Here is a 116,181-nt window from a genome sequence, read left to right on the forward strand (position 1 = left end):
CAAAGTGTTCTTTAATTTCCTGCTGAACACGACATCGTTTCCACATTATCTTTTAACATCACTGGGTGTGTGTGTGTGAGTGTGTGTGTGTGTGTATGTGTGTGTAAAAGATGCCGGTGCAATCTTGTTTTCAACACACGGAGCAATGAAAGCAAACACATCAAGAACAAACCCGTGACTCATGTTTGCAAGACTGACCCCTCTCTCCCATGCTCCCCTTCTCCCGGTGAAACATTTATTGGATCACTCTGTGTGATTCAGGACACGACCTTGGGGAGAGCGTTGCTTTTTGGGCCTTGTTTGTTTTTCGTTATCGAAAATCTCCCGGATAAATTGTTAGCGTCATCCTAATTTTCGTTCGTCCTTCGCTTGCTTATTTGCTCCTGTCCTCACCCAAATACAAAAAAAACACACACACGTTACTCCTCTGCCCTTATTTCTTAACCTTGTTTATCCTCCATTTTTGCCAACGGTCACAAGAAAATTGTTATTGCCACTGATTATTGTGAGTTCCTTGAAGTGACGTTGGTCAACAAATTTGAGCCCCAACAGCAGATTCGGAGAAATAGTCTTTTTGTTTTTTTTTAGATTGTGCAACCAACAAAATCTGCTGCCTACATTACCCATAATGCAGCTCATCAACTGGCTGGTCTGTCGCAGATTCAGGCGTACTATGATAGCAGCAGCTGATACCAACAGCCTTGGGCTGCCGTGAATATAGGCGTATAGCCACCACGTTGGCGGTTGTTCACCAGAGCGATTTGGCAACGAAGCCATCAGCCATCTTGGTGAGGACTGCACTGTATATCCACGGAGTATATGTATGTTTGTAACTAAAGTCTGTCATTTTCTATTATTTGAACATGTCAGGACACCTCTGCGAGATGGCGCTGCAGCTCACAAGTCAGAATGTGACATCTGCTGAGTATATCTATGTCGAGCTGCCGGCCTCAAGTCGAGATGAGAGGGGCAGGCTACAGAGGTGTGGCAAGCTCGCTTCTTTCTGACACCACACACTCTAGAGATGGGATTTATGGCTCTTTGAGGGGAGCCGGATCTTGGTGAGCCGTTCCTTTCAAAGAGCCGTTCAAAAAACTGGCTCATTTGACTGATTTTTAAATTTATTACATTTTAAGAGGCCAGCCTGGTGGTAACTCATTTTATCTTGGAAATAATTACTGGGAGGTATGATGGGGTGAGATTTGGAACAAAACTGTCCTCCTCCTAATTAAGACCGCTGCAGCTGCTCTGCTCTCCGGCAGGGGCAGTCACGTGTTTGTTTTTTTTGTTTTTTTATGCAAAGGCAGCGCACAACTCAGGCGGCGTCGTGCTACATTTGCATATCTAATAAGCACTGTCCAGCTGGACTGCGCTCCTCCCTATGTAACTTCTCTGTCCCACTCAGGGGAGGAGCAAAGGAGGAGCACACAGTGATATTAAAAAAGAAAAAGAAAAAAAAAAAAAGAACGGTTCCCAGCTGCGACTCGGATCCCATTGTTCATGTTAACGAGCCGTTCAATAGAATCGGTTCGTTCGTGAACGTCACAACACTAACACACTCAGATTTTCTTCATTTTCAAACTTGCAGTCATCAACTGGAACTGACTCAGTGAAAAATTAGGTAATTCTTTTGAGACTTCACGCAGCTCCCGCGCGAGCCACGAAAGACTTTTCAAAACTTTTGTCACATGTTTGCTTTTCAAAATCAGTTGGCCTTCGGGGACAAATAAAGTTGAGCTCAGACTTAATAATGTGTAAAACTGGTGGAGTTCCCCTTCACTGAGCGATAACAAGACGTTTTTCCTCAGAGTCAACATCAATAATAACAGAGGAAGCTCCTCAGGCTATTTCAAGACCCTCTGTTGTTGTTATATTTTTTTCCGACTGCGACTGGCTCCTGCAATCCTTTGCGCAACAACAATCCATGAACAGCACACTCAAAAACCAAGACTTATTTAATAAACTGCACATGATGACGTCTCTGATTCAACTACACTGAACGCTTTTCCAGTGGGAACACACTTCACTCTCAAACCCCATGCAGAAATAGTACGTAGCATGAAAATGTGACACAGTTTAAAAAGCGCAAGCCCTCCTGACCACTAGGAGCGCTGGAGGCTGCTGGAGGAGGCTGTCTGTTTTAGCTAAAAATAAACTTGTTGGGCACCTTTGAAACATGGCCGTTATGTTACGCTAAAACCAAACATTTTTCCGATCAAATTACCAATTGCTGCAGCACCTCTATTCACCCAAGTCTGAACACCAAGTCTGCTCTGATTGGTTAGCTCTCACAGGCCTGAGTAGGCACCACCCACAATGTTTCCTCATGGATTTTGCCAAGTGCTGGGGGTGTGGCTGAGGCGGTGACTTTATTGTTGTGGCATCACAACTTCACAAGCTTCACTGGCGGTTTAAAGGCACAGTTTCTGAATATGGATCGCTTACTTTTCTTTGAGAATTGAGCATTTTCCTACTTTCATCCTTCTCTGAGGATAAACTAAAAACCACAATTTTGATATTTACATTATTAATGGGGTAATAATACAAGTTCAGAAACCTTTACTTTTCAAACTATGAACAAAGTAAAACAGTATGAAGTTGTGTTGTCCTTTAAGATCAGTTTGTTTATTCAGTCATGAACATGTAGAGAGTGTGTTTATGTAGTTTGCTCAGGCATAAAAACAACACAAAAAAAATAGTCACTGAAGATCTAAGATTTCCTCCCCAAACTACACAGTGCACCTTTAAATACATTTACATTTTAGGGCATTTAGCAGACGCTTTTGTCCAAAGCAACTTACAGTAATTCATACATACATGTACATTCATACACTGATGGCAGTGGCTGCCATGCACGGTGCCGACCAGCACATCAGGAGCAGTTTGGGGTTCAGTATCTTGCCCAAGGACACTTCCACATGCAAACGAACCAGCGACCTTCTGATAACAAGACACCGGCTCTACCCCTGAGCCACAGTGTGACTGTCTGACCTGCATGTGATTCAGAGGTTGGATTTAATTGAAACTGTGCTGTCTGTGGCGGTTTTTCTGGTATAAAACAATGACATCCGAGCAAAACAAAGCCGTAACTTTGTATTTCCTGCACTGTACGCACGTAGCTGATTTGTGTTTATCGGGGCAGCCTTCGCACGAGTACAAGACAGACGAGCCGCGGCCCTTGTCGTTGCCAAAGATATTTCGATTGGCATATTTTCCGATAAAGAGACATTCCAAAGAGAGTCCCGGCATCGCTACCTCTCATTGTTGTGGAGCTTTGGTATTTGGTACGCTCTGTACTTATTTACACTGCCACACTGGCCTTCCCCTGCCGCTATGACGCTGGTACAAATGTTGATGCTTTTGCCATATGGGAGTTCGATGGTGATGAAGAAAAAACATCGTGATCGCTACACGAATGTTTCTGTGCTTTATTTGAGAGTCAGGCGTAGTAGCTGCGGTTTTCCCCCGCAAAAGTTTCTTAATCAGAAAAACACACCCTTCAGCTAAAAAAGACAGCGGTGCGCACTAACAAGCGCCATAATTATGTTGTTTTCTTTATTATGAATGCAAAAAGGTGGAGAGCACATGGTGTTACTGATTAGGAGGGCAGTGTTACAGTACACTGCTGTGTGTCCCTGACTCCTTACGCACTTTCTCTCCCACACACACGCAGGGTAAGGCAGGATGCTCTTTGTGTGTGTGTGTGTGTTAATTGCAGGATACAGTTTACGGCATTATTGCTGATAGTGAGGAGCCGGCACGTCACACAGAGAGAGAGAGAGAGGAAGAAGTACTGGACGCTGTGTTTTTCGTGTTCATCTCGGGGGGGGAAATGTCGAAACAGATGCAAATAATGTCAAATAAAAAAAAAAAAAAAACACACGGCGAGAACAAACTGTGTGCTCCGTCCGCAGCTGCAGGGTGGAATAATTCCGCTGCTGTTGTTTTTACAGCCTGTAATGAAAATGCATGAGTGAACTCAGGGATCGGGGGTTGATCATTTTCGCCGCTAAAGGGGTAGAATGTGCCAATTAATGCTACAAACATCCGCTGGGGTGATGTAACGGCTCATCACCTGCTTTTATTAAGAATAAAACATGCGAGTGCGCGCGAGTACCAATTTGCAGTTCATTTTTTTTTTTTTTTTCGTTTTTCAAGGGCACTCCTCCAGTCAGAGGGAAAATGAAAGGTGGAGGACGAAGGCACATCGCATCCATTAGGGTCTAGGTTTTTGGGGCAGTTTTACCTCGTGTGGAGTCAAACAGGTCTGACGTTGATCAACAGATCAGGACAGTGCTGCATGCTTAAAAAAGTTTCTGATGTGTCCTCCCTTTTCCCTCTTGGACATTCTGATGCGTGCGTTGCTATGTATAAGGCTGTCCCCAACGCTTTTCAACACAGAGTGCCATAATTTCTTTACTTTGAACCAGGTGCCACATACACATCTGCATTGTACTCGGGATATTTGAGACTTGTGCTGGCTGAAAGCTTCTCTGATGAGCTGCACAATTGATATATCTGAGACTTTTTTTTTTTTTTTTTGCTAATGGTGATGAGTGCTGACTGATGTAGGCAACACTCTGCAATCCATTAGCACCTGCAGTCGAAGCTGAGTGCGGCTGACCTACGACCTGATGTGTACTGTAGCTTTAAAATAGGACTAAGCAACCGCCTACGACATTTGTTACGGTTGATTGGATAATTGATGTGATCAGCATACTGCGAAAACTGCATATGTAATATTACTTGTCTGTAATGTAATTATCTACCCGCACCACATCCAATCTGCCTGTTATAGTGCCTCAAATTTCATATGTTGAAGACTGTTTCATTTCTTTGTCGTCTGAGCGTTTATGTTCCCACCAGTTTAAAACACAAACCGATGCCCCCCAATTAAGTAACTAATCACTTTGCATGTTCGTATTTCAAAAAGAAGTGTCTAAGCTCCAAATGTGGTCTTTCTCCTTTGTTTATCAGTGAACCAAGTTGCAAACAGCCACCTACTGTTTCAGGCTTTGCACATTTTGTGCTCGTTAAAGGTGCACTATGTAGATTTTGGGTGGACATATTAATCAGAATCTTTGACGGCTCTGTTATGCCCAAATAAACAAACTCTCTTTGCTTTCATGACTGAATAAACCGGATTAACAAACTGACCTTAAAGGACAACACAGTTTCATACTGTTTCTACTGGTTTGTTTATATGTGGCGGACCCTGCCACCTTTCTAGCTTGAAACAGTATGTCAGGGACCTTATTTTCCTCTTGGAAGAGTTTGTTTAGTCAGTTACAGAAAAGATAAATATCTCTGAGCTTATATTTTTACGTAATTATTATTGTAAATATGAGAACTTTGACTTTGAATTTCTTCACCCAAACTACACAGTGCCCCTTTAAGTCTATGGAAGCAACTTGACTTCTTATTATTGGCTCTGTTTATCAGCCAGAATTTCACCAATGCCAATAAATAGCCAGTAATGTGCATTTTCTCAACTGTGCCAATAATTTCTCGATACCTATCGTGCATCCCGACTGTTTGGGCCCGCTGATGCTGGTTCCGCAAAAATGCACAATGCAGGGTGCCGAAGGAGCTCATAACCTGGCCGGAGTCTTCAGTGTGTGCTCACTGCATGGGCCTTTTAGACACACATGACGTGGACAGCAGGTGTGGTGCAGGACAGAATTAATGAGAAACAACGTGGAATATATTTTAGTTTTTTTTATTACATTTTCATATTTTGTTTGACTTCTCTGCAAAAATTGACACTGACAATAAATATACATTCACAATTTTTAAAAAAACAAAAAGAGTTCAACAGAACATTCAAGTGTAGCGGCAGAGCCGTTATCGAATCTATGATACGATGTAAACAACATTGTTTTCCCTCCACCTTTGCGCCACCTGATTCCGAGAGTCTCTTTTCTCTCCCCTCCGACATCTCTTCAAGGCATGACGTCAACGACACACGAGTCTCACAAGTTATGAAGCCACGTCACACATCTGGCTCTGAATGACAGGACAAGCACACATTCTCACATGTCTCGTGGGCAATGTTTTAGTTTTGTGTTGTGTTGTGTTTGATTGTTTTTTTGTTGTTGTTGTTTGGCGCTTTGAGCGGACTCGTGTGTCCAGTCAGTGTCCTTTGGAGACGGCGCTGCGTCAGAGCGCAGCGGCGGCGGCGGCGGCGGCTGCCCGGCGTCTCCGCGCCTCCAGAGCGACAGCCGGCCGCACACGTCGCCTCTCAAAGCTGAAGCACTAGGGCTCAGTCTCCTTTTCAAAGAATTGAGTTGAGTTCGCGCCTCGCGGTCTGTTTAGCTGATCACGCATCTCTCTTTGTCTTTGCCCTGACCGCCTCCGATCGCCTTCTCCTTGATGTACATGAGGTCGCTGTGCACGCTGGGTCTCCGGGCGCACGGAGTGACCACGCCGTACGCTTCCCCAATGTCCTTCATCTTCTTGTTTTTCAGGGACTTTCTGTGCAGCATGTCGCAGTACTGCACGGACACTTTCCGGTGGAGGTCGGGGCTCATTTCGTGAGGTAGTTTGGCCAGGGTGAACAGAGTCTGAAACATCTTGTCCACGTTCTCGTTGCGCTTGGCGGAGATCTCGAAGTACGCGCACTTCTCGTCCCCGGCCACCAGCTGCTCGATCTCCTCCTGCTGCACCTCCCGGTAAAACTCTCGGTCGCCCTTGTTCCCGCAGATGACCAGCGGCACGTCGATGTTCTCCTTGATCTTGTTTTTCAGACACGACTTGGTCTCGAAGATCTGCCTCTTGAGCCGCTGCACCTCCTGGAAGGAGTCGCGGTTGTCCAGGCTGAAGACGAGGATGAACACGTCGCCTGGAGAGAGAGAGAGAGAGGGGAGAGAGAGAAGGATGCTTGGTTAGTTTGGACTGCTTTCGATGCATAAAAAGTCCCACATATGCGACCTGTGTGTTTCAACGCTATCATATACTGCTGCACCGTGCAGCCGTGCGCTCAGGGCGCACAGGGCGCACGGTGATCTCACATTTGCACCACTCAAAATGCACTTTCGCAGTTTTATAAATTGCTTTCTGATCAATTTAAACGTGTTTTAAAACATAAAGACACAGATGTGGATAAGTACCTGTCAGTATGGACAGTCTCCTCATGGCGGGGAACGGGTGGTTCCCTGATGTATCCAGTATGTCTAGCTGGTAAACGTCTCCCTTGATGCTGTACAGTTTCCTGTGAAAGTCCTCGATGGTCGGCGTGTACTGGTCTTCGAACCTCCCGTTCAGGAACCGGGACACGATCGCCGTTTTCCCGACTTTGGTGGATCCCAAAATCACCATCCTGTAGCAGTTCTTCGCTGGGATGTCATAATCGCTCTCGGAGGGCGACATTTTCTTGATCATGGTTGTAGTCTGGTTCGTGGACTAAGTGCGAGTGCGTAAAAAAAAGATAGATATCAGCGGAGAAGCCTTTTGTTGCGTTAAGGTGCCGTGGTTCGCTCTGCTGTGCGTTTCTGTCTGAAATCCGAACTGGAGGCGGCTATTTAAGCGCGCGGCGGACTCCTCCCACCGCGGACGTCACAGCTCAGCGAGCAGGAGCCGTGCGCTCCGCTGAGCCCGGGGAAGAGCGGACCAAACTCTCACTGGTGCGTCAGTCTGTCATTTCTAGCGAAGACCTAGATGAGAGGAACGCTGGGAAATTGTGACATACGGACCCTGCGAACAATTAGTGCCCATAACGTGAAGACGAGGGGACAGGGCGACCCGGCGCCGTGCGTAACAGCCAAATTACAAAATTCCACAGTGCAAGTTAATAATTCGCGCTTCTTCCGGCGTTTAACCCGGTTTGGTGCAGTGTGTCGCAAGCCGGGACGGACCTTTGACATTTTCCCCCAAAACATCAACCCTTTAGCGGCGGATGTGAATTGTTGTTCACCGAGCAAATGTGTTACAAAACGGTTCAGCTCCTCATCCTCACTGATGTGTGACGGGTGTTACGTTTGGACAATTGATCCTCGTGTTTACAAAAGCTGAACAGAAATAATACATCGAATAAATAAGCGATGTATCAGCACTGAACACATTTTTGGAGAGCAGAAGTGTGGATAGAAGACTGCAGCCTGGTGCTGAAGTGCACGGATGTATTCATTAACGTATTCATTCACAAACCTCGGCAACAGCTGCGGCCGCTCATTCATGTCACCTGGCAGAAGGAGCCTGCAGCACCTTCCTTACAGCGCGGCTGAGGGCCGAGATGCTGCAGTCACAGGAGCGACCAAAGGGGGGCACTCAGGGTACAGTTTGGTCCAGATGAATCGCATGACTTCCCTATGAAGCCTCACAGGGTGTGTGTGTGTGTGTGTGTGCTTGTTTAGTTGGTTTTCAGTAATGCTTCATCAAAATTAAGCGGACTTTCTGTTTACTTGACAGGAGAAGGCAGTTACCGGGTTAAACTGCAGGCACGAGGACACTGTTTAGTTAACAAAGCTGCTTTAGCGCGGCTCATTGAGCCATGTGTGTGTGTGTGTGTGTGTGATGAAGGGCGTTCTAACTTTGTGGTTCCAGATAATGAAAATGTGACTGATGGAGTTTAATCAAAGCTACAATGAAGGCTAAACCAAGAGAAATGGATATAATGAGTTTTTATTCTCTTTACTCAAACTTGTTTCATGTCACGTTTCGGTACCCATCCATCCCACGATGACTTCACTGAATGTTCCACACACACAGTCTCCGCTCGAGGAAACATCGCGATCAACAGCGCTGCTGATTTGTCGATCCACACTTGACTCTTGAAACGACATGACACATTTTTGTCAGTCATCAGCTTGCAAATCTATGTTTTGTGGTCGGGGGGAAGGGCAAATGCTACGACCCCAGCATGAATTGAACTCCATTCAATTGTGCAAATTGCTCCATCTTTTGAATTCCTGCAGGCCACATGCTCATCAGCGTATTGCCTCGGCCACCCCTCGCTGTTAGACCTGGATACTGCCGCACAATTGGTGGCATTCGCAAGGCGTCGCCGGCTTTTCGCGCACTTTACATTGACAATGCCCACAGGTGGGCAGGTCTGAAGTGGTGGCGGTGCAGACGCGAGATGACAAAAGCTCGTTTTCAGCGCTGTGGGATGCATCCCTGGTGAGAACGGGGGGAAGGGGTTGGGCGTTTGCTAAAAGTGGCAGGGAGTAAAATGGTCGAAACAAGCACAGAACTTTCATTCAGGAGACCGCTGTTTGGGCCAGATGCAAAAGTATTTGGTGAGTTCTAGGAAAGTACTTTAACTATGTAAAGTACATAAGATAATGTTTAATAACAAAAAAAAAATAGCTTGCTTATTTTACTCCAAACCAGATCTTTTTCCACACCTAACCAATTTGTTCTTTTTGCGCCCATTAACCATGTGATGACGAAGGTCCGGTTCGCGCGCCCTCTGGACTCTCCAGTGGTCATGCGTGCCGTTTTGTGAGCCATTAATCTTCCTGTTCAGTCACTGTTCAGGCACAGGGACACGTTGTGCGTCACGACCAGAAAATGATCTACAAATTTAGTCCTGCAAAAGAATCCCCAAACTGAGCTTCAAACGACGCGACACTGTCCTTGCAGCGGCTCGCTTTTGAGTCCAAACTGTGCCGACGGAGCGGACTGAACCACTCTCCGCTCTCCGCTCCTGCTCCCACCAAAGAAAACTCTCCTGTCAAGTGTGACTGGCCCCAGAGCCTTCAAAGCCCGGGATAATCAGTAAGCGTATTGTCCGTGTCGGTGTCGTATCGGGTTAACCAGCTACACAGCGTGCGTCACACGGTCGGTGGACAATAGCGCTCAGTCTTTCTTAACCTCAATATATATTATATATGAGTTTTCTGGGTCCAGATGATCGAGATCTCTGCAGAACCACAGCCACACTGACTCTTTGTGACCCATGACCCGGGCCACCTTCGTGAGTATGATGTTGTTATGAGTCCCGACTCTTTCAAGCAAGTGTGTGTCTTGGGGCGGCCGCAGAGAAAAATAATGTGATCTTGTGTGCCTGAATGGATACTTTCACCAGCGTGCCACCCAGTGTAACCCCCTCGATTAGACACGAGAGCGAGGGCACGCACAGTTCATAAAAACAAAACGAAACAAACAGCACGACGTGGCCGAGGTGTTTATTGCAGGTCAGAAACCAATAGAGGCGTCAACGTTAGGGCAGGCAAAAAAAAAAAAAAGACAAATCGCTGATGGTCTGGACTGGAAATGCATCCGAACAATCCGCTCGCCCTCAAGCTCGTTCGGCCTCTGCAAAAAAATGCGCTGGTGGTCGTGTTTGGCTGTCTGATGGATAATGACCCTGCATGTACTGTAGCACGGCACAAATTGCAGAGGAGAGTGGAAAAACAAATGGTGCCAACCGCGAGCAAATACGACTTCTGCCGGCCAGCTCATAAAAGACAGCAAGAGGTACATATCAGGCACGGAAATGTAGTCTGTGAGGTCAGGCCCTTAATACTGACAAAAGAAAATACAAAAAAAAATCTCCACAGTTTACTCCCGCTTTTAATCTGCTCTCTGTCGGAGAGAGCGAAAAATGCTTCAGTTTCGTCCGCAGTGTTCATTCAGATGCGTTAAAGCTGACAGCGTAGTAGCCACGTCTGAATGCATCACCACTAAGTGCTGGTTTAATGTGTCTCCGATTCTCTACAGAGAGTCTACCTTAACTGAAATAGACTTTGCTGTGCAGATCCAACCAGGAGGCAAATGTGTCACATGTACACACTCTTCAAACACGTGCATGTCAGTCTAGATTTCCGGTGCTGTGTCGACCTGACGTCCGTCTTAAAGCAGTTATTATATCTGTCTTAACATATTTGGGAAATAACCCTATCCACTGTCTTGTAGGAGAGCTAGATGAGACGATCAAGCCCCCCGCCACTGGAAGAAAGGCTACGAAATGTGTCACATCACCTTTGCATTACGTCTAAGTTGAGCTGCCTTGCACGTCAGCTGGGTGACGGTGCGACAGTCGCCAAGCCAGAGGCCGCTGCTCTGGACTGCATTTCGACTATCTGTGAGCGCGACAAACCATTCCACATTTTGACAATTTCCAATTTGCCACGTCGATGGGGACAGAACCGGGTATTTCAAGCCCAAAACGTGATGTTTTTCTAATCCTTACAGAGCACTTTTTGTGGCTAAACCTAACCAAGACCATAATTACAGCATTGTCTCAACATAAAGTGCATACAAAACAAAAAGCGACGTACAGTTTCAACATGTCCTTGGTTTGCAGACATTTTATTTGCCAAAATTTACTGTGGCGATTAGGTTGCTTATTTTGTCACAAACCGTAATAAATACAAACCCTTTAGCCTCAAGGGACCCATTTGTGTATCTGAGGTGGAGTTTTTTTCTCTTCAGGCATATGTAGTACAAGGACAAACGGAATGTGAAGGGACAGGGCACAACAAATCAGAAAATGGAAAGTCGTGAGGGAAACTGTGAGAAAAACACTGAAAGTTGTTCTGCTTGTTATACAAACCAGGCAAAGAAGAAAGTAGCTTGAATGAGGTGCGAGAGACGGATGATCCAGTTTAGAAGAGGCACGAGCCAATTACGTGAGGGATCTTTCAATGCAGACAAACCCTCTTAACAAACATACGTGGAGGCCATCTTCCTCTGACATCACCCAGGCACAGTTGCCAAGTTCGCTTATTATAAGCAACTTTGGGCTTGTTTTTCTGTAAAGTTGCTGATGAATATTGGTAGTCGCGGGTTGCGGGTTGCGGGTTTTTGGGCTTGTTGTTAAAGTGTTCCTCTTCCTATTGTATTGCATGTCATATTGTTTTGAAGTCCTGGAACTAAAACAAAAAAGGATCATAACATATCAAAACAATAATAAATACAATGATATTTCTGGATTCAGGGTGATATTTGTGTGTGTGCAAAGTGTAATAATCTCTTTCTTTTTTTTTTTTTCTTCTTTTTCGCTTGTGGCTTGTTTTGGGCTCGTTTTGATAGGCCCGCTTGCTTGTTTCTCTCGCGATATCTGGCAACACTGCCCCCCAGGCTGCGAAGCTCAAATGATACACTTCTGTGTTCAAGGTTGCAAGTACCGCAGACGTGAGGAATCTGGCAAATCCTCATCATTCCACCGCCTTCAGATTGTTAAGCAATGGACTGTGACAATCCAGAGCGGCGTCGTGCTGTATTTCAAGGTAAAGCAACATATTTGATACCCTTTTAGCCGATAGCTAAAGGGGTATACAGCTGATTACCTGATTTGAATTCTTAACCGCTGAAAACGAAGAACAACTTCATTATTCCACAAAGGCAAGTGCAAGGTGATTTCAGAAAGCACTTTGTATAATCTTGGATAACTAACTAGTCTGCTCCTGTACGCTGCAGCTGGTGTTTTTCTAACACTACCTCTATTGTCGAGGACTGAGACCTGAGTGCACCTGGCTCCAAAGTGAAGGCAGATGATCAAAAAATACTCAGCATAGACAGTTCCTTTTTTTTTTTAGGCTGATATAGGACAAGGACGAACGGAATGTGATGGACAGGGCACAACAATGCCGAAAAACGGAGATTCGTGAAGGAACTGTGAGCAAACATTGAAACTCGTTCTGCTCGTTATAAAAACCAGGAAAAGAAGAAACCAGCTTGAATGAGTTGTGAGAGACAGGTGACCCAGTTTGGAAGAGGCACGAGCCAATTATGTGGCTGTATCGATCAACTCAAAGGAGTCAAGGGTTTAATAAACTATAGATATAAAAATATAGTTCATCTGTGGTACTTAAAGTGGTTGAAATGGATTTGGTAATCTGAGACTAGATTGCAACAATGATACCACTCTCCTGTCCGTGCGTTAGCTGTGCTAGTTATTATAGCTTACCTTAGCATAAATACCAGAAGCAGGGAAAACAGCTCTGGCTCTGTCCGATACCTCCAATACCATTTTTATTTTTTTTTTAACATCAAAATTAGCGTGTACGTAAGGGTTTTTCTAAATGCAGACAAACCCTCTAAAAAATGGACCATAGTCATACGGCGGCCATTTCCCTCTGACGTCACCCTCAGCCCGGGAAGATCAAATGTCGCACTGCTGTGTTCCCGGTTGCAAGTCCCGAAAACGTGAGGAATCTGACAAGTCCTCATCATCCCACCGCCTTCAGATTTTTAAGCAACCGAAGAGACAATGGACTGCGACAATCCAGAGGGACGTCATGCCGTGTTTCAAGGTAAAACAACATATTTGATACCCCTTGAGCCTCCGTTAGGCGACAGCTAACGTTAGCATTCAACCACGGGACAAGATAGGAAAGGAGTAAATTCACTCTAAATTGTCAGCAGAAAATTGTGGGCACATTGATTTAAGGCAAGAAATATAACGCACTTGATATAATCAAAAGGTAGCGTTAGCTAGCAGTTGGTTGAACGCTAATGTTAGGTAAAGGGTTATCAAATATGTTGGCCTGATGTCCCTCCAGATTGTCAATATCCATGTTCTTTTCATCCGCAGATTAATTGGGAAGTGGTGGCATGATAACAATCTGTCCGACTCCCTCGCAAAAGCATTTGAGCTTTCCACATGGCCCTCATGTTAATGTGGTTCATTGCCAGAAGACGAGTTCACCTTCCTGTCTTTTTCCTGTTGTGTTGTCCAGGAAACGATAGAATCAGCATGGTGGTCAATGAGAATGAGATAGTGGTGACTTTTTATATATTCTACTTCAGTCTCTTCAGAATCAACTTAGACAGCGTCTTTGCTCATAAAAACCCCAGCAGCACAGCAGCTCTACTCTACTTCACTGGGTCCTATAATTCCCGTATCTCCTATAAAATCCTCCTCCTCCTCCTCCTCCTTACAAATGCCTCCTTGCCCTTCCACGCCAGTACCTATCAGACCCTCTGCACTCTTATACCAATCCTGAGACCCCCACTTTTTTGAAAATCTACCTTTTCACCAAGGCAAATGGTCTTGCATAATTCTGTTACTCCCAGTTTTGTTTTTGTCTGAGTGTCCTTGTGTCCCTCTCAAGGTGCTGCATAAATGCAATTTATTATTATTTTCAAGAATGTCCAGTACTACCAGTGAGTCAGCCCTTACAGTTATAACAGTTCCACTGTAACTGTTGCGTCTGTCTGGCCCAGACCTTAGGTTGTCCCGGTGATGTTCTTTTCTCTGTTGATTTCCCCTTCTCGTGTCTTCACGAAGAAAAGAAAAATACTTCTACTCCTCTTTTGTACGTCAATGAATGCTGCATTCAATTACTCATGACATGTGATTAATCGAGTATTCTGGATTCACTGAGCGATCTCTCCAAAATCAATCAGGAAGTCAAAGGCTGACTGAGTTTCTCTGGTTTCTATTTTCTGCTCGCCGCAGGAAAAAGATGAGAGGGTTGTCAGAGGCCGCTCGCTGGAATTACTAGTCTTCATGCTCGCTCTGGCATCATTTGACATGATCGGCCAAGTCTGATGCTTAATTTAGGAGGAAAAGTGGGACAAGACAAAAAAGTAGACAGGCGAAGTGCTATTTTGACATTAAAGGCTGGACATTCATTGTCTTCATTCATTTTTAAAATGCTTATGATATTGCTAAATAAGTGTGATATTTGGTTTAGCCACTGTTTCCCCTGCTCCTGTGTTTTCTCTCATCTCAGGTTTCCCGTTTGGCTGATTGATGGGTGGGCCAGCCCCCATTTAAGGGAGAATGGATGAGATGGCACGCTCTTTCTCCAGGCAAAGCATCTTCGCATTCTGTTGTCTTTTGTTTTCCCTTTTTCTAGGATGCAGGCCCGGTAGTCATTTAGTGAAGGGAGAGAAATTCTTGGTCCTACAGCCCAGAGACGTCCCCCATCCTTTTTGGTCTCCATTCTACCATAGTTTTGGTTAATTTTGGGTATACGGTATTTTGCAAACCTATTCTGGGGAATGGGGTCCTGTTTGAATATGTTGCTGTTGTTTTGGTTGTGGCCGTAACAGGTATATTATTTTTGTACTTAGTAGTGGTTACTACACCATATGTCACCCAAAAATTGTTTTTGCATCTTTTGCGTTTTCTTTGTTGGTATTCTGCCTCAGGTACAGTCAAATAAGCCCTCTGTTGAACAGACCTGTACTCAGACCAGACAAAGGAGGTCACAGGCCCAATATGGTTACTAAAGAATTACCGAGGTTTTGGACGAGACCTCAGGACATCTCCAGGTGTGGCTTCCAAAACAGGTACCTTAAAGGAGAACTTCGGTCGATTTAAACATGCAGCTTCATTGCTCAAGCTACCCTTGACTTGCCAGTACCAAAGACGCAAACACATTTGGTCCAGCCACTACAGAGCTCCGTGAACGGAGACTTAGCATTGACAGCTAACAGCATGGGGTCAGAACTTTACACTGTGTTTTAAGCGTCTTAACATGCTCCACATCTCACACCAAAAGTTATGCAACATCAACAGACACCTTAGCACACAGCACTGTAGCGTGTAGGACTCAAAATGAATAAAAAAGTAGTTAAAACAGTGTGTTTGTGCAAGGAGCTACTAACCTGTTTGTTGACATCCGTGTCTTCCGGTAGCTAGACCAAACTAGTCAATCCATCGAGCGTGCACTTACTCCCTCACTGGCGGAGACGGAAACGTAATCCAGCATTTTCGTGTTTATAATGTTCATAATGTACATGTCCATGTTACAGCCTGTCATGAGCCATGAGCCTTACAATAGCCTGTTAAGCCTGTTAAGTGCACACTCGATGGATATGCTAGTTTGGTCTAGCTACCGCAACACACGGATGTCAACAAACAGGTAAGTAGCTCCTTGCACAAACGCACTGTTTTAACTACTTTTTTATTCATTTTGAGTCATACACGCTACAGTGCTGTGTGCTAAGGTGTCTGCTGTTGTTGCATAACATTTGGTGTGAGATGTGGAGCATGTTAAGACGCTTAAAACACAGTGTAAAGTTCTGACCCCATGCTGTTAGCTGTCAATGCTAGGTCTCCGTTCACGGAGCTCTGTAATGGTTGGACCAAATGTGTTTGCATCTTCGGTACTGGCAAGTCAAGGGTAGCTTGAGCAATGAAGCTGCATGTTTAAATCGACCGAAGTTCTCCTTTAAGCTAAAACATGATCTTCTCTAACCATTACCACATGGTTTAGTGCTTAAACCTCATCAGACCATAAGCACAGTGTTGTCACAACATAATATAGGAAATTTGAAGGAACATAAAGAAACATAAAGCTGCAACATAAGTAATAAAGAAGCTTCAACATATCTGTGGTCTGCTCATACATTGCCAGCATAAACTCTGGTGATTGTGTTTGGTGTTGTAGTCGAAGACCGTCAAAGTCCGCCCAAGGAGGAGGATGGAGATGGTGGTTGGGGGAGACTACTTACGTATGTAGAAAGCTTCTCAAGTACAAACGAGCCAAATGTATCATTTCTCAAAGGAGCTGCATTAGCACAGCTTGCCGCAATCAAACACATAAGTAGCACTTTGATCGTTCCCGGCCCACACCTGCCTGTAAGAGGTAGACGTGCAAAAAGTACAGACTTAATTGCATCCATTAGCAGTCTTGATGTCTTGATTCAGGCGGAAAAAAACAGAGACAGCAGTGCTCCAAACCCTGAGTCACTCTTTTATTACATAAAATATTCCACTTACATGGACTACATCACCGGGCAGGTTGGAAATGTTTGCATAGGCACAGTTAAAAGCCGTTACTGGTGTAGTTCGTCTGACATTTGAAACATCAAAAACCTGTAGAACACTGAACTGTGTATTACATGAAATCTGTTCTCACGATAATGGCAGTGTCGAAAGCTAACTATTTAAGTTCCATCACATCTACCCCAGCATTTCATTAAATGTAGTCATCGTATTAGGTTTTTCAAGGAATTATAGCATGAATTAAATGAAATGATATGCTAGCTGTTGCCTTGTGTTTTAACTACTCGCTATTATCTTACCAATACCTCGAAATGGAGCGATTTTAACCATTTTACATCAAGAATAACACAGTGCCTGTAGGTCGAAATACTGCTTGTGTGGACAAAGTAATGCATTTGAAAAGGAACCGCTCTAACACAAGGAATAGTATGGAATGGTATCGACATCTCACAGGTCAATCACATCACTGGGTCATCAATATGACAGGACTTTATCACAGTGGACAGTGAGGCTTGTCAAACAGGTGCCATGTTGAACATCAATTATGACTTCATTCCATGCAGGAGTGTCAGTTGCAGATGGAGATACTGTGCATGGTGACAATGGTGCATCTAAATGGAACAAAGCCACTGATAATGTTATTAGATACCCCTGCATTCTTCCTGCTATGCCAAGACCTTTAACATTTCCTTTAAAACCTCTGCTGGAAATATATACATGTTACCTTTGAATGCTTTAAGTGAGGTGTAAAAAAAACATGTTACATTCATGAACTACGTACTTATTGGATTTCTACTTCTTCTCGTCTTAAGCCAGAGCTCAATCACCAGAACTGGAACAGGCTTTTTCTGGCAAAGTTTGCTGTTTGTATATTGCTCTCGATCTTTGACTCTACCCTGCGCTTAAATGTCCCTCCTGTGGCAGTACCTAACATCAATTTGAAAAGTAGATTGTCTTTAGAATTGAAGCATGAATCATGACATGGGTGGTCAACTATTATTATGAGTGTCGCTCAAGAGAAGTGTGCCATGGTCTTGGGTTTTAGTTTGGTCGATTTGTCTTTTATGTTGAAAGAGACTTTCCTCATGTGCCACTTTCTTTATGTGGCTATGGCCCAGCGTCTTGTTATAAGAAAGCCGCTGGTTTGATTCCCCTGGTCTGCATGGTGAAGTGTCCTTGGTGCTGCTCCTGATGTGCTGGTCAGCACCTTGGATGGCAGCCACCGCCATCAGTGTATGTATGAGTTACTGTATAGTCGCTTTGTATTTGGCGTTTGGGCTTTTGGCTGGATTCAGCTTTCCATTATCAAAGTTCACTTACTGTTTCTTTTTTTTTAAGTAACAGAATAGCATCATTCGGTGTGCAATGTGGCTTGGTAGTCACAGCGGCTGGGAGATAGTGTGTGGTTACCATGGCGAATGTTGCTTGGCTCTATAATTTAACCTAATACAGCCTTAAATGAATAATTAGGCATTATGGTTGGATATGCTCATTTGCTTTCTTGCAAGTAAGACGAGAGGACTGATACCACTCTCATGTCTTAGTGTTAAGTATGGATCTAGTTCCAGGAGGTGATTGACTTAGCTTAGCATAAAGACTGGAAACTGTAATCTTGATGAATGCCATTCTGCCCAGTAGTTCAGTGCAGCATTTGCGGCGGATGGCCGTCAACTTTATGGTGGTTGGATCACCAGCTCCATACCTAACTCACAGACATGACAGTGATATCAACTTTCTCATTTTATCCTCAACGAGAAAGCTATAAGGTGTGTTTCGCAGAACATCGAGCTTGAACTCGAGGAGCAGTAGATAGCATCCTGACTGGAAACAGCGCATACTGGAACGGTTCGTGGTTGATGTTTGAAGCATGTTGCCAAAATCACATTACATAATTGGCTCTCATGTAGCTTCAACATTTGCTGGAAGGGCATAAAACAATGTCAAAAATGGAACACTTGTTGCAGTTTGATTGTTGACGTTGAATCCACACTGGAGGTGAGTTAATGATTGGGGATGATGGTAAGTCTGTCTGTCGTTCAGGCACGTCGTCCACGTGACAGGATGGGAATCCTCAGCCAAACCAGGAGCAGGAAGTGTCTGGGAAGGAGGTGATTATTCATGCTTGCGGTGCTGACTCCTCTCCTGATAGATCAGTCCAGTGAATGGTCTGTAAATACAGCAGAACAAACATATAATGGGACAATAAATCAGAGGCATGAACGCCGTACCACTCTGCGCCTGGAACGCTGTGTGTGTGTGTTGAGCCACGAATAATAGGAAGATGTCTTGTGTCTGCACATATTACTCCACCCTGTTGCACATGAATGCACGCGCAGGTATTACACCACTGACACCCAAATCAACTTTACAGCTGGGCCAGACAAAAACAGCTCCGGTCCTTTTGTGTAATTGTAAGAATATGAAAATAAAAGCCCTGACACATTTGAAGAGTGTGAAGGAGAATGAAGGATGCAGGCAAGCTTTTGTTATATTTTGCGGGAATATTGTATCTTGACAGCTCTGCCAAGCCTGTGGTGTCCCGATCTGAGTGTGTCATCGCAAGTGTGTTCTATCTTTTCAAAACAAATGTCAGCGAATTGGGTGCTACCAACTGGACATTTTTAAAAGTAGTTCATTCACTTTTTTAGCTGGCAAGCTTTTTTATATGCTTCAGCTATTAAGAAACACATTACTTTTCCTAACACTGTCTTTTGCTGCAGCGCCTCTATTCACGCTTCATTTTAGCTCTTCAAGGCCCGCCTCTCGAACAGCCCAGTCTTTTCTGATTGGTCATCTCTCACAGGACTGAGCAGAGACTGCCCACTGTTTTCCTGCAACAAATCCGTTGGTGTCTTTGCAAATACCTTCGAGCTACGAGCATGGCTGGGGGTGGTACCTGTAAAATTGTGACACAACAGCCTTACAGAAGTCCTGACAGTTCGTTTGAAGGAAGAAAATAGCATGGAAATCTCACTTTGTACAGTATGAGACATTTAAAGCTAGACTAAGACTCATTATAGGGGCTCTGGTTTGCAGTTAACACATTTATGTAGAAAGTTTTGTTGATGACAAGGCACTGACCCGAAGTTAATGGAAATAAATATAATTAAGTGATGTCTTATGTCTGTGAAGGAAGTCAAAACTAAGGCATTAAGCTATTAAGTTTCTTCAAGGGTTTTCATACTAGATAGAAAGGGATTAAAAGTCATCATCTGGCACCAGCCTTCACCACTACATCTTATTTTGTATCAATCCAAGCTAAAGAAGCTGAGAGGCATAGTCTGAACTCACTCACTCGCTATCTCCACTCAGTTTGATCTATCCCACTGGTGCCGTCCTGATTTAGATCACTGTATGAGGTAATATTCTGCTCGACACCTTGCTTTCCTCGCCATTTTACTAAATGAGATCATTCAGAATCTAAGCCAGAAGCACAAGACAAATATAGCATAAATCTTTTTCCCAGTCACAGTGTTTGGTAAAATCTAGCACCTGCCTTTCCCCCACCAATCCACAGTTCCGGGCTCAATGACACAATAGTGGATTGACACCGCCGGAAATCGACACAGCGACCTGTGCACCTGTGCTTTTCATTCACAGCATGTGTGAAATCTTCAGAGAAGCATACTTCCAACCTTGCCAAGGATAACCTCCCTCTTGCCTTAAAGTGTAATGTGACTTTTCATTTCATTCACGATTGAGGCCATTCAGGAAACATTAGCCAGACAAAGCTGGCGGGACTTTTTTTTTTTTTCTTCCTGTGAACACTGACTGACTTATGTATGAAGCAGAAACATGGGTGGGAAGATATGAATAAAAACGACAGAATAACCCTCAGGGGCTTGACGAGGTAGGACATGGACAAAGAGGGGTCGTCAGATGTAATGGATTCATATTTGGATTGGTCAACACTAATTATGCTTCTTATTCTGCATTATGGTGACTGCCTGTGATTGCGTATGTATTGGGATAAATGTAGGTCAGTCAGTCGTGACCTAGTCAACCTTACATTTCCTTTTCTCGTGCTGCTACAATCCAGGTTAAACCTCTTGTGAGGTCCTATGTATAGCCATAGTGACAATATGATGTTTTAATTAGCTCACTGTTAAATCATAAGCTGTTACGTGTCATTACTCATGTAACGCAAAGCACAGCGGCACAATTAACATTAACACCTTTACACTTGCTCTGAAGATGAGAGGATGCAACACACACACACCCCCACACACACACACACACACAGTAGGCTTAATGAGCGGGTGCACACAGCACCTGCTTCCACGCAGAGCTCTGCCTCATTTGTGACTAGCTTATGCAGTCATAGCATGTTTGTGTATTTCCGTGTGTATGTGGGTGTGTGTACTCCTGAGTGGTTGTCTGTGCGGACAGATGTCAAGAAGTAGGTCGCTCATAACTGTTTTTTAGGTCTTATCTCGTAAATGCTGTGGACGAGCAGGAGGAGGAGGAGGAGGAGGAGGAGGAGGAGGAGGTGAGGAAGAAAGGGCTCAGCAACAAGGCTTTTGATGAAGGAGAATAAGAAAACAATTGTGTCCATCTCTTCTGATCTTTTTCTTCCTGTGTATCTCAGCTTATCACGCCGCAATATTCTCTAGTGTCTCCTCCTGTGTCCTCCCATTTGGTATGTATGGATTTTGATTTCTTATCTTTTCCTCTGATTTGAACTTTGCTTTTCTGTTGTTTAGCTGTTTTATTTGCTACTTTGTTTTTGGTCCTTGACACATTTTTGTTTTTTTTTGTTGTCCTGGTTTTTGTATAGTTCAGCTTTCGTAATTAAAGCACACCTTTCCCCCCCCCCATTTCCTGCCTCCTGTGTATGGTCTGCTTTTGGGTCCTAAATTATAAACCTCACCCTTACACTTCCAAGACTAAGTATTGTTAAATGTGCGTATTTTCTGAATTCGGTGATATTCTTCAAGCCAGATGTAGCCCACAGGCCGGCAGTATATGACAACTGACACAGGAGTTCCACAGGGAAGGATCTGGGGTCCCCTGCTGTTTTAATTACATCTTAATGATATGGAAACTACTTGTGTTCAAACTTTTAATTATCTAAAGGAATAGATGGGTGGATAACTTTGCACTAACAATACACTCTATATATAAGTATATATACATATAGTGTCATACTATATCCATGACCATCTCATAATCATGTTCCTGATTTATGCGTCCTCACTGCATATTGGACTGCATTCCCTTCATACACAAGTGATTTGCCAAATGTAAGATAAAGAAAGACTTACCCTTCATATCTTATCGCCACCTTGTAAGCCCCAGCTACTATGGCAGTCAGGACGAGACCAACAGGACTGGCACCACTGAAGACAAAGAAGGAGAGGAGAGCGGAAAGAGGTTATACAGTATATTGTGCGTGGCATTCTTAGCAGAGTACCCACTTCAGGTCATCAGTCTCAAACAGAACAAAGACAGCAGTACTTCCGAATTAATTTATATTCACAAAATACCCCAAAATTCCCCATGCATTTAAAATATACAAAAATAAAGTGTGACTTGGATGTGTCTTCCAACAGCTGGACTGTAGCAAATAATTAGCTGCCTGAGTGCCAGAAACAAACAATGAGGGGTAAAACTGAATTTTTTTAAGATATGCTTGTTCAATTATATAGCTGTTGCTATGGTATATCAGAGTCAATATAAAATATAAATCAATAAATCAAATATATTTTAGAGCCTTGAGACCAATTTTTAAAACAAGTTTAAAACATTGTTCATCCTGTAGTTCAACCTTGCAAGGAGAAATAAACCCATACATGACACACTGACCTACATACGCCTGATCGGAAAGTGGCATAGTGACACTTTGTATAACATACACATGCCGAAGCGCAGTGTATGTTATACAAAGTTACTATCTGAAATCAGTAAGGCACCCACTTGTTTGAATGCTCCCCACAAATGATTTAATCTCCACCATACCACCGATTATACCTTACATTATACCTCATTGCCCACCTTGTCATTAAAGCAAAGACAGAAGCATAATGACATCAATCAGAACAACAACAGTGTGGGGCCAGCTACAGCTGAATTGCTGATGAGGCTTATAAAACTGTTTACCATGACCTACTTAGTAGAGCTGGTAAATACGGTTCCTTTTAAGGATTCGAGTCATTATGAGTCACTCACTAAATTGAACCAGGTTGTGCAAGTCACTTGAGTCACCTGAGTCAGTATTGGCTTCTGTTGTACTATGACAGGGATGCGCTTTCCACGCTTACTTGAGGAAGTCTAACCCAGAGACTTCAGTCGCTCGTTGTTACATGCTCCCTGTCTGCTGGCCAGGATGTGTCACCATGGCTGGTGATTGGCTTGCCTGCCAGGTGATAGCGGTCTGGCTGATTGGGAAGATTCAATAAGAGGGGGTAGGGCACTAGGCTCTGGCCTCTCTCTCGCCTTTGTTTTGTTATTCTGATGGGTGCGGTAGTTCAGTTTTCGTGGCTTTATTTCAATTAGGATTAGTTTTTTGTTGGTTTAGGGTAGAGGGTTCACCCCAGTTCCGACGGCCCCGGTGGGTTGGTCTGGGAGTCTGCTCTTCTTTTGTTTATTTTGGCCGGCCCATCAGTTTGTTTGCTTTGTTTGATGATTGAGTTAATAAAAATCACCTAACTTTAAATCATAACTTGTTCTGTCTTATGTTAGACCTCACTTAAAGGGGGTCGTAACACTCGTCTGCTACTCATTCAGAACGTAGCCAGCTGTTTGCGCTATCCCGCTCTGACTCGAGTCGCGAGCTCCGAGTGTGCTGCTGTGTTTCCGGCGCAGGCCTGTGAGTTACGGGCATTTCCGGCATCGCAACTCACGAGCTACGAGTCTGCTGTGTTTCCGGCTCATGCTCGCGAGCTAGTGGGCTACGAGCTTGCTATGAATATGGCTCTGCGTGACGCTATTTATCATTTTAGATTTGATTATAGTATGACTCAAGTGATTCGAGTTAATGATAGTAGAGATTTGCGACTCACAGGTTATTTTAAATACCCGGGTTAAAGATTCACGATTCATACACCTCTACTACTTAGCAGGAAGTAACGGAGGCACATGGATATAGACAGAAGTCTATTCTAGTTTAATTAAGTGCATTTCTGGTCCTTTTTTAAGGCCCGCTGGAGGCTCGGTTGAGGTGGGTCACACACACACACCACGGAAGCCTTGATCACAGTATATTAGGCTGGAAAAAGGAAAACATGACCGGAAACGGGAAAGGAAAATGGAAAATATGAATGATAGGGATGAAATGAAAAGGTAAAGAAGATGCAAATGAACTAAACAAAATGGGATGAGGGATATGAGAGGGAAGCTCTAGCTTTACAAAATACCCCAGGTGTGCGAGATGAAATGTAAATGTTGAGGTATGCTTCTTTTCAGTCTGAAGCACATCTTCTCTGTATGGCTTAGGGCAATGCCATTAGTTTTGCTGGTCACCCGGATCACCATCGTTACAATTCATCCTGTGGGGACTTCAAATATCTGTATCAAATGCAACGTCAGTTCATGAGGCATTTTTCTCAAAACCACATGTCAGGCAAATAGTGATACTGATATTGGGGACAAGTCACGGGGTTGCTCAAGTCACTAGGATTTGGCAAGAATGTCTGTAAGAAAAACAAATCCCTCACTGGAGATCCTTCACTGGACAAGTGAAGACATTGATGTTCCGGTGGACTTAAATTTAAGGTCAGGTGATCACTGAAGTCATTAGGATTCATCCTCTAGGAAACACAAGTCTTTACAGAATTTGACTTTTAGGAGGTATACATTAGATTTGAGTCTGGACTATGTTGCTGCATGACTAAGAAACTGGTCCAGACGTCACTTGTATGAACAGATTCCAAATGGATTTCTTAGTTTTTCATTACTGAGATCCTCTTCAGCCTAGCTTTAAACGCACACTGGTCTTTATGTTGGCCTTGGAATGCAGAGCCATTACTTTTTGCTTTCCTCCCTGGAGAAATGTAAACCAGGTCAGGACATGGGAAGTGATGCATGGTTTGCCCACTACCCTTGACTTTCTCAAAATGTCTTCTTTCAATTCATTTAACTGCTTTTGACCCTTTGAAGATTGCAGGTGTGACAGAAAAAGGGACTGTAGCATGGGCACACACCGGGAGCTTAGAATCAGAAAGGACTTCTTTTTATAGCTGAAGGCAACACATTCTGACACCACACCTGAGCGTCACTACTGTGTTTTGAGACCCCTGGAACATTTTTAGGTATTTCATATTTCACCAGTTTTTATGTTCCACCCCTGTAAGACATTTACAACAGCACTATTGTGTACTTTTCCATAGATTGTATCTATACCTGAGACATTTGACTTTCACATCCCTTTGAGTACAAACTCTACTGTATGTCGATAACAGCAAAGTTGGGAACAAAACTGTTGAGTTTTTCCGCGGTTCTCTCGTGACTTTAGGTTTCTGTGTCAGTTGACTACTTTCAATTCATGGCCATCGTCGACTCTAAAGTTGACACGCAACTCTTGCTTCAGTGAGACACACTGACTGGGACACAGATCTGGCACAATGAATGAGTCACTAGACGTTTTGTGGTAATCGCCATCTGCCCCTGACCCATATAACAAATTGATCAGACCATTGGCGGATTTGCTTGTATCAAAAAAAAAAAAAAGAAGAAATTATCAAAGTAACACAGAGCCTTCCTGAGCTAGAATGGAGTGCCGGTTTTTCTCTTTTCTTTTGTGGCAGATCTGGAGACTTTGGCACGGAAAAGAAGCGGAGAATTTGTGAAAAAATAATTTATGACTCATCGTTTTGCGCAGTTTATTAGACCTATTTCATTTAATGTTGTGGTTAAGGGAGATTTAATGAGCCTCGGAATTATTAATGCTCATCATGGAACAGTAATATTCTATTCGGTGCATCTGTCTAGCTCATGCATGCTGCCAGTGTGTGTTTCCATATTTGCTGTCTGTATAGATATGGCAGCAGACGCTCATAAGTATTTGGATAAGGTCACTGCACAGATGGAGACAAAAACAATTTTATAATAATCAGTCATAGTCAGCTTAATAGTAAATAACTGATTGATTTGGTGTATAAGTCTGTAACACATAAGACTGGGTACAAGTTTCGACATCAGTATAACGTAAGATGATAACATGATCACAAAGAGTCAACTGATTGATTCATTCAAAAAACGACTGCAAGGTCACATTAACAATTAAATTTTTTCAAAAGTAGGTCAGTGTTCGGTAGCTCTCGTTCTCCCACACACAACCGTGGGCAGGTACAAACTCAGTCCCTTTATGTGCTTGTGTGCATTTGTGTCCCCCCCCCCCCCCCCCCCCGAGAGCAGGTCTAGTATCATCTTGATTCGAAAAAACACAAAAAGGCAAAAATGGCTCGGCACTTAACGCACATGCAATCATCCAGCAGCTTGTCAATGAGGAATATTGTGTGTGTGTGTGTGTTTATATGTGTTTACGGTGTGTGTGAAGTACAAAGAGGGTAGGGGTTTGAATACAAGCTATTAACCCAGTTGTAGCGGGGAAACCACTCAGTCTGAAATCGATCACTATGAGCTCATGCAGGATGATAATGAGGATATATATAATGCACATGTCAAGAGCACGGGAACGGCTTGAGTCAGTTTTTTTCAAATCACCTAATAGACCGAGATTGGGTCAGCGGAAATCTGCTTCAGATTGAGCCACCCTCTTCAGACAGTGCAGTCATTTTATTAAATAATCAGTAAAAGTTGGTCTTTTATTGACTCTTTGTGATCATGTTATCATCTTACATAATACTGATGTCGAAATTTGTACCCAATCTTATGTGTTACAGACTTACACACCAGTTCAATAAGTTATTTACTATTAAGCTGACAATGACTGATTAAGCGAGTTATTTTTTTTGTCTCCATCTGTGCAGTGACCTTGTCCAAATACTTAGTTTCAGTGCTGCCAACATATAAGCGTCTGCTGCCAACCTTTAAACAAATGAGGGCTACGGGGAGTCGACTTTCTCTGTGTCTACCGTGTAGGTGGGAGAGGACGGAAGCTTCCAATTTATTATGAGAACACTATAGAATTATTATTCGTGAGAGGGAGAAATCAGAGCAGCTCCAGCTACGGCACGTTCCACAAAGTGAGTCTTAATGACCGAGAAATCCACGCAAATGTTGGCATTTGATTGAACAGCAAGTAAGGGCTGCAATTATTTAACGTATAACTTGGATAAATAGAGAGTGGAGTAATGCAGTTGGATAGATTGTTAAGGGAATGTGGAGGAGAATGATAAAACAGGAGGCGATCCTGGGGCATATGAAAAAAGGGGCAGAAAAAGTACTTCAAAAACAAAAATATTCAAAGTAGGTACATGTAAGAACTTTCGAGAAATAGAGAAAATTCTAATTCACTAGAGCCATTTAAAAACAACAACCAAAGTGCTTTACAAAGAGATTACATACATGAAAACAGGAATAGAATAGATTAAATCACAACACAAATATCATTACATAAAATTAAATAAAATATAAAAGCATAAAGACGAAATGGCTGTTTTCCGACATATGTGTCAGACTGATTTTGAGTAACTTAACTTTTCGTCCATTGCCCTCATCAGGTCAAAATATTAACTAAACTCCCATAAGCATCAGTTGTGCTTTGTATTTCATTGGAAGCATTTACTTATTAGCAAATTTTAGCATGCTAACACGCTAAACTAAGACAGAGACCATTCAAACATTGCACCTTCTGGCATGTCAGTACTGTCATTGTAAGCATTTAGCAACCCGACATTTGGAGGAGATGCTAGCATGGCGGTAGACATTTAGTCTTATGAAGTCAAGACTAACGGTACACAAACAAGCTAAACTTTCAATAGCAACAATAATTATGAGGTTAAATACAACATGCACACGTAAGTATGTGGTTTACACATGCATACAGTAGGGTCAAACAGTCTGAGACCACGACTCAAAATACTTGAATGTAACACATTTTATTTCATTACAAATGATGGTATATGAACAGTTTTAGTGAATCTTTGAAAAAAATCTTATCATTTCACTTAGCCTTTGATGAAATGAGGGCAACCTCAATGGTTTTTCAAGTTTGAATAGTGGTTTGATTGTGGGTTTCATGCAAGCACAAGTGCATGCTGTCATTAAAGCAGAAGGGGGGCATACCAAACACTAAGATATTCAAAGATTCACCCAAATTGTTAATCATTTGTAATGAAACGAATGGTGTTGCATTTGAAACAAATGCAAATGTATGTTGGCTTGTGGACCAAGACTTTACGATCGTACTCTATCCGTTGTAGTAACTCCCCCCAAAATTGAATGTAATAGACGATAACAACATAAAGAAATTGCAGGAAAAAGGGAACGTTTACAACCCCCATTTTCAAGGATGTAGAAATTGGGTCACATCTAATGCAGTATTCCAACAGCTGAAACCTCAAAGGTAAGAGCTGCTTTAACTACTTTGGATTTCAGTGTTGGAGCAACCAGGAGGTCTGTGTCACAAGACCTGAGGGGTCTTGTGATGGGCGTGTGTTGTGTGAGGCTCTTAGGAGCATTGTAGGGACAAAGTAATGGTTTTAATGCATTTCAAAAAGGAAAACAAGCTGAAGCACAGATTCACTGGTGTTATATAGTTCATGTCATATGTTTCTTCTTACAAAACATAGATGCATAATCATACTTCTACCACAGGAGCTTTCCTGTGATCATGGTGTAGCAAATATATGCATGAATACATGCTTTGTCCATGAAGCTGAGGCCCGAGATGCATTTAAATGTTTTATGACCGACCTATCTCTATGCTGTCCTCTAGTTATGTGCACTGGTGTCAACCACATGGTTGACTGGTAAGTGGAGTGATGCAATTTCCCCCAAAGCAGAGGGTGAACTTTTGAAAGTAAGAGCGTTGTTGTTTTGTCTCGCCCAAAGACACTTCCCACACACATAACACATGACAAAATGGTCTGTGATGTAACTTCACCATACTGATAATCACTCTGGTAAACGTATTTGTGCATTTAATCCAGTGCTGTTGCAATCAAAAGCCCATTTTTAATACTGTATGTAGATCATGTAATTGTGTCTTGATGCATGCACAGGAATTGATGCATGCATGTGTGAATGGAATACAAAGTTGTATAGGTGACAGTTCATATAGACCGCTAAAAAAAATTAAACGCTTAAACTTCGCCTGCTTTGGTGCAAATGAAAGTGACAGCTGGTGCAATGGAGAGGCAAAAGATAGAAAACCGACACAAAGGGAATGGTTTTGCATGTGTCAGCCACAGACAATTGCCTTTTCCTTATCCCTATCCTGATCCTTCTCTAGTTTGGTGTTCATCTAGTGTGCTTGCCACTACTGGTAGCATGAGGCGGTACCTGCAGCCCATTCAGGTTGCACATGAAATCCATCTTCTCCAGGATGGTGCATCCATATGTGTTGTAGCAAGAAGGTTTGCTGCGTCCCCCAGCACAGTCTCAAGAGCATGGAGGAGATACCAGGCAATGGGATGGTACATGAGGAAAGCTGGACAGGGCCGCAGATGGGCATCAACCCAGAAGCAGGGTCGGTATTTGCTCCTTTGCACGAGGAGGAACAGGAGGTGCACTGCTAGAGCCCTACAAAATGACCTCCAGCAGGCTACTGGTGTACATGTTTCTGATCAAACTGTCAGAAACAGACTGCATGAGGTGATGGTCTGGAGAGGCATATCCTTGGAGGGTTGCACAGACCTCCACCATGACTGCTGTTAGGTACTAGGAGGAAATCCTAAGAGTGACTGTCAGACCTTCTGCCAGTGCAGTGGGCCCTGGATTCCTCCTGGTGCAGCACAATGCCCAACCAGAGTGTGTATGCAGGTCCTGGATGACTGGCTCTCTCGTCCCCCTGACCTAAATCCATTGGACAACCTATGGTGGACAGCGTATCGATGCATCCGGGTACTCAAAGTACAGCCACAGACTGTCCAGGAGCTCACTGATGCCCTGATCCAGGTCTGGGAGGAGTTCCCCCAGGACATCATCCACGACTCATCAGGAGCAGGCCCAGACATTGTCAGAGGCCTTTCACACACTACTGAGTCTCATTATGAGTTGCTGTGATAAAATTCAAGTTCGCCGGTTGATACATGTTTCTTTTTTTTTGAACAGGGCCCAACATTATCAAAAACTGCCATAACTAGTCAGTGAATCAATTAGCGCTAAATCAGCCAGGACAAGGTTATCTTACAGATTTTCACTTTATTGCTTTCAGTGCTGAAATCAAAACGTCTTAACTCTGAAAGCAACATGTCGGTCATGCCAAAGCAGCAGATTCAGTCCTCCACCCAAGACTAGAAAAGATACATTCAGTCCAAGACACAATAACTGTTATTATGCGGGACAGAAGAGGACAGATTCTTATGAAACAAGATATTGTGTCAGATTTTTTGGTATTGGTATATCATATGGTGATATGGCGATATGGTGTGTTAGTGATGAGCATGTACAGTATTATCTTAACCGGTATCTGTTTCATGAGCTACACAATCTTTATCTGTATCCATACTCTGAGTTGGAGATGCTTAAGCAGGAAGTGGGTTTCATTAGGCCTGTCACGATAACACATTTTGCTGGATGATACATTTTCCCAGAATTTATTGTGATAAACGATAATATTGTCGTTTTGTGACCAGTTTTCAACTAATATAATGATAATGGCATAATAATGCAAGTACACCCTTTGAAAGATCAATAAACATTTATTTCTAAATAAATAAACAAAACAACCAAAAACAATAAATAAAATGGACTCTCAGTCTCTGTTAACATAAAATGCACTTAAATAAAAAAAACACTTACAACCAAAAACAATATATAAAATAGACCCCTTTGCTGATAGGAAAAAAGCACTCAATTAAAAACCACACACAACCGAAGCAATAAATAAAATGGATTATCAGGTCTCTGTGAACAAAACTGCACTTCAATCAATATTAAATATTAGACTCAGACGTAAAGAGTGATACATTCCCTAACAGGCAAAACAGGCAAAACTGCCAATCCATCCAGTATCTATGCCTCCTCCATGCTGCCACGATACCTTGGATCCAAGATGGTGGCCTTTCTCAGAAGGACTTGGATTGCAGGTGAGCTGTTTTTTTCAGTCAGTACCTTGCACGTGTTTCATTTAATACTGGCTGTCAATGCAGTGCATCAAGGCCTGGAGAGAGAAGGTTGTCTTTAATCAGTTCCAGCACAGGCTTAACTGAGGACACTGTGACGTGGAATTATATATTTATTAATTAATTAATTTATGTTATATTATTTTTATATGCCAGTGGATACATACTGAAAGACTACAGTCTCAATTACATTCTACTGGTTATTATATATATATATATATATATATATATATATATATATATATATATATATATATATATATGCTCATGAAAGTACATGCTCATGAAAGTACAGACATCACAGGCTACTATTAAATAAAAATAACAACTCTTTAAATATCAATATTAAATATCAAAATATCAATGAATTAAACATGACTCACCAGTATTAGACTGTGTTGGGCCTCACTCTGTGCCTTCCTCAGGTCTCTCCTCTTAATCCAGCTCAGGTTGAATGTGTTGACCAAACTTTTACAGAGTCCTATGGCACGCACTGTCAGATCTTTGTCTCTGTCAAGACCATGGCAAGATGGAGGTTGTGGCCAAAGCAATTGAGCCATGGCCAGCCAAGATTCTTTATTGCAGCAACAGTGTTAGCACCATTGTCTGTAGTGATGCAGACTAGTTTTTTGCTCATCCAGTCCGCAGTATGCTAAAGAAGACTTCAGGTTTTCCCCAAGGGTGTCAGCAGTATGGTTATGTGGGACAGATCTGGTCTCGAAACACTTGGAGTGCAGGGTCCAGTCAGCAGTTATGTAGTGTATGGTCAAGCTCATATAGGGGGGTCATGTTTGAACTGGAACACATATCTGTTGTGGCAGAGTAAAATGGGATGTCTTTGATCTCCTTCAATATGTCTTCTTTCACGCTGTTGTACAGTTGTGGGATTGCCGTTTGTGATACGTACAATTCGTACTGGCTGTCAGATTTTTGCAGCATTTGTTGAAATGCTGGCTTTTCGACGGTGCTAAATGGCTGCATCTCTTTAGAGATGTACCTGACGACACTCTCTGTGAGTGCACACCATTTTTGCGCTGTCCCGTTTGTATTTTGTTTGCCAACTAAACGCCTCACTGATTGTTGACTGTCGGGAAGACAGAGACGGCCCCTCTTTGGCTTTGGTTGTGATTGTTTTCTCAGCTGGGAAAACTGCATCGGATGATTATACTTGAGGATGCGTGTTTGTTGTGCTGCTGCTTTTAGTTGCTACTGTTTTACAACAAATGCAACATACCAGCTTGTCCAGGTCAAGTGGTTCACCACGGTCATTTGTTTTTAATCTGAAGTGCTCCCTCACTGCAACCGTCGCGTTCGGCTTTGACACCCATTCCATGTTTGCTGTTATTCCTCCAAATCTCAACTAGCGTTATCTCTGGCTTGCTACTCCTCACGGGGCTCTCATGCTGCACTCTGTGTTATGTCAGCTGCAGGGCCCCGCCTCCCCACACAGAGAGAGAGTGATTGACAAGAGGCTTCGTGTGATAGACACGAGGAAAACAAACAAGCATGCAAATGGGATTATCGAGGCCGGCAAAATTATCGAGCTTGTTTTCATTTATCGCACGATTAATTGATTTATTGATTATCGTGACAGGCCTAGGTTTCATTAACTGGAAGTTGTTTATGTTCACAAGTTTGTTCACAAATTCAGAGAACAAGCTTTTAATATGTAATTTTGAATAAATAAACTTCAGTCACCTACAATGAGAATTTGGATGACTGGATATTTGCGTCAGCCGAGTACTCGCTCAAGCTTCAGGTGTCCTGTTGTCTTTTCCTGGTTTTAAAGGCTGCATTACAGTAAAGCAATGTCATTTTCTGAATTTACCACACTGCTCCAACCTTATCAAATACTTGCCTTACCCACTTAGTCATTATATCCAAATTACTGCTGATAATTTAGCAGACGTATCATGCGTAGTTATTTTGTGAAAGTTACCAATAGTGATCCATACTATATTGAGATCTATGGTAAAAAAGAAATATTATGATATGTGATTTCATAACCAACTAAGCACATTTATGAAGCGCTTTTGAGATTTCAAAATATCCTGATACGTATTGTGTGTCATGACATATGGCCTTTAAATATGGTGATATGAATTGTAGTATCTGCAGCTCAAACAAGTCCAGCATACACCAGCATTCAGCCAAGTAAAGGCTTAGTAATAATGCCAACATGCAGATATTTAACAGATGTGTTTACCATTGTCACAATCGTGCAATTGTACTGTTTAAGCATGCCTTGATTGGCTAATTAGTAACACAAATTACAGCTTTGGCTGATGTGAATGTCCATTTCAAAAGGTATTTGGTTATAAACCAAAGTATTATTGATGTTGGTGCTAGATGAATAAACAGTATATGACCAAAATAATTCAGTCTCAGGGAAATGTGAAATTTAATTCATTTGTTAGTTGTTCCAAACTAAGCTGTCAGGAGCATTTATGATATGCACCCTACAAAATACAGTACAGACTGTGGACAAAAGGAGGACTACTTTTGGACCACTGCTCCAATACTGCTCGCATTTGGTAAAACAGTTCTTTTATGGGGTAGAACATATCACACGACATGTAACCACAAACAAAATAATGTCATCATGTAACAGTTTTATCTTCTATCTATAGCGACACGAGTTCATCTCGTGATCATGCATTAGTCTGAGTGCGACTGCTGATGACTGTCAGCTAATCTGTTGTCCGGGTCAGACAGACCTTGAGTGGCTAATGTGTGATTTCTGGCAGAGTGATGGGCTTGTGCAGTTTGTGTATCTGTGTCAAATTTTCCTCTCAGTATGTTCTTCCATTGTAGCTGCACAGAGTGTGGTCTTTTTGTGTCTTTGAGGACAGGTCCTTCAGGATCACAGAGGCACTCTCGGTCAGAGTGAAGCGTGTCCTTCAGGGTTTTCAGGCTTTTCAATCACGACTAAAAACACACCTTAAGTGCAAACTTTACAAACAGAAAAGAAGATTAAACAGGAAAAACATTACCTTAATATCAGGCAGATAAGTGTATAAATATGATTAGGCTTGTTTTATGTTTCCATGGATAAAAAAATCCTAAGGAGAGCTCCTCAATGGTGGTCCTGTTAGAAAGCTCAGGAACATGTGAGCATCTTCACTCGACGATGTTTTGTTAAAGGTCCCATATTGCTGTTTTCATTATGAAGAAGGTCTAGGTGCTGTATAACACTTTGAACGTATCAAAATGCTCAAGCAACAGGGAAATGCATGAAGCCTGTCTCTAGAGATTGGGTCTCTTAATGAGCCATGAGGACTATTGTAGCTGCCCTCAATTGTGGAATCACAAAGTGGGCGATGCCTGTTCAGGCCTGTGAGAGCTGACCAATCAGAGTAGACTGGGCTGTTTCAGAGGGAGGCCTTCACGAGACTGGTGCTAAAAAAAGAACATTCCGAAAAAAAAGGATGAATGGAGGTGCTGCAGCAATGGACAGTATGAGAAAGTGTGTTTTTTTTTACATTAAAGCATGCAAATCTATTCTGGTAGACACAAAATAAAAGTATGAACATGAAAATAAACACAATATGGGAACTTTAAATAAAAGAAAATGTGTTCCTTGTGTTTCATCTGAAAGCTATTGTGGCTTTAAGGATACATGCATTAATCTTATTCAAAAATACCGCTCGGGGTGTTTTCATCATCACCCACCAAAACAAGTTGGTGATCTGGACATTATTGAAGTCTATTCATAGAGCTTCATTATCATTACTGTATTGCCCGAGGGACATCAACAGACAAGGCTGAAGACAGGGAGGAAGACTCTGGACAGCAGAACAGGTTGAGGTTTACATTAGAAGATGGGAGAAAGATGGAGGTTACTGAATGTACAAAAAGTATGAGAGAGAAACAGGGAGGGGAGGTGATGATGAAATGAGGCAATCACTGGTATGATCAGCCAAAGCTCGCAGAGCAGGAGATACGGTGCTGAAGGTAAATTAAGTTCAGAGAGAGAGAGAAAAAAAAAAAAGCGGAGAGAAAACGGGTCAAAATTGGTCACAACAAAGGGACTGTAGAGGCAGTAAGATTAGGAATGGATTCCAGGTAACAACTCTCTGTGAGCAAGAATTGGGGGGGCTAATTGCATTTATTGGCGGCTGGCTCGGTGAGCCTGAAACGCTCGTCTAGCAACAAACAAGGCTCCGAGAGATGTGGTCACAGTTGTCATAGAGACGAGGCACATTTTAAAGTTTATTTTTTATTTTTTGCCACAAACAGCATTTTCCATTCGCAGGTAGCAGCTCATTAACTATGCCTCCTGTGTGCCCTCGCTGCATTTAGAAGCATATGACGTACGTTACCACCTTGGCAGCCAATTCATTTTATTCTATTCATGCCATACCATCTCCTCAAGTAATGGATAATGATGAACCTGGTTAAGAGAAATTGTGTTGCAGACCTTTGCAATGACGTTAAATTCAAATAACACTCTTGTTGACCACAATTACACACACACATACACACACACACACACGCATACTTACATGAGTGCCAGGCCGAGGTAGTTGGCAGTGCTGCCCCAGTACATCGGGTTCTCTACGATGTTGAAGGGAAAGCCTGTCACCTTCTCATCCATCAGAATGCCAAAGTAATCACCTGGGACACACACACACACACACAGAGTGGGTTCATTCTCTAGCAGGTCGAGATGACAGAACTCTGCCTCTGTTTGGCATAAACACTGCAATTCATAACTAATGTCTGACCATTTCTAAACCCCCTTTTTCTGTACAGTGTGACACAAGACGCTGGAGCTTATCCCAGAATGCACTGAGCGATTAGCAGGAGGGCGTAACGGCTGCACATCTTTTCTCCATGCACCAGTTAACAACCAGTTAAGGTGGACACTTCACACCGTTGCCATGGGTTCCCGCTGTGTTTTTCGACCTTGATGTCTCGCTGCAAACTCAGACCAGAGAGATTTCAGTCCACTTGTCACGATACAATCATTTTTCACAAGTTTCTGACAAACAGCGGTCAGACTGACGAGGCACTGTCAGGGAACATGACTCCCGGCTCCACACAGCCTTGTTACTGCAGCGCTGTCTGCCTGCCGCACCGTCACCTGGCTGTTACTGATGTCAACAGTGTTACAGCATTGATATGACCTCATGGGAAAACTCTGGAGTTGAAGTCCGATCACTGCACCAACGCAAAATAGAAACAGAAATGGCGATGACACATGCATTTGTCAGTTTTTCAGGAGAGGGTCGCAAGGTTTTTCGAGTTTCTAGACATGTTGAAACAGTGTCTGTTGCTCATGGATGCAGTTTGAGACTGATGCAAAACGTATTTTATAGTTTTTCGGGATGTTTAGAACAAAGCGTTGGATGTCAAACAAGGTTGTCTGGCTACTTATGCACAGGTGGTTTTTAGCTAATAGAAAATCGGGGGCAGCTGACCTACTGTAGGACAACGCTCACTGTAACCTGAGCACTTACTGTTGTTTGCTATGTAATAAGTTCCCTCTGTATTGTGCCCACACACACACACAGACACACACACACACACACACACACACACTCACACACACATACACACACACACACAACACACACACACACACAGACACAGACAGAGGCTCCCAGTGGGTATGAATGACCTGCTGAATTACACATGTGGTGCTGCTGGCCCCGTTTCTCTGTTGATGTCCAGGTTACATAACAATAATCACTATGTATGATAATTTACGGGTTCCAAGTGGGGCAGGAAAGAAAAAAAGATTATATAAACAAATATGTTTGGTTTTGAACAGAAAACCAGCTTTAATCGGCCTTCGGAACAATATGGTAACCTCATTTTTGACCTCCAAAGAGACTAACGGCGAAACACTCAAAGTTACAAAGCCAAGCAAAACATTTTCCGGTGTGTTCCTGCGTCACTGTTTCATTGTAGTTATGAACATGGCCAGCCTGGATTGAAACCTGTAGGAGTAATGATAACAGAGGTTAGAGAAGTAGGTCTGTGATCAAAGTTTGAATCCTGGGCCATCTGTCTGAAACGTTATCACTCTGCGTGTAATTTGATTGTGTTTAGATCTTTGTTTCTACCCCTGGGCCGTCAGTTGGAATCCTCGGGTCACAGTGACTCAAGGGGCGTCAGACACATTAAATCACAACCCACAGCCAAAGGCTATCACCTCTAGTATGTGTTTGTGAATGTTGTTGGTGAAAGGATGGAAAGGAAACATGGTGAAGGTAGTTTGTGGTGAGACATAAAAATCAAACGTGGTCGAAAGGTCCTAAGACGTGATGGATGAAACTGTATGCTAATGAGCTGGCCAATCTCTATGACAACTTATTACCAATGAAAACATGTGGCACGGCTGAAACTTCTTCAAGTGGAAAGTGCACAAAATACACAGTAAATTGATTTGAAACGCTGGGATTAAAAACAGTTTTTTCTATTTTTTTTTTTCTATCTATTTTTCTATTGTTATTGTAGCAGGGCGGCTTATGAAGGTTGTCCTTGGCCATGAGTTTATTTAAATGAAATGTTTTAATCCCTTTGAGAGCACTGATGTTTTTTGTTTTTTTTCAGTATATTTCTAGCACAGGGTTGATATTTTAGCTGGGCACAGGAGGAAAACTTGCAGTGTCCAAGAAGGAAGGGGTTTGTCCTCTTCTACCGTGACATCCTGAAATATGGATATTTTCTGAGATGGTTTATCTGAACTGTGAAAACCTCACCTGTTTCAATCCTACTGGGCATCCCGATATTTAGATAGAAACATAGATAGTTTATACAGCTATTTGACAGGGAATCCCAGTATGGTATACTAAAGTGACACTGCATTCTTGTAAATTACAGGGCAGCAACTTGTCCTCAACTCTGGCCTAGTCTCTGGTGCTTCTCATCAGTCACAATGTTATCTTTGAAGAAAAAAACATTGTTTACGTTTCTGTCTTTATATGTGCTGCTCCACATGCCGGCAATGTCCTATGAGGCTGGTCTGCTCGATCTGCATAAAAATTAGGCTACACGCACAAACATTCTCTTGCCAACTCGTGCAACCAGCTGACGCTCCCGCTGCCCTCCCCTCTGCCATCACAGCTGGCGATTGGTGAAGACAGAGCGATGGACTGAAGCATTTCAGTACAGTGATAGGCAAAGATGGTGCAGAACTGAGACAGAAAGTCTTGGTCTTGGAGATGACTCACTGAAATGACTGACCTAGAAACTAGAAACCAGAGCTTGCCAACTCGTCATAATGGCGGTGTCACACTCGTCTTGGCTCGAATCGATGCCTACATGTGCTCAGCAATGCAACAACGGAAAACATGTTTGTCAGAGAGACAGATGCAAAGACATTTGCGTGTCACAGAGGCAAGGATAGGACAAATGTTCGCAATCCATAGAGATGAGAGTGGCTACTTGGCAGCAAATTAGTTCACGTGTCTTCATGCACTTGTATGTCCTCGTTAGAATACAGCACGTGTGGGCTTGTCTTTTCCCATTTTTTCCCCAAGAACGAGCGAAACTGTTCTCATGTGGATCAAAATGACTGGTTCCTGTGATAGCCCATCCTACTCACTATGAAGCTTTCTGAGGATTGTACGTTTTCAGTGTCAACCGAGTTGTTTGTACCTACCTAGGAATGTCCCAGTGAATCCCAGAGCCAGGAAGCTGCTGACCACCAGCAGAGTGCCCAGCACAATGAGAGCCACGCCAGTGTAAAAGACATCCGTCCTGTCCATCACCTCCCACCTGGCCTGGGCCTTCATTGCCACCGTCATACTGCAGGGAAAGAAATGAATCAAAATCACCTTTATTCAGCTAATGTATTATACATGCTCCAGTTGTGGTTATTAGTGTACACTGCATTTATGTAAGCATGCAAGAGACCTTAGGGGTGAATTGAAGTGGTAAGGAATAGGAAGAGAGATAAACGTAGCAAAAAGATGGCATAGTCGCCCCTGTTGCTTTGCTCCAGACAATGAACTACTGAATCAAATCAACCATTTTTGAAAAAGAATTGCTTCAAACAAATTTGCAGCTGCAGTTTAAGGTGGAATGTTTTGTGGGACAAATTGTGTCACCTCAAACTACTGGCTTATTTTTCTCTTCATTACAACATTTTAATATATTACTTTACATTATTAATCACATCAAACTGCAATATATAGAAAAAAGTAGTGACACGTTTCAATGAGAGCCATACAGCCATCTAGGTTGCGTTAAATCGACTTTGGACACAAGTCACATATGTCCTCAACTATGTGTTTATTATAATGTGTTAAATATGAACTGTCATTTAATAATATTTGAAGCACTCTATACAGTTGTCTTGGCACTGTTTATTGTTCCCATCTGATGGAGTAGAAACCTCTAAGAAAATCACTAATATGCCCATTTTAAACACTCCCAGACAATCCTTATACCTTCAACTTCTTGTTGCAACCACAACCACGTCCTCCTGTCAACCGTAACACTGACAAACCAGTGTCGGGGATTACGCTTAGCATCCGTGGCCCTAGTTATTGCGATGTGTCCTGCTCTTTTGGAGCTAGTCTGCCCTTATAGGCGGCTCTTTGGCAGATGGACTACGGTGAATCAGCAGCTTAGGCTATCCGTGAAATAAATCACCTTGATTAGCTGTTCTCTCAGTCAGTAAGAGAGGCGGAAACAGAAAGGGAATGCCAGTTTGAGCCTTTTGCGGTATCATCCACGATTTCACCCGTTCAGTGCGTTTTCTCCTTATTTTGTGCCTCCACTTCTTCGCCAGTGCCATTCGCAACTTTTATCAGACATACACTTGATGAGAAGTGGCTTTCTTAGCAATCGTGATGTGAAAAAACGCCGCTCTGTCAGTTAAGATTTGTATATCCGCAGTCCTGGGTCTTTCCGTTTCCCTTTTTAATGACCAATCCAGATCACCGGCGCCTGGTAGCATGGAGAGCTATCTCTCCTCATGCTGGTGCAGAATGTACAAGCTAGTTGGATGTCGCCATAAGTGTTTTTACGATGTGTTCATACCCAGCTTTTTGAGTCGAGACACAGGTGAGGCACTGTTAAGATTCTTCCTTTAATGTTTGTTTGGTGTCTCTGGACCATTACACAATCAGATGGTAGCATGCTAACATTTTCATCATAACAATTACAGATTAAAAATGCTAATAATTAGGAGGTTAGATGTTGCTATGTTCACTGTGATTAGCATGCTACCCTTTGCCTGGGAGATTCAGATACATTCCCATGCGGAGGAGAAAGAGCAAAGAGAAAGAAAACATCACCAGCAAAAAGCTTGTAAGGGATCAAAAAATTGATTTTCCGCTTGTCTCTTGGTAAATGAAAGAAAGGATGGCTGTATTCTTTGAGAAAAGCTGATGACGTCACCAAACTGATGACTGCTGCCTGCTTTGCTTAGCAATGAATGAAATTGCCCCTCTGTGTTGTCTATGTTTCAGCCCATTAACTGCAAGTTGCATTTATGTTACTGCTGACTGTTTTCCAAGGCACACGGTTTATTATTGATAACTTTACATTTGGACAGTTTTGAAGTACAGGACGAACTAAACTTTTTTGACCTGGTGATGGTGCTCAATGGTTGTCAAGACATTTCACTATAAACCAAAACCTCATTATGGCACAAGAGGAACAGTCTAGGGTCCCAAAGTCATTGGAGTTAATGCTCTGAGAAGCATGAATATTTGCAAAACATTTTTTTTTTTTGCGAATCCATCTATGTTGAGATATCGCATTAAATACATTAACACTGTGACTGCTAAAGGAAACACGAGAGGAAAAGTCAGGGGATCAATAAAGTCAGCAGGACTCTTCCTCTGCGGACAATGAACGTCACTACAAAATGTAATGGCAATCCATCCAACAGCTTTCAAGATATTCGAATCTGGATCAAAGTGGTGGAGTGACACAGTGCAAGATGGTACGTTATATGAGAGTATTTCTAAGCGCTTTATCGTAGGCGACTGGCTCTTAGAATCTCCATGACCTGGGTGACTGAGAACCTTCATCAGCGGCATGAGAGCAAGGCTAAAAACTTACGTCAGCGAGGCAGATACTTCATGTGCTAATGACTGGTAAGGGAGGGATAATGTCCCCTCATACAGACAAAAAACGCTTAACATCATGATGTCAACACCGACGTGAAAAGGAAATCAGAATAGACCCCTTGTGTCACTGAACGAGGGCTGGTACTGCAGCTGTTTTAAATATTCAAATTTTGATCTATTTTCAAACCAACCGTGACGCGGCATCAGAGTGCGACAACTAACTGACTCACCATGACAGTAACAGGACAACCGACAGAGCGAATACTTTTAAAATGTTCAAGGCATTCCACATTGATGTAATCTTTAATAATTCAAGAGTGTGGAGTCACATTTTCCCTTTGTCCTTTTTGTCCAGGAGAATTTAATTCATTCTTTTACTCACTCATTCCGTCCACTTTTGTTTTGTAACTTCATCCGAGCCAACGTTAATGGCATTTTTTTTAAATTTGAAGTGTGACACCTGCAACTGGGGTTTAAACTGCAAAAAGACAGCTGCCTCTTCTCTTGCAAACTCTCCCACAGTCTCTTTGAATGCACAGACTGTTTGCGTGAGTACAGGCAGAAAGAGGCCGCTTGTTAGGGAGAGTGCTGTTTTAACCCTCACTGACGTCACACTCAGCGGTCGGCGCTGACAGATGTATTGAGGGTCCTGTGGTCATACAGTAAAAGCATTTAAGTTCTGTATCCACTGTGTTGTCCTTCGATGTTTGAGTGGAGAGTTTTCTGAAAGGTTGAGCGTCTGCTTTTAAAGGTATTGTGATGTCATGGGAGGTAGTATCAAAAGGGGGGGACAAGGAACTACTACCAAGGATCTTCAATTCAACAGGTAGCCTGCGTTTGGAACGGAGCACCTTCATTGAACAGACATTGCATTGTTCGTATTGTGTTTCAGTCATCCATCTGCCTTAAAGTACATGTTACACTCATGCATGCACGCACCCACAGCACTGGCTTTACTGCTACAACACACCACATATTATTTTCTTTTGTTTTTGTTTTTTGTTTTTTTCAGAAAGTGGAAGCAAAAAATAGCACGTCTACTGGCAAGCCACCGCTACTGTATAGAATCCTCTTACACTCTAAAAAGCAATATTCTGTCTGTTGAACATTGTTTATTTCACAAGTAGTTTAATCACAGGTATTTGACTAACAGAGAACCACAATTTAATCACTGAACTGATATCCTTACTCAGTAGTTCATTAGTCTATGGGGAACCTGGACACTGTGACTTATTGATCCCTAACATCTCTTGACCTACTTTTTCATGTTTTTCTCAAATTGTTGCTCTATGAATACAATCTGGTGGTTATTATTCCCTCTTCACTACTCCACTCTAATCACTCAAAGTGGCCTTTCACGCACAGGAATGCTGGCCATACAAACAATGCTGGCTGCATCAGGGATGGAAAAAATGTGAGGAGAGCGAGGGTATGCAGGTTTTTGTTGCTGGGAGACCAATGCCACTACATTGATCGATGTTGCCCGTCCCTTTGTTTAAGTGCATTCCACGTTGTTTGAACCTACTGTGTATGCAACGTTTACAGATAAAAGACATATGAGGAATTTTGGTTTCCTTACCCGCTGGCTTTAGCGTGTAAGAAAGGAAACAGGCAAGACAGACTTGTACCGGTGTTATGATCATGAAAGCCAGAACAAACAAAAAAATCTTCCATCCACAATCTAATGTTTTGCGTCACAGTATCAGGTCGGCCTGTTGTAGCCGAGGTGCACACCTGCAACTCAATGATGAAAACAAACATGCGTTATTAATGTCAGTTTTCCCAAAGCACTGCAACAGGTCAAAGGTAGGCTTGTTCTTTCACTGAAAACACACAGATTTTCCTCAGCACCAGTTCTGCTGTTACGCAAACCGCCTCCAGTAGCAAATCCACAGCTCTACATGGGCTTCCCTTCCTTTGACCAAATTTGGATTTTCTGGATCCAGTTTATGACAAGATGGCAGTGAGAGGAAAATCTCATATCCAGGCTTCTAAATGTCATTTCAGATCCTTAATCCATGCCCCTTGTAGTCTTGCTTCTCACATTCTTTAAACAAACCGTGGAATAAATTGTCCAGAAGACAAAAACGTTGCATCGAAGTGAAGAGAGGATACATCGAGATATAACGGCTGGAAATGCTAAATATTTGTTTTTGGAGTGAAGTGAAGTGAATGCTTCATAATGCAAGAATGTCAGATCATTTTCGTCGCAATCCACCCGTTCAACCTCATGTTGTTGCTCCAAATAGTGTCTCAGTCTCATAAATTGAGATTCATTTATTTGCAAAAAATAATGTCCTGAAATTACACACACTTCAAAAGAATCAGGTTTATTGAACACCATATTTTGGTCACCCAACCTTGGAACGGCAGCCCACCTGATGAGAGTCAGCCAAGTCAGCAAGATATAGTGTTAGCAGTTAACATTTTTGCAAACCACTGATATGTCCAAGGTTGACACTTCTATCAGATTTTGTGCCATGTTCACTTTATATGTAACATTTCCAGCCGTTTATGTGGCAATCAAAACACGTATTTCTGCCAAACCATGATGTTTTCCTAACTCCAACAAAGTGTTTCTTGTGTCGAAACCTAAGTTTAGTGTTTGGACAAGAGAGAAACAGAGAACTCAACCTAAATAAATGTTAAGTTACAACATGACGTGTAACAATTTTACGTCTGAACTGTGGTTTTGCAGAAACATACTTAGCTGACAAAGTACTAAGGTGAATGGGTTGTGAAGGTTTGATGACCAAAACATGGTATTCAGTAAAGCTGAATAATTAAGGTTAAAGAAGTGAAGCTTGAGGGTGCCCTGATAATTCACTTAATTGAGTGTTTGCCTCAGGCACTAAGGTTGAGAATGGAGGTCCAAGGCCACTCTGTGACTTTTGCTTAAGTGAGTGCAAGAAAAATGACATGGAAACTCTGAATTAATTGAATCCTTTTGGAAATGTTCTGCTCAAAAACTTCCTGGCGTTGCAGCTTATAATCGAACACACACTGGTGCATAGGCGGATGCATTTTTGTGTGTGTTTGCGTGTGCGTTAACACACCTGTGTGTGCGATGCTCTATACAAACATGTCTCCGAAATCAAAACTAGGTTTGGAGTTAGAAAGAGAAAACTAGGTTACGGGGTCTGCGCTGTGAGTCTTATGGCGTCCTCCCTTTGTCAAAGGAAGCAGGAAGTGTAATGTGATGTTCCACCAAGTCGGACACAAAGGGCAGCTGCTGGGCTGTCTGTTGAGTAAGGTGCAGGGGATACTGCTGGGATGTGGATTGGAAAAGAGATGGGAAAGGGGGTCTGGGGAAGATGTGCGTAGGGGGTTAGTGGGTACAAGGGACTAAATGCCAGGTGTATTGTTACGTCTGATGATGTATCGACTAAATAGAACAGCTTCTAGAAATGGGACAATAAAGCCACACACCTGTGATCTTTGGACCTTTAAGAATACAACATGGCAGGTCTGATCACAGAGAAAGACAGCCAAAGGAGGAGGAGGAGGAGGAGGAGGAGGAGGAGGAAGAAGAGCATTAAGTATACAAGGGTCAGGGAGAGAAGTGTGGGAGTCAGACAAAGTCCCTTTTAAACTGTGTGGCTTTCACAGCATAGGTCTTATCTTAATAAAAACGTCTCGTAGCAAACTTTATTGCTACACTTGGGTGCTTTGTTCCTTCTGTGAAAAAGTTTAACGTGTGAGAGGTGGGCAGGCCTCACTTCCAAACAGAAGGATTTCACAAGCCGGTGGAGTCAAGGTCTGTTAGTTCTGTCATGGTCAAGTACCCAAACACATACACCCACCGTCCCTTCTGACATTTCAAACCAATACATAGTGGGAATGCAGCGAAAATCTAGATTTACATTGTCGGCTGATGCGGCAGTTTACAACAACCATACTGTCACGTCAATCACAGTTCATGGGTGTTTCTTTACGTTGCGTTCGGACATGAAATGACCTTTATTAGTACTGATGCACTGGGAGGACACAAAATAAAAATGTTATCTCCAACTCATGCAGGATTTTTCTTTCCCTTGGAGAACAGCTTGTTAATTCAGTAATTGAAAAATTAATGATTCTGAGGTGGCACTATTACCTCACTGATGTTATAAATAAAACATTTCTGAGTTTAAAATTTCTTCTCCAAAAATAGATCGTCCCCCTGTGATAAGTAGTCCGAACACAACCCCATCCGAGAATAAAGCATGAAATGATTTCTACCTACTATTTGTCAGCCTGGTTACACATAACATTGGATTTCTAATTATAGGTTTTGGTATATTCGTTATTTAGCTTTTAATACCTTCTCAGCATGAACACAAAAGCAGTGTAAGTGTGACATTTTCACACGTAGTACTTCTAAATGTGTAAATCCCAATCTTCCCATCTCATCTGGCTTCCTGCCAACAGCAGAGAACAGCAAATTAACACTCTGAGTTAATTAAAAAAAAAAATTGACTTGTTAAAGCCTAAGCGCTCCCTTAAGGTTTATCATTCAGAGTCATCAGCGGAGAGTATCACTGCAGTGTACTTGACGGATAAAAATACACAGCCCGTATCCTCGGCATGTCCGTCAAACAGCCTATACATCTGTGTTGGAGCTATGATTAGCCTGTCAGTCTGCGAATTGGCATGTCGGCGTGTGAGTGAGTCCATCAGACCGACAAACAACCAGCACAACAATGAATCCTAGGGGAATTAGTCTGCTGGGCAATCAGTCCATTAGCTGGGATTGGGAGAGCTGAAATAACACACTTCCACAAAAACTCCCCAACTCGCTCGCTCATAGCATACTAGTCCGGCTCACTTGATGTGTTTATTGCTAAAACAGAAGTTATAACTCACGAGGAGTAGCCTCTCAAATCCGTTCCTCTCCTGGATCAGCACATGATGCGTCAGCTCTCAGAAGCAAGGCACTGTTTTTACTTTATTTTTTTTTCTGCTGGAGTTATGCAACGAGTTGACTTCAAAACAGTCATATCTGTTTTCTGATGACATTAAGCAAACATTTTTATCTAAAATACAGCGTTTCTCCTTCTCTTTTTGAAAACTTGCCTCGAGGTTAGAGTTGTGATGACGTCCACTGTTTTGAGTTTCATCATTGTGTGAAATTATTTTTTTAAATGTTTTAATGCCTGAGGAGCTTTTCTTTACAAACAACAAATGGGCCAGGGAGTGATTTGTAAGCTGTAAACATCCGTTTGTAGAGAAGTTATTGTTGGTCGGTGAGAAACCAAATCAACCCTCTGGACATTAAGTCATTTTTGCTCTGTGGGGCAGTCACAATGTCATTTATTGCTCCCTTTCAAATGATAAATCATGCTGGTTGTATTTTATTAGGGCTGCACAGTTTTTCAGAAACAGCCTTAGATTGAATGTTTAATAAAGATGTTTTTTTTCCCCCTTTGTCTGATTTGATCTTCAATTAACAGCTAATCAAACTGCCACTGTGCAGCACCGTAGACAGTGTTACCATCCAGCTACCCTCCTAATCACTATGTGATTGTGAACGATGTGGCCCCTCCCTACATAACAGTGGAGTTTCGATCTACCTCTGTGAATACAGTAAAAATGTGCTTGCCTCCGTGACGGTGCTGTGTATCTATCTGAAAATAAAGGTGGTAATGTGTGCTTGGTGACACATGAAGCACAAATATGTTCCTTCAGTCGGATTTTCTTTTCACGTAATTAAACTGTTTCCTGTCACATTTCATTTGGATTTAATTGCACAGATATGAATACATGCGAGGTGTCAGTTTGAAATACCTTAATGAAAAAATAATGCATGAATACAGCGTGACTCACTCGGAAAATGCTGTTCGGAAAGAATTTAAATGAACAGCCTGTAATAATCAGTGACATATTTTGTACTTGAATATGAAAATGTTAGTTTTGTACCGATTTCCCTTTTTTTTGTTATCAGCTGTCTTTTAGCCGTCTTGTTGTCAGTTCCACATAAAAGAAAATATTATACATAACGATTTCTTAGTGTATGATTAACAAAGGAACAAAATACCATTTACCTTGATCTACTTAGATACTTCCTTTTACATCATCAAAAGTGTATAAAACAGGCAGGAGTGACGTCTGGGGAGCTAAATCTCATTCCACAATCGAGCCTGTCTAGACAGAAGCTCTGAATATAAAGAAAGGGTAAAATAGACTCAAATAGCCCGCAAATTCCCTATAATGTGAATGTGATGTGAATTGTCTCTATGTTTCAGACGGGCGACCTGTCCAGGGTCAACAAGTTCTCACTCCCAACTCATCTTACATGACAGCTTGATCAGTGGCCTTCAAGGGGTGTTATCTAACAATTTCTAGCAATTTGTATGGATTAATCACTTTTTATTGGCCATTTGTAAGGAGATTGTTACGCTGCTGGACTGTTTTCTTTGTGAAGTGCTCGGTCTCGGTGCCTCTCTATGCTCCGCTAACAGAGAGCGATGGTAGCTAAACGTTAGTTTCAGATGGAGTCCGTTGACATGAATTAACTAGCACAGCGCAGAAGTTCCCCAGAGCCCTCTTCAAGCTTTAAACCATGATGCTCCACCTACCCCTCTAGTATTGGTTTCGCACTTAAGGACTCCTCAGTTGATCATTAACAGTGGGATGAGAGGGGAAACATATGTCTGTCATGGGTCGACATTACCTGCAGGAATCCCCCAGCGGCAGGAACGACATGGTAATCTCTTCATTAACAAGATAAAAGCGTCTGATAACCTTAATTGATTATTTCAAACTCCTTACTCGTTTTCCTCAGAGTTTATGACTACGGCTTTTAGTTTTGTTGATTAAATGAGCCACGATATATGTTACAGTACCTTACTGCGTTTATGGAAATGTTAAAAATAACTGAAAGCGGCCTCTGAAATCATTAAATCAGAGTGAATGAACGGCCTGTGTAGGCGCATCTAATTCATCCTTAAAATGGCAGCGACTGCGCTTTTGACTTTAGCTGAGCTTTTTGTTGCTCTATAACACTGTTGCTTTCTGCTGCCTCAAGATAGCAATCCGCCATCAGTGCACTTGACCACACCTGACTTTAAGACAAACATACCCAGGGGCGCGAGTACATTTGCTATTTATACAACATGGGCGCTGGGTGTGAAACGGCTTGGTACAAAAACTAAACTAAAAACTATGCATTACTAAGGCTATGAGTGCAATTGAATGGCAGCTACATGCTACCTGTCTAACTAGCTTTCAAGCTAGCTGTCAGCAACCCGGCTCTGTTCAGCCTGCCCGAGCTTCACCACATTACACCTCTTGGCCAGTTTTTTGGTAAAGCCCGGAGCAAAAGTCGGTCACTGCCAAGATGGTGATGGCCAGAGGCACCACATATAGTGTCCTCAGAAGCCTATGGGTGTTATCGTGGAGACTACATTCGAGTTTTGTACAGTCTTTGAGTACGTCCCAATACGACTAAAAAGGGCCTTTATGTGTAAAATAGTAGGGCTCTGCTTTAATAAGACACAAAGTAGAGGCACATGCAAGCGTGTGCTTTTATACTTGCCAGGAAACCGTGTTACAGGATATTTTTTTAAGAGTTACTTTACTATGATTAAGGCTTAAGGATTGAACTAGCCATTATTCACTTCATTCACATCTTCCGTTCCTCAGAGTGAATAAACTGTAAAGTCACAACTATTTTTAGGATCTGGTGTTGCACTGTGTGTCGATAAATATTCTCCTCAGAAGAGAAAGCTGGCAAGACAATTTATCGCTTCGAGGCAGCTTGTTCCAACCGCGTTGTTGCCTGGTAACAGACATCAGACATCCTTTGGGAGCCTGCTGGCATACTGTATATGTGTGGTTTCGTTGTAGGGTGCTTTGTCACCATTTTGATCTATAGTGGGAGGTGTGGGAGCGTGTATTTCCACTGGGTACTGCATGATAGCAGGCGTAGGGCGACACTGGCACAAACAGAACCGTAGGCACAGATAAGGATGGGAGAAAGGAAGAAAAAGCGGACACAGAGGTGGAGGAATGAAGAAGAAGCACAAGAGTAAGGGATATTTTTTTTTTTTTTAAAGAATGCAAGTTAAAAACAGTGAGTTTTCCTAGAAACTGAACGGACCCATCAAAGGATTATCAACGATGCTCAGTTTGGTAGGAAAAACCAAAGAAAAAAAAAAACAACCTGTATTATTGAGAGAACAGTTATATAAGACAGGCCTTCATTCTGATTCGTAGTCAGTGGGATGGAGTGGGCATAGAATTTGATGGATTTTCTTGACAGCATCTTAAAGGTAGGGGGCGCTGTTCTTTTAGAGCGAATAAAAGCTAAAGCTCTCTCATTTCATGGTCACTGCAGAATACTAATCGCTATGTGTCCAGGGTCCTTTGTCTCTTGATATACTGTAAACTAACACAACAGAAAAAGAACTCAAAGAATGATGTGAGACGGACACCTCTGATGCATATCAAGAGGATATTGAGCTGGGGGACATTGGACCCTAGGAATAGAGAGATTTGGCAGATTGTAAAAGTTAAAAAAGGCTTAATTAAGAAGGTATTATTGAAAGAAATAGCAATTGAAGACAAGATGTATCGAGAATAAACCAGGAAAATAACTGTAAATTACTAGCTAGCTGCAGAAGGTGTGTGCCTCACCTGTGGCTGCGGTACACGTTGAGCAGAATGATGACAAAGCCCAGGCAGTAACAGGCCAGGTAGGGGCTACCAAAGAGCTTGGACAGTCTCCGTGTGCGGTGCTCCCATCTCGCCACCTGACAAAAAACAACAGAAAGGCAGAGCACAGGAGACGTGAGATGATGGTGTGTGTCTCGTTAACATGTGGAGGTGAACGGTCCAGAAAACAACCACCAGAAGCTAAGTTCTGTGTATGTCAGTATACAGATGGATTGATTAATACTGCTCAGTGTTTCCCCTAGGTTTTTTTGCTGGCGGGGTGGTATCCGCGGGATGGGGGGGGGGGCTCGTCCTGCTGAAAATGTTTCACATTGAAAATGTACATTCAGCGACTTTTTACAGTGTTTTACATTGAAAATGTACATTCAGCGACTCCTCAAACCTCAAGGTAATGAATAGGACAATTGAATTTAATTAAAACACAACAGAACAACATTAACAAAACAGAAACATTCAAACACTTCATTAAAGGGCTGGGCTGTGCGGGGCTGTGCGGGGCTGAGCTGGACAGGACAGGTTAGGTAGGGGCTGGGATTTTTTGTGAGTCTGGCAGATCCTACAGAACATTCCTGAATTAAAAAATTATATATATATATATATATATATATATATATATATATATATATATATATTATAATCTATTTAAAAATTTGGCCATCAATACAAGGCCAGCTGACTTGCTATCTTGCAAGGATCATACAAGCTGGCTTACATAACATAATAATAACAGCTGTTTAAAGTTTTGTTCCGATTAATTCGGCGCTACCCAAGCCAGCCGTAGTAAGTAACGCACTTCTGGTCATTTTCACAAAAACAAAACCGTTGTCCTTTAATTATAAAGAAAACCATAAGGAAAGAATTTGCGCTTTTATTTTATAAACTGGAAGCGAACCTCCCCTCGCTATGGCTAACTTGAAACCGCCGTAACTCTGTTTTAAATTCGCTATAGCGCCGGTAACATCAGGTTTTAAAGCTTTTTCGTGTGAGAAAGTAGCCGTTTAGTTCCCCGTTGTGCCGCCAGTTTATCCAAATAACGCTTGTTTGCACATTTGCTCCGACGTGGTGGGAGAAGTCCAGACCAGCTGCACCTGTAGCGTAGCGGCGGAGCAGCCCAGCCCGGGTCTGCTGAGGTGATCTGCGGTCAAAACTTCACCGTCATACCGGTAGAAGAACACGAGCCGATTAATTTACCTGCAGCTTTTTGGAGATTAAACACGGGCTGGATAGCTTCATTCCAGAAGATAAATGTAGGTCTCAGAGATGAAAATAAACATCTGTGGAAGCTACGTTAGCTTATTTGAATGAAAAGTGTAAAATGTAAATAGCATCCGACAGTGTGCAGAGAAATAGACAACAAGCGCGGGTTGGCGCCTAGATTTTCACGTTTTTCAAGGGGGGCGGGGGCCCGCGTTGGCGCCAACAGAATGGTAGGGGAAACACTGCTGCTATCCGCTGGGAAACCTAAAATGAGACACAATGACATGCATGCAAGCATGCCGGAGCTGTCTTGTTGTTTTTTTTTTTACAGTTCTCACCATGCATATCCCACAGGTAAAAGGCGGCAATAGATCTTATGTAAGTGGTGGTCACAGCTGCAGTTGCTCGGATGCACTTTCAAAATAGAAAACATTCAGCTCCTACCGGTTACGCAACTTTAAAAAGCATTTGACCGGTCTGTCTACAAGGTGAACCTGTCCGTCTCTGACTTTACTAACAGAAAGGGCTGTTTGATGGACGGACTGTGGGCTGAGGAAGTGCGTAAATGAAACACAGAAAACGTGTTGCTATGGCAACGTCTGTGTCTTTTTTGCTATGTTCAGGAGAAGAAGGATAGAAACACAAAGGGGAAAAAGGATAAAGATTCGAGGAAATAAACTTTATACGTTGAGAAAATATAGAAATTGAGAGGAGAAAGGAACATGACATCTGGTTTTTGATCTCTACGTGAAAGGCTGAGCATGAACAGACTTATATAAAATGTGTTGGTGTCAGACAGTTTGACTATGAGTCGATGAGCACCCTGTAGAAGTGATTGGGAAGGCGGGAATCACACCTAAGTCTCCCTTCCCATGTTCCCCGGCACCACACATCCACTGTCTTTTCACTGCAGCTGCTGGCAGCTTCTCCCTGATGTCTCTTTCTCTCTTTCCGTGCAAAAAGAAAATGACTGCTATGTAATTAAAGTCCAATCACTTGAGCACTTCTGTGACTCAGACTTGAGTGAACAAGAAGTTGATTATATTAAGGTCTGCCCAGCAGGACAGTAGCACACAGCAAGCCAGAGAGAGAAAGAACAGTACCAACGGAGGGATTAATGGTATGCATTTACCTTCCAGTTGACAAGTTTGTGAATGCAGAGATGAAAAGATGACAAAGCGCATTTCAATGTTGATGCAGTATGAATGTGAGACATCATGTAAGAGCACAAATCATTGGTATTTTGTCAGCCATAACTGGCTCACCTTTCTGTTCTCACTCTTTAAACCAGAATCCAGTGCTCTAGCCAAACAAGATATCAAGCTAACATTAGCTACTGTTATTTGCACTAAAATAAAATTCAGATTTCTGCTGTCGTCTTTGTCTTTTTATTCTACTATCCCAATCTATAAAGATGTCAAGCTAACTTCAATAACTGTTGGCCTTACAGTGAATTTACCTTCTGTTGGCACGTTTTCTCTTGCATTTCGTCTTCAATTCTAACAAGATACTAAGCTAGCACCAACTGATTTTATTTGGACAGCTAACACTAAATTTACCTTTCTGCTGGCACATTTCTCCTAAATCCAGTCTTCAAGTCTAAGATATCGAGCTAGCATTAGCCCTACTGTTATTTAGATGGCTAACACGGAATTGACATCTTATTTGGCGCTTTTTCTTGTGAATGTAGTTACGTAGTCTATCAAGAGAGCAAGCTAACATTAGCTAATCAGCCTATTGGTCTGCTAACATTCATTGAATCTTAACATTAGCATATTTTCAGCTCAAACTATAAACTTTTTAGATTCTTATCTAAAAATTGAAAGAAATTTCAGTCATTGAAGTGTCTCTTATGGGGATGCTGCTTTTGTGTTAGACAGTCTTGTTATTGGAGTGGGCTTGGAGAATAAAGCTTATAATTACATTTTTATTTTGAAAAGAAAAAATAAATTCTATATAAAATGCTGCCCATTCTTTTCTTTTATAAATATTGAAGAAATGTTGTTGAGGATAAAACTATTTATTCAAACTCAGGGTTGGTAGAAGAAAAACAGTAAGGTCATAAATAATGAGGACTATCCGACCAATTCACGCAGCGAGTTAATGGCAGGTGGTCTGTTGATAATATCCCTTTCCTTATTTTCCAAAGCAGGCGTCTCAAGTTTGGATCTGTGTGAAGGTGAACTCTCAATCTGACTATTGTGTTACAGCACATTATTGTGTTTCATCCTAAAATCCGTAATCAGTTAGTAACTGTGATCATTAAATAACTGCTGAGATGCTACAGCACAAGGTAGAGGTTGGACTTTTCTACAGGCTAGCTTCTGTTCGGTGTGTTATTTCTATTTAAGAGGCGTCTTCAAAAAAAAATTATATCCAACCAAAATCCAAATCTAAAAATTAAAAAAACTAACAAACTTTAATTGCGGTATGCTTGTGGACATGTCTCTTCCAAACACATTTCCAAGTACATCAAATTTAAAAAGGCATAGGCTATATCAAAAAAGACATGGCAGCATGGTAGGAGAAGGATGTCATAAGAAGAGGAAGTACATTACATAACCATTCAAGTATCCTTAACAAAAGCACAATTTATTTCCAACTGAAGATACAAATCTATATGAAAGTAAAATAGAGAAAAGGCTTAGAAAGAGATGGAGATTGATTGCACATGGAGAGGAGAAAAAATTGCTTGCTATATAAAATGTATTACTATATGCCAAGAGATGTATTGTGATCACTGACAGTGACGTAGGTGGCTCAGAAGTTGGTTCATGTAATGCTTAGTATTAGTATATGCATAATCCAGCTACCAACAGCAAACAAGTTTTTACACATAACGTTTTCAAATTGACCGAAAACAAAAGAAGGTCGAAATTGCAGGACAAAGTAGTTTTTGCCTTTACTTTTCAAAAAATATAATTTTCCAACAGTCGTTGTCAAGTGTTTGAATAAGAGTCATGTGACGGGTTGGCGGCTAAACATTTAGAATATTATCATGTTTAAAGGAATAGTTTGTGTTTTTTGAAATGGGGTCATATAAAGTACAAATCTATAGTCGGTCCGTTCCTTACCGTAATTGTCGATAAGCACAGCCTCAGTTTGGAGAAGCAGAGAGCCGCTCATGCCCAGACGCTCAGCTTTGTACTGCAGAGAACGGGGTCCAGATGCATTATCTGCGAGTGGCAGAATACGGTGCGAGGCCCAGTTGTGCTAATGCGTGTGCCAAATGTAGTGCCAAAAGAAAGGGCGGTCTGACGGCAATGTAAGAGGTGTGAATTTTCTCTATATAACGTACCTTTGAACTGTTATAGATTTTTTTAGGTGAGCCTTGTTTTAGGTGGTTAAAATTCGCTTTGCATCTGGACCCCGTTCACTGCAGTACAAAGCTGAGTGTCTGGGCTGGAGCGGCTCTCTACTTCTCCAAACCGAGGCTGCGCTGATCGTTGATTACGGTAGGGAACAGATCCACTATAGATATGTACTTTATAGACCTCACTTCAAAAAACCCTAACTATCCCTTTAAACTCATGAAATCAATTATACTATAATAATGTACATTATTATTATTATTATATCATTTTATAATAATAATTTTACACATTTTGACAGTGACCAATATTTAGTACTCAGAAACTAAGACATTCATTATGTTTCTCAATATAATGTGTTTGCTTTAGAAATTGACCAGTTCTTTCCGTTTTAACAACATTTTAACCCTGCAATGTGCTTTTAGCTGCAAAATGTCTTAAAAACCTTTGGCAGCACTTGGCATCATACTGTAATTGCTTTTCTTAATTTTCTCAATAAAAATGATGCACTCGAAGGGAAAACAGTTATCCTACCTGACTGAAACTGATACTCTGAATGACAATTACCTACAGATATATTATTTTTTTTACACAACTTAAGCGTAACTGGTGTTCATGAATAATGCAGGCCTATGTACGGCAAATGGAATCACACTGAAAATAGATTTTTCAAGGAAAGTAAATAGTCCACAGTGACGAAATCATTATGCACAAATGTTATTAAAAATATTAATCAAAATCTTAAAAGTTTGTACAGTCCAATAACTAGAATGTTCATATGAATGTGTCTCTCAAAATAAGAATGGACATTATACAAATAAAAGCTGAAAACTGTTTGAAAAGAAATAATGTCAAACATGCGTCATCTGGGATAATTACTGACATTATGGGGTAAAAGAAAATAACACTCTTTTTCTATCTTGTATAACCAAGCTCAGTTTGAACCTTTGAATAAGGAAGTTGTTTATGCTACCTATAAATCTGCAACCTTGACCTTAAACTTCCAAGTTTGTAAATCTATATTTAATGCACAAATCTGCATAAAATCAACATTATCTTTATGCTTAAATGGTTTACATTAAACACATTTTAAGAGAGGCTTACGAGCCTTTTCCCATTGTTTTGGGATCCTCCGGGATCTTATTGTGTAACATCCTATTCACAATCAGATGAACGCCATATTTTAAAAATTATTTCAATATATCATTGGCAACGGATAATTGATTTAAGTCTCCTTTGCTTTTTAACACTTTTGTTAGCTTTTTTGCATTTCACTGTACTATTTTGTGATTACAATATCAAATTCTTAAAGTTTGTAATACACTCAATACATTTTTATATAATTTGATTAGCAGAAACAAATAGATTCAATGAATCTGTTTTCTATTAATCCACCAAACCAGTACACTTAAGTAGGGACGGGACTGCAGGCCCCCCTGCAGTCATCCAACGTGATTTACAACCCTCAACCGGACGACAGAGTTCACTAAAAATACTCTGATGTTCTGCAGACAGACTACTGATGCTGTTATCAAATCATCAATCAAGCCATGGAAATAACAGAAGGCAGGGAGGGTACAGACAGTGGCGCCGGTTTGGCAGAACTAGCAGCTCTCCAAGACAAATTAAATCAAGGCTTAGGTAACAGGCTCCTCCTGCGCCCCCATCAGCCCACTTAAATCTAGGATAGGGGGTACATCAATGGGCTTGAAGTCAGGACATCCGAGGAGGAGGGACTTCTGATGTACACTGACAGAAGAACATCGAAGCAGCAAAAATGGAAAAAAATAAAGCTAAAAGCACCCTCCAACTCGTCAGACCCTCATACACATTGACAACAGAACCTCAAGTACAATGTATGTATTAATCCTGTCAAAAGAGCGCTTTGGAGCATCTTAAGTTTTGGTTATTTTCAACCCCTCTAAGAAGGAAATCTCCTGGCTACACTGTGATTCTGTTAGCCTGATTGACAGCTTGGTGTTGATACATTATGTCAAAGTACAGCTGTGTTCAGAGGAGGAAGACCTGCACACAGGCGCGAATGCATGCACACGCTTACCCAAGTGTATTAATGTGAGGGTGTGTGCTGTCCTGGAGTAACGAGCAAAGAGAGAACAGGAACATAGATGGATCACATGCACACCTGCGACACCCTGATTAAATCAATTCAGAGAAGAATGATTGAATATTTAAATATCTGGGGATTTATGGACATTTTGTCAACTACAGTGAGGAAAATACTGGGAGCACCTGCTCTGTCAATGAGACAAATTAAATTCAGAAAAACACTCAAAAACCTAGGAACAGAACCATGGACGTTTTAGCCATGCAGTGTAGTTTTACACATGACCATACTGTCTGTCAGTCGCTTGCTCCACCTCTTTAGTCTAGACTGAAAGAATATCAGTTGGATTACAATACAATTTGTGCAGACAATCATGGTCCCCAAAGAATAAAGACATACTGACTGTAGTGATCCTCTGAGTTAGTGATCTTCTAAATTTTCCTCTACTGCTGTAAGCAGGTCTAGGTTTTAGTATGAAAGTTGACACTACATCTATTGGATTGGATCTACGAGATCTACTGGATTGCTATAATATGTGGTGCAACAAGTTGTGTTCCCAGAGGATACACCCTAATTGCTTCGGTGATCTGCTTCCTTTTCCTTCTCATCAAGGACTACCAGAAGGTTGACATGTGCAAGTATTTGATGCTGTTATATCTCATACAGACATTTATGTTCCCCTCCAGAAGTGCCATCACCATATCAAAAATTCAAACAACAATAACAACAATAATGATGAAAAACATAAAAACACAGTTGCCTGCGGCATAAAAGTTGAAACTGAATCAAGTATGAAGAAACTAAACCTGCATCACGCTGCGATGGCAGATGATGTAAGCTGCTCAGACTAGCTGCATGAATCGCCAAAAAACACAATTTTTAACAAGTTTAAACGTAACGCTTTTAAGTTGGGTAAGGAAATTTAAAATTCCTAGCAGATACTTAATTGAAATTAATGGCTGAATATTTGCAGTATATGCTGTGGATCATCATGGTCTTGACATGTGTGTGACCTCTGGGCATGTCATGTCAAACTGTCAACTATCAGCAGCTAACTCTCCGATGTTCATTTAGTGCATGTCTCTACACCCTTTGAAGGAAAACAAATTAAACAATGAAACTCAATGTGGATTTCATTTTACTGGACTGGGAAAATACAAAAATTATGTTATTTATTCACCATTAACCATGTTTTATTGTTGCCCTTGAGACATCTCTTTCATGTGAGTTAAAGCCTAATGAGATGAGACCTCTGTTATGGCTGCATCCATTCTACCTCCAGGCCGAGGTAGGAGGTCTAACTTATTATATCTGCCTGATTATATCATCAACAATGATTCAGCTGAAATGCTTACAGGCTGCGAAAAACTCAAAATAAATACATGCAGACGTCAAGATTATGGAACCAGCTGCTCTCCCTGTATCGTTTGGGTCATCAGACTGACCTGGACTGAATACAAAATACATAAAGGGACAACAGTGTTGAATAGTTTCAAACAGAAAATGAAGGAACTGTAGGAGTAGAAAGTCTTACACAGTGGCTTGTTTTGTCATGGACAGTTTTGTGAGTATTATCAGGTACAGCAACATTTGATTCACACTGTAATTGGGCTTCTTGACACTGATAGGGCGTTATAGTCGCCCTTTGAACCATACGTAACCCCTGGTAACTGTACGGTTCTGCTTTGTGTTCGCACTGCGGTCAACACTATTAAATGTAGTCGGGGCCAGACGACTTCGGTGTAACCAATTTCAATTTGTAACAAAATTAACTGTACTTATCCCCACTGCTTGGTGAAATTTACACTTTTCTGATCTGTTTGTAAGGAAAGGCATATTTAGATTTGGTAACTCGTGAAAGCCTTGAGCCTGATGGGATAGAAAGAGACCACAGCAATATAATGGTAATTTATCGATTGGGCATTATTTGTCTACAAATACACAAGAAATGTGACATGTAACACTAAACACACTGAATTTGTCAGTAACTAGTATCTAAAGTATTAAACAATGTAGTGTGTTGGAACTATAAAGTACAAGAATATGGATGTTTTTCTGTAAAGTTCCCTTAAAATTGTACTTAAGTACAGACTTGAGTCAATTTTAGTCACTGTTCAAATTTTGACATTAAGACTTTTGTTTTAACTGCAAATGTATGTCAGTTTGAAATATCAGTTTCTTTGATTACTGCTAATGGACAATGGTATCAACCCTTAAAAAAAGAAATCAGTTGATCCCTGTTATTGTACTTTTGTATAACTTTTTAAACAAGCTGTGTGCCATAACTAGAACTAGAAATCATAATGCAGATTTGAGTTGTAAAATACTATATTTAATAAATATTAAATAAATATTATATTTTTTCTGTCAATTTTAATAAATTGAAAAAAACTAAACAAAAAAAAACTATCCCAGCATGGCTTTCAATGTGACTCATAGACACACACACGCAAACTTGAGCCTACACTGCGTGAGAACATCTGACGTCAGATCACCGTTGCAACCATTTCCATCCTTTATTCTCAGCAATAAGGGTAATAAATCGAGGGCACCATTTAAGAAAATTATGTAAAATTAATATGTTGTTGTCTTTTTCTTATCTTCAAATTTGCAAGCTCCTATGACTTGAACATTTAGGCAATTTCCCCAAAAACCCGTCTGCCTGACCTGTCAATACGTTTGGGCTGAATTTCAGGGCAGTTTGAAAAAACATCTCTTTGTACTTCATCTTGAGCTCGCAGAAATTCAACGAGCAGAACGGATTCCTGAATATGAATGGCTTCCAATGCCAACCAATGTGACTCATACAACCATACAAGCTTAACCCACACTGCGTAGGTACTTCTGAGGTCAGATCACCGAGGCAATCAACGTAATTGAGTCAAATAAATAAAAACATGAAACAATGCAGAAAATCCTTGGTTGTTCACTGAAATCATGAATATCTATACCGCTTACCTGACTGAACCTAATACATACAGTATGGATACAAATGAATTTTATTAATGACTTTTATTAATCAGATACTGATATCTGTTATTTTCAGTTAAACAGTCTTTTGAGGTCAGGCTGTGTAACACTAAGGGATGTTTTCTATCTGAAGGCAGAAAGACAAAAACACAACACAACAATAAGTCTGCCACTGAGTAATAAAGTACACTTTAACAAGTTCATATGACTGCAGTATTTGAGAACAATTGCCTACGTACACATCTAGCAGATGCAGTGACATCAACATTCTTTTCCACTAACAGCTTTGAACTCAAGAAAAAATATTAGTTGATCTGCAGTACTACAAACCTTATCATTTGTGCAAGAACAGCACAAACGAAAACAGGAAGAAATCTGTAGCTTTTACAGTTTCTGTGGGACTGTCCATCAGTTTTGTTTGCCCATTGCAGTTTCCACAGTTTGTTTGCAATTGTGCCTGTTTGGAAATGGACTGCCTTTATGGAATGCTCTTCTTGTCTACTGAACAATCACAGCCCTTTACAACACATGCCACATTCCCCCATTCACACACGTTCACACACTGATGGCATAGGTTTCCATGCAGGGTGCCAACGTGCGCATCAGGAGCGATATTTCAACACTTCCAACATTGAGATGCTCACTTATTCACACACTGACCCACTTGGGGTTCAGTGTCATGCCCAAGGACATTTGCATGTAGGTATTATGCAGAACCTATGCTGGAACCGACACAAGTGGCCCGCACTGCTGTGAGCATGTGCGCTGGCGTGTCTGTATTGCTGGTAGCAGTGATACAGCGGTACCCTGGTAAACACACAGGCCTCTGTGTGTTGTGCCTTGAGGTTAGGCAGAGTGGAAAGGCTGAGTGTCCATAGGGAGGGCTGCAATTCCATAAAAACCACACTTGAATGCAGGACCTGCTTTTGACAAAGTAGCATTTGTCACACTTAGTAGCCCAGAGACACTCCAGCTGTGAAAAGCTCCAGAGGAGGAGTATAATCCAAGAAGAGCAACAGCTGAAGAGGTCAGTGTGTTTACTGGGGAAACTGTATGAGCATGTCAGGCTTTGGCATATACTATGTGGTAGGCTAAGGTGTAGACATGGGCTACGGCATGGGCTCCGTCATAAGTCATGCATTTATGCAGAGCTTCAACTGTAGGTACTACATAGATTCAAGCACAAATCAAATGTAAGGGTGAGCTATTTGTAGGTCTTTCCTCCAAGAACCAGCCAAGTGTTTGACTGTCAAACTGCTTAGCCTTTTTGTCCCATTGACCCTATTTCAAACATGTGTACCAAATAAAATTGTACATAAGTTCCAATCTAATGTCAACCTAATCAAACTAATACTAAGAAATGTATCCAAAAAGTACTGAAACCATGTGGGAGATAATTTAAAACGGATGCCCATTCATTGCTTTCTCTGGCTCAACAAGCATTTGCAATCATGACTTTTCCTGGCCTTTGCTGTCTAACAGACAACTTCAGCTGCACGTCACTAACCGCCACTATACCAGACGACATGGACAGCATGAGTTGATGAAAACTGTGTTCCCATAGATGTAGGTCACCGGGCAGCACAAACCAGATGAATCAGACCAACTGCATATGCAGGGAGAAGATCAGATGACGTTGAATATGTTGTTTGCTCTATCAGCTTCATCGCCACATACGGGCTGGTTGAGAAGGCATGCACCGGATGGCAACTAACTGCTCAACTGAGGCTGACCTCTGCCTCTGAGGGCACAGTGAGAGGGTAGATTTTGTTTGAGCAATTACTTATCAAAAGCAGAGAAAAAAGGGACAGTGATCAGCATCATCTGACCGCAGACGAAGCCAAAGAATATATACACTTCTGGATCAAGGGTTTCTTTGTCTTTCTAAAACTAAAAACATAGTGGCAGAAGCGAATGGCATGGATAAAGTGAGCTCTATTTTCTTGAACCCTGCACCACAGATTGCAGTCAAGGGCACTCTCATAAGTGCATCAGGGTCATGTGTACCTGTTGCACATAACAGGTGAGGGTGAAAGAGGCGACCACTCACCTTTTCTTGTTTCATCCACTTTAAACACAGGGCTGTGTCTGTCATGACGGACAGTTTGGCCATCGGTATGAAATTCTACGCCAACCATCTCAGAAAATGAAAATCTCAGAGTGCCCCCAAGAATAAAACCAGTCTGTTAGTGCCACATTGCCCATCACCAAGATCTGTGCATTGTTCCTTGAGAAATTAACTAAATTGTTGAAAAGAGCCCTACAGTGGATTGTTTCCGATTCCACGCAGAAACTTTACAGGGGCTATTCTCATCCTCCATCCAAGCCTCCAAGAAATCCCTTCTGAAGTTTTTTGGGGAAATCCTGCTGACGAACGAACCAACTTACCAACCAACAAAAACACAGGTGAAAACTACATTGTCTGAATTGCTATCAAATGCCAATACAATCTGCCCTGGACAGTTGTCATTTCTGCAGACAGATTTCTGTAAAATCAACACCTGTTGTTTCAAAAATCACCATTAATTTGGATTGGCAAATCTACTGCTGTTTCCACAAAAAACTGGGCTGTGGTTAATTAGAGAGCTTGATAGCTGTACTGACAGCTAATAGGCTAAGAGGAGCAGCGTTTGGTGAAAGGCAATAGACCGTATCAAAAGGCTGTAATGATCAGTCATTTATTTGAACACTGAACTGAAACACTTGACGAGCTCAAGGACTAAGATCAGCCAAAATAACTACTACAAATAACTACAAATTAATGTTGTGTTAATTAATGACACTAAATGTTGTCACTTGAGATCTAAAACTAATCCTGGTTCATAAAAAGGATACACACACACACACACACACACACACACACACACACACACCAGCTGAATCAAACCAAACTCTGACACTTTAATGTCCTCAGTTCATAATCATCCTAAATATAACTGCCACCAAGATTGCAGTTCTTGACAAAGACGTGATGCTCCCATGTACGCAACACTTGTGCGTCAGACCATAAAAATAATCTGCTGAATGTTTATTGTTGAATTTCATTTTTGCCGGAGCTGTCATGACAATATGTAAACTAATGAGTTTCATCACAACAAAAATATCTTCATCTTCATTCCTGAGCATGCATGTAGATTTAGTCAGAATCGTTCGTTTCAAGTTGATTATACCGTTAATAGTCATTTCCTATATCATTTTTTGCACCTTCATGCAAGAACTCTAAATGTAGGTAGAGTATTTGAAATATAGAAGAGTATCTGAAGTATTTCGAGGTGGCGTGAGGCTCTTCAGCCTCATTTTCAAAGTTTGCATTTATTTTCTACTTTTCCCAGCATTTAGGGTTTGTAAATAAACAGAGATATTGTAGAGGTAACACTGACATGTCATTGTTCTCTCCTCTTTGTTATCTTTCCATATTCCCTTTTTTTGTGTTTCTTTTTTTTAAATATTATCTTCTCTCCCCTGTCATTTCTCAAGCCAGACTGAATGAAATGACACACGTATTCCTTTTCCCTTTTTCCTTCAGCCTCACTCGATCAAGTCCCTCCATCTGCCTGTCTCAACACTGATGACTCATTCAGACGTTACTGTTCTGGCCCGTGGCTGCATCAGCAACCCCTTCAGGCGCTAGACAAGAACCCTGGGAGATGGTAGCCTTGCATCAGTGAGGCTTTGAATGCACACTTTCGTGTTCGAGTGAGCCAGCGGACAATCTGCCGACTCTTTACACACAATTTCATCGAATGCTGCTTTTCAAGTTGTTTCTGTAATTGCAAATGTTTGGCTTAAGTCTCAGCTGTGATTAGGGCTTGAAAGCAGAGTGAGAAAAATCGATGAGAGATTAGCAACAAGCTCTTAATGCTCTGTAAAGCATTGGTTCCCATCCTTTTTCATCTGACATACGTCCACAGCCCATGCCAGATGAAAATAAGGTTTCCCCTTCACCTACACTACCTGTCATGTTTCATATGTATGTCAACTGGAACTGATTTAACAATATCTGACACAATTCAGCCATGTATCCAGTACTTTTTGTTCACAATTTCAAGCATTTATCCATTACTTCAAGCTTTCTATTCCAACCATTTGTCCATATTTTTTTTACTTTTTCACTATCAATCCAAACCTTCTCTAAAGAACTTTCATCGGTTTCTAACTAGACATTAGAATTGAGTTTCCAACATCTTGCCCAAGCCACTAGGGCTGTACAAGAGAATTCCTTTGAAGGTCCGCAGAGTATGGCTTGCACAGCAATCCTTCCGTTACGGTTGCACAGTTTGGTCCCACATCCTGTTATCTAATGCTTGACATCATGTCCACATGATTCCTGCTGAGATGTCAGCCTAAGGCGTTTAGATAAGACAACAAAGAACAGGGTGACCACTTTCCTCCCAGCGTGTAAGTGTCAGCATGACATCTTAGCCCAAAACCCGATGTCGGAGCAGATTTGACTTTGAAATCGTTCTGAGGATAACTTCAGAGGCTGAGACAGCAACAACTTGCATCCATCCAGAGAAAGGAGACCATTCAATCTGAAAGTGGTATCATCCTCAAACTGTACAGATATAATTTAAGCAAAGACCAACAGTTTCCATCTTATTTTACCTCTCCAGTCACTGAGCGCAAGAATTACTGTACATTCTAGCTGCATTCACAATGATGAGCGACACAAATGAAATGTACCGTAAAAAACACTAAATATCTGCGGCACTAACCTTTCCTTTCAGCGTTTCTTTCACTACATTGCAGTGGGCCTTAGCCTGTCAAGCCCAAGCTGAGCCAGATTTTTTTTTTAAGCACCTGTGGTAACAAGTTAAATGTACCTGATAATGGCCAAAATGTTCCAAAATGTGCCATTCATCACTGAAGGCTTTGTGTCACTGACCGGCACACAGACACAGCAGAGGAAGCAGGAAGGATTTGGTGAACTGGCGGAGTTGCATTACGTAGGTAAGGCAGCAGGTAATCTGGAAGCTTAAAAAAACATCAAAATCGTCAAAACGGAAGGAAAAGATTTTATAATTATTCTGCATTTTTTTTTTTTTTAAGAATTTATATTTGTCAACCTAAAAATGCAATCAATATGAACTTTAAGGCCAGAGTATATGCAATGATAGCACTTTGTTCCTTACAAACGATTTATGAATGGTCAAAAACTCAACAGATGAATATATGTTCGAGTGTGAAACAGTTCATGAGCTTGTTTTTGGGTTGGAACGGTGTCACACATATGCTGGGGCAGGAATTGATTTATTTGAACCTTTTTGAAGGACACAGTAGAGGCCCTCTCTTTGTCTGAGATGAAGGGTGTCATTTTCCAAAACACATTATGAAAGCAGCACAACATCAGCAAGCTTGGTGCTAAGAAGCGTTTCTGCACACAGACAGAGGCTTGTGTAACCAGTTGATAATTCATGGCCACAACGTGTAACCGCTGTGATAAAGACTGAAAAACACATTATCTATAAAAGCAAGATGAAAATGTGAACCCTGATAAACATCTCACAAGGATGACATGCACAATGGACCCAGACTCCGGGTCTGAAATGACTTTACTCTGGTGTTAGATGCTGAGGCTAAAAATATTTACTTATCAGCCTCCCCCACCATTCAGAGAACATCAAACAGCAGGAGCTATATTATATCCTTATAAAAACAAAGGTTGAGAAAACAAAAGAGCTGATCCTGATTTTGGCAACAAGCTGGTGATATGTCAGGTGTGCATCATCAATACCAAAATAATACCTACACTCTAAATAATAGTAATATTTTAATACATCACTTTTAAGAACACACTGTACATTTGCTCAAAAAGTGATCCTTAAGCGAGATACTGAACGCCAAATTGCTCCCGATGAGCCGTTGGCACATTGCACGGCCACTGCCATCCGTGTATTAATGTGTGTGTGAATCTCAGAAGCTTTGTAAAGTGCTCTGAGCGGTCAGCAAAGTTGAAAAGCCGACCAACATAAAACTGCATTGACGGCGCTGACCTGTTGCTGGGCGCAACTGATTACAGTGATTACAACTTCCATTGAAAGGTTCCAGTTGAATGTGTGTGCCATGCCAGAATAGCAAAACTAAATGGCATGCACCATCGTTAATGTTTTTAATTACACCTGAGCTTTACGCTCAGTCGGAACAGTTTGGACATGCCTGGTCAACCGCATAGTGAGATTTTAAAGGAGATTTCGGAAACATCTTCATCACAATTAAGTATTGCCATAAAAATTAGACTTATTAAACTAAATTTGACTCTCTCACTAGCTATATCATATATCATTAGCTATGATACAGCGTTTACTTTCTGTCTTGCTGCTGATTGGTTGACTGAACATACCGCTGCTCTCCCCCAGGCATTGAACACGGTCAGTCTTGACAGCAACAGCCACATGATATAGTAAAACATTCACAGGGAAACTATGGCAACTCCCCTCAATGGAGAGGAAAACAGTCAGTCTGCTCTTTCAGACAAATAAGATCTCCTGATGATCTCAAGATAAAATTTCACTTTTATACTTCTTTGGATGTCCATTGGAGTCCAGTGACTTTATGTGAGTCCCTGCACACCTGTGTGGCTGTGAGGGGCCTTTCAACAGTGTGTTCACACTGAGCACTAGGGCTGGGTATCACCAGGTACCTCGCGATACGATACTATCACGATATTTTGCCCACGATAACGATAATATCACGATACAGCGATTCTGCGATAATCGATATATTGCAAGAAATTTCATCCACGATACATCACGATATCTGTGTCACTGAAGAAATTCAGAATTTATTGACTGCACTGAATCCATTTCACAGGAATTACAAAACATTGTCAATCAATTTCACATGAATGACAGCCAAGTAAACAAGGAGTATATTGCACAGTGTCTCTTCTTAACACACACACTTACTACAACCATCATTAAATATCTATATGTGTGGGTTTCAGAGCTACTTAAACCATTTTTTTTTTATTCTATTTGGTTGTATACCTATGTTTGAATAAAGATAAAGCTGTCCTCCGAAGAGGGGTGGTGGTGGGCCAAAAAAAAAATATATATATATTTTTTTTTTTTACATTTTTAAATATCGATATTTGGCACCAGTGTATCGATAACGTACCTCAAGACGAAATATCGCGATATATCGTAGTATCGATATTTTGGCACACCCCTACTAAGCACTACACTAATGTTAGATGCTGTGCAATTTTAGTCATGTACACGAGGCAGGAGACTCAAATGCGTCACTAGAAAATATTTCAAACTGAAGCACCGCTCCCATGACTTTACGTCTCCATTACTTAAATGTTATGTTATGTTATGTAAACTCATACAGGGGAGAGGGACTAGAAACTAGAGCAAAATGACAGATCGGAAATGAGTTGGCACAGAAACACACAAAGCATCAATACACGCGATACAGACACAAACAAAGAGAGACACAGTGATGATGTACTTTGTGCCGAGCTACAATTATGAAATAGCAGCCATGTGAAGGAATAATAGATCACTGACGATGCCATACACTGAGATGCATCGTGAGGCCAGTGAAGATTCACACCTCTGGTATCTACAGTATTTGTGGCCATGTAGGATTATTAATGGCAATATGACACTCAAGAGACAGAGAGCTGTTTTGGTAGATTCCACTGAGACACAGACGTAGGTAACATGTAATCCAACAGATAAGAGATTCAGTTGCTTGGTAATGGAGGTAGTAGTTTTGTTGACAGTATCATACAGTGCACGTTTGCTTATCTAAAGTACACAATGCTACCGTATAGGTGTTATTGAATGTATTTGTATTTCAAGTTTGTTTTAAGTTTCATGTCTTATCACAACATAATTTTTGGTGAAATTATAGTAGTGAGTGTTTGTTTAAGCAAAAAAAACAACAACAACGGCATGACACAAATTAAATATGTTTTCTGTTGACCATTTTTATTGCCACTCAAAAGGCTCTAAGGTTCAATACCCAGCCCTCATGATAAACTGTCATTACGTTGCCAATTTGTCTCGGGTCAGACTTTACGTTCCTCCTGTGGATCGGAGGATGTTCGCTCAGGGTGAGGTCCAGCCTGACACATGCCTCGATTAGTAAACAGACACTCTGGAAGAAATTTGGTTGTAATCATATTCCAGACTTGCAAAACTGTCATTTTTAATATTTACACGGCCTCTTACTTTGGCCAGTTACCAAGGACGTAGAGGGGGAATGATGACGAACATGTGGGAAGGAAGATACCTGGGGATCACAGGGGAGTGGCAGGCGGGTACATGAAGGCCTCTTCATACAGGAAAGAGAGAAAATTACAACTGTGTGATTCACCATCCCTCGCTGTGACAAAACCAATTGTGGGTGAGAGCAGCGGGACGAAGTGAACAGGAGAAAAACAGCAGGGGGCAAGGAGACAGAAATGGTGCAGAGGTAAAGGAAATGAAGAGGCAGAGAAGAGGAGGTGCACAGGGTCCTACTTGTGACAGGACAACTGTTTTAAGTATATGACACACTTGTAAAAGCAGATATCGACCTGGGTAATGTGTCTGAGCTGAAAGAGTAAAGTACAAATCCCTATAAATCTCTATATACAAAACTATAACCAACATTTTTTTTTTTAAGACAGGAAGTGATATCTGCGTGCCCACTTGGATCAGCAGGGTGTCACACGCTCTCCTTGTGTGAACTGACAGGAAGTGAAGCGCTCTGAAAGTTAAGACATAGGCACACCATGCATGATACCTATGGAATCAGGTTTTGTGCATTTGGACAACCACAAAGTCCCAATGACTGCGTAGAAATCAGTTAGATATTTCAGTTACGTTACAAATGGCAGGTTCAGTCTCTCGGGCAATGATTGCACAGAAAAAAGGTCAAGACAGTTTCATGCAATCTGTCCTGGCTGGGTGGGTGGGTCACGTTCAGGACTATCTCGCAGTAGAGCGGGTTTCGTATCCTGTTTGGAACACGTTATTACACTGTTCTCTTCTTATTTTGACACTAATCTAACTTGGTATTTACCATGTTTTTTTGTTTTTTTTTCATTTTTCTGATCCAATTTGGTTAGGTTTAGGAAGGAACAATACTTGGTTAGGTTAAGGACAACATGGTATGGGTTAGGGCTGCACAAAAAATCGTTAAAAAATCGCGACCTCGATTCACACATACACGTGATCTCATTTCTACACACAGTGATTCTGAAGCATTTTATATCTCGAGCTGAATCACAAACAAATGCTCCTATTTTCCTCCCGGATTATTTTTTAAGCGCCTCCAAATGCAGCACTGCCGCTGCCTCCTCCCTCAACCTGTGGTAAAGCATCTTTACAACACGTGATTCAGTGGAGGAAGCCCGCCTGCAGTTGAGTGTTTGGAAGGAGTGAGTGAGAAGCTGTTTTTAGACGGGGCAGCAAGCCGCCAATCTGCGCATCCTTTTGGCGGCTAGGTCGCGGTTTTAGACAGGGGGCAGCAAGTTGGGGGTCTGTTTTGGTCCGCCGATTTGCCGCCTCGGAGGGTACACTTATTTCCGCCTCGCCTGCTAGATGAGCAACTGGACAGCCGCTGAAATCCGGGAGATGTTAGCGTCTCTCTAGCTGTATGGTTGTGTTAGCTTGTTGTTGTAGCGACAAGCTAGGAACGGTCGCTATTTTCAAATTAAAAGCCCCCCGCTAAGAACCCAGTTCTAAACTCCAATGGGGTGCAATGTAAAGCTCTTATTTTGAAGACAAATTCGTCGTCAACTGTTCACAGCCCAACTTTGAGCTTCACGTCACGTCACATGTTTACGCCTTCCTCTGAGGTGGCTTTTGGAAAAGGAGGAGTATTATGCCTCCGTTTTAGAAAGCCGATCACAGCAGCTATCACATATCACCTAGCTTAAGATACGGCCCCTGTACAAAATGAGGTATTAAAGGATGCCCTAATTTTTTTTTTTTACTTTTGTAAAAATCATTTCTCATCCAATGATAGAACTTGGTACAAAACAAAAAAAACATTGCTTTGGCAGAGGCATAGTAGTATGCCTCTGCCATTCTACAATGTTTTTTTTGTTTTGTTCAAGTTCATCAGTGCAATAAACATTTTGTGAAAGAAAATCGTGCCAGAGAATCGTGATCTCAATTATAAGCAAAAAAATCGTGATTCACATTTTTTCCAGAATCGTGCAGCCCTAGTATGGGTTCAAATTCACCCTTTCACAACCTTGGAAAGTATAACGTCTCCCATGTGTGATTTTTTATTTTATCTTGAGTCACATTCCATAAAAAAAAAAAAAAAAGTGTGGTCGGCTTCAGTGATGGTCCTGGAGCAACTTTACAGAGATAACACTCAATTTCCAAAAACTCTCACCACAAATGCACAACTGCACAATCATATTCAAAAACTTAAAGCTTCCATGTCAAAACCAAACTCTCAACTCTAAACGATGTAATCTGACATCAACAACATAATTTGCCTTCAAACATTACACAAAAGCCATAAGATACACATACACTACAAACTAGATATATGCAGGTACACAGATTTTGCTGCATATTGAATCTGTTAGCGAACCCTCCTTCTCTACTTTCAGGTGTTTATGGATTCATTGTGCCACATGCCCTTTCGACTATCTATCCTGAGATTGGTGCGTGAACAATTTTGACTCTCACTGCCTCCACCTGTGTTACTTGAGTTGCAGCTGTGATGACTTGAGTTACTGATACTGAATGCCTGTGCTTTCTAACTGAGCACACGGCGCAGGCAGTGATAAATGAAGAGATTTGGGTGTCGAGTCTTTCACCATGTATGAAAACAGGGGAAGCAAGTGTTTATAGTTGTGGGAATATGTTGGTCTTTTGGTCGATAATGTGTTGGTTTAGAGTGTTCAGTGACACGTTCCAGTCTCACAAGTGTGGAGGCAACTGAGAAAAACCCACTGCGGCGACGTTCCAGGAACAACTCCAACACAACACTCATCAGAATCCCCTCTTACTGAAAATGAATTTACCTGCAAGACAATCTCCCCCGTTTGAAAAAGACCATAATGCTTGGGCAGCCATTGCCACACAGTAATCGAAACCTGGAGGTATACAGTGAAGATGTTAGGCGCTGAATTTGTACTGTCAGAGGTATGAATAAGAAGGAATACGATGGAACACTCGCACAAAAAAACCCAAAACAAAACAAGCAATCAGCTTTCCGCACAACTCATTAGCGCCACATTTAGTAGGGGGATATGACATCATCGGCACCTGATGACACCCCCTGCAATCAGAGCACAGGTGTAATTAGTATCAGCAGGCAGAGAGGTTTGCGTGCTGGAGTGTAATGGGGGCTCAGCGCTGTGCCAGCTGACTGACAGGCTCTCCGTGTGACATCTGTGCTTTTCTGAGGCTTTCAGAGACGTAACTCTCGTCTGCAGGGGGGAAAAACACACAGACAGACGACTTTCTCCACTGGCAAATGGAAATTAATTTTGCTCTGGTCAGTCTCATACTAACAGTTAAAATATAAAATGAAGGGAAGACTCAAAGTGGCCAAAAAGATGAGTCATGATATAGGCCACACTCATGCACACACACACACACACACACACAGACACACACAGACATTTCAAAGCCCACGCAGAGGTTGCTGAGGCTGTAGCCTGCAGAGATCCTATCGCTCCCGAGTCTGAATGTCGACCGGTGCCTGACAGCAGGATCGGCTCCGTTCCACAACCAGGTCAATGTGTCACAGACTCTCCGTGGCACACTGACCTGCTGGCCCCCACTGAGTCCAGATTACAGCACCTGTTGATTCATCTAATTCTATTTTCCGGCTGTCGCAGCGTGTCCATTGATTCAACCGAACCAAACGAAAGAGAAGGCACCTCTTGACTTATTTGCCTCAGAACACAATTAAAGTTTGATTTCAGTGTTTTCTGATAAATTCAGACATTTGACATTTTTCCTAAAGCATAGGTTAAGCAAACAGGTTTCATTAACTGTTTGTGTTTGTGTGTGTGTGTGTGTGTGTGTGTGTGAGACCAGTGTTTCATGGCACTGTGAAAAGATAAAAGGATAAGCAGTGTCAGCGGGGAGGTGGTACATTATGATCTGTGTCCACATGCACATACGCACGCACACACACACACACACACACACACAAGGAACAGGCCTTGCTGCGTCTCTGTTCCAGTAGGAACACTGTGTTCGGTGCAATGTAAAGTATAGGTCTACCTCCATTACCAAAGAGCTGGTGAGGAGTCCCTCTCTTTTGTCCTGTGACAGTACATATAGTACATGTGCGTTAATAGCACATAAGTAGGATATTAACCATGAGGAGAGCAATCAGTTGTTTTTTTGAGAGGTCACACCACATGCAGACTCACAGCATTCAACAACATGTCTCCCTCGGACCAGTACATCCGGGTGACACGCGTAACAAGAGGCCTTTTGTATTAAAGGCAATGAAAAACAAGTACATTGTTTGCATTTACCTGACACACATTTCCCTTAAATAACAGTTTCGGGTTTGGCATGTGGGGTTGGTGATATGCAAATGAGGCCACTAAGAAGACAGAGTTGTTTTTCTTATTGGCAAGTATGACATTTATGTAGATCAAGTTCATTTTAATAAAAAAAATATATACCAGATACTGGTATTTGAAAGATGCAGTTTTTGTGTTGTAGAGTGCTGTACTGATTACTAAAACAACTTGCTATATGGAAAGGTAGTTTAGGATTATCTGACTGCTTGTGTTAACTAATGAAAAAAAGTAGCCATGTGCATAGGAAAGAAAATACTGAGATGCATTCAGGACTGTTGTGCATTTGAGTTACTGATGATTTAATCATAACACGAGGTCACTGATGATTCACTGAAGGACTGCTGTTCTTAGCAAGTTATTCATATGATTCTACTTCAGTGTGACCCCAGCCTCTGAAGCTGTGTGGTGAAGTGAACCGTCTTTCCAGAGTAAGAAATGTCCTGGATGTGACCACATACAAGTGCAGCCTCTTCACAGAACTGCATGCTGTACATGTTGTACCGCAGGTTAATCATTGGGACAGACTGATGGGTCATTTCATACCGCAAAGCAGTACACAAGGAGCACTAATAACAGGAGCACCTCTCACTGCTGCCTGCACGTATTGTAAAAAGAAAAAAAAAAATCAATCAAGCTTTCTCCTCGCTCACCATTCTTGAGGAGGAGTGGGAATGGAGGGGTAGTGTGTGGGTGGAAAAAACATGACTGAAGGAGTTATTGTCATGAGTGATTCTTCTGACCAATTATTTTTCAGACCGCTGAATTGATATTTTTGTCTAAGATTAAAAAAAAGAAAAAAAAAACATGTACATGCTGACCCCAATTTCAATGAGAACGCTTAAAGCCTCAGACATTCATGTGAAAAATACGTCAAATGACTGCAATTAATTTGAAGGTGTGGCTCTGAGTGACAAACTTGCCATACAGAGATTTACACGACTCGGGTCATGAGAGCGTTTTAGTGTCTCATTGTTTTGTTTCCACAGCCCGCAATGTTTGTTTCAGCAGGCAGCTTTTGGTGAAAAGCTTTTAGTGACCCAGTGCACACTACCTGCACAGCACAAAAAGGCAGGAAAAGTTAGCAACCACCTGGTTAACATAGCGTAGCATTTTGCTTGAGATCAAGACATTTCCCAAAGGAGTTGGTAGACAACAAGTCATAGCTGAAAGAGGATGAATATTGGACTTACATGCGCAAGGTACCATAGACACAATTTGAAAATGAATGTTGAAGCTGCTTTGTGTCTGTCCGACGGTGAAATTAGCAAATCTCAGTTGACACGTTTACCATATAAACTTAAAAGTTGATAATGTGCTAGTGTATTTTTGCAGCCCCTAAGTCCCACCACTCTCATCAGCCTCATTCTCAGACTAAGTGGCTATATGTTTTTTGCCTAAGGCTCTGATAAACAACGTTTACACTACCTGGTGAGAAGAGTGAAAGATTCAACAGTTAAAGAGGCTTGATCAATTAATCGACTAAAACTTTGAGATTAGTTGTCAGCTATTATATTAATCACCAACTATTTTGATAATTGATTAATTCTTTGTGGACAAAACAAGACATTTGAGTATCTCATCTTGGCCATTTTTCACCACTTTCTGACATATTACAGAACAAACAACTAATCGATGAATCAAATAAACAGAACAAAATTTAAACAATCATTAGTTGCAGCCCTGCTTTTCATTCAAATTGAACCTTTTTGCACTCATCAACGTCAGCACGAGCTTGCTAAACCTCCAGCACTTTCAGAAGCAAGGTGCCAGCACAGCACAAGCAGCGCATACACAGCCATGTAACAAGGCAAAAGCATGACCTGCTGCAAATGATTGAATAAAACGTATTTTGCCAATACCTTTCATCAAAATGTTGGCACCAGAAATGAACATGTTCTTTGGACCAGGTGTACAGAGACAAATACACAAGTTAGGGCCCAAATGAGACGTACATCAGCAGTTGATTGAGCCCATGTGATAGACATACGAACAGAAATATGAGAAATGGCGGGATGGAAGGGAGACATCCATCATATGTGTCTGGTTTCTTTCTCTACCTTGTTAAAGACTGCAGAATAATCCAAGGTTGTCTTACCTAAGTAAGTTCCATCAGTCCAAATGCTGTTTGCTTTAATAACCCTCATTACAACCACTTACTGCCTATCTTCCAAACGCAACAGGCACAAAAAGCCAATTAAGGATAATGTGCAAGGCCTGACACCTGACTATTAACTGCACATAACTGACTTCTCTTTCGCGTGGAGAGAGCGGCTGTGTGATGAGCTGGGCTGTGCAGGTGTGATGGCAGACTGTGTCAATGGTCGACTCAGTTACCACTAAAGGTTGGTTAAATGACATGGTGAAAATGAAACGCATACACCTGCTGAGGCAGTGAAGCTAATTTAGGAAATGGCAAGTAAATTACACCAATTTTAGACAATAATCGTACAGCCAGCCAATTGTATTTACTCTAGACGAGGTCATTATAACATGTGGTTAACGTCCTTTACTTAATGGCAGCGTTATGTAACACTCCTTGCATCTTTTTAAGTGTCGGCATGGTTCAGTCAGTAAACCTCATTACTGAGGAAGGTGAAACTTGAAATTCACAACTACAGTCTGCAGAGCGCTGGATAGTGGAAGCACATCTGATTGAAAACTAAAAAGAACCTTGTCTTTGTGAAAAGGGACGCTCCATGACCACCTCTCTTACAGTGCACTTCAATCAACACAGGCAAAGCAAATAATGGGGTGATACAAAGTAGTAAAATTATGAAATGTATTATCTGCTAGATGTTATTCAGAATCAGTCTTGCAGGGTTTGAGACTAAAGGACTCCTGCTGTCCCGGGGATGATATCAAATGTGTTGAACAGAGATGTTCTCTGGAACACAAGGTTTTTTTCAATGTGTAGGTGATGATTTCCCCATGATAAAGCATTATTGTGAAGAACAAATGTGTTTTGAAGTCACAGGAGAGAGCTAGTTAGCTGTTAGCAGCCGTCGAGCAGCAGAGTCCTGTGCTGGGCAGCGGAGTACTGCGGCGTGTTTAGCTAACGGAGAGCTAATGTAGCTGAACAAAAAGCAGGACTGGGAGTGTCTGCTCAGAAGAACATGTAGCATTTAACAGTGAAGTGCAGTTTAATATGACAGCACAGCAAGTTCATTTCTTCTTCTTGTTTTATTGCTTCTTTCAGTGTTTAATGGCGATTGGCAAAATTATTCCTGCTACTCTTAAGTAGCACAATTTATTGGAAGGTACTATACTGTAAACATGTTGGACGGTTGGTAATTACAGTGTGTGCACACCAGTAGGTTGCTTGCCTACTTTATGGAGGGTTTAATCTAACAACAAATTAACAGAATTAAATGTACCAAAGTACTTAAAGGGACAGTGTGTAACGATTTAAGTAATTTATTAACTCAAATCAACGTCTTCGTTCATAAGTAAGTCCTCATTGGTGTACAATTACCTCTGCCAACACTATGACTTATCCTCCTGAGCGAAGAATTACCCTAACCTTACCCTAATATCTGAATATACATAGCACGGGCAAGCTCTATGGAGGCCGCCATGTCTTTCCGGTTTTAAAAAAACTATGGACTGCCGAGAGGGACACAAAGCACTACGTGGTACTACGTAGTAAGGCTAAACGCGTTTTTGCTCAGAGCCAGCTTGACTGCGGAACTGAGAGGGAGCTTTTTAGTTATAACCTCTAGTTTTATTGCCTTAATAACTAACTACATCTTTACCTCATTACTTGAATCAGTAGAAATACTCGACGCTGTTGGGAAAGAGTCCATATTTTGAAAATGAGTTTCTTGTCCGTCAGGGCCACCGTAGCTTCCGGAACGTCTCCAACGTCTTCAGAGCGGGAGGGGTGAGCAAAGGAGTGTTGCAATGTAGAACCTCACAGCTAGATGGCGCTAAATACTTGATATATTACACACTGTCCCTTTAAACTAAACCCAGTTTGGAGGTAAAAGTACCTTATTCGTAATACCTTTAAATACTTGATTCTCAGCCTTCATCTATCCACCAGGTGCACCAACCATTCACTGAGAGTCAGTCGTGCAGCAAACTCCCACCAATTATGCCGTTCTGTGCACCTGGCCAAGCTATAAGCACCGCTGCCAGGGATTCTGAACATTTCTGGAGTTGACAAACAATGACTCATTGATCAACTTGTCACGGTAAGCGCTGATTACGCAAAGCCAAGAACAATAACAGCTTTGCTATTGTTTTTGGCCGCCGACAAAAACAAACCAAAAAAAAACATTCTCAATTAAACTTTATATTTGATAACTGCATAATCAGACTGCTTTCTCAACAAGCCAAGAAGTCTACAAAAAATCCAGCACCAAAGTTGGTAAAAAAAAAAAAAGAGTGAAGACACACCGAGGCCTCGCTTATCTTACATAAGGGTGGGGCGTCAGTCGTAAACGTACTCGGAAATCAACACTACCCATCTGCAAGATGGAATATGCCCACGAACGTTGGGGCTAGTGTGGGGATGTGACAGGGTCAAGGGTCAGTAAGCATGCCAGCCGCAGCAGGGACGAAAATGGCGGGAAGTTTTGAAATGAAGCCAAGGTGTGCCATCTAGTGGTATCCTCCAGTTCTACACACAAAGTATATAGGTAACAATGTGAACAACTACGTTCAGGAGCCGGAGCTGGTCGTCTACACAAACACATGATTGAAAAAAAGCAAGTATATCTACGACCTAAGCTGGCTTTTCACCTTCAAAACAATACAATTATGTACAAAGTTGACTGTACGCAATTAAAATCCAATCAAGTTTCTGGACAATTTTTACTTTCAGCAACCCTAGGCAGCTATTTATGCTCCAAAACTCAATGAGCTCACCTGACAAAGTTTGTATCAAGTATACGAGAGACTGTATATAGTTATTTAGTGGCTACAATATCTGAAGTATTATCTGCAGTCAGTCTTACCACATTCCAGAAGAGAGGGTTGAAAATGATGGCGATCACAGCGATACAAAAGTTGGAGTCATGAAAGTTGATGTGTTTTAGGAGTTCTTCCATCCATTTCAGGTCCATCTGGGAGAAACAGCCAGGTGAAAATGGACCATGAGGAGAAAAACAAACATAACGTACTTTCAAAACACAAATTATTCCAAAGATGCATCCTTTTAAATGTAGCTTGCTACGTATGGAAAATGTGTTAAAAGTCATCAGAGGTCTGCACACATTTTAACTGCAAAAGAAAATGCTTGTTAATGTTTTTTTTTTTCCCACCATTTTTCTATATTTGAAGTATTTTGTTTGTGCATTTTCATTTTGTGCACAAAGTGCAGTTAAACATAAGACATAAGTGCACGGAAATACACTTTTTACAGAGTCTGTATTCAAACTTACTCAGTTCATTCAGTCATTATCTTTGTACGATTTTGGACTTGTAACCGTCTTATTTCACATGCAGATACATCTCAGTTAGATTTTAGAAGGATAGAGAGTTTCAGCAGATTAATCCATCTTTTATTCCTAATGTACTTAACATTTGCTCCAATTTGACCACGGTATGTATTGCCCAATTAGTGCATTGTATAACTACTGTTGTGCTGCTGTATCAAACACAGAACTGGCTTTTGTACAATATTCCCAGATGGTGAACTAAAGAAAACTGGGGCTTTTTAAAAGCGAGGTGTGCCGCATAAAGATTCATTCTAACGGCTGACAAGAGGTGGAGCAGCACACACTGGGGGGATCTTCTGTGGTTTTTCAGCATATGCCTGTTGACGTCATATATGAAGGGCTAACAAAGTAGGTCTTTGAGGCATAATGTCCCAAGTTTGTTTCATGCCTTTTAAGTGTTTCAGGGCCGATGATACTTGCCCAAAGTATGCCCGTACCAAATTTCAAAACATAGACCAATCAGGACAAATATTGCGTAATTTGTCCTTATCTTATTAAATATAGACTTTGGGTACAAACGGGGCAAATTAAAGGAGAATAAATAAATGCAAATGCATAAAATGGTTGGATAAGCAGGTGACACTGGTTGGCCTATATTTAGGACACAGTAATGGCACTTTATATTTTCTTTTTCACTTTATATTGGAAATACAAGTTAAAAAATGTGTTGTTGTTTTTTTTAAAGTTACTTTTATATTGCGTTATGATGACGTGGCATCGTGTTGCTGGGGGTCAACAGTCGCACAGAAGACTTGCAGAAAAGCATGCTTTTGTTTTGAAAGAGGTCTGAGCCGGATGTTTTTGAGCTGTCAGGAGCTCAGAGACGAAGCGGAGTCGTTCGTTCGGTCATTTCGGGACACTGTCGGCTCGTCCAAGCAGTTACGCCGATTCGTGTGACACGCCGACATGCAGAAACGCTTCGCACTGAATAGTTTTCGCTTTTACCTTCGAGTAATCGATGTTGTTGAGTCCTCCGCAGCAGTCCAGCAGCTCAGAGTGTTTGTCCCCAGCAGCGGCGGTGTCGCTGTCACTCATTCACACTGAGTGACATGCACTTATGTACACATAGGCTGTGTGTCGGGGGAGATAACGGTTAGTTGCACAATTTTAAGTGCAAGGTCTTATTTTTCGGTGAAAGAAAGGTGCAGTGGCTGTGGAGAACTACACATGTCCAGATAACCTTTAACCCCTCTCAGTGCATTCTGGGAAATGTAGTCCGCCGGTCCCATGTGAGAGAATGAAGCCATGGATCTGTTTCTCACACAAGCGGCCAGAAGCGAAGAAGTTCTCATCCAGAAAGCAACTACAAATCTACAATCTTTGGACTTGCTGCTACACATGATAATCTGCAGGATTTATTTTCCTTTTCTGCTGTAGTTCGACATTTTGCATTCAATAAATTGTCTATCGCTCCACAGCGACACCTGCTGGCTGAAAGTATCCAGGCTTTTCAGGGATTCAGTGATTTGTGGAAGACAAACCTCCAGCACTAACACTGATAAATATGTATTATATTTAGATTCAGATACATTTTTTCAATCATTAAATGTATTGACATGAAGTCACAATTAATGGATTAATATGTGATAGTAGTGATGATACATAAAAATTAGTAAATAGCATGATAGATATAATAAGAGAATCAACACCACTAAGATTGAAATCAGAGGACCCTATCATTCCCAAGTTGATTGACAGGTCTTTAAGTACACATTATACTCAAGTAATGAATCTAGGATCAGCTACTCACAGCTCACTTGTTTGTACTGACTTATGTAATTAAATATATCTGCTCGGTTGGAGGTGAAAATAAGAAATCATAATTAAATCTAATGAAATATGTCCTCCCCCTGCTTCTTCTATTTTCATAGTTTCTCTTCTTTTCATCTTCCTCCTGGCTCCTTTTTATTTTCTCTTTTCTCCCTCTCCTCTCCTTGGTAGCTTATTTCCCCTATTTTCTCTTCCCTCCTTTCCTTATTGATCCCTTTTCTTCCCTTCCCATCATCTTCTTTCCTCTTCCCTTTTCCCCCGGCTCTTAGCCTCGATCCCTTTCTTTCCTCATTCACCCTCCTCTTCTCCTCCCTCCTTCCATTCTCTTCTCTCCTTTTCCATCCCCTTCTTCCCTCGGTTTCTCTTCTCTTATTCTTCCTGCCCTCTTGTTCCTTATTTCCTCTCCGTTTCTGCTCCCCTTATCCCTGTTTCTCCTCCACTCCTTTGCTCTCCTCCTTTTTCCTTTCCTCTTCATTCCTATTTCGACTCCTCCTCTCACCTTCATCCTTTCTTCTTACCCCTCCTTCAATTACTTTCCTCCTCCATTCTCCTTGTATTGTCCCCCGCATCCTCCTCCTCCCCCCATCTTCTTTTTCTCCTTCCCTTCCTTTTTCTTTTTCCTTACTCATCTCCTTTATTGACTCCTCCGTCCATCACTTAGGTGGAAGCCACCCCATGTGGAGGGAGTATTGGAGCGAGCACGTAAAAAACCCAGCGGCTCCCTGACTGAGTATACTGTCCGCTCATCAGCCTGCGAGGAGCTGAGGACATCATCATGTAAAACAAGACGGGCATGACATCCAGCCTGCAGGTGAAGATTACGGCAGTAATTGAGACTCCTTCCTCAGTCTTCCTCACCTCTCCGCTCGCTGCTTGAGCCCCTGCCACCGAGCAGATTCAAACGAAACGAGGAGTGCACACTTCAACCAGAAGCTCAAATGAATGCAACCCCAAAATCCATTTTTATCTTTTGTATAATGCCCCTTTGTTTCATACCATAACAGCCAAACTGTGTCACTCAAAGTCTGCAAATTGTCTTGTTGCATTGTCTTGTTTCTTTTTGAGCTATTATTGTGTTCAGGCTCTATTTATCGACAGAGGCCGTTCTGTATGGCTCCCCTTTCTTCCATATAACCTTAAATATTCCCTTGGAGCATAATTGGTTTAAAACTTTCAAAGGAATAATGGTCACAAAGCGACATGCTAGAGCAAACAGATGTAGAAATGCGTAGAAATGGAATGAAGTAATAATAAAATAGCGGAGTCGGACAAAGGCGGCCAGGGGCAGAAGTATTGAAAGTATGAATACAATAGAAGTGCCTGTAAAGTGGCAATTATCAGTACTTCTATATTAACAGTGAATCATTAGTCTACTTGTCATCTATCATCAAAACAAATTCAGCTAACTGCTGAAAAACAAAGTATTTAGCAGTTAAAGGGGCAGATATTTCTCTCAGGTGCTGGTGGAGACCAAAAACAGAGCAAAAAGAGAGTGAATGGCGGAATTACATTTGCCAGGCTGCAAAAAAACAAGTTTGCAAATAGCACTTCTTTCACTTAGAAAGTTAAGGAGAATATATCACTGTCTTTTCAATAAACTTGCTGTATATTTTCCGGCAGTAGGAAAGATCGTAAGGTATTTTGTTATGTTTCTTTACATCTATTTTGTTTGCAACTAAATGGACGTATCGGTCTGCTGTCTGTGACATCCTCTCCCCCTTCGATTTCCACATCCCTATTGGACAAATGAACCACTCTATTCAATGCTGATGGTATGTACGGATAATAACATGAATGAATGGACTAAAATGGGAAAGCAAATACATGGCTGTATTAAAAACAAAGATGGAACAAACAGAGACATTTTATGAATGATTGATTGCCTACATTTGTTTTCAGTTTTATTTTTCCTGGGTTTAACGGCATATTGATTTATTTATCTGTGTATTTTGGCATTTCTTTACATAACCCTTACATCCCTTTGACTCTGTGTAGAGAAGCTGGCTCATCTTGAATTTTGACCTTCATTGGTGTTTATAGTACGGGCGACTGGGAACCTGAACCCTAGTGTGCAATCTCTCTTTCTAACGCACACTAACATGATGCATTTTTTAATCTAGTCCTGTAGCTGATTTTTTTGTGTCTTTGCATGAAAATGAGGAACAGCGGGAACTAAATCTCTTACGGCTGCATAGTTGCTCCCATGCAGATGTTGCTGACACCTGACCTCTTTGTACACATGGTATGTGAAAGGTCAAGATATTCTTATTCTTACTCGAGTGATTACTACAATCCCATGTTTGTTTGTTTTTAAAGGCATCTGAATCACTTATTTATGCGCACATGTGCATGTTTATTCATGCGCAAGAAACCACATAGTGTAAAATCAAATGTTTTCCAAGACCTTGCAGTTACATTCTGTATATGTTAAGTTTGCAGGACACACAAAAGCACCCTTTCCCACTGACAGTTAAACATTCACACGGCTGACTGTGTTTGCTCTTCTGTGGATATGACAGGAAGAGCATGTGTGTTGTGTTTTCATTCACACTATCAACACGTGCGCGCACACACACACGGGATCAGAAAAAAGACCGCGACTGTGCACACTGTGTTTTTAATAAGCAGGGAGAAATAATACGCAGAGCAGTACGACGCTGCTGATCTCGTGATTCTCCGCACTGACGATTTCACTCACTTCCTCTGACTGGGAGGCTTTCAGCTTGTAGTGATGCTGTCATTTTAACACACATGAGGATAAGACTGCTGTCAGATTGTCCTTCTCATGCTCTCTCTCTCTCTCTCTTCATCTAACACTTTAAATCACTATACCGAAGCCTGCGAGAAGTCTGTTTCCGCCCTCGTCCTCTCTTTCCCTCAGATGTGCCTGCGACACACATCATTACCCAAGCCCCGAGTCTATCACTGAAGGTGGATGGAAACACCGTTGAGCTGTTGTCAAGGTGGAGTAGAGAGTAAACATCTGTTACTCAATGTCACTCTGGCGATTGTGCTTCACAGGTAGAGTTTGCAAATCACTGGTCAACATTGAGGCAGGAAGAGGCGACATCTTTAAAGTTATAATCCTAAAGACTGTGGATCACCGGATAAACATTCTATTTTTATTTCAGCAACAGCCATTCATTTTATTTATAATCAGTATTCATGTTTTTTTGTTTTTCCAATTAAAGGTGTTCATTTTCCACAGGACATTCGATAGAACAGAGGAGCAATAGAAAGCATTCTGACCAGAAACATCACAAACTGGCATGGTCCGTGCGCGGCCCAGGACAGGAAGTGGGATTAAAACTGCCCAGAAACTCACTTGTAGCTATCTATACAGCATCAGTGACGTCGGTAAAGTTTAATATTCAAAAAGTTAACCATAAGTTTGCAGGACAGGATGCATGTAATGCAGCGTTAAAGCAGATTGTGTGATAATTGCAGAGTTTCGAACAGAATCAGACTTTAATTGTGGCGGTGGCTGTCCAGCTGGGATGCCATGGAGCATGCACACTTGAGACTTCCGCCCACTGAGTTAGCTTACTTCCGGTTTTAGCGCTGAGCTAACTTGTATGGGGATAAAATGTAATCTGGCAGTTCTTCTAAGACTCTCCAAATTTTATTCGACCGAATTGCCCAAATTTTGACAGTAAAACTGGTAATTTCACAGAGTTGTGAGGCTTTTATTACTGTTTTACAGAGCAATCTTTAACAGTGTTAGCTTGTGGGAGAAATTACACGGCTTGGCGACGGAAAAAACTGCCTTCAAGGCCTGGCGCTCTTTGTGGGGGCTTGATCTCGAAGATGACGACAGCCATCTTCTTAGTAGAGGAAGTTGTAGGCAACTGCGTTAAATAGTTCTCCTCCTCATCTTCGTTGGTTTAACTGGTGGACTATCCACCATCCACTGTATCGGAGTATATAACACCATGCTACTCACTGTCTGGTGCGCCTTCTTGAGAGAGTGAGAACAGGACTCCCAGCACCAAAAATAGTGGCCAGCGTTGATATTGTGGCGGGCCGCCACAAATGGATTAATGTGTGGGAAACACTGCATTGACATCACTGTTCACACTTCACTTTCCAACAGAACCGGCTAAGCCAAAACATGATTTTTTTCCTAACCCTAACCTTGTAAGTTTTGTGCCTAAATGCAACCAGAACAAACACAGCGTTGACACAACACATACTTGATAAGAACACAAAGAAACAGAGAGGAGAGGGGAAAACAAGAGAATCACAGAGAAACATTAAGTCTCAACAACTTCATGGCTTGGTGAAATTTCCAGCATCTGTTTTGTCGACCGGGTTTAGAGTAGACCTTTGACTGTTGCAGAATTAATCAAATGAAACAGAACAAACAAACTTGGTGCAAAAGACGCTCTTTATAAACAAACACACAACCTGAACGCGACCCGCACGCGTTCGCCACGCACGCGCTCGGGTAAACACCATCTATCAAAACAGCGTCATTTCCTCCAGCATCCTCTCCTGTTTCCATCAGACGCTTTCATGGCGGGCGAGACGCAGGCAGAGGCAGAGAGGGCGGAAGAAGGAGCCCAAGCCCTCTGTCCTGAGCGGAAAGCACTGAATCATCAGAGACAAGTAACAAATGCGCCTGATGTTATGCAAAAACACACACGAGAGAGTCGGAGAAGTGAAGTGAGACTCATGCAGTGCACACGCAGGCCATTCACACACCTAATGAGCCACTCAGAGACAATGTCATGATCAGATCTGTCCATGCCGCGGAAATCAGGATTAAAGGGAACATTTCAAACTTTCGCTTTCTTTTTAAAATATCTTGACACACTGCTTTTTATGACACTATAACTGAATAAACAAGCTGTTCAAGTGGTGGGGCCTCAGTTTAGGTAGGCTATTGTTAATGCTTAAATGAGCACACAATTAAAACACAGAGAGAAGAAAGCTTCAGACTCAGAAGTGAAGGGAAACAGACTTTACAAAACTAAGCTGCCCAATCCACCATTTTTTTTGCACGTGTTACTGTTGTGAAAGCAGACATGAGTATAAAGCCTCACCGCTGACACACAATTTAATACTCGGGAAACCTTTTTCTTTTTCAATTTGTGACACAAAGAAAAAATGGGGGAGATTAGGCAGTCGCAGTAAGTCTCCGTTTTTTGTGATTTATGCGGGTTGTTTTCAGGATATCTAACCGGACATTGGACTTAATGTGGGTAAAGAGGCCAGGAAAATGAGCGAGGGATGCATTTGGAAGACGATATCAGAAAAGTCAGATGACGTGACTGAAACATTAACGGTCACAGGGTCCAGCAGACTCGGTGTGCTCTGTTCACTCATCCATTTGTTCAGTGTTCGGGAGGGCTTTGAGCACGTGCGGTGTCCTCGCGTGTTCTGTACTCTGGGTATACCTGCTCGTCCTTTTCCAGTGTTAACTTTAGCGAGTCTGGTGTGCCGCAGACAATCAACAGGTTCATGAAACTCGAGGGACCCACGAAGAACAAAGCTACCATATATATGTACTGCTGCAGACAGGGGAATGTGAGAACTGATGTAATCCGCCAAAGGAGATCTCGAACATCTTGGCCTAAACAGAAAATAATCAAGCTGTACTTGACTCTGGCTAAGAAAACTGATTTATAATTGTTTGGCCACTTGTGCGCAGAGGGACACATCATCAGCTTCTAAGGTAATATGGTGAAGCAAACACTATATATCCAGTAGGTACTGATATCAATATTGCGCCTTATTTGACCTCTGTCTTGGTCTTAACCACCTCCTAAAGGAAATATCTGTCTGTTTAGCTTCCCAGCTAGTCTGACTCTGTCGTTTTACTTCGAGCGTCCTTTTCTGGTTGCGCCCCTCCAGTGCAGAAGTATAAAGAGGGAGAAAAGTCCAGGTTCAGGGTGGTTGGATGGGTCATACACTGAACTTAGTGATAAGTGAGTGATTTCTATGTTTTTAAAGATGTTATGTAAGTTGATATCCTAAATGACGTGACTTGTAGTCACGTACTTTCAGCACTTCCGTCTCTTTTAGTCTAAATCTTTTTCGAAAACCTTACCAAGATGATTTGGTGTTTAAACCTAACCAAACCAAGACTGTTTGACATTAAGTCTGTTGACAAGCTTTAAATTAAAAGTCTAACTGGACTTTGCATATTATATATTATTGCCAACTTGACCAACAGGTCCAAAACTGACACAGAGCCAACTGTGGGCGACATATTTTGAAGCTTAAATGTACATAGCATTAAATGTTATAGCCAATGCTAAGCTGCCGGCTAGAGCGTCAGGGCCACGCTGGCTCGCATAAGGTGTCTCATCATTTATTATGTCAAACAGAGATTATTTTCAGTTTAATTACCCTAATATAACCTGTTAGGTATTTCCTAAATCTAACTCAGTAGTTTATTTCTCAAATCTTAATAAGTATTTTCATTGCCTAAGTCTAAATATACTTAAAAATACCTGAAAACAAGAAAAAAAAAATCACAAAATCTAATGGTAAGTAAACCATAAAATAAAACTCTACTTCCCCGCTGGACATGGACTGACAGCCAGGAGTCATCTACCTTGTCCACTTGGCCGACGCACAATTTAAACAACCGTAGCTTCGAGACTTACCTTTCCAAAAGGTTTTCCAACAGACAGCTTCTCAGAAAGCCACCCAGACGCTCTCACAAGGCAGAATATCACTCTCCATGCTTATAGATGGGGTTAAATACATAGGAGCCGCATTGAGAACTCTACACTGTTTTTCTGATGAGCTGAGATGGTCACAGAGTTCGCTGAAGCGGGCACTACTACGTCCTGCTCCATTGTCAGCGTTTATGTCACATGACTAAACGCTGGCTGGAGCTGGATGGGAAACATCATTTACTTCATGACCAATACTGCAGAGAATTCACCTGAATCGAACACAGACACTCCTTGTGTGCCAGTGCCGGCTAACATTAGCTCACAGCTAATATTCTGAAGTTTGGCTCTTGACTGATTTCTGACCCAAGAGCAAAAATAATCCTGATATAACTTTCTTTTCACTCTGTGTTGTAAAGTTGGAGTTAGTCGTTCCATTTCGGGGCCGTATTTAGCATCATAAATCTATTTGTCAGCTGCCTATCCACCCATCTCTGCCTCCGTACACATGGCCACCAATGATCCATTCATACATCCGTACACAGAAACACTCAGTCTGCAGTCATCCTCCTTCCACCTGCAAAACTGATCCAAGCTCTGTTTGCCTCATGGTCATTATGTCTGTTGAGCTGGTCTCTGCCGGGCACTTCATCGCACGGTGTCAGACCAGTGCGATGGAGCTCAACGGCCAGGAATCAGATAAGGCAGCACAGGACACTGATAAAGATCATCGTCTTGTTTATGTCTGAGACAGCTCTGCCATCACTGTCGTCAGTTCAACCCAATTAGCACTGATGAGAATGTGTAATCCTAAGACCACATCTATTTGGAACTGCGCGTCTCATCCAGTGAGTGTTGTCAAACCAGTTGTTACTTACGCAAGAAGCTCATCTACGGCAATTACGCAAAGGACACACTGATCCATACACACACGAGTGACTTACAGTAATATTTGACCGTGTATTGTTTGTCAACAAGATGTACCGACAGAGTATATACGTAATCTGACCGGAAGGGCGTCACTGGGTTAAGCATATCAATCTTATGATGTGTAGTAATGGATGTTGTTGTTTTGGTACAGGAGGTGGAACTCACGTGTTTCCCACTCGTCCTCTTTCTGGTTGGCAAGTAAACAAACAGAGGAAGCTTCATTAGATTTTAAATGGCGACCTGCTGCTGCAGTCATGTAGTGAAGGCTAAACGGGAGACTTTATTCACACTGAGGTGTTTTATCAGTATCAACCCAAACCTCTCCCCACCATACCGGTGACAAGGGGAAAAACACACGTGTAAATCACGGTGACAGGCGCGTGGCGACCGCATCAACAACAAAACAGACATTTGCATAAAGAGGAAACAAGTGGCGCATTAAAACGATGATGCAAGGAAGACCTTCAACATCATGATTATAAGAACAGTAATGAAAGCAGACGGTAAGGAATATACCAACTCTGCACGTGTACATCAGCCTGCGCAGCCACGCGTCATGCATAAGAAGTAAGTCGATAAACGTCATACAAACAAATGAATGATTTCCAACGCCTCACTGGGAGAATATGTTGACCCCGTCTGCCCGATCACTGACCCTGTGTCTGACTGAGGTTTGTGCGAGTTAGAATCTATTAGTCCCTCGCCCGTTCAACACGTGCTCGGCACAGGTGATCCGGCAACGTGAGGAGTTAACAGGACCCGGTCATAGGCCTCCTGAACCGCTAACACAATCACAGGGGCCGCCCTGATAATATCAAACATGATACTGCTAATTTCAAAATGTGGATGGTTAAATGATTATGTAATTTGTGGGCCGGACCACAACATCCATGAAGAGGGGCATCCCAGAGCAGATGACGGTGCTGCCAAGCAACAGTAAACATCCACCTCCAGTTGTCACAAGAGAATAGAGAACCAGTGTCGACCATGTTGACCTTCTGTTTTTTTTGTTTGTCCCTAGTGCTACTAAACTGTGAAGTTGCTTGTATCGACCTCTCTGCCGATACACAAACCATTGTTGTTTGAAATCAGAAATCAGTATGCATCTTTGACCTTCCAGTTCCCCGGCTCAGGGTCTCTCTATGGGTTCTCTGAACTGGTTTTCAGTTTCGGTTAAATGCCTGAAATAAGATCTGTGATAACATGGGGCTTAAGATACTTGCACGTCTTGTGATACGACATGAGTTACATCATTAAATGGGAGCGGCTGTGGCTCATTGGGTAGAGCGGGTCGTCTAGTGATCGGAAGTTCGAATACTGGCTCCCCCTAGTTGCATGTCGAAGTGTCCTTGAGCAAGATACTGAACCCCAAATTGCTCCTGATGAGCAGTTGGCGCCTTGCATGGCAGCCTCCGTCATCAGTGTATGAATGTATGTGTGAATGGGTGAATGTGGCATGTATTGTACAGCGCTTTGAGCTGTTGTTAGACTGGAAAAGCATTATAAAAATGCAGACCATTTGTCATTAAATGTCCCACAATTTATAGAAATGTTACTAAACTCAGACTAGTCCATCTTTACAGACAAACACTGGTTGCTCACTATTCCAACTTTGCGGCTAGATAAACAGACGGATGAACTATTTTGAACAGGCATACCACTTTAGCCTTCGGACGCACGAGGACGACCTATGACGAGGGATCACGTTCCACCCGTTCCCCCCCCCAACCCTCTTTCCATCTCTCCCTCCATAAACTCTCATTTCCACCCCCCCCACCCTCACAGTGTTAATGAGGCGAGCTTGCAATTGAACTCTGTGTGTAAACAAAGAGTTGCCTCGTTGTCGACGTGGATCGATGGAGCTGATGGTGACATGTGCGGCGGCAGATGATGGGAAGTGATGAAGACCTCTGCACACGTCTGGGCCCATGTGGGATCGTTAACTGTCACACGAGGGGGGGAAAGAAAGGCATGTGTCAGTTGTGGTTTGGCAAGCTCAATCGAACATGAACTGAAATTCTTTTAATTACTTTTGAATAAAGTATGATTCAACCAGAACTGAGCTATGAATAGTGCAGTCGTTATTACTGCAGTCCTCGTTTAAAGATGACACTAGCTTGAGGGGGTCTTGACATTTTACTGCCACACAGACGGCCCCCAATTATAAATCTTAAAGATGAAATCGTGTTATGGTCACACACCATGGAATATATTGTCCCATTAGGAATGATTGTGATGGAAGGAGAAGGCTTCTACCTGTTAATCTTCTCCCACATTGTCACCAGGAAACATGCGTCAGCTCTCTGTGGGAGACTCTCTTCAGCCGGCCCAGGGAAGGGGATAAACGGGCTTTTTCTAATTTGATTACAGTAATTTCATGAGTCTGTCAATGACACGCCTCTGTCGCGGTGACGGAGGCTGGTCGCAAAAGAGTCTTTCATTTTGGCTGCCAGTCTGAAGAACAGAGTGAGTCACCGAGCACACAGCGGCGGCGTCCGAGCAGGCGGCTGGTCCGTCTTTATTAGCAGCTCTACGGCCTCACGTTTATATTTCCTGTCTCTGTCTGTCCGTCTTCACACACAAACATACAGAAATAAACATAAAATATGCATTTCCCCTTTTCAATCATTACATTATGCCTTTATTTCCCACGCTCACTTGATGATTTTACATTTCTGAAGCGAGGATGCACCTCTTGCATAGGCTCACCGTGGGCGCACTGTAACCCAATCGCAAAAAAAATGAATGCATTAGACATTTCTGCAAAACCCCAAATAAGTTAAGTTTTTTTTTTTCTATATTGCAACTTTACTTTTGTTATTGTTCTGTTTTCTCTCGTCACAATGCTGTGATTACGCTCTGGTTTGGTTGAGGCACAGAGCGACCAGGTTATGGTTAGGAAGACGTCATTTAAATGTCTGTTTTGGTCACCGCGAACATGGCTGAAAATGTCCCGATGAGTTGGTTCAGATGAAAAAGCTATGACCCAGGCTGTCACTTACAACATAACTTGCAATAGCATCTTTAGCTCCCAACTCAAGGTCTGAGCTGTGGGGAATATGAAGCCGCATCAATCAATGGGTCGGATCATTGCTTCTGTAGTTATTATTATTTTTTCTATTTGTTTGTGTTTTTGTACTTAAAAAGTAACTCAGAGCGGGAGTAAGTTAACGTTGGCTGTTGAACAGGGGCGACTTTGCAGAGGACAGTTTGCTGAATGCGGTGGGTTCATCACCAAACAGCCGTGAAGTTCTGTGAAAAGTTATTTTTCATTAAACTTGAGTGCGGCGTATCAGATTGGATTACAAAACAGCAATCATTCATTTATTAGAGAGCTAATTTTATACTGTTTGCTAAGTAGATTAGGATAGCTGCTAGCTGTTGAGACTGTGGGTCATTCCTTCACAACACAGTAGATTTCTTTCCTTTTCTTTTTTTTATTTGTTTCAAAGATGTCAGACAAGACCTGCTTTCATTCTGGGCAGCGAACTTTCAGCCGCAAAAACTTGCCAGGTCAGAGTAAACGGCGGAGGAGATTGTGAATTTGATGGGGAGGAGGACGAGACTCCAGAGGACCGTAGAGGATGAGAGGGCTGAGGAGACAGATGATGAGGCAGGAGAGGAAATGTGGAGGGCTGTGAGCGCTGCAGCTACCGACTGAGTGAGCGAGCGAGTGAACAACCAAATGGCCATTCATCACCATACGCACCACCAGCTGTTGCGGATGTGAATAGAAAGACAAAGGGCAAAGGGGCATTGGGCCAAAGAACAGGCAACAAAGCAGGATGGCACAGTGTTACGCCCCAGCCTCTGTTCTTGGCACATACCAATGTAAACCAAAACACACACACACACACACACACACACACACGTGCCAGGGTGGGCACGTGTTGGGAAAGTTCTTGAATTAATTTTAAGCAAAGGGTGCATTTGATTACGCCCTATTTCCTTGAGAGCACTTAAAGGGGCACTTCACCCAAAAAAACCCCAACTGATTTATTATGTGCATAATCTCACACACGTCCGAAAACGCTAAACAGTTTTGCACACATTCATTTAGTTTGCCAGACCACATACAGACAGCGTTCTTTTTAGCTTGTTTGTAACAATTAGCTGTTAGCCGCTGAGCTTGTGAGCGGCGCTTGTGACCTGAGAGACAGAGTAGATTGAAATATCGCACTCTACACTGTGAAGGTCTTACTGCACTTACTTTCAATAACTACCAGCGTAGTTCACCTCAACCTTCAGGTCATCTTTCACCGTGTGTGTGCAGCACGGAGGGAGATTCTGCAGGCCACTAGATGCCGAGTTGGGGGAAAAATATGCGTTTTAGTTCACGATGCTCTTCCAGGAACGCTTTTTCACATGTTTTGCTGTGTGCCCCTAGGCCTTTTGCAGAACACGGAGAATGCTAACTCTGTCATTGGTTTAGTTGATCTCCTCGTGGCTTTCACGGTCACCCGCTCACCCATGCATTTGCCAGTGGACCTGCCAGTTGATTAAAAAATAAATATTAAAAAATCAAATCCACTCACTGCATGTTTAACCTCTTTGCACTCACTCAGCGACTTACTTATGCATTCAGTCTCAGCGGGTGACTCTTGCACTCGCTCGCTCACCCTCCAGTGACCTCATAAAGCGCCTCTCTTCCTCTCTTCCTCCTCTCTTTTTGTAGCACACATCACAAAACAAGCTCGCCGGCGCAGACACACCAACACACGCCCGCGCGCCCTGTCTGCTCTCGACCTGGATCTTTTGCAGCCCGAGACACTTTGTTTGTTCCGATTATGCAGAGACATTACGCAAACTGTTTAAAATGCAAAGAAAGCGGTGCCGATTCCGCATGCCAAATGAGTCTACGAACATCCGACCGATGAAAGCACAAACTGTATTGTGCCTGGCTGCATCAGAATTGGCTAACTGAATATGCTTGTGTGTGTGTGTGGGTGTGTGTGTGTTCTGTGCTTGGCAGAGGAGTGGCAGACGTCCCCAGTGATTGAGGAGCCACGCATCTGCAAGGCGAAGGAGCCGCACAGAGCTGCCATTGTGCTCCTGCACAGTGTGGGAGTTATCATCAAGGGCTCCACGCAGAAGGAAGCAAGAATGCAATGTACCCAGACAGACACACAAAGAGCAACACAGATACTGTACGTACAGGTGTACATAACCGCACAGATGGATGTCATTGTTAGTGCTCCTGTGTTGTGCAGTAATCTTCTGCATGTATACTATGCACGCAGGCTGTCTTTCTGCATCATTTTGAACATTCTAAGCTGAGGCTGCATTGAGGGTTTCTTTACAGCTAGGAAAACAGGAAAACAATCTTGAAGTCAGAAGCCTACTTTTGATTTTTGATTTTTTTAATTCTTCAGGCTCACATGTTTGCTATTCCATATTGGCACTCAAAAGCCAGGCAAAACCACATTAAAGAACTTCTTATTGGTTGTTGCATTTTATTTCCCCCCCAGGAATAATGATTTTCTTCTCGTCTTGTTTCCTCCTAAAACGTGTGGCCGCTTAACTTGCTCTTGCATTTATTCATCGACATGCAAAATATGTCACGTTACATATTAGATGCGTAGCTAGTGAATGCGGGCAACAAGTGTGTCGTGTGTGTGTGTGTGTGTGTGTGTGTGTGTGTGTGTGTGTGTGTGTAATCTACTGAGCGTACTCCCGGATAATGGAGAGGTGAATCTGCTGCAGAAGTGGTTGAGGCAATGATGTATATTCCTCAGTTAAATTGGATCACCATTGGAATCAATTATGAATTATGTGAATCCAAACTGTGTAAAATAGTGAGCTATAAACTTTTGTGAGCCAACTTTGAAGCCTTAAGGGGCTGTGTTTAGATGTTGAGAACTAAAAGTATTCCTTTAAGGTAACTGTTTACATGATCAGTCTTGGGTTATTTGGCAGGACCGACTGAATGGTTACCCTTTCCATTCTTTCGGCACAACATTTTTAATCAACAGGTCAATGTCTGTATTCCTATGCACAAGTGCAGCTGTGCCTGCCGGGCTCCGTTTTATGCTGCAGATCAGTGGTTTGGGTCAGAACTTTCAGCTGCTGTTTTAGGTGGCTAAAATACGTCTTGCTGTCGGTACCGTTTAGCAGTTCAATGCTCTGCTTCCCTTTCGGTGCTACGCACTGCTTCTCCTCACATGGGGAGTGCTGACGGTCATCGACTGCCGGTAATACACTGACTCGGGATAAATTCCTCATGCAACCTCACATCGAAAGACCCACTATCTAACTTAATTAAGCATAGAGGCTAAACCCTGACCCAATAGTAACATGCTCACCCAACACAGCAGTGCATACGGTACTACAACAACAATTTTAGTCAGTGGCCACGTGTTAATGTAGTCGCTGTTTGCTTTCAGTTGGGGGAGATTACATCGGCTCCTGCAGAAAACTTGTGGGAGCAATTTGCTAAAATGTTGATTAAAATTCTGGAGACTGATTCAGCTTGTCAGCACGGGGACCTGTTCAACAAGGACCAAAAGGACCAAGCTGGGATTCACCCAAAAGAGCATAAATCTGTATGAAAGAAAAATGAACTAAATGACATCTTTGACAAGGAACCTTATTTTTTTTTAAGTTTATCTAGACTTCTTTGAGCTGCACTATGTTGTATCATTTTTCGTATATCGAGGGATAACCTTTGGGATTTAATTAGTAGATCTTAATGAAACAGACTTCTATTTAAACTTCAGCTGAATGACAGTAAATCACATAGTATCTGTGAATAGTCAGACTGTCAGAGAACTTCATTGAATTTCCACTTCAGCATCTTCCAAACACGGAGGTGTTATACACAGTTGAGTAGACGTTTCTTTGCAGCGCCTGCTGTCTGCTCAAGTTACCTTATCTGCCACCTCCAACAACAACACTTGACCTCCAGCATATTCCCTTCCCATTGTTGCTACTTCCTCCTTTATTCCTGACTGACACGTAACCTTAAGGGTGCTCGGGCAGGCCAGACACAAGGTGATCGATTCTGACTGGAGAAAAGTACAGCGTTGTAGATTGGGAGCTGTATATCACTGCAGGGGTAAAGAGAGACGAGCATGTAACATAACAGGCCCATCAGGTTTCGATGGCTCTGAAGATGTTTGAGGCTCAAGGTGAAGACACAAACACTCCTGCACATCAGTCCTTGAAGCCTGACAGCATACTCTTCCTGTGAGTGTTTGAGTTGCATAACACAATGAGTCATGTTGCCGCTGAGAACGCCCACACATGCTGAGTGAATGGTCTGTGTCTGACGCCTATTGTTTTAAACTCGCTAATTGCAAAGTTTCAAAAGTACCCTCAACGAGGCTATCGGTGTAGTTTAGTAGCCTACTTTTACTTTCGACAAACTCTGATCATAAATCATGCTGAGTACATTTAAAGTCAAACTAAATACATACATTTTTGCTGAAGAACCCATTATCTATAATGTTGGTGTTCATTTGTCGTTGTGATTATAGATTATAGAAAGGACTTATTTGTCTTTATAGTGCAACAATGTTCTCCAACAGCGACACAGGCTGACTGGTGGCAGAGGAGGGTTAAGTCAGAGCACATCTTAATTTAGTTCATGATGTAGTTCGCTGCTTGTGATCCAAATCACAGGGAAATGTACTGAATACTGAGGTGCCAAGACTTCACCCTGCTGTGAGATTTGACAGTTAGGTCATTTGTCGTCACTACAGCTGGAGACCCATCAGAGAGGTCTCTCTTTTGCCAAGTGCGCTCTGAACAAAAAAAAAAAAAAAAAGCACCTGGCTGGGTGAAAACTTCCATTCGCTCCTGTCAAATGACTGCAGCAGTCACATTAGTGTTTGCTCTTTCCATTTATCTGTCGCTCGGACATCGTTCAGTGGGCGTCCTTGTTAGTCACTCTCAAAAGAGAGTTGACCGGGAAATTAGATGTCTCACTCCTTTAGTTACTTCAGTCATCAGCTCCAGAAAAAAACGATGTATCTACTTTAGAATGTTGTTGATTAGGACTCCTTAAAACAAGTTAAACAGCTTCTGAATGTAGTATGATGAGGCTGACAACCTGCTGCTTTCTGCCATTCCCTGTTTGTACAGCACGTTTGTGAAGATGAACACTTCAAACACTAGAAGAAAAAAATAGAAAGGCAAACTTGTCCGTTGGCAGTGGGAAAGGAGTTCATTTGTCGCCTATTTTAAGTGGGTTTACCTTTGTTTATTAAACCGTCATATACACGCTAATGTATAAACTTGTAACAATGTGGACAGAGGGCAGCAGTCGTAAACATTTTTTAGGGTACAAATCACTGCAGTGTAATAGCTGTAGAAAAATGACACTATCTGTGTATAGACTCGTTCCCTATAAACATCGCTTTCGCCATGCTATTCCAACTGTCACCAGGCTCGATTTCTACTAAGCAAAACAAAGGACGAATTACAGGACAACAGAAGTGTGTCTACCATCGCACAACAAACGCAGGAAGTGGCAATGTTTTCCCTGGTCGCTATCCCCAGGTAACCGTGAAAGAACCGGCATAACTGTGGAAACTCTACACTGCAGAGAAATGATGGAAAACGAGGTAAAATAATAGTAAGCAGACTGGCAGTCACTGGATGGGGAGGTCTCCGTTGTTGCGTCAATGTTTGTTCCCACGTTGATATGTGTATCCCCTTAGCACAGGACCTGAGATGGCTCCAAAACTGAAGTGGCATTCTCTTTACTTGATCAGAACGTAACAAATCCCAGTTACTTATTAATACAACTGGGTCTTTTTACTCTGCGTTCATAGTAGAGCTGAGATCCGGGTTTCTAGACCAAGTTGGGATTCTTGCAGGTTTTTTTTTTTGCTTTGGATAGTAGCCATGCCGTTAGCATAACGCTGTCTTATCAACAGTGTGGCCAACAGTAATAACACAGGAAAAACGGAGATGGGAATTCTAATGCATGATTCATGATAATTTAATGTAGCATATGACTTATTGCTGGATGTACATGAATTCCCATCATCAATTAAGGAAAGTTAATATCACAGTTCCTTCATACGTTGATTGATAGGCATCAAGTTACCTTAAAGTCCCCATGAGATCAAAATGGCTGTTTAGTTGTTTTTTTTTCCACATATGTCTTGCTCCATATCTCATCTATACACCAGCATCAAGCCCAACAGTGGGGCGAGGTATGACGTACATCCCACAGTATTGGCTGCTCCCTGTTTATACAGGGGACACGTAATGCCAACATAAACATGGTCCACACACAGCATAGGCATAACACCAGGGCTAGCATTCGTTCCTGCATAGTACCTAAAGTGAAAAATGCAGGTAAACATTCTTTCTTCTATACTGGGATCATGGTATGGAATGGCTTACCTACTGCTACACAACTCGCATCATCTAGCGGAATTTTTAAAAGACAGGTTAAGCAGATTTTATGGAATAAGATATTTTAGTTTTTAACTCTATTTTGCGTTTCTTATTTCTTTGTTTTCTGTGTTGTCTGTCTGCAATCAAAAAAAACTATGCTGAAGCAAATACCAATCATTGAGTTGTTTCATGAGAACTTCAAGTATAGGATTTGTACCCTGATAAAGTGTGACTGTTAAGGGTAGTGGTACCCGAGCTAGCTAGGCTAACTAGATGGCTTAACCAATTGCTTGATAAGAGAAGCAGCTGGCTTAAATAGCTAATGCTAGCCTACACGATCAATGCGTACGTATGTTGGTAAAGGAGGAAAAAGGCTACACAGGCCTATAAAGTGCTCCGGTAAGTTCAGCAAAGTCAAAGCAGTTCAATTTAAGGTAATTTGTATGGCGTCTTTGAAACCACAAGGCAATTTAAGTGCTTGCATGAGCCACAGAAGGTCAGAGCACTTCACCTGACTAGATTGGCCTTCAGCTGACTGTAAGTAAACTCCCGGCATGGAAAAATCTTGCAGGCTTTAACCCTCAAAGACTGTTTCCAGAAATAGGTCAAAAATGGGTTCATACCAGTTTATGTATCATTATAGTGTGTACAGACCTGCATATGGGTATAAGTTTAGTGAGGAGAGTTCAGTTGGATTTTGGTGTTAGTAAATGTATTAAATGATCATCGTCATCTTATTAAAATTCACACGCCTGGCAAGAAAGAGGTCATTTCCCGTTGTGGACAAACAACGGAAGAACTTGTTGGAAATTCGTTTTTGGGTTTTAATAACTGTTCACTAGATCAAATCTCTGGCTTACCATATACAGTGGTGCTCGTGTGAAACATTAGGCATGCTGTGTCAGCTGCTGAATTCATTTAGCATCTTCATTTTCATTAGTTTTGCTGCTGAGGCAAACATTTGCAATAAACCAGACCCGGTAAACTCATCTCTCATTTCCTTCGCAAACGTGACCTCATTTTCCTGCTGTGACTTCGAGGCAAGGAAATGTTCAATTGCGGACAACAATAAAACAATTAGATTCTTCAAAAATCACAACTTTGCTGGTAAAGTGTTTGTCGTGTGTGTTTAGCATACATGATGTAGGTGTTTGAGTGTTTTTGCATGTCTGCCTGAGGCTGTGATTTGAAACAGAGCCATCAATTACTGTTCCTCACCATAATCTACAGAGCCAGCCGCTGAGCATCTGCCCTGCTGTGAAGACTCAGGATGGAGAGAAACAACAAGTGAATCAATATGTTTCCCATCTGGAGGGAAGAAAAAACAAACAGTGGATGGTAGAATTCCTGGTGGACTATTTGGCTTCCTGGCATAGATGTCATGTCTCGTGTCAGGTAGGTGTCTCAGTTCTAATACAATCCAAAGAGCCTTAACACAGACTTAAATTCACATTTACTACCACCAGGATTTATTTCACCTGACACCCATAGACAAAACAGTATATTCTCTATCCAGGGGAGCAACATTGTCAGCACAGGTTTTGACATGGCTATTATTTTGGTCTACATAGGGGTTATTAAGGAGCACTCATTCAATGGTGCACAAAAAAAGTTATGTTTCCTGCCACAAACCTTTCTCTGCCATTCACAGCACAGCTCAGAAAGAGCTTCCAGCGATAGACTTAGAGAAAAGTGTGCACATACAAATGAACGGCTGGTAATGCGATGTCCTATGAACGAAGTGAAATAACAGTTAATATTTTAACTAGAGAGTTGTAAAAACAAAACTGGAAGAAAGTTTTGTTTTTGTTTAATGTTATTCAAACATGAATGTTAAATTACCAGAGAAAAATGACGCAAAATGCAACATAGATATTACAGTGTCCATTAAGGTAAATATTAATAACAAATGGCACCATGAAAGATATCTTTAAGACCATTCTTCAGAGGATTTTCTGAATTTCCTTAATTTATGTGGCCCCATACATACAAATAAAGTCTGGATTTTTTTAACACAAAAATCCCCCAAAATTAGCCCTGTACATGATTGATGCTGCTACCATTGCTAACGCTTAGGAAGAATAAACATCGCTGGCTTTAACAATTGAACGCCATGGATAAACCCCTCCCCAACACTGTGATTGTCCAATCATAGCTTAGCATCATAAGCTTACATTGTGAAAGAAGCAGCTGTAAAACCGCGGAAAATGTATTTTGAGCATCACAACCTCACAAAATGAGTCGTTTGACTGTCATTAGTTAAGCCATTCGGTCTTAGGAATTTGGAAGGGGTCTAGACGAAGTGCAAATTTAAATGATTTTATCCCCATTCAAGTTAACTGGGAGCTAAACTGGAAGTTAGACGGCCATGTTTGAAGTCTCTATCGCGCACACTCTATGGGCCGCACAACACAGAAGTTCTGGGCGATTTTATAGTCAGGAAGTCAAGCCACTTTTGGCTTCATGCACCACTGAGGATGAATACAAAATTCGAAAGAGCAAAACGACTTGTTTATCTGTTATAATGCACTGCACACATGCAAGCACGACTAGCTAATCAGCTTATTAGTGACAGTAGTAACCTAGGAATATGTTCATAGCCAAGGACGAAATTTTGATTTCAGAGGTGGGGGACACACAAGTATTTTTAATAAAACTCTAACTCTTTCAGTTCACTGTGTTTTCTAGTAGTTCTTCTAGTTTTCTATTGCTACTTTTACTGCATGTTTACTGTTCCCTTTTTAAGTTTGACTGGTTGTCAAGCATGTAGAAAAACATTATCACTTAATTCTGTGTTTCACCTTGGTAGTCAACTTCGCTCCAACTCAGTACCACCAACTTCACACTTATTTTTGGATTATATGGTAAACAGACCACATTTACATAGCACCACCCAGTGGTGGGCAGGTCACACTGGCAGGACTTCACAGGTGGGGAGAAACTGAATAAAATGTCCATAATATAGTGTAAATAGTCAAGTAATCCATTTTATTTGAAATGAGTGTAACAGAGAACCACTGTCATTTTTAGGCAGTTATATGGAAGAAAATCCTATTTTTGATGTAAATGAAAAGTGAACAAGGGTAAATTTGACCCAAAGACCACAGAAGGGTCAGCATAATCAACTCACCCAAAGCTTCCAAACACATGTTGTCTTTGATCATTGGCAGAAACAACTTCCTGGCAGAGTTTCTTCCTGTCCAAAGGGAATCAAACCTTTCTTGGTGTATGTGACAAACTGCCACATTGTTCAGGCGTTTCTGCTTCATGCAGTTGCGAAGCCAGGTCTTTAACCTCCTCAGTGCGCTGAAACTCCTCTCAGCTTCAGCAGATGATGTTGGAACAACCAACAACAGCCTCACAAGGACCTCCACCTGATCAAAAAGACCTCTGACTTCAGGCAGCATGCCTCTCAGCATGTCTGCAGCTTCTGTGCTTGATATGTAGGTGTTCTTTGACTTGAACATGGCTAACTGCACATCCAACATCCTCCTGTTCATCTCTGGATACTGGTCCACAATGGCATCACTTTTTCCAGGTACAAGCACATTCTCCAACTTCTGAAGAACTTCAAGGCTTGTTTGATGAAACCGCTCTCTGAACTGCACATCTGCTGTGTCAAACATCTTGAGGAACTACCTTCTGAAGTAATCAACAGAAGCTGCTGGGGCATGTGCTGCAGCTTCACCAGCTAGGCGTTTCGGTGGCCTGTGGATATAAGGCATTTCAATTGGGCTGATGTTTAGTGAGGTGACCAGCTCTGTTGCACTGTCAAAGATCTGTTGGAATCTTCCCTCTGTTCTTTCCTCTCTCCTTGCAGAGCTGTCATGACATAATCTACTGCAGCCTGCATGCCTGCAACTGTGATGGTTCGCTTTTGAAATGATTTGTCGAGGCATTCCATTTCCTCAAGAACTTCCAAAGCAAGATGGAGTCCCAGCACTGTGCTCCCTTTCTGGAATCTGTCAAGGAGACCATTTGCCTTCGTAGCTGTTTCGGAGCCACCGGTTGAAGCCATCTCCTCCAAACTGAGCAACACTGCCTCATACTGTTTGAGGACTGAATGGACTGCTGCGGCTCGCACAGTCCACCGTGTAGAACACAGTGGCCTCAGTGTGGTAAAATGATCCATGTTCAGAACTGGCAATGTTGCAGAAGATGGTCTTGAACTTTGTCCAAACAGATGCCCCAATTCATGGACCCACTGCAGTGTATCATGGACGACGGATTAGGCTGCACAAGTTACCTGTGTTATCAAATTATCACAAGGAGGAACACAGTGTACGAACAGTGCCAGTGGTTGTGCTTGTGTAAGACAGGCCTGTGCACCAGCATATTTTCCAGACATATTTGCTGCTCCATCATATGTCTGTCCCCGGAGCCCATCGAGACACATGCTTTCTGTATGATCTGTACATTTCTCCACAGCCTTTTTCCAATTTCAAGTTGAAATGCTTTTACACAGTAAAATAATAATAAACGAATAAACATCCTGTCTGCCGCATGAGAACGGAAACCTTTGTGAACGTAGCAAGAGTAAGGAAGTTGAAGATCGGCAAAGGGTCATCCAACTCATCAATAGTGATATTAGACCTGAGGGAAATAGACAACAGCAATAGTGCGTCATTCTGCCTCACTATCACTAGATTTCATTTTCATAATGAATTTTATTGTGTGATGGTTGTGCCGGTTTGCATACTGCATAGAATGGCAGCGGGGAGGAAGGAGGCCATGGTCATGGTCTGTTTCCAATCACAAAAGCAGAGCATTGGACAGCATATGGCAGAATTTCTATGCCACAATGAAACAATTAAAAAAAATAATGTCAAGGCCTGAACAGTCTTCTCCGGATTGTATGAAGCAATTTACCAGGTTTGGAAGTAGATATTCCACATTCATTTAATGACAAAAGCCAACTTTTATTCAGTAGGTTGCCATTAGAACTTCTGTCTAGCTGAGGGCAATGTGATGACCAAGTTTTTTATTACATTAATTGCTGCTCATTTAGTGCAAATAAGCATTGATGGATGGAGCTCAACATTTTTCAAACACTATGCCAAACAGGGGCGGTTCTAGGGGGGGGGCAACAGGGGCCAGTGCCCCCGTAACTCTGAGTCTGGACCCCCTTGTGGCCCCCCTGACAGTGAGTCTGCATTAATAATACAATGACAGATTTCTTGCAATGATTTTGTTCTGAAGGGAAAGGCAGAAATAAAGTGTCTCAGCAGTTTACTACCCAATCAAAATTGCTGTAATTGTAAACACTGCTTTGTCTGAATGAGGGATTTATCCTTTTTTCCGGGTTGTATGTGCCCCCTAACGAAAAAGCCGGCCCCAACCTGGCCCCCCTATTAAAACTGGCCTAGAACCGCCACTGATGCCAAAGGTTGTCCTGCTCATCCAAGTGGTTTTCACCCACAGTCACCCATACTGTTGCAGTTTTATCATCAGCACCTCAACATTTTTCGAACATTTCTTCCAGTATATGATACACAGTATCTACCAGGACCCTTAAAAGTGCAATATGAGTATGAGTATGAGTAAAAAGGGACTTCCAACATAAGTGAGTTGTGATGTACTGTGATTAAAGTTGTGGACATTCTGGATAGAGCCCAGACACATAACATTGACATCAACTACAAAAGCAGTCGAACACACCACACAGACTGGAGCCAACAGCCGACTAGCTTACACTTTCTGAGAGGAAATACTTCTCCATACCACCAGGACTGGACAAATCAATATACGAGTGTGGGGATCAGTGAGAGCCACCTGACCTTAATAAAGATGCGTAAATATCCTCGGAATACAGGAAACAGGAACATGATACGTAAGAGTGCAGAAATACACAATTGCAATAAACTGTAGCCCGAAAAATAAAGTGTTTCATAACGTTCCCCTTTCTCCGACCTTTTTAATCAGATCACTGCATACATTTTAATCATGCCTTAAGGGAGAGCACAATGGGAATATAACTCCTGATCAGACCAAGACCTGAGATCAGATGAGAACTGAAGCATGAAATGGAGACCTTCAAATGTGACGTCGTACCAACACTCAACTGATTGTCTCCTGGATTAAAAATAAACAGCGTGTTAACATTTTTGCCAACATTAACAGCCGCCACATGTAAACAAAGTAAAACAGTATGAAATTTCGTTGTCCTTTAAGGTCAGTTTGGTGAAGACAAAGAGATGTTTGTATTTACATACTGTTTGTTTTGGCATAACAAATCTTGATTGAAATGTCCTCCCCAAAACTACATAGTGCACCTTTAATTTCTGTTTTCGCTGCGGTTTTTAACCATGCTGGTGGTGAGACTAATACTTTGGCTAATTTCTAAGAACATGTCACACTATTCCCAGAAGCCTCAGCTGTACTTTGTTTCGCATTAGCAAATGTTTGCTGACATGCTAAGCTAAGATGGTGACCATGGCCAGCCTTACCTGTAAACCATCACCATGTAAGCGAAAGCAAAAGTAAACCCTGACAGAACCGCTTGTGTGGCTGTGATTTACTGTAACTTTGTCTTATTCGACTGCGAAATTGAGGAGAAACTGACTTTACTTTGTGAACGCGCAAAGGGGGGACAGTAATTACCCTGAAGGCTGTCAAATGCAGCAGCTTAGAGCTGTGTGCTTTCAAAAGAGCAGCAGCCAGCCTGCCTCTCCTTGTTGCTGCCGCCCTACCTCAGCTACACTGCTGTTTTCATTGAAGACAATGGAGTCGGTGGCAGCAGTCTCCCACTGTCTCAAGGCACCTTGAGTTATGTTTATAAATCAGCATGTCAGCATATTCAACACCAGCAAAGTAGAAGTGAAAGAAAAAAGAACACATGGGCGCAAATGCACAGTCTCGCAGTAAAACTTACAGAGCTCAGTGTCAGTTCAGGCAGAGCAGCGACGTCATGCTTGCGTTAGGCGATTAGCATCAGCTGCTCCATTCATGCTCCCCCATCACTGACTCATTCATCAGCTTCTCAGCTCCACTGGCGGTGCGAGCGGATTGTTAAGCCTCAAGACACAAACTCCACAAACTTTGCCAAAACTAAACTGTCTAACCATTTGCTGTAAATGGTCAACAGCTTAATGCAAGTGTGTCTGACCCAACTGGTACAAAATAAAGTTTCAGAAGCTGTCGGTTTCATGCTGTAAGGTGGCGTGAGTCAATAGAGTTTTGAATGCAAATTGGGAATCAATGGGACAGGTTTTGATGGATGCATACTGCTCATATTTTACACACATAGTGAATATGAAATGTCTGCCAAAGCTATAGAAAGCAATGAGTCATGAGAAACATTTCAAATATCACAAAGAACAGGGACATAATCCAGGCACTGCACTGTATAGCTTATCGTGGACTCCATGTTCTGTATAATTGCATTGCCATTTCTGGATGGCGGTCTTAACATACTTCTCCGATGAATCGGCATACTGCTGGGATGAGCAGGGAGGGAAAACAAACCTCGGCACAGACATGCTGGGAATCTAATCTTTTCTATTTTTGTCTTTTATGACTGGTGTCTGGTCTTGGCCTGTCTCGTTGTGTCTCTCCTTAAGTCATGTTAGGCAGAGCATGAGTAAGTGCAACGGGTGTCTCTGCTCACCCAGGATGATTCTGACTATGTTGTCATATCATTTTCTCCTCGACTCCCTGAAACTTTCCTGGCCTCTGTTAAGCCACAGTAGATCCTTTGTCCAGCCTTCTTCTATCCGTTGTGCATCGTCTCGGTTTCTGTCACAAACAGATGACTGTTTTTTTTCTGTCTTTCTCATCTGTTCGCTGCCTTCCTAACATAAACCTGACCTTACGACCACTGGGATTGTAATTGGGATTTTAGTCAACATTGGAGGGATTACAGATTTTTTAAACCCTCATGGTGAAGGTTTGGTTAAATGTCAGCATGTGAAAGGACTTGTTATATGGGAAAGATGGTGGTCGTGGTTTAAAGAAAGCGACATCGACTGTTGGTAGATGACAGGGTACAAACTGACGGCTGTGTGGTCGAAGCCAGACTCTTCCTACATGGGACGCGATTTTTTTTTTTTTTTAAGGTCATTAAGTGTGGAGATTAATACAAAAGGTAAATAATACGGATGCAGACTAAGCCATAAATCATTTGATGCACATTTTACAAGTTAACTTTTCAATTGATTAATTAATTTAAGTCAAAAAACAATCAAGGACATACCCTCATTTACAACGGTGTAACAGTTTAACAGCGAAGACAACAATGCCTGATACCTGATAAGTTAAAATACAGGGAATAGAATTTAGGAAGAATATATACAATGGGGTATTAAGTAGATTGAAAATAAATAAATGTGAGAGTAATAGTCAGACAAAACCCGAAATAAAGACTTAGGACGGCCCTAGAGGCAGCAAAGATTCCACATTTAAGGCCTTTTGTAGATCCATGGACAAGGAGCACTGTAAGAAATTGACATTTTACCTCAATGCCTACATTATTTTTTTTTCATATTATTTTGGCACATATAACAGCATATTCATTTATTTAGTAAATATTTTTTTAATTTTTCATTTTGTTTTAGTCCTCCACATGTTGCTACAGCAGTGTGGCTAGATATGAAAGAGCCACATGATTACATCATTTTATTCACATTTAAGTAAGCCGGATGCTGAACAGGAATGAAGCATGCTTAATGGACCTCTTATCAAGAAAGAACAAGGGAAGTGGATCTTCGTCGACCTCCTGCGCCACTGAGCAGCTTTCATGGGAATTGATGGGGCTCCATCTCCAACAGTGCGTCCGGCTTTTCTTGATACGTCCATGGCGCCACACCCCTGGGGACGAACAACTAGTAAGTATCCAACCTAAAAAATCCCACCTCCTCCCTTTAGAGCCACTCCATCAAAACACATGGAAGCACACTGCATGACACAGAATGCCCGTAGCTCTCACTGCTGGCCAGCTGGGAGATGTATTAGCAGCTAGTACGCGTTGTCCAACACGGTCACTGCAAATGACGAATCACCACAATCATGTAAACACAAGCAAAACAGCCGTCATGGATGTACCTCAGTCAGAAAGGGCTACCCAGTGTGACGGTTACTCCGGTTGTGTGCTTTACGCTAACATTAGCTGCCGGAGGAGGCTGCTGCTCTCGGGCTGAGTGCTTAATGCTTACGTCGGCTGCTGCAAGAGTGTGTTGCTGCTGCAGTGACTCTTTCATTGGGCTCAGGGGCTGTGTGCTTCGTGCTATTGAGTTAGCGAGGTGCTGAAGAGCAGGCCCAGTGGCTGTGTACTGGGAGCGCAAAACATCATTGTCATCGATAGTATACCCAACTACCTCATGTCTCACTCACATGTGAGAAAACACCTACATTTTGGTTGCACGTTCTCTACCATTCTTATGCCGCTAGCTCACTGATAGCTTTAGCAAAACGGGGCTCGGTGGATGCCAGGACTCTGGTCAGATGCAACGAGCGCAAAGGGTAAAGTTGCGGGCAGGCAGGTACGTAGCAATGGTACATAGGTAGAAAGACAGGTTGCTTGTCCAGTCTTGTCCAGAGCATTTAATTAATTGATCGCTGTCATGGAGAAGAGAAAACAGCAACATACATCTTTAAATAGAGAAAACACATTAATGAGGGACATCGTCCTCATTTGTGGCTCCTGGATGTAAAAAGAAATAAACAATAAGAAAATCCGAAATCTTTTTTTGTTTGTTTTTTCAGTAAAAATTGACACTATATTTGTCTTTGAATGGATTAAATCACTTCTGTGCCTAAAAAAAAAATGCAATAAATGTGATGGTGCTTTGATCTTAATGTCTTGCAACAGGAATAATCACATCATCCCTCTTCATGGAGTTTTTTTGTCCAGTGATATGCTCTTGAAGGGAACTGTAATAAGGTCCTTAAATTTAATGGCCTTTCCATTGGTTAAAAGTATTAAGGTTGATGGCATATTGGCATTTTTGCTGGCTCCACAGGCCAAGTTTGTTGGACTTTGAAGACATATCCTTGCTTTTGTCTTTGCATTGGCACAATGTGGCGCCTCTTAAATCTGTTTCTGTCTGAACATCACTTGTGCATTTGTTTCTGAGTAATTCTGTGGTTTTGTGTGTTCTATATAAATATCACAGATAAACCAAAACACAAACTGAACTTAATTTGCACTCACACATGATTAGAAATGATTCGCCTCATTTTGATGCAAGTGCATGATTGAAAAAAGGGATGATTCATGATTTGCTCGGCAAGCAAGTGATCAGAGCGAAAGAAGGACGCCAGGATCTAGAAAGTGGCCGTCTGCAGCGACAGAAAGAGAAAAACTAATGAGGATGAGAGAGAGAGAGGGGGAGTATAATATCTTAGAAAAGCAGCCACCACCAATATCCCCCCGTCATTTCTAACCGTGCCTCTCAAAGCTTTTAGTGGGTTAGTGTGTGAAATGGAAAGAGTGAGGTAAAAAAGGGAAAGAGGTCAGTCAAGATGCACACTTTTAGTCATCACATGAAACGTAAGTGGCTCACGCTCACATTTAGTCTTCGTCTTTAATGAGGTCGGACCATGCCGCTTTTGGCGAAATATACTACGTTGCCATGGAAGCGGTGGTCATAGCGATGACTCTGCTGAGGACAAGTGATGTTTGACTTTAAGTCCTGCTGTTTGGTCGGACACTGCTTCAGGAAGTAGGCTTTGTTTTTAAAGGAAGAACTCCGCTAATTGTATGAAAGCGACAGAATGTGCAGTATGGAATAAGAACACAAATGCACACACACACACAAACTGACTGTATACTCTCTACATGGCATTTTGCAAAAGCAGATTATGCAGCTTTACTTGGAATACGGCAAACACAGCCTGGAGGCACTTTTTCCTACAATTTAGGAGCACTTTTGAATCCATGCCAGACTATGTATAATACTGGTCCTGTTCGCCAAAGTGTAACAGGAAATTCCTTGGACAGAAACCGAGCGCTTAATCACAAAAAATAATGTTTTCTGAGGTAGTCTGCTGAGGGACAAACAAAGAGAGCAAACAATTTGCACAGAAGATGCAATTTCCCGCGAAGAAGATCCAATCTAGTTTACTAAGAAGATTACATCATTTCAGTTTAAAGGGGATGTGAGCCACAATCATGCATGACATTCAAGTACACAGAAAAGACAAAGTTTGGAGATTGACTTTCGGCCTACTCATCCATCTGGGCGACACAGAGTGACAGTAGCGTTAGAGATTTCTGACAAATACCTCAATATGGATGCTGCAATATAGCGACAATATTGTAGGGATTATCACTGGCACTTTCCCAAAATATTACAGTGTTTCCCACAGAATCCAAATTTTATTGTGGCGGCGCCATAGAGCACGCGGACTCCTGACTTCCGCCGACCGTGTTGGCTGACTTTTGGATGGGAATAAAATTAAATCTGGCAGCTCTTCTAGACCATCCAAATTGTATTGGACCGAATTGCCCAAATTCTGAGAGTAAAACGAGCACATCATCACATGATGATGTCATTACACGGCATGGCCACGACAAAAACTGGCTTCAAGGCCTGGCGCTCTTTGTGGGAGCCTGATCTCGCCGGTGAGGCCAGCCGTCTTCCTTGCAGAGGAAGTTGCAGTCAAGCCAACTGCGTTAAATAGTCCTCCTCCTATTCTTCGTTGGTTTTACTGGCGGACTAAAAACCACAACTCCATCCACAGAGTTAGTTCGGGGTCACTGACAGGCACAACATTTTCCAAAGTTAGAAACAGTCCTGCCAGGACTCAGATTTATAATAAATAACACAGAATGATTATGTTTCCATTTAACCAGCACATTCTAACCTCTGACCAATTTACAATGCATTGAAGATTGTTTTGGTGATGCTACTCAGCCAATGAAATATGTTTATTCTGATAAGCATAAAGACTCAAATCAGACAGGTACATATAGACAAGAGAAGACAGTTTGGGTAAAAGCTGACAGTGAAAACAGCTTTTAATCTAGAAAGGAACGACTTGTAAATGTTCATTCTTCCAATGGCCAGCTCAAAACTGATATGTCTCATAGCTGAGCCTTGGTGATAATATAAAAGTGGTGTTCATTTTTTGATGCTTTTCTTGCTCTACAAAATGTGGCATGGTGATTGTTAAAATCAACAAAGTGAAGCGTTACTTTTAAATTGAAAATTCATGGGGGGTTTGAAAGTCAAATCGTCTACTCCATGTTTGTTTGTTTGCTGTCCACTGACTCCTGGAGGAAACATCCAGGTGTTCAGCAGCAACATGCTGCACCATGTTCATCATCCTGATGCCATCTTCATCTGTAGGTTGTTTGGTGGTGGACTGATGGTCTCGCGAAGGTCGTTTTACTTTACTGAAAACAGCTCCTTCCTATGGCTGATTTTGCCGTTAACAAGCAACATTTCTAACATTGTCTGTGGTCATTTCATCCGTTGGTATGTTAAACACTGAGGAGAGCAGCTCTAACATCTGGGAACAAGATGTTTCATCGTGGGAACGTGATCCAGGTGAGGTGGCAACGTGATCATATAATGGTGTTTCCCCACAAGTTAACATCTTGCTTTCACAAAATATGTATAATGCCATTTTGTGGTGTCTGAGGCGCTTGACACTTCGGTGGTGTCATATCTGATTGTGCATACTCAGGGTCTTCATTTTTGTGGTTACCAAATTATGCATTTCACTTTTAAAGAAGCATAAAGTAGTAATATAATTTAGAGCAAAAGGATTTAACAAAATAATTAAAACATGCCACAGTTCCTTTAGAGTAGACAACATATTTCATATCATAGTGAGAACTTTTGTCGTTGGATTGGTTGTATGTCTTGGTCCCAGGTTCAAAGATCAGTTTGTTCCACATTTCTAAAAATACAAACCCAGCCTCCTGTTTGGAACAGTGAGCCAGCCGGGATTATATTGACTATATTCAACAGTGCAGCAGATGCAGACTGACAGCAGCCAGAAACTGATGGAGGGGAAGGTATCAGTTTCTTGTTTTAGTGCTCCGTGCTCACTGGTCATTCAAATCGGGACTCCGCCATGATGCAATGGCTGACCGCTGGAAACTTGACAGCAAGCGTGTGCGTTTTTATTCAGTAGTGTGGTGGATACATGAATCACTGAGGTGTTGTTTTCCAGGTTAACAGGTTTAGTGTGTTCTCACAGGGTAATCCCTCGCTGACTCGGGTTACTGGGGGAACACAGTGTCACCCTGGCTGTGTGTGAATGGGAAAATGATCTCGCTGAACGAAATGTGCAAGTACGATAACTTGCGTCTGCCACGGAGGTTATTTTCTGGAATAATCCAGAATCCATAGAAAAATCACATAGGCTTTGTGAAAGGGAGCCAGGGCGATGCTAACTCTGGGTTCGCATGCAAAAAAAACATCACTCCACTGCACCAAAATGTCAAAGAAACGATTTTCCTTACTAAACAGAAAATACAACCACACACCTTCTGAATTCAAGTTTCTCTCCTCAACCAAAGATGAACTTAATTGCTTGTTAATACACTTTGTTCAAACGTTCAAAAAGAATCACCATTAAATAACTCTGGCCTGGTCAAAGTTAATCTTAATTCTGTTTTTTTCTGATGGTGAAGACCAATCTCGGTTACACTTATCTCCCGCTTTACGCCACCCCTGTCCCCACCTGACATGTCTTCATTAACCGTGGAATGGGAACCCTGGTTAGAGTCGCACCAACCCACCTTGGCACTGTAATCCCCATCGTCAAACTGGAATCCGTGTTGTCTCTGAGGTTTTGCTCAGTTTCGACCCGACCCCACATATTGAGGGATCTGGATTGTCACGCCCTGGGCTCCGCTGGATCATTGTTCTCCTCTGTTTTACTAACTCCTTTAATCTGTATTTCTGTAAAAATGTGATGCCTCTTGACTTGAGAGGAGGTCGTGTCGCTCGGGCACCCCTTGGCGATGACCTCGGCTTGCTCAGTTGTCTCCTGGATCCACACACTTTGGATTAACTGTGATCGTCCATCCTGGTGGAGGGATCCCTCCTCTGGGGCTCTTCCTGAGGTTTCTTCCATCGTCTTCTTTTTTTTCCCCATCAACATGCCAAGTTTTTCCTCTCTCGAAGCAAGGGTCTAAGGACAGAGGATGTTGTTCACTATACAGATTGTAAAGCCCATTGAGGCAATGTGATTGTGTATTTGGGCTAAATAAATACAATTGATTTGATTTTGATTTGATTTGATTTTGACTGTGTTACTGGGAGGCTGCCGAGCCACATTCCTCTGCCCGCTGCGTAAAAAAACCAATGCTCGTCCATTGCGTTGAGCCCCTGGGGCTGGGCAGACTGGATTCAGTATATGGGCAACTAGCTGCACAGTTAATGTTGCTAATGGCAGCTTGCAGCTAGAGCTAGAGATGACCACAACAAAGCATATAGTGTGTTTGGAGTGAAAGTGACAAGTGGCCAGTTCCTAAATATTGCCCCTATGAGCTATGTTAAGTGGCCGAGTCAGACCAGGTGATTAAGGCCCAAAGAATCTGGTTTTCAAACACATTGGATGGCTTTCGGACATGTCTTCAATTTTGGAAGCAGTTCTGTGATAACAATTTTTGCATGGTCTACTGTCAGTATATGCATCCTCCCTATCAGTCACTGTCCCAGAGTAGACACTAACTGGTACTGTGTTGATGAAGGTTCTCAGTCACCCAGGTCATGGTAGTTCTTTCTTGAATATACTGAAACAAATCCAGTTGCCTACGATACATCACTCAAAACTGGCACCACCTTACAGACTTTCAATAGTAGAAAGATCATTTGCAAACAGCAGCTAACATCACTAACGCGTGGAATGGATGTTGTTGATGCTGACGGGGACATGTAGCTTGAGCCTCAGTCTTGTTATTGGTCATAAATTCAGTTGATTTGGGGTTTCATGATTGTTGATGCAACAAAAACACACAATCCAAAGACTTCCGAAGCATTTTTTGCTGCGTTTCTTAACTTCTTTACTGTGGAAATTAATCAAACATGATCATTGGTTGCAGCCCTACTGCAGCTCTTTGAGTGGCATCCTCTATTTTTATCACTGTGAACTACATTTATGCCGTGCTACGTTAGAAAACCAGCATAGCAACAAAAACCAGGGTGGTGGCAGTTATCTGAAACCCTCTGATTTCATGGTATCTCAAACTATAGGGAAGCTGAACTACAAAAAAAAAGAAAGAAAATAAAAATAAAACAGAACTTTTGACTTCAAGAATCCTGTTTGTTCAGTTCCTCTTAGGAGGCGCTATCTGTATACAATGTGTGTCTGAGTGTGAAGCGGGGAGCCGCTGAACACAAGAATGGATTTTATGTTTTCAACTCTCTGGTGGATGAACAGCAGACAAGGGCAGGAGTCTGTCGGTGAAGCACCGCCGTGGGGAGCAGGTCCGAACGTGTGGGGGACCATCCGAGGTAAAGAGAAGTTCTGCCAGATCCCTGTGAATCACGTCGGACAAGACAGTATATCTGCAGACGTCTGGCACTGATTCAGTGTTAGCTGTCTTCTCCAAATCACCTCCCTAGATCCAGCCGCAGGTATAAATATAGACAGTCGTCATAGCTACATCTGTATGGGTGGCTTGCCTTTGCATGTCAATCTGGCAATCAGACCAGTGGAAAGGTGTGATCAGGGGGGTGGGATACTTTTTAAATTAAGAAACAGCACCCTCTTCTCTCCATTATCTCCTTTCACTTCATTTTTTCTAATGTCCCCTCTTTCCTCTCCTCTTCCTCCTCTGCCGTTTTATGTCTTGCAGGCACGGATTGGCAGATACCAGGCAAATTAAATACTGATCAAAACCACAAAATAGTGTGACATTTTTGACAGGTCTATTTTTGATAGCTCTGTCGCTTGCTTGTTTCAACTTTATGGACCGTATCATTTGTTCTGTTTGGAGAATGGTCTTGACTGCACTGTCAGCAAGCTAACATGCTCACAATGACAATTCTCATATCCGGATGTTAAATTATACTAATTAATACACATTCTGACGTGATTATTTTGCTAGATTAGAAGTTTAGGGGACATAAAAAGTTATAATTAATCCTAAGTGGAACAAAGTGTCATTGCGATGTATCCTGTAGTTGTGGAGGCATTTCATCAAAATTATACAAATGTCAAATTGCTGGGGGTGTAAGAGGAAAGGTGAGGGTATTACCACCATCATTAGTTGGGAGTCATCCTCTGAAAACCATGACTGTGTTGTCCAGAATTTAATCGCAATCCATCCAGTAGTTGTTGTGATATTTCAGGCTACACTAAAGTGTTGGACTGACTGACAAGCTGGACAGTTATATCCCTCGCTGACTTTTGATTGAACCCCTTGAAAGAATCAGCTTGCACAACACATCTTTTTTTTGTTAGTCGTCTGGATTGTCCTTGGGTGACCTCGCAATAAATGTAAAGCTGGAACCCCTTGATTGGTTTTCTCCATCGATAAATCCAATAATTGTATTCAAACTGGGTCATGCTCAAAAGTGTTGAAAAAAAGAGGTTAGAGATAGTTAGTTACCATACATATTAAACAGGTACTATGTAGTTTTGTAAAAGTGATTAAAACACAAGTTTAACATTTACAATATTAATGAGGTAATATAGACTCAGAAATATTTATTTTTTCCATAACTGAATAAACGAGCTGATCTCAGAGAACACTGTGTGAAGCTAGAAAAGTGGCAGGGTCCGCCATATATAAGCAAAGTAAAACAGAATGAAACTGTGTTGTCCTTTAAGGTCAGTTTGTTTTGTCATGTTCTATTTAGACATAAAACCAAAGACAATTTGTTAATTGAATTTGTTTAAGCATAACAAAATCAGTCAGATCTTTCTCTTCTGATCAAAATGTCTAGACTATAATATTCACTGGTCAGGGCTTAGCAAAGAGGTGACTGGTGTTATGGCTTTGTCCTAGAACTTGTTTGATTGATCTAAAGATAACATGCACCTCACTATTCCAAATATGAATTCAAAAATGTATTCAAGATGTTAGTGCCATGAATTGAAAACAAAACCACAAGTGCTAATATACACAGGGGTGTTAGAAAAGCTATATTTGCAGTGTGAAAACAGGCAACACATTAAGGCAGGTATGATATTAACGATTGTATAAGAAAATAGATCGGACCTTGCACTTCTAAATATTTCTCTGGTGACTTGCTCAATGGCTCATCAGCATTAGTTTAGGTTTGGTAATATCTCAATATGTTTGTCTGCTTGGACAGTCTAGTCAGGAATTTAAGGCTGGCAACTTTCCATGAACAACACACTTTCTCTATCAGCCAAATCACGCTGGGTATGCAATGCTTCTGAGCTGGTGTTGTTGATATTGATTATGGGACAACTTCCTGCATTCTCTGGTGGGAATTCATCCAGCGTGTATGACTGAACTTAAAGGCCTCGGGGGACCTTCATCAGCCGGCTGATGAGATTCTCGCCGGCGTGCTGTGTCTGTCTACGAACAGCCACTTATTCCCATCTGTGACTCATATTCCGACACAGTCCGCGGGCTGTGCCTAACTCTAACTTTAGAAGCATTTTGAGTGACGTAGGCAACCAACTTGCCTTGGCATGACTGTCAGACATACCCCATGCAGGATCCCTTGGGTTTATCTCCGGACCTAACTTTAGCTGCTGAGTCGTGAGGCTGTGATTCTCCGCCAACAATGACTAAGCTTTTGGAAGGCAGGTGAAGGGAGCTCTGCAGGTATGCTTAGAGCTGTTGAGAGTCCACCCTCAGGCTGTTGATACGTAACAGCTGATATATTGAGGTAGTTCAAAGTGTTACCACGCCATATGGATTATATATTGGACCATAACATCTCAAAAGCCATGTGAGATGCTTAACATTAAAAAAAAAAAAAACAAAGTAGTTTAATTAGCACAAAACATGATGTAAGACAGCTCAAAGGCAAAAGGTGTGGCGGAGCAAAATAATAGACGTTTCACATATGAAATGCATGTGACATCATTTCTCTTCTGCTGTGTATGTCCGCGTCTTTTGAAAACCGTTTTGTCTTCAAATTGGTTCAAATAAGGGTAAGTAATTAAAATCCTCAATTTGATATCACTAGCCGACCAAAGCTAGGTTAGATCGAGTCAATGAGCAATATGCAGGTAATCCAAAATGCTCTGGCACGATGCACCTGTGGAGCGGGGCTTCGTGCACAACCGCCCACGATCTGGAAAAAGCGGCAGCAGTAGCGGACCTCACACTTGCGCTGAAAAGTTGAGAACATTTTTATTTCTAAAAACCACTTGGGCAGGGAACGAGAGATGAGAGCAGATCCAGTCGGGGTGCGACACCGGTTTTGGTCGCCATGCATTCCTAGTGTTGCGTCTCAGCGGCCGCTAAGAGTCTACAACTGAGCTAGCAGCTCGGTAAGAGTGTACTCTGAGCCAAATGCTAAATATCACCAGGGTTTAAGGCCAACCTGCGCTGAATGCGTTAACTGGCCCGCCTCAATTAAAGCGTCATATTGTGCTCATATGGTGCTCTGCAGGCCTCAGATTTGAAATGCAGACACCACAGAAGCAGCAGTATTTTGGGGAAAGGTTGCTATTTTTATTCCTCTAAAGTGACCTTCCTCTACAAGGATCCCCTGACACGAACATATAGACACATACAGCTGGTCAAACCCAGAACAAAAACTTTGCTGCTGTCTTTACACAGCTCTTACAGTCTCCTGCCTCCTCGCATGCGTAAATGGAAAAATTATTCCAGTCACCTCAGCGTTACAGAAATGGGACAAGCATTCATAATAGCTGAATTTGGTCATTAGCGATGAGAGATTTCACAGCAGCGTGCCCTCTCTCTCTATCTGTGTACCTCTCGCTTCGTCTCCTTACATTTTCCCCCTTTTAGCTCTCTCCAAATGAGTACCGCAGCTGCAGAGAAGCAGCTACGGTCTCTGGGTCTTCATCTGATGCTCTAATATAGATACCAGGTCAGGATACGACGACGGCCAGGGAAGTTCGATTCGCTTTTGATGCATGGCCATTCAAAACAGTAGGTGGGTTTCACGATGCAAACGTTTGGTCCACAATGACAATGACATTTATAAGACGCAGACCTAAAGCAGGTGATTACCATCAGAGTTTACTGTGTTAGCATGCTTATGTTAGCTATTTAGCACAAACGACTAAGACTCTGGTTGATGGGATCACCAGAGTAAGCAAGATTCATTTTCTGTTGATAACAGATGTCTGTGCAACATTTTAATGGAGATTTATGTTAGATACTTTTATAATCCGGACTAAACTGATATGGTAACCATGCAAGCTTTGCTGGTAGCTTGGTTAATAGTAGGCAAACTGAGAAGAAAATGTTAATTGTCACCAAGCAATAAGCTGTAAAGGAATGATGTACAGACTGAAATGGGCGACAGCGTATAGATCGACATTGTTCTCATCACAAAGCTGCAGGAAAAAAAAAAAGAACATCCATTCAGTCTTATTTTTAGCTCGCAGGAATCACTTCCACCTGCTCCCTCATCAGGAAGGATTCATTGTGACTCCACAGCCATCAAAGGGACCAAATGGATCTACAGATGCATTCGTTGTGTAAAATCCTTATCAAACGCAGGGGCTAAATATATATATGAGGTCATTCCCCACTGAGACAGCAGTGAGAGATTGCATTTTACCCTCTGAGGTAACTGCTGGGTTTAGGCCCCCAGTGACACAATCACTGTCTAAAAGCTGCTCCCACAGTCATGTAACTCTCATTTTAATGCAGCAGATCTTTGGAAGATAGGCAGAGAGTGGACAAGGTGGAAATGAACCCAGGTGGTCAGAGCATTGGCTGGACCCAGCGGGTTTACCGAATCCTACTTTCCATCGCTGTAACGTCACAGAGTGATGAAAGGAGCCGATGGGAGCTTATTTAGTAAGCTGATTTGAAATGCAGGGCTGCAGCTTTTCTATATGTGATTACAGCTCCTGTAAGGCAGGACCTATTTCTTAGTCCCAGTCTCCTGACCCCTTTTCATTGTCTTGCCTCCTTTACTTGTAGCTTGGCTGGTTTATTTCTACCTGCTGATTCCACCAAAGCTGTTGTTGTGTCAACCAGTTCACAGATGGCCTTGCCCGACATAAATACACCAAAATGTCTTGGCATCACGCAAAAGAAAGGCTAAATATAAATGTCAAGAGGGACACGATGACTTGACAAGATGACGGAAAGCATTTGAGGAGCACCGCACTATAAAAAACTGAAAAACAAAAGGGCCTGCCACACAGGACCACAGTGGTAATAACAGGATTCAGCCACAGTTGGGGCCAGTGGATGGATGGATGGACTTGAATCCAGGTCCTACAAATATTACACAAACTGGATATTGTACTCAATGACAAGACAGCTGTTCGATTGTGCTCCTTTGAAAGTGTCAGTGGTGAGTGTTAAAATAATTCTGCGTTAATTTAGAACTGGAGGAAGGAGATCGGAGTCAGCTCAAGATTCAAACAAGGTTTTAATCTTGTACAAGAGGAGCATTCACAGAGCAACACGCAGGTCTGTT

At 42.0% G+C, this 116,181-nt stretch overlaps 2 protein-coding genes across 3 annotated transcripts; both read right to left on the minus strand.

Annotated features, from left to right (window-relative positions):
• Positions 1-5,703: 5,703 nt before the first annotated feature.
• On the minus strand, positions 5,704-7,512 carry LOC115570616 (dexamethasone-induced Ras-related protein 1-like). Its single transcript, XM_030399209.1, has 2 exons — positions 7,110-7,512; positions 5,704-6,841 (listed from the first exon to the last, which is right to left on the minus strand). The coding sequence occupies exons 1-2, from the start codon at positions 7,378-7,380 to the stop codon at positions 6,312-6,314; spliced, it is 801 nt and encodes a 266-aa protein (XP_030255069.1). The 5' UTR covers positions 7,381-7,512; the 3' UTR covers positions 5,704-6,311.
• A 9,067-nt stretch (positions 7,513-16,579) lies between these two features.
• Positions 16,580-78,285, minus strand: pemt (phosphatidylethanolamine N-methyltransferase). Of its 2 annotated transcripts, XM_030401264.1 has the most exons (7): positions 77,940-78,264; positions 76,512-76,619; positions 49,467-49,582; positions 38,429-38,574; positions 35,322-35,433; positions 21,892-21,966; positions 16,580-18,794 (listed from the first exon to the last, which is right to left on the minus strand). In XM_030401264.1, the coding sequence occupies exons 1-7, from the start codon at positions 78,027-78,029 to the stop codon at positions 18,740-18,742; spliced, it is 702 nt and encodes a 233-aa protein (XP_030257124.1). In that variant the 5' UTR covers positions 78,030-78,264; the 3' UTR covers positions 16,580-18,739. The 2 variants fall into 2 exon arrangements, with proteins under 2 accessions (XP_030257124.1, XP_030257125.1); XM_030401265.1 differs by lacking the exons at positions 16,580-18,794; positions 21,892-21,966 and adding an exon at positions 33,083-34,215 and having other exon boundaries at positions 77,940-78,285.
• Between the last annotated feature and the right edge of the window lie 37,896 nt (positions 78,286-116,181).

Source organism: Sparus aurata, chromosome 20, assembly GCF_900880675.1.
Source record: "Sparus aurata chromosome 20, fSpaAur1.1, whole genome shotgun sequence".
Lineage (NCBI taxonomy): Eukaryota > Metazoa > Chordata > Actinopteri > Spariformes > Sparidae > Sparus > Sparus aurata.

Bases quoted from the DNA above. Each gene is read 5' to 3' on its own strand.
- LOC115570616 (XM_030399209.1), bottom strand. From the start codon at position 7,380: ATGATCAAGAAAATGTCGCCCTCCGAGAGCGATTATGACATCCCAGCG. The intron at 6,842-7,109 runs GTACTTATCCAC...CTCTCTCTCCAG, and splicing joins GAGACTGTCCATACTGACAG to GCGACGTGTTCATCCTCGTC.
- pemt (XM_030401264.1), bottom strand. From the start codon at position 78,029: ATGAGTGACAGCGACACCGCCGCTGCTGGGGACAAACACTCTGAGCTG. The intron at 76,620-77,939 runs GTAAAAGCGAAA...TGTTTCTCCCAG, and splicing joins ACAACATCGATTACTCGAAG to ATGGACCTGAAATGGATGGA. The intron at 35,434-38,428 runs GTAGGTACAAAC...TGTGTGTCCCAG, and splicing joins ATTCACTGGGACATTCCTAG to GTGATTACTTTGGCATTCTG.